At 39.0% G+C, this 144,179-nt stretch overlaps 1 protein-coding gene, 1 long non-coding RNA gene and 1 other non-coding gene across 6 annotated transcripts in view; 1 reads left to right on the top strand and 2 right to left on the bottom strand.

Annotated features, from left to right (window-relative positions):
* The window catches only part of Wls (Wnt ligand secretion mediator), a 115,339-nt gene extending 103,285 nt beyond the window's left edge, over positions 1–12,054 (bottom strand). Inside the window, exons 1-2 of one of the 4 annotated variants that reach the window (XM_039102736.2) lie at positions 11,762–11,939; positions 9,225–9,346 (exon numbers count right to left, since the gene is read on the bottom strand). In XM_039102736.2, coding sequence (XP_038958664.1) covers positions 9,225–9,273 — 49 coding nt within the window. In that variant the 5' untranslated portion in view covers positions 9,274–9,346; positions 11,762–11,939. 4 annotated transcript variants of the gene reach the window in all.
* Positions 12,055–21,617: 9,563 nt separating this feature from the next.
* Positions 21,618–21,691, bottom strand: Trnai-aau1 (transfer RNA isoleucine (anticodon AAU) 1). The gene has a single exon. It is a non-coding gene; the product is annotated as a tRNA-Ile (tRNA).
* Positions 21,692–51,353: 29,662 nt separating this feature from the next.
* LOC102556878 (uncharacterized) lies at positions 51,354–122,204 on the top strand. The gene is made up of 3 exons (XR_591425.4): positions 51,354–51,568; positions 117,425–117,507; positions 121,399–122,204. It is a non-coding gene; the product is annotated as an uncharacterized LOC102556878 (long non-coding RNA).
* The last annotated feature ends 21,975 nt before the right edge of the window (positions 122,205–144,179 follow it).

The raw sequence follows: 144,179 nt of genomic DNA, 5'->3' as shown, positions 1-144,179 counted from the left end.
AGCAGAAGAGGAATAAACAAGCTAATTTATCATGAGGCCAGAGCAAGTGTTCACCAGTCTAGCCATGGAAAAGTTGAGTGGTTAACAGGCATCTCTGCAGTCTGAGAAGATGTTTATGATCTTACAGATTATAGAACAGCTGCAACAGAACCTCAATGATTAAAGAATTTTTCGAATTAGCAGATGTGGTACAAGCACACAAGAAACCCTACCTTAGAAACTCTTAAGTTCCTATATAAAAATCTACTTGATAGTTATTAGAAAACATAGCCTACTATTTCAGATAATGGGGACTGACATCCTGATAATTTGCCCCAAGTGCTCAACCTGACTGTGGGGCTTCTGTTATTCATCATGAAGGAGGTGGCCAGGAGGGACCCAAGCTCTTTGTGAGGAGGATCTGGTGCCCCCTTCATTAGGCAAGGGCACAGCGGTTGATTAAATTAACAACTTCGGAGGGCTTCAGTCCCAGTTCCCAGACATTAGCACCATCATCCAGAACAAATTAAAGTCTCACAGCAATTAAGCTGATTTTGAAAATGAATTTCCCATGGTTCAATGGCTCAATAGCAATCTTGAGTTAAGTAGTAGAACAGAGCTTGAAGGAAAGAGGAGGAATTGCTAAATTTCTAAAGTAAATGTGCAGCTGGCAGAAAGAAAACAGAAAGCCTCTGTTAAGTGTCTCTACTTAGACTGAATTTTAGACAACAGAGGTGAAAAAGTTTAAACAAAACTGTTGCATTAAAATGATGAGTTTCAGATTTATTTTTCTATTTTTATTACTTTTAATTTCTTTAATGTTATTATATTCTTAATAAAAAAATTAAATAGGAGACAGAAAATTTATTTCTTTTCACCAGTTACAACACTATAGGACCATCCAAATCTCAGAGATATTTACAGCAGCTTCCCCAGGAAACTGGGTGGGAAGGATTGACTATCAATAACATAGTCATTATTTAATTTTAAGGATTTACTACTCGATCGACCCTATACTGAAGTCTTTTTAATCTTTCAGCAATCTCATAAAAATAAGCCTGCTTAGTCCTGCTTTTCCCTCTTCAAAAAATACTTTCAACCTCTGACTAAGTAGTTATTCAAGGTTGCATAGCCAGCACATAGTGGAACAAGGACTTGAACCCACGCTTTCTGGATTATAGCTCACCAGTAGAGTGCTTGCTTGGCATACCCAGAGATTCTGTTCAATTCCCAGAACTACAAATAAATAAGTTTAAAATTTAAATTCTGTTTTAAATCTTATCTGTCAGTCTAACAGAACAACCATATGTCTGCAAAAGTCTTAGAAAAGTAGAAAAACAAATTCCCACTTTTAAGAGTTTGTAGTCAAACCATGGGGCTTCTAAAATAAGTCCCTTCAGAACAGCCCTGCTGAAGCAGAAGAAATCTATTTATGTTGTTCCACTATCATTCAGCATCTCTGATTAGTCAAACTTTGGAAATATATTCACCAGAGCATATCCCTTTTATACTTAATTGTTAAGCAGGGATAAGCAACCTCATTCATTATTTGTGTTTATGACCAATGAAAGATAAAAACACATAAACAACAGGGGATGATTACAAACAGTGACCAAAAAGCTTGGTTCAACCCATGTTGAAGAGAAGGTCCCTTTTCAACTCCTAAAATAGTACAAATTTATACATGCACAAGAATACATACCATGAAGATATGCATGAACTTTTGTTAACATGCTCAAGAGAAAAATAATGGCCTTATCTTTGTCTAAACAATGAAAGTGTAGCCTGGAATACAATACTAGAAAGTAAAGGGAAGACCTTGAAGATGTGCATTTTTGGTATTTTTGCAATAAGTCCAAAGAGCAAGGCATTATCTATGCATTTCTTCAACCATATTCCTAGTACTCATATTGTACTTGTCTGTGGTGACAACTACACATCAAGATAGAGCTTAAAGTTTTATATGGTTTATTTTATATATTTTCTTATAATTTATATTATTCTTATTTTAAAATTCATTTGCTGCTAGAGATGTACACTGGTAGAGTACTCACCTAGCATACACATGCCTCTAGTTCCACCACGAACAAAATCTGGTAATACAGCTATACAGTTCTAATTAATACTCCAATAGCTGATGTTACGTTCATAAAAGATCATCTTTTCCTCTCAAATTCGATGTTCAAAAGTCTCTATCACATATTGTGACTTTAGAAGAGGAAAAATGCCATAATGGATGATGACTTCAGTTTTATACTATAAAACAGAAGAGCAGCTAAGACTTGTGTTGTTAACAAACACATATGGAACATGCAAATAAAATTTCATTAAAAGTTTTGTTACCTAGGCTTTCTTAGGCTACGAACAGCCATGTATACTGGCCCAGGATTTTAGATTTTGAGGGCAGTGCTGGTAATTTAACTCATGGACTTGTCTGAACTATATATATCCTCAACCCAAAGCCAGAATATTAAAAAGAAAAAATTAGGAGTAAAAAAAGTAACAGCCTGTGAAAGCTATTAAAATCTAAACCAAAAGATAAATGAACTACTGTGAGTACCAAATATGTGAACGCCATACTTCTTGAACTATTAGTGAGCAGGGCCTATGCCAGTAGGAAGATCATAAATCAGTATGGCTAGGTTTCTAGTAATACATAACCAACTGAGAAGCAAAAAGCAAAAAAATAATGAAACACAGGATGAATACAAATGTATACATGTGTGTGCACTAAGCAGTTACTTAGTGGTAACTTCTAATCCAGAAAAATGGCTCTCATAAAGTAATCAATGACTATTAGCAGTCACACTTCAAACAAATGCACGTTATATTATCACTTAAATTCCTATAAATTCTTTAGGGGTAAGAAAACTGAGACTTTACAATACATTAAAGTTTTGTCTAGGCTTCAAAGGAAGTCTGATAACAAATTGATATATTAAATCACTACTATTTGTTGATAGAATGAAATTTCTACAACTAGAAAAAGTTTGAACAGAAAGATTAGTGCATTTTCTTTTATTTTCTCATACATATTAGGCAAGTGTTCTATTATAATTGAGCTCTAATTCCAGTCTTCTTTTTACTTACTTGAGACAGGGTCCCACTAAGTTGCTGAAGCTGGCCTTGAAGTCACTCCCCAAGTTACAGTGATCCTTCTGCTTTAGCCTCCTGAGTGTTGAGATAAAGGCCTTTATAACCCGGGTTTTTAGTAAATAAAAAGCCATCATACAAGAAACCTTTTGCTACCGTTCTGTTGTTTTATGAGTAATTATTTCTCAAGAATCCTGAAATACACTCAAGTAATCAGCAAGTACCTTTCAAAATTTTTAACAGCTCAATTAGTGTGGTGAGTTAATGATTTTCTAGACAAAGCTGGGATAAGTCCTTCTTTATAAATTACTGTCTCATAGATATGCTAACCCTGGTTTTAATAAAAATTTCAGTCATACTCATCCTTCTCCTAAAATACATTATTTGAATGAGTGAAATAAACAAAGAAAGCAATGGAGAAATTTTTTGTTATCTGCAAAAAGAAGGGAAAGAAGAAAGGGAAACGAATGCTGATTAAAAGATAACACTGCTCCTTCAGCTTAAAAAAATCAACAAATTATCTTTTTTTCTTTCTTTTCATTGGTTATTACATAGAAAGATTGTGTTCTCTTAGAGCGAAAATCTGTTCTCCTGAGCATGTATTAAAGGCTGGTGAGCTATATGAAGCCAGAATTTAAAACAAACACAAAGATATCTCAGGTCTCACAGTTTTCTGTTGCAGCTATTCCTGACCTCCAACAACATGAAGAATCTGATCATTTGCAAGTAGAGACTTGTTCTGTAAATGATAGCTTGTTCATAGCCTTCTCAAGAATTTTATCTGTAACTGCTTAGCTTAGGAATGCAAAGCTAAAGCGGGATTCTGGTTCGCACAGGACAGAACCAGACAGAGCAAAGAAAGGAATGTGGGTGTGTCTTTCTCCTTAGGGGCATTCTACTCAGGGCAAGTTACAGCCTAATGGACAATGTAAAATGTGTTGAGAAGCAGATTAAAAAGAAACTAGACCTCAAGAATGCATCCGTGCCTTCAGTGAAGTCTGGGTTTAACAAAGTTAGAACCCACCTTTTTGGTTGTGATAGCCTGAAGGCACACATGCTAAGTAGGAAGAGACTGAAAATGTATATCATGTCAACTAAATTATATGTTGCTTCATGGCTGTTTGGTTCAAGAAAAAGAAAGACAAAGGAGAAAGAATTTACAGTACAATCCATGAGATTAGCTTTATTAGTCTAGAGCCTGAAAACCACTGTGTCAACCATTTTCAGAACAATTATTTATTTTCTAAAGAAAATTTTGAATGTCTTCCAAAACTAATATAGAAGGCTTGATCTTTTCTTTTAATTCCCTCTGCTCTCTTAGACATATGCATCATGGATCAAGCCTCTGAGCTATGCAAGGGAATTAACCAGAAGTTTAAGAAAGCCCTGTAATTTGCATCAGCTATTTTTTTTTTTTAGTAGAAAAAGAACACTCCTTTGTCTGAGAATATTAATAACATACAGTGGAAGGAAAAAAGGCAACAGAAAATTGCAGTTGAAAGTACAGGATTTAAATGGGCACAGAGATGGAAATGCTAGATTATTGTAGGGCAATGGGTGGCAAGAAAAAAGTAGGTATGAGAAATCCAGACTAGCTATATCCTGAAGGGATGAAGGGATGTTTGCTCAGGCCTTAACTTTCCTTTCTCTGGGCCATATCCCATTATTATTTCCTTGAATATCCACACTGCCCTCTTTCCTTTACCAGTTACATTCAGTACCTGTTGTTTAGACTGAAGCCAAGTCACTCTTTGGCACTAACTAAGTTTTCTGTGTTGTTCATCCTCCCTTTGCTGCGTGAGGCTGACACCAATGTGTTATGTGAGTTTTTCAGGCTTAGCCTTCTCCAGGATGGGTTATAAGCATAGTCATAATCACAGTGGCTGGTATGAGAGCTGTTGTGTGTCAAGAATTGGAATGGTTTGTTTAGGAAGTAGCTAAGTCATTTTGGTACCCGGGCAGCAATGGAAATGCTTACTTAGCTTGAGGAAGGGACATAGACAAAGACAAAAAAAAAAAAAAAAAAAAAAAGGATTGAACTTTCATGTCATATTTCAAAAAAGTTCCTTAAATGGATCTGAGATTCAACTGAGAATTGGAGAAAGTAACAGTAATTTAATTGTGAATTATAAGAAGCATTAAATGAATCAATACCTCTGAAATATTTTCTGTGGTTACCCAAAAGTCAACAGCCACAGTAAAACAAACACCTGCTACTGGTCAGGCATCAGCTTGATTCTTGCTTTTAATTCTCTATAAAACTTGTTAGGGAGAGAATGTAAAGCTTGGATACAGAAGCTGAGGAGCTGAAGAATAAAACAAGAGTCTCAGTATTTTTCTTTTAAATTCTAAAATATGAGGCTTCTTTTTCATAATTTAATAATCTTCAATTTGTTTCTTTATGCATAGAGAAAATCACAAAACATTTCTTGATCTTCAAGTCCTGTCCCCTGCTGCCATCAGACTCTCAGGAGCAGCCTGTATCTGGTCTCCTTGTCCCATTAGGCAGGATCACCAAATTTCAGAAGAAAGATCTACTCAAGTGAAACTAATGTGATTGTGCAAATCTGTTAAATCTGTTTCTATCAAAATCAAGACCTTTAATTTTTTTCCATGTTTAAAAAAAAATCTATTAGCATTTTCCCAAAGAATGGTGTCAGCGTGCCTACTTCTGAGAGTTGCTGGTCTTGTATGCTGACATAAAATCTGTCGTTTTAGAAAGAATTTGTTTTGTTCTGGATTCTTTGTTGTTGGTGGTTTGGGCTTTCTGTTTGATTGGGGTTTTCGCTTTGGGGGCTTGGGTTTGTTGTTGTGTTGTTGTTGTTGTTGTTGTTTGGTTGGTTTTTCAGGACAGGGTTTCTCTGTATAGCCCTGGGTGTCCTGGAACTAATTTTGTAGACCAGGCTGCCCTGGTATTTAGAGATTCACCTGCCTCTGCCTCCCACGTGCTGGGATAAAGGCTGTGCCACCCCTGCCTGGCTGTTTTTCTTTTGTTTTGTTTTTTTAAGTTTCAACTGCTACCATTACTGCCATCCATACCTTCCAAACCCCTCTCTAATCTCCAGTGATTCTATCTCTTGTCTCCCTTTGAAGACTTCTTATATAACTATATAAATATGTCAAACTACCAGCTGGGGAATATAAAATCAAGCAATCTTTCTTTCTGGTTAATGAACCAGGCTGCTCAGACAATTAGATGATTCATACAGTTATGGGGGTTGAATAGAATTTGTAAGAAAGGAGTAAGAATGGTGTTTAAATTTCTCCAAAAGATACCTTCCACAGGCCTTGCTAAGATACTGGCTTGGCACTAAAGTTAGACTTTCTTTATCATCATATAGATTATTTTTCATTTCCATGTTATCCAAAAAATTAAGAATGAGAAATCAGTTATAATTTCCTGTTCCTCATTATACCTCTTTGTACTAAAATAATTTTTTATTTAGACCCAAAAGTCATGATTGAGGCAGGATGGTTTAACTCTGGTTCGTGACAGCAGACTGACTGAAGTCTATTTTCACACTTAACTGAGACAGTTAATATCTTGAGAAAATTTAATAGAACTGCCTGTATGTACATAATAAAATGAGTACAAAAATACTAGCAATGGCCCAGTGAAAAGGTTCAGCAGGTTATGGTCTAAAGAGAGTTCAATCCCTGGGCTTACATGGTGGAAGAATAGAATCAACTTCCACAAGTTGTCCTTTGATATCCACACACTGGATATAATTTATTTAGGCTTTATATTCCCTCATAGCACTGTCCTGCGCATACCATGGGCCTCAATAAGTACTTTGGACATTAGGCCAGCGGTTTACCAAAATCTGAACTAAAGACATCCTATAAAACTACTTATGAGGGGTTTAGCTATGAATCTTTTCTCAGTCAGAACATATTTAACAATGAGGGTTGCCAGGAGGGGTAGCACAAGCCCTTAGTTCTAGCACTGGGGAGCAAGAGGCAGGCATGACCTACATAGGGAGCTCCATGTCAGTCAGGTGTACATAGCAAGACATTGTCTCAAAAACAAATGAAAATAACAAATGGTAAGTAAATAAATAAAATTTAAAATATAAAGGTAAAAGCCAAATTATTATAAAATGTCATCTAGATAAGGCAGAGTTTATAGGCAAAGGATTTGTAAGCCTCACAAAACTATGCATAATTTTGTGAAGGAATTATTTCTCACTTTTTTACTAGAGAAAGAAAATTTGCACTAGAAGGCTAGACAGGAAGTAATAAGAAAATCAGATGAGAGAACAATTAGAGACCATTAATATGAGCATTGTCTCATTGTAATAATCAAGGTTTAGCTTTCTAAAAGTTAAATAATGTTATTTTAGTAATGAAAAAACTGAATAAATAAATTTATGAGATTACACAGGATTTATATAAATTACAGTCGTATGATTCCTCTAGGAGTTAATAAAGAAAAAGTATAGTTTGATCAGGTGTGTAATTTTATAAAATAAAAACATAATTAAATACAGGAAAAATATGATCAGTATCAGCCAAGAAACAATCAGTACTTTTCAAGATTCTCATAAGATATATCCTGGTGTAGTGAACTATACCTATAATCCCAGATTTTGGGATACAGAGGAAAGATCAGGAGTTGGAGATCACCCTGAGCCAGTGAGAAATCAGCCTGGAACACAAGACCATATGCAATATATTTGATTTTTTAAAATATTTGAAAGATGTAATTACATCTGTAAAATATATAATATATATAAATGTAATATTACAGAAAAATTAAAGTCTAATGTACTGACAACTGTGCACCCTGTTTAACCACGACTTCATTCAACTTTTCAAATTTCTGCAACTGTTAAATGAATAACTTCCACAGAAAAATGCTCATATGAATGGGTAACAATCAAGACCATCAATCGTTCCCACTTAAAAACAGCAAAATGGAGAGTTCTGCATCTTAGACCGGCCTATTTGAGAAAACGTGATAACTGCATATGTACATACATATGTCTTAAACACATTATTATGTCCTCAGTATTTAAAAAGGAAGCAACTCATGTGACTTTTAACAAAACCATGTTCCTTATCAAAGAAATTATAACTGGTGATTTGTTTGCTTTTACTTGCAATTTAAATTTGAAATATTCTTATCTGTAAACTTGCTTAAAATAATTTAACCGTAACCTATTCTGTCCAGTTGTGATCTCTGCTCTATTCATCATTTTAGAATTAGGTGAACAGCAACATGATTCTTCAAACATCATAGCACCAGAAATGATTACTCTGAGCTAAACACCTGCATGATAAGCCAGGCAGCCGAGGTCATGGTTGTTAGTGGACTGTGCTCTTGTTTCACCACAGTGTCCCCTTCTACTATCCCAACAGCGGTTTTCCCATGAAAATAAAGAAAAATTATTTTAGTATTTTTCAGGCTTGGTTTTCAGGAAAATAAAATTAAGCTTCTATACCTTTCAAAACATTTTATTTTCCCTTTCGGAGTTTTTAAATATTAAATACATTTAAAAAGCTAATCACTTACTAAGGTTTTCTGAATACATAAAAAATGCTTAATTTATAGTGTCTCAAAAGTTTAACGAGACCATAAATGAATAAATTTATAAGTCTACCAAGTTCTACTAAGTATGATCTTCCTTACCAAGCCTGTTTGTAAAATTTCATCAAAACTTTAACAATATATAAACCTTGGTACAAGAAAAACACAAAGCCAGCCAGAAAACAAATAAACAAGTTAGGTAAGAAGGCCTTGAGGATACATGGGATTTGAAATAAACCAAACAAAATCCCTTGTATTTGCTTTTATGGCTTCTTTTAAAAGTTTCCCCTTGATTTTATAACATTAATCCAAATGTCATATAAAATTCTGAATACTAAAAGAGTTACACAATCAGAGGTGAAAAGGCTCTTAAACTCATTTATCTACCAAGTAAGGAGAAAAGCCTCTTGGTTAAGTGACTTTCCTGGTCACACTGAGGTGCATGATTTACTATGGCTGTTTAGGCGATGAGTACTTTTGTCTTGTGTATGTCATGAGGAGCTTTTTTATAACATTTTTCTCCCCTGGGTTTCTCTAGGTGGATGGAGTGGGGTAGGAGGACAAGGATCCAAAAGTATCTGAGTGGCTACAGTTCAGAAGGAACAGAAAAAGACTACTTTACCATCAGCATTCCTGACCCCATGAGTAGCAGTGGGGTTGAGTTCTGCCATAGCTCCTGTTCTTTCAAGTGCTGCTTCCACTAGTCCACTCTGAGCAGTTTCATTTATTTTCAATTTAGAGAAGCTGAGTGGAAAACATGGCATGTACCTTTTGTTAATGTCCATTTCCTGTATTTAGGTCATATAAGAGAGCCTAGGTTATCTAAATTTATTTAAGAGCAAAAAATAGTACTCTCCAAGTGGAAGAAGTAAAAACTAAAACACTATTTAGTGTGGGCCTATATATTACATATTCAGTCTCGGGACCAGAACTGAGGACAATTACTGCAGCTGGGAGAGAAAGAAAGTAAAACAGTGACACAAAGTAAAGTTATGCAAAAACTTCTTCCATGAAATTTTATAGATTTGTTTCTTTTCTAAGAAAAGTTAGAACTAAAGTAGTTTGTTAACTTAGGAAAATCTATTTAGGCAGGGCCTGCAGCTTCACTAACCAAGCTCTACGGATGATGGGGAGGGGTGGGAACAACCTTAACATTACTTACTTCCTACTTCAGACAAAAACAATTTGAACAAACAACTGCTCTAACTGGTAATTCTAATGTTGGGATCTCCTCGGCAATGGTGAGGTTCCAGAAAACGTGTTAGTCCCTGAAGTGCTATAGGAAACCGACTACAGGAACCAAGAGGTCTTTGGGCCCACATCAGCTTCGCGGGGTTGGGGGCGGGGGTGGGGGTGCAGCTACAGGAAACTGTAATGGTTTACTGTGTGCAAAAACCTCAAAGGAGAAGGTCAGGCAAGGATAATAGGCCAATTTAATTCTGAAAGCACAAGGTGCAAGAATTTTTATGATGGTCTGCCGCTGAAATCACACAAGATCCAATAGCATCCTACTGCAACTGCTCATCAAGGGAAACAAGAGGTGTAATTGTAACCGCGGTGTAATCACCGAGACTGCTGCTGCTTCCAGCTCCCAGCAGAGAAGTATTAAGAGCCTGGAAAATCCAATACAGAGAAAAAGAGATTGTACATGGCGTAGGGAAACAAAAGCTGTGTGTGTGTGTGTGTGTGTGTGTGTGTGTGTGTGTGTGTGCCGCCCATACGGAGGACAGAGGCTTAGAAAACTCTGGTTTTATAGAAATGTGTACTCGACCTCCTAAGAACTCCCTTCCTGAAGCTTCTCCTTCTCCTTTGTTTAAAACACTTAGCCTGGTGTTTCGAAGATTGGCAGAACTAGACTCTGGAATGCGAACCCAACACACCCTGGTCTAGAGGAAAAACACTGCGCCCATTACTCCCAAGGGAGCTCCTGCGCTGCCCAGGGACTCCCGCAGGAAGCACAGACCCCCGCCTGAGCTCTTCCCCCAGCCAAGAGCAACAGCCAGCCCCAAGGAAGCCAAGCTGCCCAGCAGCGCCCGCTCCGAAGTTGGCACTGAAGTTTGTCCAAGGTTGCCTGGAGCCTTGAGGAGAAAGGGACATGAGGTGGAAAAGACAGTAGGAGAAAGTTGAGTTTTCCGAGTGGATCCTAAAGCAGAAGGTCGGCTACGTCGGAAGCCCTTTCTTTCTTTCTTTCTTTCTTTCTTTCTTTCTTTCTTTCTTTCTTTCTTTCTTTCTTTCTTTCTTTCTTTCTTCCTTTTCTTCCTTTTCTTTTTCTTTCTTTCTTTCTTTTTTTTTTTTTTTTTTTGGTTGGTGCGCACTGACAAAGTCTCCCTGGCGCCTGGGAGCTGTCACCTGAGGGCAGCCCAGGAGGGAGCAGGAAACGTCCTCCTGGCGCCAGGGAGGACCTCAGGCTTGGGACTCACTGGATCTTGGGGCTCAAAGCAGAGGGGGAGGAGAGATGGCAGAGGGGACAAGAGGCAAAAGCAACAACACCTTTCCGACCATCTTTCTCCTACGCCCTCTCCAAGTTCGTGCTGAGAGGGCCAGGACTCCCAAGCCACGCCACTCCATCCGACTTCGAGTCCTCAGTTTGAACTAGTCCCCGCCAGAAGTGGGTGGGGTGGCGGCAGGGAAGCCAAGGGCTTAAAGGTTGAGACCCTAAAACCAGCCCCAGTCCCTCGCCGAGACAACCTAATGCATTTACACAAGCCACAGCCAGTAACAGCTCGCGGCTGGCACTGGGCTTAGCTCCCGAGTCTCCTGTTATTCCTAATAAAGTCGATTACGTTGCCCTCCCGGAGCTGATTGGAAGGGAACCGAGAGGGAAAGGGGGGCGAGCGAGGGAAAGCAGGGGGAGCAATCAACTTTGCGACCCAGCACTTCCTCGCGATCCGTCGCCATGCTTAAGATCCACCCCCACCCCCTCCTGCCTTTCAAGTGGATACTGAAACTAGGCCAAAACTTTTCCCCTCCTTTTCTCTTTGCCACTAGACTGGATTGTGCCCCATGGAGCCCCATGGAGCTCTGCTTTCTTAAGCACAATAGCCGGACTAATTAGATCATAGAGGCAAGGCAGCGATACTGTAACAAGTAGCCCAAGAGGCAAAAGAGGGAAGGGCCGAAGAAAGGGAAAGGGGGAAAGTTTGCAGCTCTCACACTTACCGATCAAGCCTCCCACCAGAAAGGCAACGATTTGGAAAACCAGAAGAATCCCTCCAACAATGCAGAGCTTCTTGGTGCTCATGTTTTCTATAATTGCCCCAGCCATTTCTGCGACCCCTTTTCTTTCCTCCTTTAAGTAAATGTTTTAGGATATGCTTTCGCTTCCCCTCTCCTTCCTTGCCCTCTTTTCCTGGTGCTCCAAAACTTCAAGGGTGCGAAAGCAGAGGAGGTGGGACCCAGACCGCGGGCGCCCGCGCGAATGCCTGGGCGAAGCCGCTTGGGTTCCCCAGATGCCCAGAGCTGAGACTGCGGCCGCCCGGCAGCCAGTGGACGCTTAAAGAAGCAGGGAAGCGGATCACATGACACGCCTCCCTCTCTTTCTTCCTCCCTCCCTCTCGCGCTTCCTCCCTCCCTCCCTCCCTCCCTCTCTTCCTCAACCCTGGCCCGCCAGTTCAGGGATCTCAGCTCCCGCCGGCTCTGGCTACCCGCCCTCAGGTCTGGCCTGCAGCTTGGCCCCGGCAACAGCTGGTATCTTGAGGGGGGTGGAGGGGTGGCTGGTGTTGTTAAATGGGCTTGGCATACGCAGCCTCTACCATGTTTCCTTTTCTGGATCCCAAAGTATGGAATTTAAGTTACTCTTGGGCCGCTTTGCAAACCCTTAACTTACACGTTGAACCCACCCCATCACCAACCATTTGAACGCTAGGAAAAGAGGTGAATTTTATAAAGGATTCTATTGAAGTTTAAGTCAAAGTATAAAGAAAAGAAATAAGGTCTCTGTTCAGGTTCCTTCTGCCTTGCCCTAATTCCCCACTACACGGCCCTTCAAGAGCTTTGTTATTCAGCCAAATCAAACCTCTCTTCCTTACTCTGGACTTCCAGTCTTGGTGTTGACTGTTACCTAAACGCTTTAGAGTTCATTCAAAACCTAATTTGTTTTAAAGTTGTTTTGTTCTTGACACCACCTTTATGTTCCAAGGGTTGATCCCCTCCAATCCCGCTCTTACATTTTCACCTTCTATTATAAGGTATTATAGGTGCACATTTGTTTCCATTACTAAACTGTAAGATTCTGAGAGATTGGAGCCAGGTTCAATTCTCTTTGAATTCGCCCCCACTCCCACCCCCCAGTGCCTAACAAAATTCTCACACTAGGAGACCCTGCATGAACTTTTGTGGAATGAATTAAAGAGTGAATGTTTAAGCAAGCCCACAGTTTGCATTTCAAAAGCCTAAAGGACTTTAGTTGGGTAGGTAGTATACATGCTAAGTAGTACCATTCGGAGTTTCAGGTGGGTGGTCACAGCCACAAGGAGGCTGAGTCAGGAGGATTAGGAATTTAAGACCAACCTGGAAAACTTTCCAGACCCTGTCTCAAAATAAAAACTAAAAGGTGATCTGGGGATGTTGCTCTGTGGGAGGTCTCTTGTTTAACTTGTTGGTTTGAGGTCCTAGACCGACCCCATGGGAGGCAGAGAAGGCAGAAAGAGAATGTTAACTCTTTGAGAGATTTATTTATGTTGATACCCGATGTCCAAGGAAAAGTGGTGATCTTAAGAGCTTTCTTGCTAAGTCCCAAACTCCAGTGTCTGGTTTTTCCATGTTTCAAATACTGCCTATTTAGCCAAGGCAGCTCCTATCACACCTTAGCTTTATTCAGGCACCTGGACTTTCCAGTATTGGTTTCCAAAGCCATCAGCATACTTGATTCCTTGCTTCTAGCCATCTTCCTGTGGAGGAACTACTTATTGTCCTCTTCTGCTCTATTCCCGCCCCTGCATTGCCTTATAGATGACACCAGGTAAGAAAAACTACAAAAAACAGGGCCATTCTTAGTCCCCTAGAACTAATACTCAGTACTACAGGTACCAGGTTGCATCTATATAAAACTTTATTTCATCTTCTTGCTCTCCAGCAGACCTTAACAGTTACAGCGCTGTAGCTGAGTTTTAAATATTGTTTTTTTCATTCAGCTATTTGCCCAACATTTACTTACTACCTTAATGTGTTTTTTTTTTTCCTTGCTGAGCACTAAAGAGGGTACCAAAACTTCAAGAGTATTTTGAAGGAACTACAGGGTACGTGTGATTCACTGTATAATGATTTTTCAAATTGTAGTTGACATGCACATGCGTGTGTGTGTGTGGAGGGGGAGGAAGGGACGGAGGGAGAAAAAGGAAGAAAAAGGAAAAAGGAGAGAAGGGAGGAAGAAATCGATATCTTTATTCCATAGGGGTCCTGATGGATACTGGATACTGGATACTGGGGTTGCTAAAATTGAAGTGTTTGTTCATTTCTATTGGCTCATGGTCCTTTAAAAATCATCTTTCCACAGTGTTGTCTCTGCTTCATCAAGCCTAAGCATAAAAACAGATGGACTCTTAGTTACTTTTCTATTTCCATGATAACCAAGGCAATTTCTAGAATAAAGTGTTTATATGGATTTACAGTGACAGGGAGTTAGAGTTCATGATTTTAAAGTAAAGATATGGCAAAGGAACAGTTGATTCCCAAGGAGGAGGGAGAGGGAAAGCTAACAGGGAATCCTGGAGCCTTTTGATTTGTTGGGTTATTTTGTTTGTTTGTTTGTTTGTTTTTTTCAGAGCTGGGGACCGAACCCAGGGTCTTGTCCTTGCTAGGCAAGCGCTCTACCACTGAGCTAAATCCCCAACCCCTCCTGGAGCCTTTTGAAACCTCAAATCCTACCCCTAGTAAAAACTCTTGTCTGATAAGACCACATTTCTTCCTCCTTCCAAAAACAAAACAACACAACACAACACAACACAAAACAAAACAAAACAAAACAAAAGGTTCTACAAATTGGAAACCAAGTATTTAGACACATAAGCCTATGGGGCATTCTCATTCAAACCATTGCAGTTACCTTTCCTGAGTCACTGGTCTTGAACAGGAAGGCTCTTTTGTATATGTAATGGAAAACTTTGAGTAAACTTGTTATTCTTTTCTCATAAAGTGGGTTTGTGATAGGAGTCTCTTCATGAGATGTTTTTAAATTTCAATTTCTGTTGTCTTTGTAAATATTGATAGTGGCTATCAAACCTTCATTTCCCAATGTAATAACATGAATATGTAGAAAAAAATAGCTTAAATGTTTTTCCTGATAGGTCTGGACTGGAGTCTAGATCCCTGCCCTGTTGTGTGAAACTATAGTACATTATAGTCATTAGTCAGTTCCAAGGCTCAATGTTCTCACCTATAAAAGGAAAATGATAGTAATACCAACCTTATGGTATATTTTTTACAAGGTATAAATACTCATTAGTATAAGAACACAATAATTGAATCAATAATCTTAATCAGAAAAAGAAAACTAAGTATAGCTCAGTTGATAAAGTGCTTGCTGAGCAGGCACAAAACCCTGGTTTTAATCCCAGCACTGGGTATGGTGGCACACATCTGTAATCCCAGCACTCGAAAAGATCAGAAGTCTAAGGTCATCCTTCATATATGGAATTTGAGGCCAGCCTAAGACATATGAGTTCTTTTCTTAAAAAAGAAACTAGTATGGCTAATCACAGATTGGTTGTTTCTCAGATGTAACATTTGATCACGTTATGAATACTTTTTAATGAATCATTATCTCGCTATTTATTAAAGCTTGCTGTATACTGATGGGCTTCTTGTTTTGGACTTCTAGATGATGATATTACAAGTGTACGTCACCACAACCAGTTTACAAACACACTTTTTGAAGCACACTTTTGAAGATGACTAGAGGATTATTTCCATTTGACAACAGTACTAGTTAAAAAAATCAATGTTTAATACAAAACTATGAACACTACTTAGTGAATGCTAACATAAAAGTGTTCTATTCTAAAAAATTGTTCCCTTGAGATAGAGAGATGGCCCAGTGTGTAAAAGAAAGTATGAATGACCTGAGTTTGAATCCCTAGTATCCAGATTAAAAACAAAACAAAACAAAAACCAAAAAAACAGGTATGGACGTACATGCCTGTAACTCTTGCACTGTAGAAGGCAGAGACAAGAGAATTCTTGGGGTTTGCTAGCTACTAGCCTAGCTTTACGTACAGTGGGAGACCTTTCTCAAGGGAATGAGGTGAAGAGTGATAGAGCAAGACATGTATGTTCTCCGCTGGCCTCCGTACATATGTGTGTGGGTATGTATCCCACACACAGATACACACACACACACAGTTGCCTCCGACCATCAAGGAAATGTTTCTTTTGAGTAATCAGAGAGATGACTCCAGAAGTCAGCATAGGGTCTGGAGAGGTAGTTAAATAGTGAGAAGCACTTGCCACTTTTTCAGAGAAACAGAGTTTGGTTTCTCACTGCTGCTTCTAATTCTAGTGTCAGGGAATCCAATGCCCTCTTTTAGCTTCCATGGGCACCTGTACCCTTTGCCCCATGCCACACATGCACACACAGTCATATAAACAAACAACCAAGCAAACAACAAGCAGAGGGGCTGAGAGGCTGCTCAATAATTAATTAAGAGTCCTGGCTACTCTTCTAGAGAACTCCAGTTCAGTTCCCAACATCTACATGATGCCTGACAACTGCCTAAAAATCCAGTTCCAGGGGATCTATGGGTACTGAATATATAAGGTATATAGTAACACATGCAAAATAAATTAAATAAAAATACTTTTGAAAAAGAATAATTAAAGTTCAAAATTCAACTCTAATAGTCTTGTTATTTATTATTTTATTTGAAGTTTTTGGCATATGGAAAGTCAAAGAATGTGAAATACATGTTTGGTGATGAATGGATGTTTAACTGAGGATAGATAAAATCTTCTCACTTCAGTTCCCACACGGAGTTTATTAGATAACTTCTTATGTGGTCCCTTTGTACTAGGGTATATTTTGCACATACAGCTAAATTTGCGGTTTATTGTGACCATAGCTATCTTGAAAGTTCCTTAAACAGAAGATAATGACTGACTGTAGCATACCTCCTGGGCCAGAGGAAGATTCAGGTCCTTCTTTCAAGAGCCAAGAGCATTTTATTTGCAGAAGATGATCTGTGGAGATCTAAAATAATTAAATACACCTCTTTAAAAACCTAGCTGACTTCCCAGAAGAACTAAACAAGAACAGTAACCCACTCTGAAGCATCTGTTCTTGTTGTGGTAGCTTTTATCCAAAAAAAAAAAAAAAGAACAAAACACCCCATAGCCCCCAGTTGGTGATATTTTCTATTTGTGTGTGTGAATGAGCCTCACTATGAGTTCACACTTTGTTATTCAGTGTCACCCCCTACCCAATTGTTTTATTTTATATGTAAATAAAGGATTTTTTTACTAGTGCATCCTTTCACACATTAACCTTAGAAAAGAACTCTTGAAATCAAAATAGCTCATCCTGATCTTGATATGAAATTGCTTAGTATTCACCCAGCCTCTCCCCCCTTAGACCTCACTCCCATCATAAAATTTCCATTTTGGCTTTCCATTCACATTCCAGATTTATTCCAGACATTAGCCTTATTTAGTCATAGCCTTCCTTATGTCTCACTGGTTATATAAAAGGTAGGAGATGACCTACCTTTTAAGTCTTTTCTTAATTTCTCTTTTCTCAACTATTTAAAAATATCAATAATACCAAACATAAGTAATGATGAACATTATAGAAAATAATGCGATTGTGCCAAACACGGAGTAGGCTTTCAACAAATGTTGCAATTATAAGGGAGGTAGTTTCTGTTCCCAGAGAGCAGAACAAAACAAAACAAACCATAAATCACCTAATTATAGTCTCTCTTATTAAATTACCTCTTTGAACCCAGGCAACCTAGAAGGGCAGGTAAAAAAAAAAACTTTATAGGTTTCCAGAAGCCTCTTAGTGTAATGCAGCCAGAAGCTTGAAGTAGCCAGCCTTTTGTTGTTCCCAGGCTTGAAAGAGGCTGCAGTAGAGAGCTCCAGTGCCTCCAAAGTTTCTGATTGTCTGTGTTGGGTTGCTAGAGTAGAAGTAGAACAAGGGCCTTACTCATTCTTACATGTAAGGATCCAAATCGCTCCCTAACATCCTTATGGTTTTTTTGGCCTCCCCAGAACCTCTGTACTATTCCAGCTCACAGATCCTCTCTCTGTTTCTCCCTATGCATGACAGCAATACCCAGGGACATGCACCATGGCACAGAGTTACTGTATAGATTTTGTGAATGTGTGAATAAATGGACAAGGTTTGGTCCTTAGTTGCTCAGAAACTCAGAAAACCCCATCCCTGACACACAGATGGTTAAAGACAGGAAGTATACCTTAGACAGCCACAATTCATGCCCCAGCAAAGGAAAACTAGCTTAGGCACAGTCCAGAACTCCACTGTTACCACCACCACCCCCAAAGTCATTGCTGAGTAGCTCAGTATTACTGTATAGCACTTCAAAGACAATGTTTCATAAGTACAAGTTGGAGTATATGGTGAAACGCAGGGCAGAAATACAAGAATTATATGAGAGTAGAATACATAAAGTACTCTCCTATTTCTACTATGCATTGACTACAAGAACCTTGGAGAGCTGAGAATAGGGGGGCAGGTAATTCCTAAAGACCCTACATAGTGGAAACTAACAGTTTGTACTGGTGATGCCAGTAACAACTAAAGCAGCAAGGAGACGCTGTGATTATTGTTCTTATTTATACCAGCAAATCTGATAAATGCATAAATAGTGCCATCAATTCATGCAACTATTCCATCCTAAGAAATAGGTTCTTTTATCAGGATTTTTAAAAGGACAATTGGTCTGGATACTTCTAGTAAAATTAGGGACCTGAAATTCTCAAGTAAATACAACATTCATCTTGTCACCAAATGTATAATTTGAAAGCATTTGAAAGAATTCGACAGAAGGTCCTAGGTAGCTCATGTTAAGATCCTGTGACCTATTCTCAGCTCTTCTGTACGTTAGCTATGGCTTGGACTTACAAAAAGAGACAACTTAAAATACCATGCAAGGCAATGAAAGTAAACAAAACTCAAGTCCTACCATCCCTGGATATTCATCCTTGCTCTCTCTGAGTTCCAGGAAAACCTTTCCAGCTGTTTCTAAGATAATCATTTCGGAGTTTGTAGGCCTCTCCTCTGCTTGTACGTCTTACTCTTGTCTCTTGTGATTTGACTCTCATTCAGAGTAAATTTCCTCCAATAAAAACTGGAGCATTGACATTTCTTCTTTGTTGGTAGAATTTTCTGCTAAGGATCTTTCCAAGGAGATTAAGTTTTCAAGTTAAATGACTCATACAAGCACAGTCCCAGTGTGTTAGATATACCCTTGAGAAATATACATTAGCAGGAGTTTTGTAGCATAAAATTAATTTTGACTTAGGTAATTTATAAATTGATTCCTAATTTTTTAAATTTTTTGGTCATGGTTGAATTCTTTGCTTAAGAGTTCTAGGTACTTTAAGAATATTTAGTTTATTTATTTATTGTTTATGTGCCTTGTGAATATTTATATGTGGGTTCATGCCACAGCATGTGTGTAGAGAACAGAGGACAATATATGGAAATCAGTTCTGTTTTTCTACCTGTTGGTTTTAGGATCAAAGTGAGTCCATTGGCTTTAACAGTAAGTGCCTTTTTTTTGTTAAGCTATTTCTATAGATGCTATAAATATCCATCTTAAGTAACAATTTCTGAGGAAAAGAATCACCATTTCTGATATATAACATACTTCTCAATTATATATAATTGAAACCCAAATCTTTAATGATACTTTTCATTTTGCTCATATATGTTATATGTCACTTGTTTGGCATAAAAAAGAGATTTGCTATCACGAATACTACCTTCCATCTTCTTCTAGAATTTTCTTTTTCAATGATTCTCTTTCATACCTTTCCTTGGTCTTTTAAGTTTTCCCACAGTAAAAGTGCTTTTCCCCTCATACCCTGCATTTTCCTATCCTTTGCCTTCACTGGCCTCCTTCCCTTAGAATCCAACTTCTGGGACATTTCCTTTCCAGGCTCTGGAACTTCACTTCTGCTGTCATCCCCAGCTGTTTGCACAATGTAGATTCCAGATTTAGTGTTCAACTGACTGTCTTGCAGATACAACCAGTAACTCTCTGATAATGCGCCTACTTGATTTCTTGTAACATTTGTCCCTTCCCCAGTATCAGCAACTTTGCTCTCTCTTACTTTCTCTAAGTGATCTAGTATCTATTTTCTTAAACTGGCGTCAGTTCCTTTACTCACTAGTATTTCTGAGCAGTTTCTCATTGTGAGCAATGAATATTTTTGAGCTTGACCTCTTACCTAAACTTTAAATGTATACAGACAAATGTTTCTTTGATTTTTCTGCCTAGATAAACCACATGTGCCACTAAATCAATTCTTTCCAGTAATCCAATGACTCAGGCTACATAACTCAAAATCACCCTTTATCTATGACCGTATCAGTTATCTCAATCAGATTCTACTATCTTCATGGGAAGTTAGCCTTGCTTCTCTGCAAGGCTGACCCTCATCTCCTCTCTAACTTAGACTGTACAAGACCTTCTCTCTCAGGTCTTCAGTCTCTGGTTTCCTAAAAAAGAGAGTTCAGTGTATAGTGTATACATTATTATAAAACACTTTCTTACTTTATGAACATAACCTGGCAATGTCTTCCTATCACTTATAAATAAAGCCTGACTTACAAAGGCCACATCACCAAAATCTCATTGAGTGATGATATCTGATATCTAATGATATTTGTACCCAGATTCTTCGAGGTATTTCTTTTTTTTTTTTTTTATTAACTTGAGTATTTCTTATATACATTTTGAGTGTTATTCCCTTTCCCGGTTTCCGGGCAAACATCCCCCTCCCCCCTCCCCTTCCTTATGGGTGTTCCCCTCCCCATCCTCCCCCCATTGCCTCCCTCCCCCCAACAATCTAGTTTACTGGGGGTTCAGTCTTAGCAGGACCCAGGGCTTCCCCTTCCACTGGTGATCTTACTAGGATATTCACTGCTACCTATGAGGTTGGAGCCCAGGGTCAGTCCATGTATAGTCTTTGGATAGTGGCTTAGTCCCTGGAAGCTCTGGTTGCTTGGCATTGTTGTACATTTGGGGTCTCAAGCCCCTTCAAGCTCTTTCAGTTCTTTCTCTGATTCCTTCAACGGGGGTCCTATTCTCAGTTCAGTGGTTTGCTGCTGGCATTCGCCTCTGTGTTTGCTGTATTCTGGCTGTGTCTCTCAGGAGCGATCTACATCCGGTTCGAGGTATTTCTTTTTTTTTTTTTTTTCTTTTTTATTAACTTGAGTATTTCTTATATACATTTCGAGTGTTATTCCCTTTCCCGGTTTCCGGGCAAACATCCCCCTCCCCCCTCCCCTTCCTTATGGGTGTTCCCCTCCCAAACCTCCCCCCATTGCCGCCCTCCCCCCATAGACTAGTTCACTGGGGGTTCAGTCTTAGCAGGACCCAGGGCTTCCCCTTCCACTGGTGCTCTTACTAGGATATTCATTGCTACCTATGGGGTCAGAGTCCAGGGTCAGTCCGTGTATAGTCTTTAGGTAGTGGCTTAGTCCCTGGAAGCTCTGGTTGCTTGGCATTGTTGTACTTTTGGGGTCTCGAGCCCCTTCAAGCTCTTCCAGTTCTTTCTCTGATTCCTTCAACGGGGGACCTATTCTCAGTTCAGTGGTTTGCTGCTGGCATTCGCCTCTGTATTTGCTGTATTCTGGCTGTGTCTCTCAGGAGCGATCTACATCCGGCTCCTGTCGGTCTGCACTTGTTTGCTTCATCCATCTTGTCTAATTGGGTGGCTGTATATGTATGGGCCACATGTGGGGCAGGCTCTGAATGGGTGTTCCTTCAGTCTCTGTTTTAATCTTTGCCTCTCCCTTCCCTGCCAAGGGTATTCTTTTTAAAACTTGCGCTTCTGGCCCGTACGGGGATCGAACCCGCGACCTTGGCGTTATTAGCACCACGCTCTAACCAACTGAGCTAACCGGCCAGATTCGAGGTATTTCTTAAATACTCATTATGTATATGTAAACATTTGACCTCAAGCCTTCCCTCTTATAACTTAGCTATTGTAACAAAGCTGTTAATCCTATGAAGGCACCACCAAGCCACCATCTTGCAATGCTCTGCCTGTGACATTACTTAACCCAAAGACTGGTTGTCTAGAAATCCAATATGAAAACCCCAAAATATCTAGATATCTTATTAATGTCATAAACTAATATTGAGCATGTCAGAAATAATAAATAAGTATAATAATAACAACAAACACTTCTACATACTACATTGACTTTTTAAACTCTATTTTATTGGATTCTTATATCTATCACCATTCCAACCCTTATTCTACCTTTAACCCTTCCAACACCACTATACTAGGTAGGAGAAAAAAAGATTAGAGAGACAAGGAGGCATAGACCTCTTTGGACTACTAATCCTGCAGATTGGGGTATCAGATCTCTAGGTGCAAGTCCTATATTTGTCATCAGAATATTCAATAATTCAGAGATAGCAAACCAGCAATTCAGCAAATTCAACAGCAGCAACCAGAAGGAACCACTACCACCACCACCACTGGCAGCAGCAGCAGCAACAACAGCAAGGACCACCGGCAGCAGGGGGAGCAGGAGTTGCCACAGGCCCTCTCATGGCTCTCACATTTATTCCCTCTCCAGAGACCCCAGAATTAAACTATCTGCAGCTGGCAAAAATCATACCCCTGCTAGTGCAGGAGACAAATCCCTCTTATCCCACACCTAGGATTAAAACAAAAACATATTCACATAACATAACTGGGTTTCTAAAGAAACCAAAATTCTCACTGCAATACTTTGTGACAGCCCTTGTATGAAGTGGGGTACAATGTCCAAATATACAACCCTTAGAACTAAAGTAGCATGATACTGTGAGTCTCAGGTAGTTGTGGTGAGGGTTAAATGCTTCAAGTGTAACTGTAATCATTCATATATAAATATATATATATACACACATATAATTTTTATTCTATTTCTATTTGCATTGTTCTGTTTTTTAACTACAGGAAAAGCTTTGGCTGAGGAATTTCAACAATTTAAGCTGAATTTTTAACTCAATCAGTGAAATGATAAACTCTAAGTACTTAACAGTCTCTTCTGATTTTTACTCTAATAGCAGCAAAGTAACAGCCCTTAAGTTCTTCTGTGTTTCAAGCATTGCTAGATTAAATATGCATATATACTTTATATATATGTATATGTCTATGAAGTACTTATTTGATTTTTGCAGCATCTTCTACGAGACAAACAAGGTCTTTATTTTTATTACTTTCTTATTTATTATCTTTAAATGTTGTTATTATGTTATCACATACAGCTATACTAGCATTTCAAAACAGGAAAAGGGAGAAATTCATTTATTTTGTATTAGAGGTGAAGAAAATTCTACTGTCTTCAGAGAAAAAAATAATTCTATTTGTTACAAAATGTGAGTAATTAATAGATAAAACTATATAGGTGGATAAGGTTAAGATAAGAGAATAGTAACAATTACAAATTATGGTCTGACTGAAGAGTTGGTACATATGTAATCCTGGCAGATTGAGCTGAAGTCCTATAACCATGTGAGACAAGAACACAAGGGTGGAGAAAAAAAATTTTCTCATTAAGATTATACATCTCTGGAAGCTATCATTTTTTTATGATGTTTATAACTGGACAGGTGATAATAACACCTTCTCTTTATTTGTATAGAAAGATTTTCTATATAATTTTAAGATGCTATCTCAGTAATATTCACAACCTTGGAGGTCTTTCCAATTATAATTACCACTATTGTCCAAAAGCAGTCACACAAGGAAGGCAGTACAAACATCAGAGTTGCTCAAAGGTTGCTGGTTAATCCAGAAGTGATAATCAGGTTTGCAGCTTACTTTAGTGTTGAAAATAACAAAAATCACACTATTTTTAACAACCCTCAGCACTCCATTCTTCTGCTTTTCTTTCTGAACGTGGGGCAGAATGCTATAGTTGAAGAGGCTGGTGTAGACAAAAGACAATCAGAAATGGTGCTGAGCCTACAGAAAACTGTGAGTGGAGTGATTGTGGTAGCAAGAAGTTAGGCTGTTTGCCAAGATGAAACAAAAGTTTGTGATAATTTGAAAGGTACTGTCTAGTCACAGTTAATAAATTAATGTTTTTTGCATATTAATATTGTATTAATTTGTGAGGACTGTCACAACAATACCAACAGAAATTTTACTTTCTTTCAGTTCTGAGGCTGAAAGTCCAAGATCAAAGTCTAGTAATGTTGGCACCTTGGGCTCCTCTCAGGCCAGGTTGCACCTGTTGTGTGATATTCTCCTGTTGGATAAGCCCCTTGTACAAAAGGCCTTTGTTAAACTAATCATACCTTTAACCACCTTATGGTCAAGCGGACTCACAGTCTGAGGTACTAAGGGTTGATAATTTTATATATGAAAGCAGACTCATAACTCAGCTATTAACAAAGACAGAGATGAAATGTTGACATTTCTCAAGGCTCTTTGCTACATCTGTACTCTTAATCTGTTATATATATATGTATATATGTGCGTGTGTGTATGTGTGCACGCGTGCATGAGCACATGTGTGTATACATATATTCACTTTTTCACACTTATCACCATAATACATTTTTTATTTTATTTGTTTATTATGTTTTTATTCTGTGTGTGTGCTTGTTCATGTGTGGTTTTGCATTCACCTGCCATAATACATATGTGTATGACAAAGGACAGCCTTCAGGAATGAATTCTCTCCATCTTCCTTGAGACAAGACAGGATTGCTTCATCACAATTTAATCTAGGCTGGGTGGTCTTCAAGCTACTCCTACCCATCTTTCTGTAGGCATGATGCATTACTGTGTGTATCTGAGTTTTATGTGAATTCTGGACATCCAAATGCAGGTTAGGTGCATTTGATATTACCATACATTGCACAAACACTCACATGAGCAATGTGAACTCCAGTTGTTTTCCATATTCACCATCATTAAGCACTGTTAGCCTCAAATTTGAGCCATTCTCACAGGGGCAGAGTAGCACATCCTTAGGGCTTTTGATTTATTTAACTTTGATGACTTTTGATCATTTAGGTATGATTTTAAAATATTAAATTAATTTTTAAATATTAAACTGGTTGCCTTTCTTATGTACTTGTAGGAGTTGTTTATATACTCTGAATGCAGACCTATTTCAGGATTATAGCTTATTTTTAAACGTGTGTGTGTGTGTGTGTGTGTGTGTGTGTTACTAAGAATTGAACCTTGTGTTTTGTGTTATCACTGATCTGCATCCTTAGTATTATTTGTTTTTATTTTGAGGCACAGTCTTGCTAAAGGCCCAAAGTGTTCTTGAATTTACTATGTTATCCAGATTTTGTTATATGCCCATATAATGTTATATGCAATAGCATGGTACATTATATGATAGTACATTGGAATACTAGTTAAAGGATACAAATATGTTATAAAACTGAAGTAAGAATAGACCTCAAGCTTTTAACATCCTTGCAACAACCTCACAAGCACTTGAAATTTTAGGCCTGTGCCATCATATCCATTAAACTTGGTTATCAGTCTTCTTATTCTTTTTTTTTTTTTTCAGAGCTGGGGACCGAACCCACAGCCTTGCGCTTGCTAGGCAAGTGCTCTACCACTGAGCTAAATCCCCAATCCCATCAGTCTTCTTTATATTGCTTTATGTGGTTATTTCATTAAAATTTTCTATGCTAGTTTCATGAAAATATTCTCCTATCCTTTTAATCTGTTTGATAGTTATGCATTCACACAAAAAGGCATATGATTCATCTTAAGTGAAAATTTCAAAGTCTGCCCTTATGGATAGGATTTTGCTTCAGATTGAATTGAATCTTCAGATCAGTTTATTAAGAATTGACATTTTGACATGTTGACATAATTAATTATTTTATTTCTACCACTGATATATGTCTTTTAGAAAACTGTTGGTATGTGTCTGTGGGGAGAGTGCATGTGCTTATGTGGGGCACAGGGATCAGAGGAGGGCATCCAGTGACTTCCTACTCCACTCTCTAACTTATTCCTTTGAGGAGAATCAACCTGAACTGGATAATATGCACTCAGAAAGGTTCTAATGTATAGAATAACTGGAGCACGAGGTGAAAACTTCTGATTTCTACAAGAAGCACAGTCACAATGACATTAATTATGAATTTCCAGAGTTTCAGTTGCAAGCTGAAAAATATCATTCATAGGGAGCTGAAGGAAATTGGCCCAGAATATTAAGAGAATTTGAGGCTCTTTCAGAGATACAAGTTTAGAGGCCAGCAAGTACATCCAGCAACTCACACTGTCTGTACCTTCAGCTCCAGGACATCTGATGTCCCCTTCTGGCCTCCATGGGCACTGCACACATGTATACAAACCCATACTCAGCTGCACACGTATATGCATAATTCAAAATATTTGTAAATAAAAATTTTCTTTTTAAAAGAGTTGCATTCACAATTTCAAAGAGAAGTGATTAAATTGAATAAGTTTGGGTAAATCCTAATCCAATCCAACTAGAATCTTTGGAAGTCAAGAACCTACCATATCAAATTGGGCTAACCACAGGAAAGTTCAGAACAACACATGGGAAGAAGGCAGACACAATTCAGCAAAAGATGGCCCTAAAGCAGTGGTTCCCCACCTGTGGGTTGCAACCTCTATAGGGGTTACATATCAGATATCCTGCATATTGTATATTTACAGTATACTTTGTAACAGTAACAAAATTACAGTTATGAAGTATCAATGAAATAATTTTATGGTTGAAGGTCACCACAATATGAGGAGCTATATTAAAGGGTCACAGCATTAGGAAGGTTAAGAACCACTGGCATTAGAAGACACTAGAACTAGTGATACCTTGATCTTGTGCTTCAGACTCCCAAGAATGTAAAGAAGGAAATTGCTGATGTTCCAGACATTTAGATTTTATTTTGTTATGGTTATATTAGCAGATTAATATAAATAGTAAAAGTGAAACTCTACCTATAGCTTCCTTTAGGGAGGGTAGATAATGGGTATATTTATAATTTACATCCCAGTTACATAGTTTGTTTACTTAGAAACAACATTAGCTTATTATTTTTGTTTTGTTTGTTTGTTTTGTTTTGTTTTAAATAGGATTTCGCTGTGTAACAGCCCTGGCTGTCCTGTAACTTGCACTGTAGACCAGGTGGGCCTTGAACTCACAGAGATCTGTAAATTAGCCAAGGGCCTGGAGGCAAAGCTTAGTTTGTAAAACTCTCACCTAGTTTACACGAAGCCCTGGGTTCCATCCCAAGCACCACATAAAACAGGTTCTATGATGCTGTTGTGTGACAAAACTTTTCCTGGGATGACATATACAGATAACACACGTCTACTCATTCCAAATAGGGAATCGATGACAGGCTAAAGTACAGAGTACAGAGTCCACCAAAGTCTAACTTGGCGAACAAAGGTTTACTTACAGAAATGTGGATAAGGGATTACTTACAGGAGTATAAATGATCCAAAGGTAGCTGCAATACCAAAACCCACCCCATCATGAGTGACAGCTCAAAAATTGGGAATCTGGAGTCCAGGCTGTAGGCAGCTTCTCTCATTCCTCCCAGGGGGACTCCAGCCTTTATTACCTACTCTAGCAGGGAGGGGCGTAGAGAATCTGGTCAGGTTCAGAGACTTCCTAAACCTATTTTGAGTTGTTTACCTCCCAGTTTAAAGACCTTCCCTGCAGGATGGAACGTTTTAATCTTCGAGGAAACCAACACGCAGCACAGAACAGACTCATCCCTATAATCCTAGTACTTGAGAGGTTAGGGCAGGGGACTTAGAAGCTTAGGTCATCCTAGGCTACCTACCGCATTTGAGGACAACCGAGGGGCACACGTAAATCTGTTTCTAAAACAATGATAAAGTGTACAACTAATTAAAGAAGTGGTTAAACGTATGTCTTCATTGTTAAAGTTCCAGGTATTTTTTTTTAAGACCACAGATATTTCCTATTGTTTTATTGATCTTTGGCTTTGGCCCCTCTTTTGATAATCTAGCTTTAAAATAAATGCAATCCTCTCCAGCTCTGAAAAAAAGAACCAAAAAAAATGCAATCCATTTGCTTAATTCAATAACAGATAGTTCATGAGTGTTTTCTACTATTTTTCTACCATAGAGGAATATTTAGGTTTATTTTCTGTTTCTATTTTATACACTCAAGAATTACATTGGTCAGACATCCTGGCACAATCCTGAAATCCCAATGCTCACAAGGCTATAAAACAGGAGGATTGTGAACTCAAGACTCACCCAGGAGGTGTAGTAACTGTCTATCAAAAAGAGAGAGAAAAAAAACAAAAAAGGTATTGAAGTAGTTTTTAAAAATCCCTTAAAGTTGAATTTATTTTTTAAGAAGACATCTGTTAATCTTCTGTAAAACAGGACAAGTAATAACCCATGTGGTTTAAATAACCCTGCCTTTTAATTATACGCTAAGCCTGGAGGGCTAGGGATAAGTATATATTAAATAGTAGTGTTATGGGCCAATGTTTCCCTTCAAACACTGAGCTACAGTCCTCCCTCGAATATTAGAGACACGATTCTCAGTTGAGGGAACAGAAAAAGGGTAGAGTTGCTAACTACAGGAGCCTTAAAAACTTACACAACTTTAATGCTAAACCTTACTTTCCTTTAATTTAATTGACATCAAAGTATCTCATTACAGTTAAAGATGGTTATCAGCTATTTAATAAGGAATGTAATTTGATTGGCACACCTGCGAACTACTAAGAAGTTATTTAAGCAGAAAGATGATCAGAGTAAGAGAGAATGAGATACAAAATAAGTGGGGTTTAATGGGTTTGTGAATAAGCCAAAATATGATTGCATGTATGTAACATTACATTTTTTATTTCTTTATTTATTTTATTTATTTTGTCTGAATTATGCATTAAACCTAGATCATTGTACATGCCAAATACATGCCCTATCACTGAGATATACACTGGACTCCAAATCAAGTTGGATATTATTTTGTTTTGAACCTCAGGCTGAGGGACTGAGCGGCATATTTTACATATCAAAGCAGACCTAGCCTCCGGGTTCTCCCAGCATTCCTCAGTCCTTACCTGGCATACCCTCCTGAATTTTCCAGGCCAGGAGCTGGGCTGCCCTTACTCAGAGGCTCCTCCCTATACATTTGTCTCTCTTCTTCTCTTCTTTCTCTGTGCTCATGTCTTTTCTCTTTTTCTCATCCCCCTTCTGCCCCCTCTCTCCCCTTGGCCGCTTCCCAGGCCTCCTTCTTGGGGCCAGGGAACTCAGGGTTAGCAGCTTCCCAATAGACCTGCCTTTAATATATTCTGATCTGGCTTGAATTGGCTCATTTCACCAGTGGAAAAATAACCCAGCAGATATGATTTGTTATAAGAAATGATTGAAACAAGATAGCTAGCTTTGAAATTCTACCCATACTCCACTGAGGTCATTATGTATGTATGAACATTATTATTATGAACATTAATATTATTACATACATTATGTATGTATGAGGTCAGTACTATATGAACATTATATTTATTTTGCAAACACAAATGTTTCAAACTTGGCATGTTGGTTCATACCTATAATCTTAACATTCTAGAGCTCATAAGTTCTAAAACAGCCTGAATCACAAAGCAAGGAATTATTTCAGTAAAGAAGGACAAGAAAGACTGAGACACATTTGGACCGTTATAAGAAACTAGGCTTTTATATATCATACACCCCTATAACACTCCCACATAGCAGTCCCTTCTGACAATGAGAAAATTTATATTTATAAACACATCAGCATGTTTCTTAGTGTCTCTTTTATTTGCAGAGAGAAAGGGGGAGAGGGAGAGGGAGGGAGGGAGGGAGGGGAGAGAGAATATAACTTGAAAGTAGCTGAGGAATGACTGAGAAGGGAAAGTGGGAAATGATGGTAGGTAAGTAAAGGGGAAGATTGTTGGTTTTAGTTGTCAACTTGACGTAATCTAGAATTACCTGGGAAGAGTGTCTTTATAGTATGTTATTTAGACCCGGTTGGCCTGCAGGCTTTAATACATTAATCAAGGTAGGAAGACCCAATCGCTGTAAGCAGCACCATTTCCTGGGCTTGGGGTTTGACTACTTCAGGCTCCTGCCACTTTTGCTTCTGTGCTATGATGGACTGAATCTGGAATTGTGAGCTAAAATAATCCCTTTCTCCCTGAGCTGGTTTGTGTGTGCTTGGCCCAGGGAGTGGCACTATTAGAAGGTGTAGCTTTGTTGGAGAGGTGTGTCACTGTGGGTGTGGGCTTTGATATCCTCATCCTGGCTGCCTGGAAGTCAGTCTTCTGCTTCCTCATGTTAGCTGCCTTTGGAACAAGAGGTTGAACTCTCAGCTCCTCCAGCCCCACATCTGCCTGAACGCTGCCATGCTCCTGCCTGGATGATAATGGACTAAACCTTTGACCTGTAAGTCAGTCCTAATTAAATGTTGTCCTTATAAGAGTTGCCTTGGTCATGGTGTTTGTTCACAGCAGTAAACCCTAACTAAGACAGTCCCCTATTTGCTTTTGTCAGGGTATTTTATCACAGTAACTGAAATGGAAACCAGGGCATACATTACCAATGTGTGATATCTACATTCGTAGAAGCATCACAGTGAATCTAATGCATTAGTACAAGTAGTATGTATTAACACTTATGATAACAAATTTGAAATCTTAATTCTTTAGAACATAATATACTTATGTTTTATTTCACTGCCAAGTTAGAATTTGATATCCTAGCTTTCTTTAGATGGAACTAAAATTCATAAAATGAGTATAAAACAAAAATTGAACAAATTTCAGCTTCCATTAGAAGTGATTAAAACTCTTTGCAGATTTAACATTCTAACAAAATTACTGTATCAGAGAAATAGCTTTAATTTAACTCAATAGAGTATGCTTCATAAAAAAAAATTATAGGTCTGGAGAGATGGCTCAGAGGTTAAGAGCACTGACTGTTCTTCCAGGGGTTCTGAGTTCAATTCCCAGCAACCACATGGTGGCTCACAACCATCTTAATAGGATCCAATGCCCTCTTCTGGTGTGTCTGAAGACAGCAACAGTGTACTCATACATAAAAATAAATAAATAAATCTTTATTTAAAAAAATTATAAGATTAGGAGTTACAGAGATGGTTCAGTGGTTATGAGCACTTGTTATTTTATAGATTTTTGATTCAGTTACTAGCACGTTCATGAGAGCTCACTAGTTCCAGTTCCAGGGGATCCGATGCCCTCTTCAGGTCTCCTTGAACACCAGGAACACATGTTATACATATCACATGTAGGCAAAACACACACTCTCTCTCTCTCTCTCTCTCTATATATATATATATATATATATATATATATATACATACATACATACATACATAATTGAACAAAGGAAGACTACAGCAGAGTTAACAACTATTATTCTCATAATTTTTATTTTCTGGAAACTTTGCAAAATTGTAAGACCAATATTTTAACATGTATACATACATTGGAATTGTAAAAATGATTCAATAGTATTTAATTCATTTTCTTATGAATACATTAATATCAGCTTTAGTACTAAATGTGTAGGAATAAAAAAAAATTCTTGAGACCAGGCATTGTGGCACAACCTTGTTAGTTCAGTATTTGAAACTGAAAGCAGGAGAGTCATGGATTTGAGACCAGCCTAGTGCCTTCATCCACCCCACCCTTACCTGCTTTTAAAACAAAACAAAACTTTGTAGTAAAAAGAAAGAAATCAATCACTTAGAGTTTCACATGTATGACATAATAACTGAATAGTTAGTGTATTATAGAAAAAGAGTAACTGCAGAGAACGAATAGGTTAAAGTAATTTTAAAATTTTGTTCTTTGCACATGAAACTCAAGAAGGATGCTTCACTCCTTCTTTAAAAGGGGAACAAGAATACCCTTAGGAGGGGATAGGGAGGCAAATTTTAGAATAGAGGCTGAAGGAACGCCCATTCGGAGCCTGCCCCACATGTGGTCCATACATATACATCCACCAAACTAGATAAGATGGATGAAGCAAAGAAGTGCAGGCTGACAGGAACTGGATGTAGATCTCTCCTGAGAGACACAGACAGAATACAGCAAATACATAGGCGAATGCCAGCAGCAAACCACTGTACTGAGAACGGGACCCCCTGTTGAAGGAATCAGAGAAAGAACTGGAAGAGCTTGAAGGGGCTTGAGACCCCATATGAACAACAATGCCAAGCAACCAGAGCTTCCAGGGACTAAGCCACTACCTAAAGACTAAACATGGACTGACCCTGGGCTCCAACCTCATAGGTAGCAATGAATATCCTAGTAAGAGCACCAGTGGAAGGGGAAGCCCTTGGTCCTGCCAAGGCTGAATCCCCAGTGAAGATGATTGTTGGGGGAAGGGTGATAATGGGGGGAGGATGGGGAGGGGAACACCCATAGAGAAGAGGAGGGGGAGGGGTTAGGGGGATGTTGGCCCGGAAAACCGGGAAAGGGACTAACATTTGAAATTTAAATAAGAAATACTCAAGTTAATAAAGATGGAAAAAAAAGATAGAAACAAATTTTGTTTTTTGTTCCTTGAAAACTTCATTATTTCAGTTGGGTGGTGGTATAAGCACACGTCTTTAATTTCAGAACCCGGACATTTGGGAGGCAGAGGCAAATGGATAACTAAGTTCAAGGCCTGGTCTACAGAGAGAGAGATTCAGGATAGCCAGGCCTACATAGAGAAACCCTGTCTTGAAATAACAAAACAAAACAAACAAAAGGTTCATTATTTCATTTTGTTTCTGTCATAATAGAAATTGCTAAGATCACTAGGTTTTCTTTGTACAAATGATAAAGAAATATCTGGATTCACTAGTTTACGGTGTCTTTTCTTCATACGAGAGTCTAGGAAGTGTCTGGCTAAAAATGCTAGGGAATCTTAAAGTTTTTATAACAACTATTTTAAGGTATTTAAAGCATCAAAAGAAAATAAATACACTACTTTGCAAATTGTGGATTTTTTTCTCAACACTCTGTAATCAATTGTCTATCCAAGAGTATCTTTTGTTGTTGTTGTTTTGTTTTTTTCCCCACAACTCCAAACAGCATGTGACATGTAGGAATACTGTAGAAGGGGTGAATGGAAAGGGATAGCGTATGCCTTAGTCTGTCTTAAAAATGGGTTTCTGAACAGGGATGCTGGTGTCTGTATCTATGTAACAGACATAGAGTCAGCTCAGAAAGATTCTCATTGTAGAAAAGGAGAGGAAGCTGTTGATGAAATGCTTTGTTCATTTTAAAAGTTATTTGAAGATAGAAAACGCATATTCACAACAGTGCCAATACCACATAACTGCAAGCTCGTAAACCTGTAAATATCATTTATTGAAGAGTTGGGGGTGCTAGAACTGCCTTTAATTTAAAACTATCAAAGCACAGTTAAAATATTTGGAATTAATTCTATTCTCATCAAGAACACGTTTGTGTTAACACAGATTTTTAAAAAGGCTGGAGAGAGTGTCTGGTAGTTAAAAACATTTTTTGCTCTTGCAGGAGACCCAGGTTCAGTTTGTAGCACCTACGTGATGGCTTACAATTATCTACAACTCCACTTTCATGGAATTCAATGTCTTCTGATCTCAATGGGCACCAGGCTTGAAAGTGATGCACATACATACATGCAGTGAAAACATGTACACATAGAATAAATACATCTAAAATAAAATAAAAACTAGATAGATAAGTAAACAGTAGATAGTGCTGACACAGAAATCCATACATGGGGAGAGGGAGGCTGAGTTAGTGATATCCACTACCTATAAACACTGTCTGTCATACTTTCTGAATTTTTTTCTTGTTCTTGTCAAGGCATGAATAGCCCAGAGAATTTTCATAAATAGTTCCAAATTAAAAATAGAAATAAAAACAAGTAATAACGAAACAGAAAATAAAAGGACTACCATTTTTGAACTAAATTTTATAATCAGGAATAGTGTTATAAAATGTGTACATGCTTATTGTGAAGAAATCTATCACTAATGCAAAAACTGTAGCATCTGGAGATTTTCACATCTCTAAAGAATGACAATTATTTGGTTTTCATCAAATATTTTTGGTCGTCTTGTCCCCATTTATTAATTTGAATTGTGTGTGTTTTTTTAAAAAAGATTTATTTATTTATTTATTTATTTATTTATTTATTTATTTATTTATATATGAGAGTCCACTGTCAATGTCTTCAGACACACCAGAAGAGGGCATCAGATCCCATTACAGATGGTTGTGAGCCACCATGTGGTTGCTGGGAATTGAACTCAGGGCCTCTAGAAGAGCAGTCGTGCTCTTAACCACTGAGCCATCTCTCCAGCCCTTGAATTGTGTTTTAGTTATGCCCTTATCAACAGTTTTGAGTTTGCCTATTCCATTTGAACTAATGGAAAAATAAAATAAAGAATGTGGTCTATTCTCAGCAGGGCTTTAAATGTTCCTCCTTTTAAAGGTTTATTACAATGATAGTGTTCATATATATTATCACACTGATTTTTCAACTACATGAGTATAACTTTCTCCAATCACATTAAAGGTATTTAGGCTAGAAAGACTAAGTGACTTGTTATATCCTAATGTTCAGGAAGCTGTACAGCAGAGTCTTAAAAGAACTTGTTCTAGTTTCATTTCTGTTGCTGTAATAAAATGCCCCATTAGAAAGCAGCACAGGGGAAGAAAAGTTTCTTTGGTTTACAACTCTATGTTATGGTGTATCACAGAGAAAAGGAAAAAGGCAGGAGCTTGGGACAATTGGTCACATCACATACACAGTCAGGGTCTGAAAGAAACAAATTCATCCATGCTGCCTGCTTGTTTGCATGTAGCTTTCTTCTGTCCTGTACAGCTCAGGATCCCTTGCTTAGGAGATGGTGCTCCTCAAAATGCTTCGAGTCTTCCTATGTCAATTAGCAATCACGATAATGGCCCACAGGCTCACTTTCTGGGTAATCTTTGATTGTGCTAAGTCAGCATTTAAAACTAACCACCGTAGCGCCATTCTGCCTTTTAGTATATCCTGACATTTGGGGGAAAGTATCCTGGTTCTCCGTAACAAGAAAATCATACAGCAGACTCATTTTCCTCTCTCCCAAATACCTTTAAAATCTTTAGCTAGTCAACTTGATTGGGAAAGCTGGTATTTTTTAGTCCCTAAGGATGTTATCAACTTGGGTGTAAGGGTTTGCTGTGGTAGAGAAAGGAAAAAATGCCAAGTATTCAAAGTAGGCAGGCCCAGTTGTCTAGATTCTAAGCACAAACACGTTCATCTCCACTCTAAAACTTATACCCCTGTGTGCCAAAGCATTCTTACTAGAGAATCGCACCGATTTACAGTGACTAAGAGAGGTTCTGTTGATTGTGCCCTCTTTTTTTTTCCTTAGTCCTACTGGGGAAAGACCATAAATAGAATTGTTACTTTGGGAATAGTCCAAAGAATTATAAAAATTATTAACTGCACAAGAACTCTACATAGTGATAACTCTTAAGGAGAGTAAAATTTTCACTATGCCTTGTCTGGTCTGGAGTTTGCTATGTAGATGAAGCTGGCCTCAAACTTGTTCTGCCTGAGTGCTGGAATTAAAGGTGAATTGCAGCACACTTGGCTTTAATCAAATTCCTTTTTTGTTTGAAATGAAGTTTATTTTGGGGCATGAGAAGGAGGGTTGAGAAGGGAGTAAAGGCAGAGTAAGAGAGGGGACAGAGAGAGAGGAGAAAGAGAGAAAGGGAAAAGACTGGTGGAACATGTGGAGAGGAGGGGGAGAACAGAGAAGAAGGAAGGGAGAGGGAGGGAGGGAGAGAGGGAGAGGGAGGGAGGGAGGGAGAGAGAGAGAGAGAGAGAGAGAGAGAGATTCCTTTTTAAAAAAAATGCTCTCCTAGAGAAAGAGATAAAAAGAATATTATTTCCCTTGTGACTATTGTAAGGTACTCTTCCTCCACCCTTTTATAAAACTGTCTAATTTAACTAATCTGGCTTAACTGGGGCTGGGAGAGTGGAGGTGCTCTTTCCCCTAACTCTATCCTTTTGTGTATCATACTGCATATTCCAATGATGAGTTGGCTTTCTGGAGGAGGCTGAGTTTAAAAAGCTAGATATAAATATTAAATGAACTGAATAAGCAGTGTCTCTAGAGATGGTTTCATCATTTTTATTATAAGAGACTCAAATTCTAACTAACAGCAATAATCAAATAGACTACATTTATTATACAGGACATTACAGCATACTTGCTTTCCTGTTAATATGTAGAGCCTCACCCATGGTTAAATTTAGAAACAATTTTCTTCTCACTTTCCATCTATAGTTTGGAATGTGTCCTCTAAACCGGAAGTTGTTCTACTTCAATCTAACAAATATTTTTGTCTAATGTTCCCCAAGGCATTATGTGCTAGCCATTATTCTAGATGATAGGAAAACTGTAGTGAGTAAGGAAAGGCAGATCTGGCTTTATATGTTTGTTATAGTCTGATTGGGCAGAAAAATCAATGAAAGTAATCACATCTCTGAAGAATGTTAAATGGAATATACATAAATATTTGTAATAATGCTTATCAACTGAAAAAATAACTACCATCCTTTGAGTGCCTTTAGGGATTAACCTAACTAGGGCGATGGAGAAGTGAAGCCAGCACAGACGCATGTATAGAAAAGATGGGATGGGGTGGTTGTGTTTGCTCTGATGGAGGGCACCAACTGCACAATCCAGAAACAAGCAAGTTTAGTTTATACATCTGCACCGAGGACGAGGACGCAGATGTATGCAGCTGAACAAAGGGATAGGTTTGGCTAATCACAGTAGGAGGTCTCTGTAGGGGCTAATTGCCAGGTTGTAGTACTTGAGAAGAGAGCTGTGCTAGTTTTTACACATAATAGTCAGTAGCTAAACACTGCTGCTGGGAACAGACGAAGGCTTTAACATTTCACTGGTCTGAGGTACTGGGCTCATTGCTGTGCTATGTCAAAGAACATACATCAACTTGGAACTTCATCTATTCTCCACATGCAGCCTTCCCTACAAGTTTCCAGGGAGAGAAGGATCACTTTCTTTTTTCCACTTTCCTGCTTTCCTGTTATATCTAGTTGGTTTCTGTTTGTCATGATATAGGGATTTAATCCAAGGCTTCGTGTAGGTACTCTTCGTGTAGGTACTGAGTTATAGCCTCAAGCCTTCAGAGTTTTAAGTGTGTGTGTGTATGTGTGTGTGTGCGCGCGCACGCGTGCACGTGTGTAGTAGTCACACCTGGCAATTTCTTTTGAAGACAATGTATAAAGGCCAAATTCTTTTTTTTACAATACCCTTGACCTTTCCTGAAAATTTAAGAATGGAGAGAACGGTAGAATGATGGTTGGTGAAGACAAATAAAGAGGACTGTTACTCAAGAGAGAAGACAAAAGGCACCAACTTGGAAAAAGTGATATTGACGCTGAGGCTCCTCCAGGGAAATCATACTATTTCTGTTACCTGTCGCTTCATGAGAAACTGACCCAAACTTTCATGGTTTAAAGAAACACCAGCTGTGCTAACTGGAGGTCTCTGGGAAAGGGATCCAAGGTAGCTTCACCTACTGGGTTGGCACTCCCATCAGGCTAGCAAAGGGGTTGGGAGTAAGAATAAAACATATCTTCAAGAAACTTACTTTCTGTTGTAAGGTATGGTGATACAATCCTAGAATCCCAGCACTTGGGAGGCTGAGGCAAAAAAGGTTACAGTAAATTCAACACCAGTCAGGTCTGCACTGAGAGATCCAATCTTAAAACAAAATAATTTTTGATTTTTTGAAAATTATGTCTTTAGTCAAAATGAAAGACATTCTTGGCATTCTTTTCTTGAGGGAAGAGTCTGTGTAAGCTTCACCTCTGAAACTCCCTTTAGTTCCTGAACCCTGAGTCTCAGCAATAATTTTTTTTATGAAGAGTAGAAATCTTCTGAGAATTCTTTATGTCTTTCATGCCCCACATCTTATTATTCTTGTTTAGGGCAGAGTCTGAGAAGATGGACTTCCAGTGTTCCTTGTATGGCCTTTTATTTCATGCTTTTTCTCATCTCATAGACATATTAGACTCTGATATTAGAGGCTTAAGTCTAGCAAGCATTTGAGGACAGTAACCTGTCACTGGAAGATATTCTCTAACATGTTACTATTGTGCTTACCTATTTTTGTTATTTTTTTCCAAGTCATAAAATGAGAGAGGCAAATTCAGTTACCTTTTCAAACTAATAGAAAACAAAATTATTACTAACAGATGATGGCATCCACCTAGCAGAGCCTTCCATGGTGAGAGATAACAGTACTGAACATTCAAATCCTTGATCTTTAGGTAATGCATGAAAGTCTGAAATGAATTGGGTTCCTAGCTCTGTATTACAGTGCAAACTATATAGCCTCACACACTAAAAAGATACAGCTGTGGGAACTGAAAAATCACTTGTTATGGTCAAGTTTTTGTCAAAACAACATATAGAGTCATCTGGGAAGAAGGAACTTTAATTGAAGGATTGCCTATATCAGATTACCTGTAGCCATTTCTGCGGACGATTTTCTTAGTTAATGGGAAAGACCAGCCCATTGTGGGTTGTGCAACCCCTAGGCAGGTGGTCCTGAGTTATTTTAAAAGGTAAGTTGCATGAGCTATAAAAAACAAGCCAGTAAACAACATGCCCTCTACGGTCTCTGTTTTAGAAACTGCTCTGATTTCCATTCAGGATAAACTGTAAGCTATAAAATAAAATAAATCTTTTCAAGTTGCTTTTGATCATGGTATTTACCACAATTATAGAAAACAAACTAGAGCACTACTTTTTTAAGATTAGCTCTTTAGGTAAAGTATGTGTGTTTGTGTGTGTGTGTGTGTGTGTGTGTGTGTGTGTGTGTGTACTCACATGTGTATACACGTAGTACTTATGATCGAATCAGGGCCCTGTTCATGCAAGGCAAGTGCTCTGCCAGTAAGCTACATTCCCAGTACCATATCTATTTATCTCTCTATATCTATCTATCTATCTATCTATCTATCTATCTATCTATCTATCTATCTATCTATCTATCTTTATATCTTATATATTATATATACACATATATTGTTATATTGTTATATATGTATTATATATTGTGTATGTTATACATTATATCATATGTATTAAATTTTGTTTTAATTCAGCTACGATGACTGAGAAAGTGTCTTAAAATGTAGTTAGCAGAGCAAGATGATATAGGACAAAAGTGGAATGAATGTTGCACAAGGATCAAACTGACAGCTGGGTCTGAAACAAGGTATACAGATGGCCCTCAATTTGTGATAGCTTGAATTACTACTACATGGTACTAACATAATGTGCATTCAGTAGAAACCATGTCTTGATTTTGACCTTTTTCTTTTTCTTTTTTTTATTGGATATTTTTTATTTACATTTCAAATGTTATTCCCTTTCCCGTTTCCTGTCTATAAGCCCCCATCCCATCCCCCTCCCACTTTTTCTATAAGGGTGTTTCCCTTCCCCAACAAGCCTTCCTTCCCTTGACCTTTTTCCATTGATTTGATTTCTCTTGGAAGGCTGGGTGGTGGCAGAGCAGAACAGAACCACTTCTATTCTAGTCAGCTCAGACTGAGCTCATGAAGATAACACCAACCCTCCCCTCCATAGCACCACATGCTCCTACAAAGGCAGGTTTATTACGTGCAAAATTTCAACTTACAATGTGTTTATGAGATAGAACCATAACAAAAATTGAAACTCTGCGTCAGGAACTTCTACCTTACATAGTTAACACAAAAGCACAGTTCTGTCACCAGTCGTTGTGGAACAAAGGTGTACTCTAAGCACTCTGGAGGCTGCCCAGGTCCAGTCTGGACTGCATAGTGAGGTTCTAACAAAATTCAAGGACAGACATGGAAGGAGGTGGGGGAAGGAATGTAGGAAGGAAAGAAAAGGAAGAAGGAAGGAGGCAATTGTTAGGAAGAAACAAAACAAGTTTATCTAACCTAGAATAATAATTATAAATATTTGATTAGCAAACTAGGCTAATTGACATTTTTAAATTTTCCCAATTTAAAAAATGAATTATTTGTGTGCGTGTGTGTGTGTGTGTTGCTCACATGTATGTCTCTGTACAGTGCTTAAAGAGGTCAGGAGTAGGCAACTGAAGTTGTAGTTACGGATGGTCGTTACTAGCTATGTATGTACTGGGAACTGAACCCAGATACTCTGCCAGAGCACCAAGTTCTCTTAACCTGCAGAACCACCTCTCTAGTCCCTTTCCCCAACTTTTTCATAAGACTTTGAAAAGTGCATAAGTGATTATACTTGGAATTAGAAATAACTGATTCAAACAACAGGTTCAAAGCTTGACTGCAATTTCCTGGTCATAAATTTTAGCAGCTTCAAAGTGGTTCTGCCATACATGAATCCAGGCACCAACTGGATAACTCTGGGAAGGGATCTCAGGAGTGTCTGACCCAGAGAACAAATGAAGTAAATATACCAACTGGGCAGGGTAATGGTTCATCCCTCTCTTGCCAAGACTGGAAACAATAGAAGGTGAGCAATTATTTAGGTCTGTTTCTTTCATGTTCACAAGCTCAAGAAGCTTGAAATATTTTTATAAATGAGTCTTGGGAATTCTTTGTAGATTTCAATAACCCATCTTGTTCCTGAACCTCATTAGCACACATAATTGAAAACTGACTTTCCTTAATAAGTGCAACAGTAATCGCCAGCTGAGGGCAGTCAGTTTGGTATTACTCAATTTCCATTTTGCACAAACATCCCTACAGCCACTGCTTTAATACATAACCTCAGAAGCTGGGGGGAATAATTGAAATTCTTTCTTTACCATATTGCCTGTGCAGCAATGTGGGAAAGCCTGTCTCATACGACATTTTGTAATATCAACATAAAAGGTCTCATAGAAATATTTGACAGTGCCTTCCTATTGATGGGGAATTGTCTTGCTGCCAAAGAGGTGAAATTTGGTTCTTAGGGTAAGGGAGAATTGAAATATGTCTTAGATTATCCAGTAGCATGTGGTCCTTTGCAGTACATAAACTGTTTTGTAGAATGTGAGTATTTTTAGAATATCCTAGAAAGACAGTCAAAAGGGAAAAAATATACAGCTAGGAATGATTTTACAAATCATTCCAGCAGCTTGTATATCTGAGGCGGGAGGATCACAAGTTCAAGTTCTTTGCTGGGTGTACATAGGAAATTATGACAAGCTAGGCAAAATAAATCTAAGGCTAACAGCCTGATTTTGGTGGGAGAGAGCCAAAGACAGAACTGGCAAATCTTAGAGATCCATTATCCAAAATTTGGATGGTTCCGGTTCATTGTGATAGTGGTAATTTCAGTGTATACTGGACAGACTACTTGGTTTGACACATAGTTCAGTTATTAGAGTATATGATCTTGAAGTAGTGTATGACCCTCATTCCTCAGGTTTTTTTCCATATGTAACATGAGTACTATAATACCTAGCACTTAGAACTGTGGTGAGGGACATAGGACCTGATTCATAAGTTTCAAAAACAGTAGAGGCTATGCTGTCTTTGTGAACAGGCCCTAGTACCATTAATCTACATGTTTAAGGCCACAAAGTTATATCACATCCTTCAAGAGACAATAAGAAAGAGAACAAATAGAATATAAAAGTGTGGCCAGATAGCTCAACATGTGAAAGTACTTGCTTGCTGTACATGTCTAATGACCCGAGTTCAATTCCTAACTTCTGTAGTGGAAGGAGAGGATTGACTACTGAAAGGAGTCTCCTGTCTTCTACACTTGTTCAGTGGCATGTAGGGCAGCATGTACACAACACACACACACACACACACACACACACACACACACAGTGTAGTAAATAATTAGTTAAAAATAAACTATAGGAGAGACACGACATTACCATAACATGAGCTCATTATGTTAGTATTATTCACTTATATATTTTTATGGTTAAAAATGTTTAATTACACACACACACACACACACACACACACACACACCATTTGTCCTCCCTGTACATAAAAGCTGCTTTTATGAAGCTGGTGAGGGAGTCTACATCCAGAGGCATCTGGCGAGGTCGCTGGGGCCCTGGTGGAAGGGACCCTCCCTGGGGCTGTTAACTGTTTTGCAGCCCTGGTGCATACATCCCATGTGAAACCTGCAGAAGTCACTCCCCAGAGACTCCTGCTGCCCCCATGTGCAGGTCTGCCAAACCTGGACGGTGGTTTCTACTGGAATTGGAGATGAGGTTGCCTCTCTGACTGCCTTCATACACCTCAACACCCGGTGATCTGACCTCACTCTTGACCTGTGTCAGCTGGCAGCAGGACTTGACTCACAGGACATCCCCACCCATGGTGGGAGTGCTGGTGGAAGCAAACTGCCCATAGAGGACAAGAAGACCCTGGGCTGGGAGGGGGAGGCGATAAGATGTGCATTCTCTGCACAGAGGTGTCACTTTCGGGAGACCTCTCCTCCTCTTGGGACTTGATTACAGTAAAAAGTTTACACTACTGAGGGGCCCTACCAGGGGAACCGAGGGTATTGAGATATTTTCTGTGCAAATGCTACCTGCAATCCAATAATCAGATTCACTCAGAAAGGCAAAGGACCAATGAGATGACAAAAAAGAAAAGTTGGGAACTTGTGTTGTACAAATTATGATATGATGGCCAAGATGACAGAAGGGCTAGCAAAATTGGAGAGAACAGTCATGGCTGGTTCGAAGCTTGGTTTAACTCTTCTCCTTGGCTCACCACCTTGATTTCTGCCATTATGGGGTCATTGGTGACTTTATTACTTTTGCTAAAATTACTTGCATTTTAAATCGCTTGCTTGCTTTTATTAGAGAACGTGTTAGTACAGTGCAGATTATGATGTTGAGACAGCAATATCTAGAGTTAAATCAAGATGAGGTATAGCAGAATAAAGAATGATCTCAGGATTGAGATATTCCCAAGGATAAGGGGGAAATGTGGAATGTGGGAACCAACCAGACGGAACTATCTCAGAAAATATCACGTGACTGGGACTTCTTGATAAGCTTGAGGCCAGGGAGTGTCATAAGAATTTGCTGAGTAAACACCCTGTACCAGAGATGTCTCTCCACCAAGGGCCTCCAATGAATTCAAAGGATAAGAGGCGGCCACCAATGAATTCAAAAGGTAATAAGCCCAGCCAATGAGAAATAACCAATTCATGCTGTAACCTAAAGCCTGTACCCTGAAAAGTATAAAGAGTGCACTCTTCGGGGTCACCTCTGCCCGGATTACAGGGCCACCCCAGTGCACTGGATCATTAAACCTCTTGCTTATGCATCAATCTCTGTCTCTGTGTCTCTGTGAGTGGGACATCCCAAACGTAGGGTTTGGAGGACTTTTCTTGAGTCTTACAAAGCAAGCTTTTATAATGCTCTTAAAACTTCCTAGGCCTATTGGGGCACAAAGATATGGCTCAAGAGACTGGGGTGTTAAGTGACAGACTCCCCTGGCCTCAGATAGGTCTGGCTATCTGCTATCCAGTGTAATCAAGAAATGCTTTATACAGATAACAAGATTTGCTAGATAATAGTCTTGCTGGAAACGGCATGTTCACTTCTAAAGGTCAGCCTTAGGTTTGAAGGATGTAGCAGGTAGAATTATTTGCTGTTTTTACAAAGGCCTAAAGGATCTCTCCCTCCCTCCCTCCCTCCCTCCCTCCCTCCCTCCCTCCCTCCCTCCCTTCTTCCCTCCCTCCCTCCCTCCCCCTCTTAACCTCTCAGTTTCTCTTTCTATACCTATCTCTATCTTTGTTTCATTCTTCTTTAAAAAGCAAAAAGAAGCATTTTAAATGTTTAAGTATTATTTATTTATTATTAAGTAGTTCTTGTTGACATTAATGCTGTATTAGAACAGTCATAATCACTCCACTCCTAAAATGTGGATGAGGAACAGTGTCACCATATAACAGGTGATACATTGACAGGTGAAGGGCCTCCTTCTCTCAATCACTCACCATTCAGAAAACATTTATGTATGATCTAGTCACTCTGGTGGGACATCGGTTTATAAATTCCATCATTACCAAGAGGAAACTCTGCAGCTAGAAACAAATATATACCATCTCAAAATGAAGATAATAGCATATATAGGAAAACTAATTACTTTTAAGAAAGCTAAATGAGCCTTTAAAAGATCATGGCACACCAGTGATACACCACAGCTTCCATGATGAGATATTTTCTATGCTTTGTTTTGTTTAGTTTATTTTTTTATTTTTGGTTTTTACTTTCTTTTGGTGGGAGGATTGAAAACAAAGAGGGCAGATATGAAGGGACAGAGATGAATGGACTGGGGACTGGAGTGCATGGTATGAAACTCATAAAGAATCCAAAAAAGGTTTTTTGGTATTGCTGTTTTAGTTTTCTAAAGTGTGTAGGGTTTCAGAAAATAATTCTGGAAGTATATGGGGCAGCTTGTCATGCTAGAAGTTCTTTCAACTAAAGGATTATAAAGGTTTCTGAAATATCTCTGACCTTTCTTTACTAACTTCCAATCCTTGAATTCAGTTATAGAAATAAATTCCTTTCTCACAGCAAATCATAAAACTTAGAATTATTCTTTCAAAAGTAAACCATAAAACCTAGAAAGAGTTTTCTCTCCTATCTGCCTTGAAGATTCATTCCAGAGGTCCCTTCCCTGAACCAGGAATGAATGAATGTTGCTCAGAGGTTAAAGAAGCACATTTGTACGTAGGTCAGACTGGATGTCTCACCTCTGCCATCATGGCTAGATCTGACCTTGTTCCAATCACATTTCTTTATACTTGTTTATTCTCTCTCAAAACTAAGTATGTGGGCTGGAGAAATGGCTCAGCGGTTAAGAGTTCCGACTGCTCTTCCAGAGGTCCTGAGTTCAATTCCCAGCAACCACATGGTGGCTCACAACCATCTGTAATGAGGTCTGGTGTGTCTGAAGACAGCTACAGTGTACTCGTATACATTAAATAAATAAATAAATAAATAAATAAATAAATAAATAAATAAATAAAACTAAGTATGAAAATAGATAGCTTCACCTGGGTCCTTATTTCTGTTTTGTTTTTTATCTTTTGGGTCTCATGCAACCCAGGCTGACCTTAAACTTGCTCCCAAGCTGAGGGAAACCTTGAATTCCTGATTCCCCTGGCCTTTAAATCCCTAGTGCTGGAATTACAGGCTTACGTTATTGTTCCGTGCTGGAATTACAGGCTTATGTTATTGCTCTGTGTTCCTGAGTCTTTATTTTCAAAGCCACGCTGACTATGTTAAATGTGATTAAAGGAGACTGGAATACTTTTCTCCGGTTAGCTTTGGTCTGTACATGTTGTTGGCCTTGACCCTTCAAACGAATGAGAAGGAAGGGACCAGTGAGGTTTGCTTGGGTGTGAAGCTGTCTTCTTTCTGTCATCAAGTCAAGCTTCCTAGAACAATTCAATTTGGTTTGACATTGTTTTGCTGCAAATAAGGAAGTTCAAATGCAGGAATGGTGGCTCATACTGGTTATCCTAGTATTCAAAGATGCCTTACACAGAAGATCGCTGGGATTATGAATTCAGGCCTTCATCTCAACAACAATAAAAAAATCAAAAAAGAAGATTTGAGGTGGGAGACATCTATTTTTCTCAATTGCCTATAACACAGAAAGTATGCTACAGTGTAGTATTCTAGATTACTTTAATGCAATAGAAATTTGTAAAAACTAGCATATTGCTCCTTCTCCTGACCACTACTACCACCTTGCCTGTTCTTCCCTGAGCCTCAGGCCTAAGTAAACTTAGGTGATAATCAGTATAAAAGTATAAATAATGATCGGCATATTACTTTTGTTTTAAAAATCTAAAAGTTTAATTATTTTCTAAGGCCATTAATATAGGATTAAGTATTAAATATCCCTGACATTGCAAATATTCATGCATCTGTTTTACAGGCATGGAAAATGCTTTTGTGTCTTCCTGACAACCTGACCTTATTGCCTCATTTCCTGTTGAATGGCAGTGCCATTTGAAATAAAAGTCTTAGAGAATGAAGCTATAATATGGATCACTTCAAATGCATGCAGGTGTTTAGATTTTAGAATAAATCTCTGGGATCTCATGATAGGAAATGTGGCCTTGGCCTGAAACATTTTAGTCTTCAAACTGAAATGACATATTTTCTGAGAAGAAACAGGTTGAGACTTCTTGGGAAATTGGGCCAGAAACATATCAAAGGGACCTCTGGAGTGCAAGGCAGTAAAGAAGAGTTCTCTGTGGAACTGTAAGAGGCTGGGATTTTCACATGTTTTACCCAGTGAGTCCTAAACGTATGAAAACAGCAACTTTTACTTTTTTTGTTCAGTATCTTAAATTAATTTGGAAAAAAGATATAATTATTGCAACATGACATTCATTTTAGATTTAGTAAACTGCAAACATCCCAGTATAGCAAATGTTGAAAAAAACTTTGCTTCAAAAATAATTATGATTATTGATTGTATTTTCATGACTTATAGAAAATCTTTTTACATCTTTTTATTTCAAAATTATAGCATCATTTATTATATTCACCGATAACTTGCAAATTTTCACATGTAGAAAAATGGGCTGGTTTTACATGTTTTACGTATCTTTTAACTAGAGACATAGAGTTGTAATTAAATCCTTTATTATAAAGTGGTAAGTGAAAGTTATAATTTACAATAGAATGGAGTTTGAAAATTACATTTATTTATTTGCTGATTTGTATGTGTATGTGTATGTGTGTGTGTGTGCACACATCTTGAGTATGTCAGAGTATGCTAGAAGACAACTCACAGAAGTCAATTCTTTCCTACCATTTGAGATGCAGGGTTCAAACTTTGGTTTGTCTACCTGTGCCTTTATCAGCAGAGCCATCTCTTTATCCTTAAAAACTTTTAAGTGAGATGAAAACACACAGTAAAATCTAAAACCAGGTGTGGTGGCATATGCTTTTAATCCCAGCACTCTGGAGGCAGAAGCAGGAGGAGCTCTGTGATTTCAAAGTAGCCTGATATACATAGTGAGTTCCAAGACAGGCAGGACTACATGGAGAGACGCTGTGTCAAAACAACAGAGCAAAACAAAACAGGAGGAGGAGGGGGAGGAGGAGGAGGAGGAGGAGGAGGAGGAAAGGAAGGAAGGAAGAAAAAAGAAAAAGGAAGAAAGAAAAGAGAGAAAGAAAGAAAGAAAGAAAGAAAAAAAGAAAGAAAGAAAGGAAAAGAAAACATACAGTAGAATCTGCAACAGTGACTTTTCTCTAGGTTACATTTGTGGCAATTTGAGGAAAATCTTGTTGGATGTACCCAATAGTAGCTCCTGGGAAGGTTATGTAAAACATAGCTCCTTGACAGCTGAGAAAGGTCTTGCTCCTTCACATTCTCTTTCCAGGCGCATGCCATAAATACTAGCTAGGTGGGTTACCTAACCTCCTTCTCTTTTTCCAGGAGGCTAGACTCTGTCTGGCCTTACATTCAGGGGACAAAATGCCCCAGGGCTGCCAGCCCAGTTTACTAAGCTCTTCCAGTTTATTCCGTTAAAGAATATTCACTAATCTCCAGTCATAGGTCTATGCAATGGCCTACAAAAATAGTTTCCCCCTCTTCTTTGAGTTTCTGTTGTTGAAATGTACAGTTCTCTTATTCATTTGTTTTGCCACAAGGGCATCAGTTCAGCTCCCATAGAGACCCTTTCTAACAACAACCCAGGTAAAGCGTGGCCTTTCCAATGTTACCCATACGAATACAGGATAGCATCAAACACACTGCCTCTTGGGTTTATGCCTCTTAAATGCACATAGGAAACAGGATGTCTCTGGAGACAACTTGAAGAGAAAGGAAGAACCCTTTTCTTGTAAATCCCTTGTTTGGTATTATCTGTGCACATTACTTATTAGAAACAAAATGAAATAAACAATATAAAGAACTTTTCATTTGGAAATAGAGGGTAAAGAAAACACACACCAAAATTTTCAAGTGTGTTGTAAAGAATCACAGGATTGATTTGTCTGTTCAGGTCACAGTAACCCCTGCTCGATGATGAAGGAAGGATTTCTAAGGGAGTAGCATTGTGAACAGCATTGAATAGGATTGATTCAGTGAATAGAAATCAGGGCCCAAAGGAGGCATTTCCAGGAGAGAGGGAATGTTGAGTGCAAAGGTCAGAGGTCATCAAGAGAAACTTCTGAGAACTCAGTAGGCCTATTTTCCTGTACAGTGGGTTTGCATATAGAAGTGAGGGTAAAGACAGCAGGAGTCTGAGGGCTTCTGTTTTTGATAGAAAATATACTAAAAATTTATAGTTGGAGATGCATATTTCTTTTATACATAATAGATGGGAGAAGAAAGTATACTTAAAAAATAAAAGTTCTTATTATATTAGAAAACCTTGGCAGCATTATATCCATTACATGAGACTATGTTCTTTAAAACGTTTGCTCTTTCATTTTTTTCATTAAGTAAAAACCTAGGAGTTAATATAATTCTTATTATTAGCTTTTACATTATTATTATTTTTTGGTGGTACTGACAATCCAACCTAAGCTTCTTATGCACTCAGGTTAGGATTCTACCACTGTGCTATATTCCTAGCCCTACTATTGACTTTTAAATACAATAGGAACCAAAATATTTTAATTTATACTCTGCTAAGCAAGAAAACCCTCATGTATCAAACAAATAAATAAATGAAACAAAATAATAAAAAATGTAAAAAACAAACAAAAAGACAAAATATCGAAACAGAAAATATGATGCTTAGGCTTAAAATTGAGGATTTAGATGATAATAGTTATACAAAGAGGCTTTTAATTTAGAGATTATAAATTTTTGCACTGCAGGAGTTTTTCTCTCATTGTAAACTTTAACCACATGAATCTAGAATTTTGTGTGTAGACATGTTTTTCACTGCTTGTTATTAGAAGATGAGCTCTGGTGTGTGAATGTAAGTATGAATGCACATGTATGCATGGGTGTGTTGTATATACACAGATTTGAGAGGAATTGAAATGTATTTAAATTAAAATGAGAAACCTAAATTAGATAGAATGAATGAAATTCTTGATAGGAGGTATCCATAGAAACCACTTAAAATAAAGAAATGTTAATTCTCTTTGTCAAATTGAGCTCTCAGAATCAAAATGAGCTTGGGACACTCTGTAAATAGGAACACTCGTTGGCTTTATCTACACGAAACATGTTAATTTACAGTTATAATGTTGTGGTCATGGTTTCGGCTGGTATTTGCAACCAGTTTATGACTATATAGTTATAGGCTTTAGCTGGTAAATTGCCAAAATACATTGCTAAATTTGTTGACTTAACTACGTATATGATTAAAAATCATAGCTGTGATGCCTCAAAGATTTTATCAGTTTCTTGACAGCCAAAAATTAATTTTTAAGACACAGGGCATTTGTAGATATAAAACAAAGCAATCTATTAAAAATTTAAATTTAAATTAATTTAAAATAATTTCTAGTGCAATCTCCCAGTGAAATAAAAATTTCCAAGCTCTTTTCCAGGCAAGGGGAAGGCAAGCATGTGTTACAATGTTGGAGGCTCAGCTGCTGAAATTCGGTTCCTCCTGCTTATACACCAAGGTAAACTCTTTGTTATTACATTTCCCTTTATTTTCTCAATCCTTTTATAATAATCCTAGGTGTTCAGAAAAAGCCAACTGTTCATCGTGACATTGTTATGGCTGAGTTGCTTTCTACTCCTCATGTTCTAGGAAGTTCTTTTGACTTCATCCAATTTATATTTCAGCTGGTATATTATAGACCCGATGTTTTTAATGGCCTCTTACATGGTCATATATTTTGGCATTAAAAGTAAACATTTATGATCTTATTAAGAATTACTTGGAGGGATCGGCGAGTAAGCGCAGTGATAGAGAACTTGCCCAGATAATGCATGGCCCTAGGTTCTGTCCTCAGCAGCTGGAAAAAGGGTTCTGGAGATCTTTTGTTATGGAAATTAGATCTCCCAACATTATCTATATTTGAAATTAAGCCAAGATAGCTGAGATTTTAACTGTAATTACTTTTAAAATAATATACCCATTCTATGTTAATGCAAATAAATTAAGCTTTTGGAAAATAGTATTGTCCCAAATTAAAAAAAAAAATGGTTTAAAAAAAGGAATTGTTCAATGTTTTACTAGTATCTTTAATATGTAGCTCAGTGGAAGATAGACATATTTTTATATATACTTCATTTCATCTGTTTTTAGGCTCTCACTGTAGCTTCTGGAGTACTGAGAATGAAAAGGGCAGGATTCCAGTCTTGTTAAAATGGTTTAAACTTGAGAGGGAGCAGGGCTAACTAGAGCCCTCAGCTACAGTTTTGAAACCCCACTGCCATGTACCACGGTGAAAGTTACCACCTGGCTAAAAAATGTATTGTGCAGTCCTGGAAGACAGCATCCTAGGAGTGTGTGTGTGTGTGTGTGTGTGTGTGTGTGTGTGTGTGTGTGTGTGTGTGTGTATGTTATTTGTTTGTGGGTGATAGGGTTTTTATTTTGTTTGTTTGTTTTCTGAAACAAGGTCTCACTCATTAGGTGGCCCTGGCTTGCCTAGAACTTGATATGTAGACCAAGCTAACCAGAACTCACAGAAATTTGTCTGGCTCTGTATACCTATTACCAGGATTAAAGACAGGATGCACATAGTCCAATTAATTTTTATCTTTTTAGTTTCAAAAAGTTTAAGACATTTTCTTAATGAAAAAGTCACTATGATATAAATTGTGTAAGAGCAAAGTAATAATAAATGAATGAAGATTAGGAGATATCTGACTTAATTCTACCTCAAATCAAGGAAATCAAGGTATAGCTAATCAGAGACTCAAACTTCTTTATTCTTAACCCTGAGCTTTTTCTATGATGGACAGCAGCACTGATTATTTTCATATTAGGATTTGTCTCTGGAGGCAGAAAGCTTAAGCCCCAGCACCATTCTAAGCCGATTGTATAAGCTTTATATATATCACCCTCAATTTCTTCATTTGTAAAGTTGGCACGATACCTGTTTCATCAGCTTCACATTTTGTTACATTAAATGAGGTATTTTCACTGGCTTAAACCTGCTCAGAGCCTTCAGAGTGGGCAGAGCTATTTTTACAACTGGAGTTACTCTGATTGAACTGCAGAGCGTTTGGAGCAAAGAATCTTTCGAAGAAGGCGTGTGTGTGTGTGTGTGTGTGTGTGTGTGTGTGTGTGTGTACATGCTCACTGCAACTGCCACTTGGATTTTTTCCTTAATGAAAGTTTGGAAGCCACTGCATTTCTGGTTGCAAGGAAAGGAGGCAAAGTGATAAATGAGAAACTTGCTGCCAATGATTAAAATAGCTGAAGAATTCTGTCCTTTGGTGTCTGATGCAAAGCCAAGAAAAAGCCAAGTTGAGAGTCCGGGAGCACTTATGGTGATCCTTGTTTGTTGTGGAAACTGGCTGGATCCAAGTGGGGAGAATTAAATCCTTACAAGCAAATATATTGGCAAGGCTATATATAAACTCTCCCCAGCTTTAATCCTGAGATTCCCGCTGAGGACACATGAGTCAGCTGACAGTAGCTGGGAAGAGAAGAAATTAAAAAACAAAGAAAGAAAGAAAACATTTCTCAGAGGCAGGTGAACAAGTTCAGTTAGGAGATAAGGGCCCTGGAGAGAGACTCATCAGGGTTTGATTTAGCCAGATGCAAAGGTGACAGGAACGTTGACCTTCTGTTCTTTAGAATTCTTGTAGCAGTATTAAGAGCAACGAAACAAAGTAAGTACATTAATAGGTGCTTAAGTACTGTAAGAAATGATGCTTTGTTTCTTTAAATTTCCAAGTGTTGAAAATTTCTACTTATGATTGGGTGGCATGCAAGGTTCCTTAGTGGGAGGGATAATTTTGAATGGTTTTCTTAGCTCTTTTTCCTAAGATTTAGGATTGATTATACTTTGATATTTTAGTCAGTGTGGAATGACCTTTAAGTCCTAGCTGCTACTGAGTCAGGATGCCTAAGGAAACACGCAAGGAGCCATTAAAACCCAACAGTGAGTTCATACGTTGTAAAGATGGGGAAACTGGGGCCCACAGAGAAAGGAAGCAATTTCCTGCATATTTTGGTGCCAAATTGTTTTCAATGCTTACCTGCTGCCATGCCAAAACAGATAAACAAACAACAGAAGGAATCCCGGAAAACAGACTTGTGTCTAAAAATACTGTTCACATGACAGTGTCAACTCCTGGTTGTCTGTAGTTTGAAATGTTGCAGAGACAATGCTGCATTTTTGAAAACAATGATCTCACTTTTGGGTATTTTGTGGAGGGTGACTGTCTAGGACAGGCTGATGCAAAGGAAGACTTCTAGGTTCACTAACTTACCCCATGCTACTTGCAGTGAAAGGAATTAACCACCATACCAGCTTACTCTGAATGCCTTACTGATCACAGGCTTTATTCATCTATTTTCCACTAACCCTGAACAGACTTTGGATCAGGTAGAATAGTTGTCATTATCATTGCTTTTAGACTGAGGGTCTCAGAGCAGTGGAGCAGAGCTCCAAGTTGCTGTGGGACTAGGTATATCTTCTCCCACTGAAGTCAGACAAGGCTGTCCATTAGGGGTGTGGAAACCACAGGCAGGCAGGCAGCAGATTCAGAAACAACCCCTGCTCCAGGTGTTGGGGAACACACATGAAAACCAAGATGCTCATCTACTTCATATGTGGAATGGATCTAGGTCCAGTCTGTGCTCACTGTTTGGTTGGTGAACCCGCAAGGGTCCAGATTAGTTGACTTTATTGGTCTCTCTGTAGAATCTCTGTCATCTTCAGTCCCTCAATCTTCCTGCAACTCTTCTGTAAGACTCTTGGGCTTCACCTAATGTTTGGGTGTGAGTCTCTGCATCTCTTTCCAATGGCTGTTGGGTGGAGCCTCTCAGAAAACAGTTATGAAAGGTTCCTGTCTGCAAACATAACAGAGTATCATTAATAGTGTTAGGGTTTGGTTCTTGTCCATCGACTAGGTTTCAATTTGGTGCGGTCATTGGTTGGCCATTCTCTAAGTCTCTGCTCTATCTCTGTTCCTGAAAGACACATTTTGGGTTGAAGGGTTTGTGTGGGGCTTGCTGTCCTTATCTTTATAGTGGGAACTTACCTGACTACGGAAAGCGGCCACTTCAGGATACATATCCCTCATTGCTAGGAATCTCAGCTAGAGTCGCCCCATACGCCCTCTGGGACCTCTCCCCATTACGGGTCTATGGCATGTCCTACAGATTGCCCCCACCCCAACTGCTATTTTCCCTTCACTCTCCCTACATATGATCTCCCCTCCCCATCTTCTCTTCTACCAATTCCCTCCCATAACTATTTTGTTTCTCCTTATGAGAAAGATTCAACCATCCTCCCTTGGGCCCTCCTTGTTATTTGGCTCCTTTGGGTCTGTGGATTATAGCTGGTTATCCTATACTTTACGGCTAGTATCCACTTACAAGTGAGTCCATACTGTGTCCTTTTAGGTCTGGGTTACCTCACTCAGGTTGATAAATTCCATCCATTTGCCTGTGAAATTCATGATGTTCCTGTTTTAATGACTGAGTAGTATTCCACTGTGTAGATATACCACATTTTTTGTATCCACTCCTCAGTTGCGTTTTCACTAAAATCTGGGACAAGACAAGGCTGTCCACTTTCCCCATATGTCTTCAATATAGTACTTGAAGTTGTAGCTAAAGCAATGAGATAACTAAAGGAGATCAAGAAGATACAAATTGTAAAGAAGTCAAAGTATCACTATTTGAATGATATGATAGTATACATAAGTGATCCCAAAACTTTTACTAGAGAACTTCTATAGCTGATAAACACCCACAGCAAAAGTGCCTGGATACAAAATTAACACAAACGATCAGTAGCCCTACTCTACACAAGTGATAAACAGGCTGAGAAAGAAGTTAGGGAAATAGTACTCTTCACAATAGCCACAAATAACATAAAATACCTTGGTGTAACTCTAATCAAGCAAGTGAAAGACCGTATGAGAATAAACTTCAAGTCTTTGAAGAAAGAAATTCAGAAACATATCAGAAAAAGGAAGTCTTGCCTTTTAAAATGAGTGAAATGAAAGATCTACAGAGGGTGTCTCCAGACCAGAGAGAGGAGATCTAAGGAAGGGTCCCTCCTCTTCCTTCCCTAATGTCAGATGCAACTGCTTCCTCCAGGAAAGTGTCCACATAGCTCTCATTAACAAAGGTATCTGATTTTTGCATTTCTTAAAAGCAAGCAAGCAAGCAAGCAAGCAAGCAAGCAAGCAAGCAAGCAAGCAAGCAAGCAAGCAAGCAAGCAAGCAAACAAACAAAAACTTTAAGCGTTTCTGCTCTAAGATGGTGTAAAATTTGTGCTTGCTTTGCGGGGAGGTCCTCTGGTTCTCACTCTGGCAGGCGAAGTGAAAGAGACACCAGAGGTCAGCTTCTAATCAGAGCTGAGAGAAAGCTTTGGGCTTTTTGTCTACTTCCATCCTCCTAGATCTGGCCAGGCTCCACTTGTCCTCCAGGTCTGTTGTTTCTCACCCATCCTCGGAATGAGGAATGCGGAGAAAGAAGCTGCGCTGGGTTTTTATGGAGTCAGAATTTGGCCTTATCAGCGCGAGCTCTTCAGAAGTGCCCACCCCCCTCTGGTGGTGTCATCAAATGAGGCCAATTCAGTCCATGGAATGTGACAGACCGAGCAATGATGATTGATACTGACAGCGAAGCTTTCATGTAGCAATATCCCGGGCCACCGACTGTGCGGCAAAGAGAAAGAACTCTCTGGAATTCACAACATTCCCCCTCCAATTAATCCCCAGCCTCCCCGCTGCGTGTGAATGGGCAGTGCTGGGGATTGGTGGCTGTGATGCTGAGGATTTGCAGATTCTTTTGAGCACCCCCGAGGAGAGGTGATATGGAGAGCCGTAATCAGCTTGCCTGGCTGAGGGGTGGGATGAATTGCCTCGCAGAGCCTGGCTTTACTATTTGTACACTTTTAGGCACCTCAGAAATGCGGTTTGCAGACAAAAATCTGTGGCTAAGAGCCCTCTACTCCGGAGCTATTAAGGGCCAGGACTGTCTTTTCCATTAGTTTAGGATTGTGCCTTGTCTTAAAAAGGAGCTTCCAGATCCAGAAAGGACCGGAGCCCCGATTGTCCCCGAGTCAAGTAGGCTCTTGCCTGGCTTTTCTGGCTACCAACTCTCCTCAGTCATACCCTCATCCCAAAAGAGTTGGTAGTGAGAAAATTTTGCCTTGGGATGACTGAGATGCCTGTCTAAGCTCACTGTTTCCCCAAATGCTATTTTCTCTCTCACAGCTCCAACTTCTTCCCTGTGCACCTTCCCCACTGGCAACAATCGTGAACTTTGTTGTGGATCACAGTGGGCTTCCTCCTGTGTTGCTTGATTAGGGTTCTTTTGCTGTTCAATGGCCAACAGAGAACTCAAACAAAAATTAATATTTGTTGACCGAGTCTTATATGCCAGGTACTAAGAGCTTCTCTGCGTTGCCACTTTCTGCTTATAGTGAACTTCTAGTGCCACACAGGCTGACTCCTCCATTCTGCTGCTAGAGAGACTAAAAAAGAGGGCGGGGTCACTTTCCTCCTTAAAACCTTCCCATGTTTCCACAGAACCTAAGAGAAAATTAAAGGCCTTCAGCTCACCACACAAGCTTTTTGATAACTGGACTATGGGAGAGAACTGAAGATGAAGACGGTAATCCTAAAGACGTTTTAGAAGGATTTGCTGAGTTTTCCAGAACAAAGTCCTCCCATCTCTCTTGATCTCTGAGTCTGCTCTAAACCTGGATCCCTGCTTAGTTTCTCTCACATGGAAGTTGCCAGGGCCTACATATCTTCTTGGGTTTAGAATTATGTTTAGAATGAAAGGCACAGGGTGAAGGTTTTATTTCTGACTCTACTACATCAAGTGGGAATTCAAGATAAACACTTATTTTATAGTTTCGTTGCTCGGTGTCAGAAATTAACGGGTGTTGTGCGAAAACTAATGCCCCTAACCGTTCAGTGTAAAGGTAACCAACTTGTATATTCACGTAGTTGACCAAGTAACTTCCGTAAACTAAAGCTGGGCTTTCACAGATCAGGATTTCCCACGGGACACTGCCTCTTAGCCATCATCCAGGAACATCTTTGTTTTCATAATAAAGTTTACATAATCATCCAAGAACTCCATTATAAGAAATAAGAGTAGATCTCAGAGGTTCACTTGCTTACATGAAGCACACACCCATGCAAATAGAAAGAGATTATTTCACCAAGTGAAAGGAGTTGAGGTGGGAAGAAGGGTAGACATTTGGCTTGTTGGGACTCAGTTGGAACTAGGACTGAAGCATTTGAGAGAGTGTGGATAGAACGGGAATTAGTAAGGAGACAAAAGAAAAAAAAATTGGGCTTTGCAGGACATTACTTTCAAACTCTTTTTATTATATATAAGTACACTGTAGCTGTCTTCAGACATACCAGAAGAGGGCATCAGATCTCATTACAGATGGTTGTGAGCCACCGTGTGGGTGCTGGGATTTGAACTCAGGACCTTGGGAAGAGTAGTTGGTGCTCTTAACCACTGAGCCATCTCTCTAGCCCTTTCAAATTCTTTTGATATGAGAAATGCAAACCAGATAGTGTGGCAGCTGTTTGTGGATTTGAGTTCTAGGATAGCCAGGGCTACACAGAAAGACCCTGTCTCAAAAATCCTCTTTCAAAATGAATTTCTATTTTGATTTAGCACACATATATGTGCACATGCCTGAACACAACAGGAAGAAGTTTTATGAAATAGTACTTATTCTTACTATATATAATACTCTTTGATATTTCTTTTTCTGTGTTCTACTTTATTTTAAGTTAATCCTTACTCAGTATATAAGTTGGTTTCATAATCTAGTAAATGGTTAGGTTTGGAAAACTCTGTCATAGGTCATGACAAAGGAATTTGAATTTCATCCTTGATATAATTGGCAACCTTCAGAAAGTTATGAGCGGAGGAGTGATGGGATCCGATACCTGGAGAGAATACTATATGTGAAGAAGCAACTGGGCACCAGCAAAGTGACCAGCTCAGAACTTGCCTTATTTCACATGGAAATATGGTGATGTCTTTGAATAGAGTAGTAGCTGAACAAAGCCTGAAAAGTAGATGGGTGATATAGTTTTTGAAGTAAAGCCATACTGGGTAAATGGTTATGGCAGAGACAAAACAAGAAGTTTTTGTTGATTTTAGTAATGTGTGATATAATCCTTAGCTTAGATGCAAAATCAAAGATAATCACATTTGGAAAAAGGGAATATTGTTTTGGATATTTAAAATTTGGAACACTTGAACCTACTAGACAAGTAGATAGACATAAGGACATGCCAACAAAGGGATGTTGAAAAACGTTCAGGGTTGTCGATGGAGTTATGAAAGGCAGAGTAGTGGGCTTAGGACCACTTTCTGGACCATCCTAACACTGATGGGAAGAGGAAGAGTCCTTCCATTCTGAAAGGATCATTTCTATAAGACGGACATAAAATCATTAGATATAATCATGGTCTCAGGTACTTTAGACTTAATGTCAATACATCTGTGTTGTTATAGAAAGACAAATTTAAGTGCATAAGTAAGGGAAAATGGGATGGTTCAACAGGTAACGGTGTTTGCTGCCAAGGCTGATGATAGGACCCACTTAATGAGAGTAGAGAACTGACTACCTCAGACTATTTTGATTTCTATGTACACAGTAGCTATAACATGTGCACTCACTCACTTGTATGTGCACACACACGCACATACACTAATAATATTTTTATTTTATTATTTTTATGAGTGTATTGCATGTATGTATGTATGTATGTATGTATGTATGTGTACCATGTTTGTGCCTGGTACCTGTAGAGGTCAGAGGAAGGCATTAGACCCCCTGAGAATCAGAGTTATCCTGGAGATACAAACGGTTGTGAGCCATCATACAGGTGTTGGGAACAGAAGCTGGGTCTTTTGCAAGACAAAGTGTTCTTAACCACTGAACCATACCTCTAGTTCCCTAAAATATTTTTAAAAATTTAAAACATAAAGTATTATGTAGATTGTTCTTCCCCCAGTCCCAGAAATATGACTTAATTCAAAATATATTTACAAATACCTTGGATAAATATCCAGGTTCTTCTCTGACTAGATCTAACTTAAAATAACCCATTTATTCTAATCTATATTCTGCTACTTGGCTGGTTACCTGTGCTCAGGTACCGTGCATCTGTCTCATCACATCTTCCCTGGCAAATCTCCTTCACCTGGCACTGCCCCAGAATCTTTTCTCCCCAAATCTTTTCCTCCCAAATCTTCCACTTCGTATTTCTTACCTAAGCTGTGGGCCAAAGATTTACTATTGACAGGTGCCACATTCATACAGATACAAGATATTTTCTTTACAACATTATACACACACACACACACACACACACACACACATGTATGTGTGTTCATGCCTAGTGCTCAAGGAGGGTATCAGATCCTCTAGCTAGAAATATAGAGGATTGTGAGCTGCCATATAGGTTCTAAGATTTCAACCTGCATCCTCTAGAAGAGTGGCCACTTGTCTTAACTACCAAGATATCTCTCTAACTTCCTAAACTTTTTGAAAAATAAGTAAAAATATTGGTGATAAATCACTCTAAAATATGTTTAAAATTTTTAGTTTTTAGCTTATTTTAGCTTTTTGGAGCACTAACACAATGTGTGTGTGTGTGTGTGTGTGTGTGTGTGTGTGTGTGTGTGTGTGTGTGCGTGTGTAAACTCTTGTTGACCTTTAATCAACATTTAATCAACATTAGTGTCTTTCTGTTTTTAATGGCCTGAGGATAAAACCTAGGGTCTTGAACTTGCTAGGCAAATGCTCTACTACTGGATTATAGTCACATTACTAAAAACATTTTCAAATGTGGAAAGGTATCTGTTTAATAATTTATTTATACTTAAAGCATTTTCCCCTAGATTTATTGCTTTTATTTTGTGTTTTGTCTGCATGTATGTATGCACATCACATGTGTGCCAGGTGTCTGCAGAGGTTGGGAGAGGGCATCAGATCCCCTGCATCTAGAACTAGGGATGATTGTACGCCACCATGTAGATGCTGGGAACTGAACCCAAATTCTCTGCAAGAGCAACAAAAACTACACTTAACAGCTGAGTAGTCTTTCTAGCTCCTAAAACAATGTTCTTTTTTTAAAGTTTATTTATTTATTATGTACACATCATACAGCTTTCTGCCTGCATGTTATGCAGAAGAGGGCACCAGACCTGATTATAGATGGTTGTGAGCCACCATGTGGTTGCTGAGAATTGAACTCAGGACCTCTGGAAGAGCAGACAGTGCTCTTAACCTCTGAGCCCTCTCTCCAGCCCTAAAACAATGTTCTTATTCTCTCATACCTATACCAGTCTTCTCGGTGCTGGATCTACAATCTCATTCAGTCCAGGAGTTCTTCCTACAGCTCGGATATATTTCTCTAATTCCCTTTCCTTGGCAAAGGGCTTCCATTACTTTTCTCCTAGTTAAGTAGAATGTTAGGATCCATACTTATATAAACCATCTTAAAAAACAGAAAACATTTCACTTTGTCCCTCTCTCATTTTGTAGTTAGAAGTTTAACCTCAGCTTTTTCTCTTACTATATATTGGCCTTGCCTAAGAGTGATTAACATAATTTCCCTAAGCCTTAGATTATTCATCTATAGCTGGGCTAAATTCTTTCATTTAAGTTTGTTGTGAATATTATGTGATTATAACTTGCAGAATACAGGGTGCCTTAAAATGTTTATCATACAGTAGGAATACAACATGACGCAACTAATTACTAGTACTACACATTTATCTATTCTTGATGACAAAGATGAGGCTTGGATCACTGATGGCTTCTAGACCTGAAAACTGCTGTTGAGAATTATGGCTTATACTGAAATGGAGCATGATAAATGTCAAAATCCTTAGTAGACTGAAGGTGGAGGCAGTGGTACAGCCCTGAGATAGCATCTATAAAAATAGACTGTGGCATAGAACAGAAAGGATGAGAGACTGAGCATTTATTTTAAAGGAAGAGCCAACACAACTTGCTAACAAACTATGAGGACTCAGAGAAAAAAATTTTGATTTTGGTCTTAGAAACTGAATTTATGATTCCATTTTCAAACAAAGAGGAGACTGCAGTATAATCTATGAAAAGTGTGATACTGGATAATCATATGTTTTACTTTCAAATGTTTAAGTTGGAGATGTCCCTAAAATATAGCATATAGGATAAGCAGACAGATGGATTGAAAGATAGAAGTTTTAAGGTTTCCCCCCTAGACAAAAGTTTAGAGCAGAAGAATTACACCAGCCAGTTCAGCAACTCTCTCAGGAACTAGCTGACCATAAAGTTAGATTAAAATCTCAAAGAACAATCTTGAGAAACAGGAAGCTTCTCCCAGGAACTGGCAGACCATAAAGTTAAACAATCTTGAGAAACAGGGAGTTTCTCCTTGTGATTTTTCACTGGTATTCTCTTTTTTTTTTTTTTTTTTTTTTGGTTCTTTTTTTTTTTTTTTTTTTTTTTCGGAGCTGGGGACCGAACCCAGGGCCTTGCGCTTCCTAGGCAAGCGCTCTACCACTGAGCTAAATCCCCAACCATGGTATTCTCGACATTTTCCAATGGTACCATCCCTGCCCCCTTGGGTTGTGGCTTCTTCCTTTAAATATTTCTTCTTTCAGCTACTCGTGGTTGAACTCCTCTGCCCCTGCATGGGATACGAGTCTTGAGACCCCAGTGCACTGGTTCTTATCAATAAACCTCGTATTTTTACAGCAAGGATGGTCTCTCGTGAGTTCTTGGGTGGTTGTGTCATCCCGAGACTTGAGTGAGGGTCTTCCTGCTCCAGGGCTCTTTCAGGATAAAGAGGAAAATTTAGAACTCAGTGAGGGCTAAGTCAGTGATAGAAATTTAAGTTTTCAGAAAGTAGTTTGTGTTTTTGTTATCCACATAACTATAGAAAAATAATCGTATAAGTCGTATGAAAACAGAATAAACCACAGATAACCAAAGTAATCCTAAATGAAAAGAATGCTGCTGGAGGTATCAAAACTCAAACTTTACTAAAGAGCCATCATGACACAATGTCATGACTCTGGCTCAGAATCAAAATGGAGATCATTGGACCAAAACACAGAACCCAGAAATAAACCCACACCATTGTTATCATCTAATGTTTGACAAATGTGTTGTGGTATTTGGTTATAATTGTCAATCTAGAATCACTCAGAAAGAGAGTCAAGAGGATGAATTGTCTACATTAGGTTAGTCTGCAGTTATGTTTGTAGAGTATTATCTTGGTTCTTTAATGGAAGTAGGAAGACCTGCCCATGGTAGGTGGCACTATTTCCAAGGAAGGGGATTTCTGGACTGTGTAAGAGTAGTTAACAATGAGGACTTTGCTGATCTCAACTATGGACACAATGCAGTCAGTTCTTTCAAGCTCCTGCCACTGTGAGTTCTTACGATAATGAACCTGGGATTGTGAATCAAATAAGCCCATTCTCTCCTAAGATGGATTTTGCCAGGGTATTTTACTGAAGCAACTGAAAATGAAACTAAGTCAGGTGTCAAAAAATTCCTGAATAAAAAACATCCAAGTCAACAGCTGGTGCTGGTAAAACCGAATACCTATGTGCAAGAAGAATAAAATTAGTTCCATATTCTCACTCTGCTCAAAAATCAGTTCAAAATGGATCAATAGCCTTAATTTAAATCCGAAATGCTGAAACTGCTAGGGGAAAATACTTTAAGTATATGTAAACACTTTCTGTAATCAAACATTCTACCAGTAGGACTTTAATAGTATAGTAAATTGCTCTTCCTACCAACCCAGCAATTGGGATTATGTGAATTTAAGGATCAATATAAGCAAAAGAAGCTATCAGCAGAGAAAACAGACATCCTACACAATGGAAAAAACATGTTTGCCAACTATAATTCAGACACAGTAGTTTGAATATGAATGGCTCTGATAGATTGATATGTTTAAATACTTTGGTGGAACTATTTTCAAAGGGAAGGTGTGACCTTGTTGAAAGAGATGTGTCACTGAAGGCAGGCTTGGAGGTTTAAAAAGACTCAGCATTTCCAGTGACTTCTGCTTGTGGACAAGATGTGACTGCTCAGCTGCTGCTCTAGTCACCTTTTGCCATGCCCTTACTCTACCATTATAGATTCTAATCCTCTGCAACCATAAGCCCAATTAAATGATTTCTGTTTTAAGTGGTCTTAGTCATGGCGTCTTATCACAACAATAGAAAGAAAACAAATATAGATGGTTTAATAGCTAGAATATATTATAAAAACATTCTATTAATAAACAAGCTAATGAACCGAATAGTTGATTGTTAAAAGAAGAAAAATAATACCCAAAACAATGTTCAACTGTGGTAGGGCATTTTCCCTTTCTGCCACCAGCCTCGGAAAAGGCAGGACAGAGTTTGGAATGGAGAGTCCACAGCCCATGTTTCCTTTTAGGGCATCAGATGTTGCTATCCACTACCAGACCATAAGGGGAAAGTGGAGTCTGGGATGATGTGGTTCCCTGTCTCCTCTCTGAGTACCCTGGCACTGCATGTACTTCCTGGAGAGGAAGCCAGGAATGAGTCTGAGGTTACCCTCAGGGCATCTGAATGCCAGGCGGGTAGAGGAAAGCCAAGTCCAAGACAAACATGATCCAGTCTAATTGGGAGTAAATGCTCAGTACTAGAGGGGTGGGAGAAGAGAAAAGTCTTGCTTGGGAATCTAAGGCAAAGCTCTTTTAGGCAAAGACCTTTCCTGTGGTGATCTTTAATGAAGCAGCTCTCTGAGACTATACTTGCTTGTTCGTATTGCTTTATTGGGGGTAGATGTGGGCACATTCACTTTATTGGGGGTGAACCAGGGATTATATACCTCTTGGGGGAAGGACATATGAATATCCTGGAAGGTCACTGGCTGAAGGCTAATGCTATCTAGATACTTCGTTAGCATGTAGAAGAACTCCAGGTGCTATGCTATGTGACTGAATGCTCATGGTCCTCTCTGTTGGTTATTGTGTTCCAGATGTGTTCTGGTTATGTTCCAGAACAGATACAGAGACAGGTGAGCGCACTCAATTTTACCAGTTCTTTTGCCTGTCTGTAGCATAGCCTACTTGCCCTGCATTCAACATCTTTAGCCAGCAGAGAAATGCAAATTAAGGTTATTGTAGATTCCTTAAAGATGAAGTTATTGTTATTGGGCTACAAGATGGTGTAGTCATAGAAATTAGTAAAGACATTTTTCATGGGGAGGGGAACAACCTTATAAAAGAAGGGGAGGGAGAGGGGATAGGGGGCTTATGGAGAGGAAATCAGGTGTAGAGGGCCGCAATAACATTCACCACCACTAGATGGCACTGGCTTCCACTGCGCCCCACGTGGAAGGCCAGGATAGCCTCCGCCATTACACGATTGGCGCCAGCCTTCGCCGCGCCAGCTGGTTCCCTTTCAGGAAGTTAACTGTGCACATGTGCAAGAGTGCCTTCGTGCCAGGTCTTTGCCCACTCCGGGGCGTGCCTTATGAGATCATGGGTAAACAACCAATCAGGTGTGGATGCGCCGCACTAGGGTGTTTATAAGCGCGCCATGTTGGCGCGGCGGACCCTTCCTCTTCTAAGATTAATAAAGTTGGTCACAGTAAGGATTTCTATGTATCCGCGTGTTTCCTTCCGGCGGGAAGTCGTGCGCGGGACAATCAGGAAAGGGAATGACATTTGAAATGTAAATAAAGAAATATCCAATAAAAAATGAAAAAAAATCTGCTCAGAGACTGTATTATGCAACTTGTCCTTACCCAAGAGCTCATAGAAAATGAGTAAAAAACAAAAACAAAAAACAAAAACCAATCAGAGAAAGAACTGGAAGAGCTTGAAGGGGCTCGAGACCCCAAAAGTACAACAATGCCAAGCAACCAGAGCTTCCAGGGACTAAGCCACTACCTAAAGACTATACATGGACTGACCCTGGACTCTGACCCCATAGGTAGCAATGAATATCCTAGTAAGAGCACCAGTGGAAGGGGAAGCCCTGGGTCCTGCTAAGACTGAACCCCCAGTGAACTAGTCTATGGGGGGAGGGTGGCAATGGGGGGAGGGTTGGGAGGGGAACACCCATAAGGAAGGGGAGGGGGGAGGGGGATGTTTGCCCGGAAACCGGGAAAGGGAATAACACTCGAAATGTATATAAGAAATACTCAAGTTAATAAAAAAAAAAAAAAAAAAAAACCAAACAAATAAACAAAAGAACTACTGGGAATACACAGAGAATTCTATAGCCTGTCACCTTAAGTGAAGTACAACTTAGGAAGATTGGATGTTCTAAATTATGTATGAATCTTAGCTCTTAAATTTTAAATGTATATTTATGTGAGAGTGACTATGGGCATAGATTGTGGAACTTGAAAGGGGTTTGTGAGATGAAAAAAATGGTCAGAGGAAAAGGGATAAGGCACAAGGACACACACACACACACATACACACACACACACACACCTATTCATCTTCATCTCGAAAAAGGAACCCACAACATTTCAATGAGATTTTAGGGTTACTAAACAGGAATATGATGAAGGTTTACCTATAGGAGCAAGAATGACTCAAAAACAGCTGCATCATCAAAAAACTCACTCACACGAGTGACTACTCACAAAATTTGCAATCCTGAAGGTCTTTTTACCGCTTGCAGCCAGCTGGAGAATCTGAGAATCTTTCCTCTCTACAACTTGACTGGTCAGTCTCTTCCCAGAACAATTGTACTGCTTTCCATGGAGAATCCTCCAATTTTATTTTTTTCCCAAATTTTGACCTTTTGTTTACCTCTGTAGTCTCATAAGCCTCTCTCTCTTGGAAGGAATGTTTCCATCTGGAAGAAGCTACTGTACTGCACATAAGGATTTATTTGTACACATTGGATAAGATATTTTTCCACCAAAAACAAAAGGAAACGTGTGTATTTATTCAGGGTTGATGAAGAAAAGACATATAGAGAGCTATGAGGAGAGGAGCAAATGGGATCATAATCCCATGGTAATAAACTGAGTAGCACTGAAAAGTATTTGTTCATTTTCATTCTTCTGTGACAAGAGTTAAGGTATTACTTTCCTCCAGAAATAGAATACCTTTGACATGAAGATTTCTACATCCAGCAAAGGCCAGCAGAATAGTATGTCCTGTGGCAGGAAGGAAGAAAGAGGGAAAGGCTGGTGAGCATCTCACTTCTGCTGTTTTCTCAAGTGTCTAATATCACATTTGGGGATAGCGTATCTTGAATTTCATAATCAAAATTTGATAAAAAGAACATATTTGAAGCAGGTTTTAGTGGGTGGAACCCATTTTTTCTAGCTGCAGTTAAATCTTGCAAGGGGACCCATATCTAGTTCTTCTGGGAGAAAAGCAGCCAACCTTTAAGGTGAGCAGTAGCAGCCTTGGCTTGTCTAGGACCCATAACTTTTCTCAGATTATTTTAGAATTCAGTGTCTGCTTTCTAAACCCTTCAACAGATGTGGTCCTTCCATTTGATGCTTTACAGGTTGTCCCTGTGGCAAAATGGGGGAGAGGCATCAAGTGCCAGAAAAATCCTGGCTTTCTACTTCAGAGCCTTCTCCAATCCTTTCTAGTACATGCTGTGATGGTCATGGAGGCTCAGGGAATTTCATTTTTAGGTTTGCTCTGTCCCAAATAGATTCTCTGTAGTGATTCTTCCTTCCCTTCCAGGTTTCTAGGACAGTTGAACCTAGATTATTGAAGGAATGATGCTGGTTCTAGTAGCCTAAGTAACGTGGATCTTCATCTGCTAAATTTTACTTTCAGTTTTTGGCTTTCCTGGTAAGAAAAGTGCTGTTTTAATTTTATCAGTCCCTAAACAAGAAGGGGTTTCCATTTGCTTCTCACCTTAGGCTAAAGGACAAGACTGTCAAGAAATTTGTTTTATTAGACCACAAGGCTTCTATTTCTTAATGCTCATGGTATTTTTAGTGTTGTAATTTGATAGGATATAGCTGTCTCTGATTAGTTTGAAATATGTAGATAATGCTCTTTGTTTTCAAGTTTTTCGGTGTCCCCTTGGTTGCTCAGCAACATGTTTTGCTTTTTGGTACAAATATTAAGAGTATACAATGACTCTTAGTTGTAGGAAAGACTGCAAACAATGTTCTCAAGTTTTCCAGTTAGCCACCTGCTCATTTGTGATGCAGCCCTTTCCCATTCTTGGAGGGTTTACTCTGCCCTGCAGAAGAATCCTGTGATCACACAGAGACACTGGAACTTTCTCAAGCATCAAATAGGGATCTTATTCCAAAGTAGTGGTGCATAGACTACACCATTGATATATCAGATGATGAACTGGTGGACAGGGTTGCTGAGAGACACATAAAGAAGGAAACTAATGCAAATCTTGTGAGATCTCACAGTGGAAGTAATTGTAACTGACCTCTTACTGAACAGGCTACCTTAAGGGATGGTGCTATACTGATGACTCAAAATCAGCTTTTTCAGATGAGAAAATAGTCTCTCATAGAAGTTCATGTCTTGATGAGAGGAAGCCTGCATTGCTAAGTCATCCAACATCTTTATTCCTGATAATTCATTCATGACTATTGTATTACTGAATTATTTTATTTGTCATGGATAAGAAAAGAAACAACTGAAATCCACAGTCATTACATCCTCTTAATTACTCAGTACTGTTTCTGCAAGGTATGCTCCAGTGAGAATAAACCAGAGACACAAAAACCTTCTCACTTTGCACCCAATCCTGCATAGAATAATTTACATACTTCTGCAAAACAATTCTTGTCTTTGAGTTTCTAGTGGTGTTGCTTCCAGGATCCCAAGCTCTCAGCAAATCACTCTCTAACTTACATGAGCCAGTAGAGATTTGTATCTCAAGCCACAACTTATTTTACTCAAATTGAATGACTAGCAGTCTTTCCATTGGCAGAATTTCTTATCATCACTGTCATTTAGACATACCCTTAAGTGAGCTTTTAATGATAATTATCCATGTATTTTTTTCAGCCTGTCCCAGCATACTTTTGGAAATGCTGAAGCAACTTCAACTTCTTTCTTTTTCTTATAGCTGATTATCAGAAATTCCCCTATAAACTTAAGCTTGAGGTTGACATTTGGCATTACCATGATTAGTGTGGTGTGACTGGTAACTTTGGAATCTGAGCTGTTTGAGGATTTTTTTTTCAGTGCTGAACATTGAATATAAGGCCTCATGCATGCCTGGACAATTCTCTATCACTGGACATTTTGTCAAGGTAGACAAGATAAGCCTCAAATTTGCGATCCTACTGTCTTAGTCCCTAAGTGCTAAGACTATAGGCATGTTCTACCATATCCAGTTTTAGACTTTTTCCTACTTCTACAGATTATAGAAAAATTAGGTTTAAGCAGATGAATTCTTGCTGTTGTGTTCAAGGGCAACACACAGTTTTTATTCATAATTTCTAATTATGATTTGGTTTATTCAGGATAACAACAATTCTCTTTGCATTTTAACTAGTAAAACTAGGAGTTACAATGACTCTCCAGACTGACTTCTCTTTTAGTTTCAGTGGATTAAGAAAGCACACTTAATTAGCGTGATGGTTTGTATATGCTCGGCCCAGGGAGTGACACTATTAGAAGGTATGGCCTTGTTAGAGTAGGTGTGTCACTGTGGGTATGGAATTTAAGATCCTTCAGTTGAAGAAGTAGAACTCTCAGCTCCTCCTGCACCATGCCTGTCTGGGTGCTGCCATGCTCCTTCGATGATAATGGACTAAACCTCAGAACCTGTAAGCCAGCCCCAATTAAATGTTGTCCTTATAAGAGTTGCCTTGGTCACGGTGTCTGTTCACGGTCCATCCTAACTGTCCGACCTTTCTTTCTTTCTTTCTTTCTTTCTTTCTTTCTTTCTTTCTTTCTTTCTTTCTTTCTTTCTTTCTTCTCCTCTCCTCTCCTCTCCTCTCCTCCCCTCCCCTCCCCTTCCTTTCCCTTCCCTCCCCTCCCCTCTCTTCTCTTCATTTTTTGTTTCAGGCTGACTTCAAAGTCTCTGTGTAGCCATGAATGACTTTGAGCTTCTTTTTGTTTACTTATTTGTTTGGGGAGCAAAGTTTCTTAAAGCTTAGACTGACCTTGAACTTCTGATCTTCTTTTCCCGAGTGCTGGGATTACAGGCCTGTAACACCATGCTTGGCTCATTAGGTGTTGGGACTCAAACTCAAGGCTTCTTGCATGCTAGACCATTTAGCCACATATAGAGTCCTCATTTTCTTTTAAAAGAATTGTTTAATGGTGCTCAGAAACATGACATATATCCAGAGAAAGAATGCTGACTTGAGTTTTGTGGCAATAGCAGAATGTCTCTGAATATAGCATCTTATTATGCAAGAGTCAAGGACCTTTGTACGAACAGAATTCAGCTAATAGTTGAAACATGAATGGACAGGAAAACACTCTTGTCCTTGATAATACTACTAGCAGACAGGCAAGGTTTTCTGCCTGTGGGAATGAGATGCTCTTAAGATAAGAGTGATTATTATATATTAATAAACATTTACTTATGTAGCTAATGTTATATAGCTGTTGTTTTTAAAGGGGCATTTTCAATGAAAAATTTCCAAGATAAAGGCAAATTAAATCTGATAGATACCCAGCCTTGCATGGAAGTGTGTCAGTTGCTTTTCCTTTGTGAAACAGCAAGTGTTTGGTTTGATCCATTCTGACTAGAAAGAATGGAAGGAGGCTCTAGTGTGTCTGATGTTCCAGACAAGATAACAGATGCTTTAAAAGAAAGAGAAATCTTTGAAGTAGGAATTTCATTGTTCCTACTCAGTCTACTGAAGAACTTTTGCTAAACTGAGACATGTGTACCCTAGTACTTCTTTTGTGACTCCTCCCAATCACTGCAGGTTATTTACTTCCTTTTCACTCAAAAAAAAAAAAAGAAAAAAGAACAGGAGGTTAGAAACACACACACACACACACACACACACACACACACACACACACACACACCACCACCACCACCACATCCAGGTTTGTTTCTTTTAAGCTTATTTGCTTCAGAATTGCTGTATTAAAGGACAATTTTTAAAAGTGCCAGAGGTGCAGTGAAGTCCCTATCTAAACTTTTATTGATTTTTATCCTTTCTGTCAGTCTGATTGTTTGCAATATCTCTTCATTCTTCTCACCAAATACTTGAATGTGTAGGCCAGATTTTCTGAGACTGACCTCATTTCATGTATTGCAACTGTTGCCAGTTTAGATAAATGATTACATATGAATTTAATGCATTTTGATCTTTTTATCCTGTGATACTTATTATGTAAATAAATTCACAAACCACAGAAAAATTATGCTATGCATCCAATTTTACCTTCAAGAAATGTGAAGCTCTCACTCAAATCTTTACTCTTTCATTTATTTCAAGTGATTTTGTTGGCAAGACAATCTAACACTAATTATTTAAACCACCCAAGACTCTGGGATGTTTTATTTAGAAGAAAATAATGAAAACCATTTTGTGGGATTCCAATGAGAATCAAATGTGACACTGTATAAAAGCACTTAGAGCTTTGAGCTCATAATGGTATAACAAGAGCCAGATTTACTATAATATCTGAAAAACAAGCAACTGGCCAAATGAAGTAAGTATTCTAAGACACTAGGCAACAGGTAGGAAATGACAGTAATTACTCATAGTTTTTCTTTCTTATTTTCATTTTTGAGGCGAGATATTGTCTGGTAGTACAGGGAAGCATCAAAATCAAGTTCTTGGTGTTGGAGAGGTGGCTCAGAAATTAAGAGCACCTGCTTCTCTTGCAGAGGACCCAGGCTCAGCTTCCAGCATCTATATAGTGGCTCACGAATATCTATAACTCCATATCTAAGGGGTCCAATGCCCTCTTCTGGACTCCGTGGGCAACCGACATGTACATGATACAGCTACATTCATGTAGGCAAAAGACTCATAAACGTAATAAATACATTAAAAATATATTAAATTCCTCTTGCTTTCATCTCCTAAGTACTAGGATTAAAGATCTACAGTACATACCTTCACTGAAACATGGGAAACAAGTCAGGTAAGTCTTGCAGTTACTTCTACTTATTGTCCTTAGGAGCTCTAAGAAATGCCAAAATACAGTAGTAAGGAGAGCCCAGGAAAAGTTAACTTCAGAGCAGGGAACTACCAGAAATAGTGAACGCCACATCATAAAAGGATTATTCTTTCAAGTAACATAAAAATGTCAAACACATACGTACCTGTAACTTCAGGCTTTCCCACCCTGCATACGTTCCCTGAAATAATGACTCTGAGGCTTCTTATATGTTAATAAATGCCTAGGCCAATAACTTTGACTATTTTTACACTAGCTCATAACTCAGTTATCCCATTTAAAGTAGTTTAAATCATGCCATGTGACTGATTACCTAGTTCTCAGTTTTATGTGACTGTCTTCCTCTGTGTCCAGGTGAACCTCTCCACCTGACTCAATCCCAGAATTCTCCTCTCTCTCTCCCAGATGTCTCACCTTCTAAACTTGCATCAGCTCATTGGCCAATTTTTTTTATTGATAGGTGTATGCTTTTACACAATGCACAAGAGATTATCTCTACATGTACCTAATAACAGAACTCAAAAATTAATGAGGAAAAGATTGAACTGCAGTACAGATAGCTTCACAAACATGTTTCTCATGCATCTAATAGGGCTATTTTTTGTTTTTCATTTTTGAGACTGGATCTCCCTTTGTAGTCCTGGCTGCCCTAGAACTTCCTATGTAGAACAGAGTTGACTCCAACTCATAGAGATTCACTTGCCTCTGCTTCCGGAGTGCTGGAGTCAAAGGACTATATCACCATGCCTGGCTTCATTTATAAGTTTTAACTGAATGGGAAATTAGTCAAGAATGTGAAAGATTTGAAAACTCAAGATTTTGAAGTTATGCTATAAATGATAACAAACAAACAAACAGAATGGCAAAGTCATAAGCTATTTGCTAAATAGGAGATTTGAGGATGGAAATATGGCTCAGCAGTTCTCTTATCTGCCAGAAGACTTGACTTTGGTTCCCAGCATCCATATCTAGGACCTCACAACTGCCTGTCCTTCAGTTCTAGAGGATCCAATGACTTCTGGCTTTCACACAAATATAAATAATTAAAATTAAGTTAAAGGAAAAAACAAGGAAGAGCAGATTTGAATAATGAAGCTATTATGGAAATTATGAAGAACCTGGATAGTTGAGTAAAAAGCTAAGTGCTGTAGAGAGGTACTAGAAGTCAGCTAATGCTCTGGGAAAACTAGGGTAACCTGTTTGTGATTAGAGAAAATAGAGTACTGAGGATGAACCTTGTAGAAGCATTCTTGCTCACTATGCAAAACCCTGAGTTTGATTTCTAGCAATGAAGAAGAAACTTAAGGATTCTTTGTAAACTTGGTTGGATAGTGTTTTGCTGGGGCAAAAATATGAAGGAATGTTTCATTACAGTGGACAGAGGTGTGAAAGGCTAAGGCCAATTTGTGAAGAAATGTTTCACTGAAGCAGACACAGGAGAGAGGATGTTCTACTAAAGCAAGCATTTGAAAGGTCACTTGATGGATTCTTTGCTAATGACATGCATGTATTGGTCTGCCTTACATTGCATTTGTCCAGACTCCTTGGACTTGGGCTAATTGGATGCACATGCTGAGGCAAGGCAAGTGAAGGACACGTGATGATTGGAGGTCGTAAATAGGACTCAGTGAGTGACGAGGACAGAGCTTGGGTTGCTGGTACAGCTAGCTGTGCAATGCTTGTGGGTCTCCTGTCTTTGCTGATTTTTGCTTCCCTGAGAAAGACCACTGAGTTCTCCTGATGTTCCTCCTGGTCCCTCCTGCTGACTCAAGCCTAGGCTGAGGCTTGGCTGTCTCTGCTAGTTCCTGTTACTGCTCTTGTTAACCTGACTCTACTGAACTGAACTGCTGGTGTGTCTGGGAAGTGTTGATGGTGTGTTTGATGACTGAGCTGCCATGGCCTACTAACCTGTGAACTGAACTGCTGATTTCCAGATAATACAGAGGAGAGTTGCTCCAAATAACCTTTCTAAATAGGTCTACTTTCCCTGTATCCTTTCTTTTTCACTACCTGTGGTGGGTGCTGGGCTATAAGGAAAGTTAAAGATTTTAAGAACCATCATTAAAAGTAAGGTTTGAAAAATTAAAGGGGTGTGTGTGTGTGTGTGTGTGTGTGTGTGTGTGTGTGTGTGTGTGATGATACTGTAAACTTGTAATCCCAGCACTTGGATTACAAGTGGATGGAGAAGAATCAGTTTAGGACTGTCTTGGATACATGGTGACAAGCAAGTTTGAGATACACAGAACTATATCTTAAAAAAGAAAAGGAGAAATATTTTATTAGACACTGGTATCACATTATGTATAAGGTGAGAATTGTAAGTGCCCACCACAAGTACTTTCTTTGTTATAAGCACTTCTGAGAAATTTTGTGATATTGTCTTTCTTCAAGTGCTCAGAACAAACCAGTTTTACCTGAATAAAAATATAAAAGATCAGGATAAGTTGCTGCTTCATATTCTGTCCTTCAACATGGAATAGGAAAGAAAAATCCAAAAATGCATTAAAGAAGTTCTTAACATTTCAATCCTGGATGTAGTAAATGCCATGTAGGCTCATATTTCATTTGCTGAAATCCATACACATGATTTCAATTAATTGCAGGATGTGGTCTAGCCATGGTCCTAGAAGAAAATCAGAAAACTGGTATTTCGTAAACACCAGCAAGCTCTACAAAAGATGTCCTCCTCCTGTCCATTTATTGAAGCTTTGGAAACTGCATTTTTTGTTAAACACTAAATCTAATCTATAGTTTATTTTATAAATGAATGATATAGTTTTTATTATAGTAAATGCTATTGGACAAAATTTGAACTATAATGAAACGTTAAGGTTGTTCCATAATGTCATTGAATGGAAAGAAAGCATTGCCTGGAGATACAAAAAGGTAATCCAGACCTGAGATTTGGCTCAGTGGTAGACTGTGCACTTAGCATGTGTGGAGACTAAGTGGTGGGCACTTAGACTGTGTCTAATCTGAGCATTAAAAGGAAAAATAAAAGAATTGATGCAATCTCAAATTGGAGAAAATTAGAGGAGAGCAAAGGAACCCTTAAATATTTTGCAATTAATTAAACTGAGACCAAGAGAAACCAATGTTTCCAAGTCTGTGTAAATAATTAGTTGAAAATTTTGTGACCTCATGCTTTAAATACCAACAAAAATTTAACCCATCAATAAAATTGTTCTACACTTTGCTTTCAAAAGGTATGAATAATGAAACAGTTTACAAATTTTGTAAGATTATATAGTCATAGAAAAAGATTACTTTTTAATTTTAAAAAATTAACAATTTTGTGTGTGTGTGTGTGTGTGTGTGTGTATTATGTGCTTGTGTACCACAGTGTGCATATGGAGGTTAGAAGACAACTGTAAAGATTGGTTCTCTCCTTCCATCATGCTATGTCGATTCCAGAATCAAATTCTGAGGTATGTGACTACCTGCTGAGCCATTTCACTGGGTTATTTTTAATTATAATAGACTTTAGTTGAGGATATGGTAACAAGAACTTTTCAGGGTTCTACTGCCCATAGGCTAATAAATTGAACTGTTGCAGTGGTAGTGGGGTGCCTTTTTGGAAATGGCTGGTTGATTTTTTTTTATACTTTTCTAACAACAAACATCAAGTTAGAAATGACTCCCCCCCCCCCCTCCACAGTGTTTGGGATGGGAACTTTTTCCAATGGTGTTTTGCAGTAAATACTCTTTTAATGTCACCGTTTCCCTTCTGTCATTTTCATGAGCTGCATTCAATGTATCATTTACCTGGAATTGACACTGAACATGAGGGAATTTTATAAAAATAAAAATTATCATTATTTTTAAAAAATATTGAGAAGAAAATTTTACTAGACTGCATTTGTTTAAAAGCTTAGAAACTATTGATATGTAAACCCACAGATAAATGTACCTCCAACCTCAGCAAGGAAGCTTCTCTTTGCAACACATGGAGACCATTACACAAAACCAAAACTGGTCAAATTGCAGAGAACAACTAATTATGGGGTGCCTGGTCACAATGTATACATCTACAATACAATTCCTGCCAGAGAACCAGGAAATCTGCAGTGAAATTATGACTTCTAGAAATAATAGGGAAGCTTCATCCATTTTACCTCTAGAATACAGCTAAACAAGACCTAAACAAGTCCAACACCAACAGACATGCTGATGTGGAAGAGGACAGTCTCATGGGGATTCCCCCCTTAGACAAAAGCTAAAGGCAATTAAGGGGAGCTGGGAGCAAAAGTCTTCTCCCAGGTAGGGGCAGCCCCCTAGTCATCCAATACCAAGTGGTAAGTCCTACAATCTTGTAATTTTGAGTAATACTGAATGAATTCAGCAGTGCGTGTGTGTGTGTGTGTGTGTGTGTGTGTGTGTGTGTGTGTGTACCCCAGATCATTCACCTGGTATGAGGAAGGAGGAAAATGATGTAATTATATTTTAATTAGAATGTATGATGTGCATATATTCAGGTACCTCTCTTTCAAAAAATTAACAACTATAAGTCATCGCAGTTGACATTTTTAAAAAAGAGGTTGGTATCTTCCCTTTTAAGTAGAGCTGAAAAATTGAGAGCAGAGATTTGTAGTCAAGCTGCTGAGGTTTATTATATCTTGGCTATGCCTTACCAGCTGTATGATCTGACACACATAAATTCTTCATGTCTCAGTTTCCTTGTTTGTAGAATGAGAACAATATTAGAGTTGACCTAAAATAGTTGTGAAGATTAAAATCAATATAGGGAAGACACTAAAAAAATGTTTTTTGTGTGTTAATCACTAAGTATAAATTAGTGCAAAGATTTATACTTTACACTGTGAATTGGGGGTGCATATATTAATTAATGAAATATATGAGCACATCTATCAACAAGTAATGTGAGAGAAAGAAAGTACCAAGTGCTATTAGAGTATTAATAGGGCATCAAATTTAGCCTGGCATTATGTTACAGAATTCTTTACATTTTAGCTTCTCCTACTGATGTGTGAATTTTCTGAAAGCAAGAATGGTGTCTTAATCTTCCTATCTAACTGTCAGTAAGCACAGAATCTGGTGCATAGCAGGGGCTCCAGACTGCTTTGGAGAGAAAGATTAAAGGAAAGAAAGAAAAAAATTCTACAGGTATCACCATGAGAGTATAAAGATGTTGGAGGCAAGTGCTCTGCGGGGGGCGGAGAATTACGATACCTCATCCTGGCCGCCTGCAGAGGCACTGTACCTCTAGCTTAGGAGCCAGCCTCCCAGTGACCTGCATCTGCAGCTTAATGAGGATATATCTATTAATTCACTGAAGTTCCTTCAATCTGTTCAAAGCCAACCCTCAGGTCTTCCTGGAGGACTGGTTGCTTATTTTATACCTTTTTTTTTTAAGAATACCGCTGACACATTTGATAATCAAACAGTCTGGTGAAGGGGGCTGCTTATCTCAGAGAAAGGCAGAGAGAAAGGAACATCTGAAGGCTGGTTTTTCTCCTCTACTGAGAGCTGAGCTGCTGAAAAGAGGCTGCTTTAGGCCTTGCCTAGAATCCAGGTTGAAGGAGAGATGTGGATTCAATATTGAAAGTGTACTGATTTTTTTTTCTTGGAGCAGGATGAATTGATTGCCCATGTATTCTGGGATGAGCTTTCCACTGTAGGCAGAAGAGCAGATGGCAAGTGCCTCAGGTTGCTGTGTAGCAGGGCTTAAAGATGTCAGGGATTTATGTTTCTAGTTTGCCACCAAACATCATGATGTGGATTGAGAGAGTAGTAATGAAGCGTTTAAATGTTTGAATAATATAAGAAAGAAAAGGATGGTGCTAAATTGTTTAAACCTATATTTTAAATTATTTTAAAGTACATGAATGAACATTAAAATGAAATTAATACATTTAATCAATAAGCCATGTGTGATGGTACACAGTTTAAGTACATCTTGTTAGAGAAGCTGAGTCATTCAGAGCACAAATTCAAGGCAAGCCTTGGCTATGTCATAAGCTATAGGCCAGCCTAAAGTAGATAGTAAGACTCTGTCTCAAAAACTATATATAAAATATGATTATAATGATAATAAAAGTAATATCAGAAAACACATATAATTGTCATTTTTATTTTCTAGATAATATTCTAACAATTCAGTATATATAGATTGAGTTAACTTTTGTAGAAATTCTGTGGTCTAGGTCCTATTTTATACTTGAGGAAACTGAGAGCTTAAGCAACTTGCTCAAGGTCATACAATTAAAAGATCAATGAACTACGACAAGGAAAACAGGATAAATCTTTACATTGCAGTTGTAAAATTTGAGTAGAAGTACAGGACTTTGAGTGGCAGTCTGTCATGTAACACTAATTCCACCAAACCTTGTCTTATGTGAAAATATAAATGTAATTATTTTCTGCATTTTGACACTAGTATAAGAGATACAAATGGGTTAGAACTTGTAGAGTACTTATAACATCTGGCTCAAAATAAGTCCTTATAAACATGGGTCTTATTTTTATGGTAATGTTTTTATTTCTGTGGATTTTATTTTGGTGAAAGTAATGATGGCCCAGAGATAAGATCTATGAATTTTTGATTAAAGGTCATGTTAACACTTTGATGACTTTACACTTACTGGTATTTGATTAATAGCCTACATAGATATGGAGCCCTCTTTCTAAACATGCACAGTTAGAGAAGATAAAGACACAGCCTTGGCCCCAAATACTGACTGATATTTTTTTCCCCTAAGACTTCAGAACTCTGACCTGAAAGAGGAAAGTGATCTTCACATACTTCAGAATTTTTCTGTTTTTCTCTCCTGGAATAATGTGACATTAACAGACAGACCTCTGGAGAATAGGAAATGGCTGTCCCTCTTCTCTATGAGCTAGGAATACATCATCAGAGGAAGAGAAACACAGAAAGAGCCCTGAAGGACTTTTCTTATTCCCAGACCTTCTGTTGTCACAAAAGCAGTATCCTTGGCATCAAGACTTCTTACTGCAGATCCATTAGTGTGAGAAGAAATGAGAGTGTGGTTTCTCTTACCTCCTGCCTGTAAACCACAACAATACCTCTCTCCTGGCCTTTTCCTCCAGTTGACATTGTTTAACACACCCAAGGACACAAGTGTGGTTTTTTCCTTCATAGAAAAGAAAATATGATGATGCTTCTCAGGCAGCCATCTTAGTGTTAATGCAAAGTCATATTTTGCAAAGTAATATTTTGCAACCTGGGCATTTTATAATTTTTGGGCATTTGATAGAATAAAAGGGCCTATGGGACCCCTTGATTCTCTTGTGCTCCTCCATAACTCAAACTGGTTGACCATTCACTTCCTTTCCTTGGGGGTAGCATTAGAACTCTAAGCCACAAAAAGGAGCAGAAAGAAAAAAAAGGTCATACTACAGCACTTTTTATCACTGCAACAAAATATCTGAGGTTATTTAAGAAAGGAAAGATGTGTTCAGTTCACAGTGTCAGAGATTTTAGATCCCACTGTCTTAGGCTTATGGCAAAGCAAACATTATGCCTAGTAACACATGAAGTAAAGCTGCCTTCTTCATGATGGCCAGGAAACAATAAGAGAGGAGGAATGAGGGACCCAATTCAAGGGAGCATCCTTACTGACCTTATTGTTTTGGCCTAGGTCCCACTTCCTAATCTTTCAACAACTATGTGCTGAGTTTATCTACTGTATTTGGTTTCCTCTGTTTCTCTCCTTTTCTCCTATATTTGTTCTCATTTCTTTATCCATTATTTATGCAACGAAGAGTCCCCCCTGTCTGGGAGAACAGTTCTTTCTCTTTTTGACTAAAACCTAAATCTCTCCCACAAAGCCAGAATACCCTCATTCTTAGAACAACAGTAACAATGAGTACTTGGAGCTTGGCGGTGTTTTACAACCTACCTTCTGCCCAACACACTGTTTCCACCTGTTTTTTATGTTGAAATAATGAGAGGCCACAACACTATAGTAACCAAGTTGGTTTACTTCAGGATACAGTCTATGTTATATAGGACTAGAGAGAAGCAGATATACAGAGAAAGTGCTAATAGGATTGCCTGCTATTCAGAGGGCCCTCAGATCCTGATGGCTTCTGGTACAATGTAATTCTAAAAATTCAATCTGTTAGCCCTTAAAGTAATTCATCTAAAAAGGAAACAAAAATAAAATCCTGATTCATCTCTCTCCATTATTTCTTGAACAATCTGTTGAAGCTTAAAGACTTTTAAAAAGATATTCCACAGCTGTTAAATCATGGAGCTAAAACTGGAAACTGTTTTCTTATAGAATATGCCCAGAAGCTGAGCTCCAGGATGCTATCACTATGGCTGGAGATCTTTGGGATGTTAAGCATAGCAAGTGACACAGAATTTTTGAATTTTTTTCTATTTGGAACTTCATTGTTAAATTAATTTGTTTTTATATCCTGACCAAGGTTTCCCTGCCCTCCTCTCCTCCCAGTCCTTTCTCCCAATTTCTCCTTTTAAAACCTTCAATTTAATTGATCTTTAAGCAAACCTATAAGTAGAAATATAGAGGTGTCTTCCTTTCTTTCTTCCTTTATGCCTTCCTTCCTTCCTTTCTTCCCTCCTTTCTTCTTCTGTGTTCTGAACTGAGTCTAGGGCATAATGCACAGTAGGCAAGCACTCCACCCCTGAGCTATATTTTAAGTCTTATTTTTAGTTTTAAATGTAGAAAATGAGTTTTAGAGGGTTGATTGGCTTGGCCAAGGTCACAGAATCAGGGTTGCCTCGTGGTGATTAGATTGTGTCTTTTAAAATAGCCAATGAGTAGAACATCTCTGATTATCAGTAAATATTTTTTCAAAGGAAGAAAAAAAGAAGAAATACAACATGAAAGGGATGAAGGAAGAGAAAGGAAGAGGATATGTTTCTTTTTATGACTCAAGCCAGAGTTAACTCTCAATGAGTAATTGTTAAGGGTTGGTCACATCCTTGTCTCTTGGTCTCCACTGTCTATGCCCAGCAGTTCTCTAGCTATTTTCTTAGAAGTTTCATGTTGAGAATACCTCAGGCCTCCATAACCCTTGCATTCATGAGTCATCCTCTACGTCATCTGTTTATATAATAAGTCTAACCACAACTATCATTGTGATTACATGCTGAAATGACCTAATGGTATGTTATTTAATGAACTCCAATCATTTCCATCTGGTCTGTGGGTGGGATGTACAGTCATTATTCATCAATAGAATCTTGCAAACAAAAACACATATGTATTTATATTAAAACCTCAATAATTTGCACTAATTGAAGAGAAGCCCTTTCTGAATTAACAAAATATTTATTTTATTACTTTCAAGTCCATGATGTAATCAACCACCTAATGATCATGTTGTCAGCAAAAAAGGGCACTGGACTGAGAGTCTTGTTAGCTAGATTTTGTTTCAAAGAAAGAAACAATGAACAGAGGGAACTTTGCAAATTGGTTTCATAACATGCAACCTCAAAGGATGGTGGGCACATATAGGGTTCTCCTTTCCAAAGACTATAACTCTGAACATATGACATTATTGGCATTATTATGGTAGGTTAAGAAATATTTATGTGATCTGCTTTCCTGGAGGCCATGCTAGCACCAGAGGCCCCAGATAAGAACCTGCTCTATGCTCTTTGCCCATCAACTCCCTGTAAAGCACATCCATCGGCCATAAACTTCACCTTATCTCCTGTGCTCCATTTTCCAGCCCACAACTGTGCTTGCTTTCCTGGAGGCTACACTGGCACTGGGCTTGCTAAGTAAGATGCTGTCCTATGCCCTATGTCTGCAACTCCCCTAAAAACACACCCACACAAACTTCACCCAATCCCCTGAGCTCATATTCTGGCCCATAACTTTGGTAGAAGGTCTCTGATTCCCTGGAGACCATTCAGGTTCTAGGTTCTCCAGAGGCAATGTTGGTGCCTAAAACTCTGGAGGTTACACAGACAACAGAAACCCTGGTGGACCTGAAGATTTGCTGGTCACCAGAACTCGAGGCTGCTCAGTCCAGAAAAGCAGAGAGAAAAGAGAAATCAAGGGAAAAAAAAATCTAAAAACCAAACCAAACCAAAACAACAACAATGACAAAAAACCCCCAACACCCATCTAACAAAAATATACTCAGATATCAGCACCTAAACCTATAATAACCTCCAAATCTAGCCAGCATAAGAGCACAATTAACAATAGTCAAGGTTATATGGCACCTCTAGAGCCCAACTATTCTACTACAGTAAGCCCTGGTTATTCCAACACAGCTGAAGTACAAGAAAATGACCTTAAATGTAGTCTTATGAAGATGACAGAGACTATTAAAGAGGAAGTGAATGTATCCCTTAAAAAATATAGGAAAGTATAATCAATCTGGTGAAGGAAATGAACAAAAATGTTCAAGACCTTAAAATAGAAATAGAAGCAATAAAAAACACACAAACTGAGAAAATCCTGGAGATGAAAAACCTATTTGGGCAAGCAGATCCTACGAATGCAAGCATCACCAACAGGGTATTAGAGATGTAAGAGAGAATCTCAGGTGCAGAAGATACAATAGAAGAAATTGATATATTAGTCAAAGAAAATGTTAAATCTAAAAAGTCCCTGACACAAAACATCCAGAAAATTTAGAACACAATGAGAAGACCTCAAAGGCTCATAAAAATTTTCATCAAAATGATAGAAGAAAATTGCCTTAACTTAAACAAAGAGATGCCTATAAACCTGCAAGAAGCTTACAGAACACCAAATTTATTGGACTGGGGAAGAAAATTCCCTTTCAATATACTAATCAATAAGTTAAATGTATAGAACAACAACAATAAAAATATTAAAAGCTGCAAGAGAAAAAGGCCAAGTGACATATAAAGGCAGACCATTTAGAATTACCCCAACTTCTCAACAGAGACTAAAAAAGTCAGAAAGGCCTGGGCAGAAGATATCTTGAAGAGTTAAGAGATCACAAATGTCAGCCCAGACTACTATACTTACCCAAACTTTCAATCAGCATAGATGGGGAAAACAAGATATTCCATGATAAAACCAAATTTAACCAATATCTAACCATAAATCCAGCCCTGCAGAAGATACTAGAAGGAAAACTCTAACCTAAGGATATAACAATAACCAAGAAAACAGAAAATAAATAATTTTATACCAGCAAAACCAAAAGAAGGGAAACATACACACAGACACACACACTCAAAGTATCACCACTAACATAAAAATAACAAGAACTAACAATCATTAGTCATTAATATCTCTCAACATTAGTGGACTTAATTCCCCAATAAAAAGGCACAGACGAATAGAATGTATGTGAAAATAAGACTCATCATTCTGGTCCACACAAGAAACACATCTCAACATCAAAAATGACCCCTCAGAGTAAGGGTTGAAAAAAGATTTTTCCGAGCAAATGGACCCAAGAAGCAAGCTGTTATGGCCATTCTAATATATAACAAAACAGACTTCTAACCAAAATTAATCAAAAGGGATAGGGAAGATACTTCATACTCATAGAAAGAAAAGTCCATCAAGATGACATCTCAATTCTGAATATCAATACCTCAAATGCAAGGGTAACCACATTTATAAAAGGAACATTACCAATGCTTAAATCGCACATTGATCCCCAAACATTAATAGTGGGAGACTTTCAGTACTCTACCTTCACCAATGGTCAGGTCATCCAGACAAAAACTAAATGGGGAAATATGGAACTAACAGATGTTATAACTCAGATAGACTGAATAGATATCTATAGAACATCACATACACAACACACACACACACACACACACACACACACACACACACACACAAATCTTCTTAAAATCTCATGGAACCTTCTCCAAAATTGACCATATACTTGATCAAAAAGAAAGTCTCAACACATACAAAAAATTCAAATAATTCACTGTATCTATCAGATCACCATGAATTAAAGCTAGACTTGAGTATCAACAAAAACAACAGAAAGTCTACAAACTCATGGAAACCAAACAACTCTCTACTTAATGACCACTGGGTAAAGGGTAAAGAAAGAACTTAAAAACTTTCTAGAATTTAATGGAAATGAATGTACAGCATATCCAAACTTATGGGGCACAATAAAAGTAGCGCTATTAGAAAAGTTAGTTGCACTAAATGACTTCATAAATTAATGAGATTTCATACTAATGACTCAACAGCACACCCTAAAGTTCAAGAACAGAAAGAAACAAACATATCCAAGAGGAGGAGATGGCAGAAAATAAACTCAGAGATGAAATCAATAAAATAGAAACAAAGAAACCAATACAATCAACAAAACAAAAACAAACAAAAAACAAAACAAAACAAAGAGTAGGGTCTTTGAGAAAATCAACAAGATAGACAAACCCTTAGTTAAACTAATTGAAAGGCAGAGAGAGCATGTTAGCAATCTTTCTAGGCTCTGCCCCACAGTTACTTGGCAGCAGCCAGGCAATGTCTGGCTTACTATAAAAGGGGCTGTTTGACCCTTTCTTGATCTCTTATTCTCTTCCTCTCTGCCCCTTCTCCCTCTCTCCTCATCCCCCTCCCTGCTCTCCATGTGTTCTGAGCTGGACTCTTCTCCTTCTCCTCCTTTTTCTCCCCTCTCCAACCCCATTCTCTGTCTCTATTCCTAGTCAACTCCCATTCCCATGCCCTAAATAAACTCTATTCCATACTATATTATGGAATATACTATACTCTATTCCATACTATGGCTGGGACCTCAAGGGAATAGATGCCTCAGCAAGGGTTCACAGAGGAAAATCTTTCCACTTCACTATACTGTCTACCTTGACTCTTTTTCTTTTCTTTTCTTTTTTTTACAAAACACAACAGCATATCAAAAGTAACACTATCAGAAATGAAAGGACCATTATGTCTTACTTCAAAAACCTGTATTTCACAAAATTGGAAAATTTAAAAGAAATGGACAATTTTTTGATAGATTGTACTTACCCAAATTAAATCAAGATCAAATAAACAATCTAAATGGACCTAGAATCCTTAAAGAAATAGAAGCAGTCATAAAATCTCACAACTAACCAATTAAACAACCAAACCAAAACACAGCAACAACAAAAACTTCAGTGCCAGATGACTTTAGTTCATAATTTTATCAGACTTTCAAAGAAGAACTAACACTAATATTCCTTATTTCACAAAACAAAAACAGAAGGAGCACTGCCAAATTCATTTTGAGGCCAGAGCCACCCTGATACTCAAACCGCTCAAAGACTCAGCAAAGAAAAAGAATTTCAGACTAATTTTGCTCATAAACATTGATGCAAAAATACTCAAGAAAGGGGTTGGAGAGATGGCTCAGTAAAGAGAAGTGGCTACTCTTCCAAAGGTCCTGAGTTCAATTCCTAGCAACTACATGGTGGCTTATAACCATCTGTAATGGGATCTGATGCTGTCTTCTGCTATGTCTGAAGACAGCTATTGTACTCATAAACATAAAATTAAGAAATACATCTTTTAAAAAACATTCAAGAAAATATTTGCAGACTGAATCCAAGAGCACATCAAAAAGGTCATCTATTAACCCAGCTATAGCACTCCTGGGCATATACCCAAATGATGCTCCAACATATAATAAGGACACATGCTCTACTATGTTCGCATAGCCTTATTTATAATAGCCAGAAACTAGAAAGAATTAAGATGTCCTTCAACAGAGGAATGAATACAGAAAATGTTGTACATCTACACAATGGAGTACTACTCACCTATTAAAAACAATGACTTCATGAAATTCATAGGCAAATGGATGGAACTTGAAAATATCATCCTGAATGAGGTAACCCAATCCCCCCCCATAAAAAAGAAAAGACAACCCACACATGGTATACATTTACTGATAAGTGGATATTAGCCTGAAAGCTTGCATTACCCAAGATAAAATCCACAGACCACATGAAGCTCAAGAAGAAGGACAACCAAAGTGCGGATGCTTCAGTCCTTCTTAGAAGAGGGAACAAAAATATTCATAGGAGGAAATATGGAGACAAAGTTTGGAGCAGAGACTGAAGGAATGGCCATTCAGAGCCTGCCCCACCTCCAGATCCAGCCCATATTCATACAGCCACCAAACCTAGAAAATATTGCTGATGCCAAGAAGTACATGCTGACAGGTGCCTGATATAGCTGTCTCCTGAAAGGCTCTGCCAGAGGATGACAAATACCGAGGCGAAAGATGGCAGCCAGCCATTGTACTAAGAACAGGGTCCCGTTTGGAGGAGTAAGAGAAAGAATTGAAGGAGCTGAAGGGATTTGCAACCCCATAAGAACAACAATACCAACCAATCAGAGTTTCCAGGAACTAAACCACCATCCAAAGAGTACACATGGACATACCCATGGCTCCAGCTGTATATGTAGCAGAGGATGAACTTGTTTGACACCAATGGGAGGAGAAGCCCTTTGTCTTGCCAAGGTTGGACCCCGCCCCCAGTGCAGGGGAAGGTCAGGGCGGGGAGGCAGGAAGGACTGGGTGGTTGGGGAGGGGGAGAACCCTCATAGAAGAAAGGGGAGGAGGGATGGGATAAGGGGTTTTTGGATGGGAAACCAGGAAAGGTGATAACACTTGAAATGTAAATAAATAATTATCCAATTAAAAAAAAGATCATCTATCATGTTCAAGTAGGCTTCATCCCTAAGATGTTGGGATGGTTCAACATACAAAAATTTATCAGTGTAATCCACTGTATAAACAAACTGAAAGAAAAAAGTCACTTCATTAGATGTTGAAAAAGTCTTTGACAAAAGCCAACACCCCTTCATGATAAATAGTCTTGGAGAGATCAGTGATACAAGGCACATTCCTAAACACAATAAAGGTAATATACAGCAAGTTTATAGCCAACATCAAATTAAATGAAGAGAAACAAAGCAATTCTAGTAAAATCAGAAATAGGGCAAGGCTGTCCACTCTTTAACTGTTCAATATAGTGTAGTGAGCCGTATTGGATTTGGGCCTAGCCGCTTTGTGACTGCATAGCTCAAGGTGGCTACTTGACTCTGGGCTGCATGGCCACAGAGGTTTAACCTTGAAATGACTGCCATACGGACATGAGATTGTTGAACTAAAGCCTCTCCCAGGAAGACCCTGGGAGCAATGACAGGATGTTTTAGCCTGAGCAAAACACTGGATGTCCCTGAGCAGATTCCTGAGAAGGGTTCAAATTTTCAAAGAACATGTCCCAGGAAGACTGTTGCCTCTTTGTTATAGGAGGATATCTTGCATTGTAGTGATTCACCTTATATCCTTGGGCATTTTCCCAAACTCCTCCACCCTAAGCTTCAGTTCCTGCTTCTATTCCTGCCTCAGAGCTTTATATGCTGTACATTTCTCTCAATAAACGAGACCTTGACAACAGAACTTTTGCTTGGTCTCCTTCTTCTCTTCACCCCCATTTTGGCCCACAGGTAGAAAGCCTCTTCGGGACCCTGAATAACTGGGTCCCCGCTGGCAGGGACAATATAGTAGTTGAAGTTTTAGTTAGAGCAATAAAACAACTGAAGGAGACCAAGAGGATAAAAACCAGGAAGGAAGAAGTAAAAGTGTAATTGTAGATACTACGCATTCTATGTAAGTGACCCCCAAATTTTTATTAGAGAACTCCTAAGTGGCAGAACCTTTCCCTAATGAATAGACTTCAGGGGACCAATCACTGGGCGAGGAGTAGGAGGGACTTCTGAGTTGGAGAGAGGAAGAGGGGAAGTGTTGAGGTAAATATTAAAAATAGGTAACCTTTTAGCCTCGTGCAAGTGCCGGCACCCATAGGGCCACATGGCACTGCAGGGTATCTTTATCTCAGAGGCTCCTTGCTGCCCCCAAGTACTCTCAGACGCAGGCAGTCTGTGCACCATTACAGTGTGGCACCTGGTCCCTAGAATTAGTTCCAGCACTAACTAATTTATCTCTGGTTAGTATCTCCTCTGGCAGCTCTACTAGCTGTGAACTCTCTGGTTCCAGCTACGTGGTAAAATCAGGGCTCTAGAAGTTCAGCTTGGGGCTGGCCTTTCTCCGCTTCCTGTCACGGACCCTGCCCATACTCCCCACAACCACCCCCTAGTAGTTAAGGTATAAACTCCCAACTACCCGGTGAAATCATGACTCAATAAGTTGAAATTTATTAATCAGATTTATATGTTAAATTCTCAATCCACAATACATCCACACAATAAACTCACAACCAATTGATAAGGATATAAACTTCCCACCTAGATAAGCTAAATTTATCTATAGAAATCCATTCCTTAAATACACATAACTACTTAGGGTCATTCAAGACTACCTGGATCTGGGTCATCCTTCTCCATCTCCATCTTGATTCTCTTCCTTTCCCCTTCTCTCCCTTCTTACAAAAACTTGTCCTTGTGTTACTTTTTACTATCCAATCATGGGCCTTGACCTAACCTGTGCCCTCACCTGCATATGGACATCAACCTACACTGAGGCAAGAGAAAAATATTTCCTTTTGGATGGGAGAGTTGATGGAGGACATCTACGTAGGTAGAGAGGGCCCGGGTTTAGTTGGTGGATCTGCCAGGTTCTACTACCGGAGGATTGATAATTTAGAAGAGCTTACAAATTAGGACGCTAGTTGCTGCACCCAGCGATTGTGCTACCTGTCGAGTCTAAACTAAGTTTGTGTGGTGTTTTCCTTTGCGTGGTGACTCAACTGGGTTCCAGAGAGAAAGGTATGGCGGCAAAGTGTGGGTTTGCAAGAAGTGCACCCCAACTAGTCGTGGGAATTTGGAATCATTGGGCTAGCGTGGCAGGGACCTGTCATGGGAATTTAGCAAGCCAGGTGGAGAGATTTCAGAGCTCCTGGTCAGAGAGTCTGCCAAGATGAGAATAGGTCAGCCTGTCTGCTGGGCTGAGAACAGACTTGTCAGTTTGCTGGTACCCTGCTGGTGGTAGCATAGAATTCATATTTAATACTTCCTGCTACACTCCCACAGCTGATAAACACCTTCGACAAAGTGTCAGAATATAAAGTTAACTCAAAAATTAAAAATCAGCCCTTCCATATATAAACAATAATGAGGCCGAGAAAAAAGTTTAGGGAAACAACACCATTCGCAATAGCCACAAATAATATAATATAAAATATCTTGGTATAACTCTGACTAAGCAAGTGAAAGATCTGTAGAAAAAGAATGTGAAGTCTTTGAAGAAAAAAAACTAAAGAAGATATCTGAGGGTGGGAAGGTAAGATTAACATAGTAAAAATGGCCATCTTACCAAAAGTAATTTACAGGTTCAATGCAATTCCCATAAAAATTCCCACACAATTTTGTACAGATCTTGAAAGAACAATGCTCAAATTCATAAGGAAAAACAAACAAACAAAAAACCAAACAACAACAACAACAACAACAACAACAACAACAACAACAACAAAACCCAAGGAACAAAAACCCAGGATAGCTAAAACAACCCTGTACAATGGAAGAACTTCTGAAGGTATCACCAACTCTGACTTCAAGCTGCATTGCAGAGCAATAGTAATAAAAAACAGCATAGCATTGGCATTAAAACAAACAGGTTGATTAATGGCATCAAACTAAAGACCCGGAAGTAAATACAAATACCAATGAATACAAAGAAGCCAAAATTAGACAAAAAGAAAGTATCTTCAACAAATGATGCTAGTCTAACTGGATGTTTGCATGTACAAGAATGTAAATAGGTCTATATCTAACACCATGTACAAAACTGTAGTCCAAATAGATCAAAGACCTCAACATAAAGCCAGATACACTAAACTTGATAGATGAGAAAGTAGTGAATAGCCTTGGACACGTCAACACAGGAGAAAATGTCCTGGACAGAACAGAATAATCACACAGGCACTAAGACCAACAGTTAATAAATGGGACCTGATGAAACTGAATGGCTTCTGTAAGGCAAAGGAAACCATCAAAAGAACAAAATGGCAGCCTACAGAATGGAAAAAGATCTTCACCCACCCCACATATGAAAGAGGGTTCATAAAAACCCTCTTTATATATCAAAAATATATAAAGAACCCAAGAAACTAGACATCAACAAACCAAATAACCCAACTAAAATCTGGGAACAGATTTAAACAGAGAATTCATGACAGAGGCCCATTGCAAATATGTAACAGGTATGAAGCTTGGTCTTTATGTTGGACCCCTAGTAGAAGGAGTAGGGGCTATCCCTGACTCTGTTGCTTGCCTTTGGATGCTTTCCTCCTACTTGGCTGCCTTGTCTGGCTTCAATAGGAGAAGATACACCTAGTACTACTGCACAAGTTCAATGCAAGTCTGTGCTACATAGTGAGTTATAGGCCAACCTGGGATACAGAATGAACTCCTGTTTAAGAAACAATAAACAAAACAAATAAGAAGATGTTCTTCCACTCACCAGATATATGGCTTTATAGTAGGGGTGAAAAAACTCTTCAGGGTCATGAATCTATTTTTCAGGTTGGGGAATCTATAGCAAAAGGCATGTGAATAAGACAAAAATATTCTAATTTATTTTATGTAATTTGTATGACCTGGGGGCCTTCTGAGATGAAGACTCATGTAATAGGGAAGCTATTAAGTATTCATGCTACTTAGTAGAGAAGAAAAAATTATCAGGGACAGATTAGAGGAACTTGATGACACTTGTTTGTTCAGGTTGTGTCCATGTTTTTTGAGTATCCTCTGGTTGTACGTAGAAAGGGATTTCTGGAGGCTTTTCTGACCTGCTTCAGAGGAAAAGAGTTAAGAGAAAAGGAGAGATCTTCTTGCTTCTGAAATCTTTTCAAAATCCAAGGTGCAATATCAGTGGGCATTTTGTCTTGAATCCAACTGATATCAAAGAAATAGACAATCCTGTATGTTCATAAAGCCTCCCTCTGCCTCCCCACCTCCCAATTCTGTACTATTGCATTAGGAGATTGACTAAAGAGTTTAGGGACTTAATTTGTACTCATTTTACAAGACAGAAAATCAAAGATTAGAGATAGAGTGATTTGTCTATGTATTTAAGCTCCAATTCTAAATTTTCACAAATGTCTTAGGAAGCCTGTTTCTCAGAAGGACACACCAGCTATACCCCGGGGTACCGTGGTGCCCAGGTGTTCTGGTAACCTAGAGCATTTTACTGAAACATGTGGTAGGAATTGTCTCCTGTAAATCCAGACTGTCTTCTGGGCTTGAGAGAAAGCAGTGCACTTCCTTTAAACAGAAAGTAGTTACTTTGTTTTAGTCCAAGGTAGCTCCTAGAACTGACTAGAAGATGGGAATAGCCAACACACCATGTAGTAATCCTGCCAGCTAGTGGCCAAAAGAGGTATGGATAACCTACCCAAGGCAGGCTTCTGTTCTACTTCATTTTAAGAAGTTGGCTGGGTTGGAGAAAAGTGGTGGAAAAACAAGTCAATAAAGGCATTCTTTTCCCCCCATCTTTATTAAATTGGGTATTTCTTATTTACATTTCAAATGTTATTCCCTTTCCCGGTTTCCAGGCCAACATTCCCCTAACCCCACCACCTCCCCTTCTATATGGGTGTTCCCCTCCCCAACCTCCCCCCCCCCGTTACCACCCACTCCTCAACAATCACGTTCACTGGGGGTTCAGTCTTGGCAGGACCAAGGGCTTCCCCTTCCACTGGTGCTCTTACTAGGATATTCATTGCTACCTATGAGGTTGGAGCCCAGGGTCAGTCCATGTATAGTCTTTGGGTAGTGGCTTAGTCCCTGGAGGCTCTGGTTGGTTGGCATTGTTTTTCATATGGGGTCTTGAGCCCCTTCAGCTCTTTCAGTCCTTTCTCTGATTCCTTCATCAGGGGTCCTATTCTCAGTTCAGTGGTTTGCTGCTGGCATTTGCCTATGTATTTGTCATATTCTGGCTGTGTCTCTCAGGAGCGATCTACATCCGGTTCCTGTCAGCCTGCTCTTCTTTGCTTCATCCATTTTATTTAATTTGGTGGCTGTATATGTATGGGCCACATTTGGGAAGGCTCTGAATGGGGCGTTCTATCAGCCTCTGTACTAAAGTTTGCCTCGCTATCCCCTCCAAAGGGTGTTCTTGTTCCCCTTCTAAAGAAGGAGTGAAGCATTCACATTTTGGTCATCCTTCTTGAGTTTCATGTGTTCTGTGCATTTAGGGTAATTCAAGCATTTGGGCTAATAGCCACTTATCAGTGAGTGCATACCATGGGTGTTTTTCTGTGATTGGATTACCTCACTCAGGATGATATTTTCTAGTTCCATCAATTTGCCCATGAATTTCATAAAGTCATTGTTTTTGATAGCTGAGTAGTATTCCATTGTGTAGATGTACCACATTTTCTGTATCCATTCCTCTGTTGAAGGGCATCTGGGTCCTTTCCAGCTTCCGGCTATTATAAATAAGGCTTCTATGAACATAGTGGAGCATGTGTCTTTGTAATATGTTGGAGCATCTTATGGATATATGCCCAAGAGAGATATAGCTGGGTCCTCAGGTAGTTCAATGTCCAATTTTCTGAGGAACCTCCAGACTGATTTCCAGAATGGTTGTACCAGTCTGCAATCCCACCAACAATGGAAGAGTGTTCCTCTTTCTCCACATCCTCGCCAGCATCTCCTGTAAACTGAGTTTTTGATATTAGCTATTCTGACTGGTGTGAGGTGGAATCTCAGGGTTGTTTTGACTTGCATTTCTCTTATGACTAAAGATGTTGAACATTTCTTTAGGTGTTTCTCAGCCATTCGACATTCCTCAGCTGTGAATTCTTTGTTTAGTTCTGAACACCATTTTATAATAGGGTTATTTGTCTCCCTGCAGTCTAATTTCATGAGTTCTTTGTATATTTTGGATATAAGCCCTCTATTAGTTGTAGGATTGGTAAAGATCTTTTCCCAACCTGTTGGTTGCCGTTTTGTCCTAACAACAGTGTCCTTTGCCTTACAGAAGCTTTGCAGTTTTATGAGGTCCCATTTGTCGATTCTTGATCTTAGAGCATGAGCCATTGGTGTTTTGTTCAGGAAATTTTCTCCAATGCCCATGTGTTCGAGATTCTTCCTCAATTTTTCTTCTATTAGTTTGAGTGTATCTGGTTTTATGTGGAGGTTCTTGATCCACTTGGACTTAAGCTTTGTACAGAACAATAAGAATGGATTGATTTGCATTCTTCTACATGCTGACTTCTAGTTGAACCAGCACCACTTGTTGAAAATGTTGTCTTTTTTCCATTGGATGGTTTTAGTTCATTTGTTGAAGATCAAGCAACCATAGGTGTGTGGGTTCATTTCTGGGTCTTCTATTCCACTGATCTACCTGCCTGACTCTGTACCAATACCATACAGTTTTTATCACTATTGCTCTGTAATGCTGCTTGAGGTCATGGATGGTGATTCCCCCAGAAGTTCTTTTATTATTGAGTATAGTTTTCACTATCCTGGGTTTTTTGTTATTCCAAATGAATTTACAGATTGCTTTTTCTAACTCTATGAAGAATTGAGTTGGAATTTTGGTGGGAATTGCATTGAATCTGTAGATTGCTTTTGGCAAAATGACTATTTTTCCTATATTAATCCTGCCAATCCATGGGCATGGGAGATCTTTCCATCTTTTGAGGTCTTCTTCAATTTCTTTCTTCAGAGACTTGAAGTTCTTGTTATATAGATCTTTCACTTGCTTGGTTAGAGTCACGCTGAGGTGTAGTGAGCCATATTGGATTTGGGCTTGGCCGCTTTGTGACTGCATAGCTCAAGGTGGCTACTTGACTCTGGGCTGCATGGTCACAGAGGTTCAACCTTGAAATGACTTCCATACAGACAGACATGAGATTGTTGAACTAAAGCCTCTCACAGGAAGACCCTGGGAGCAATGACAGGATGTTTTAGCCTGAGCAAAACACCGGATGTCCCTGAGCAGATTCCTGAGAAGGGTTCGACCTTTTCAAAGAACATGTCCCCGGAAGACTGTTGCCTCTTTGTTATAGGAGGATATCTTGCAGTGTAGTGATTCACCTTATATCCTTGGGCACTTCCCAAACTCCCCCACCCTAAGCTTCAGTTCCCACTTCTATTCCTGCCTCAGAGCTTTAAATGCTGTACATTTCTCTCAATAAATGAGACCTTGACAACAGAACTTTGCTTGGTCTCCTTCTTCTCTCGCCCCCCATTTAGGCCTAAGGGTAGCGCCCCTTCGGGACCCTGAATAACTGGGTCCCCACTGGCCGGGACACTGAGGTATTTTATATGGGTTGGGACTATTGTGAAGGGTATCAGTATAAAATTACAATTCTGTGATTATGTTCTAGTTTTCTTCTAGTGAATGACTATCAAGAAAAATGGTATGTTCTTCAATTCCTTTATAACAAATAATACTATGTTGTACAACCTGTGTATGTTTATAATTAAACAACTTGATATAGATTAACAAAGTGTAAGCAAGCATGGTAGTTTTCTCAGCTATTTTCTCTTTCTGAGGCAGCAATTTGCAGTTGCAAAGAAAGGATTAATTATTTTTATTTATTCTTGAAATCTTAAAAAAATCTTAAAAGAATTATAAAACTAAACTTTTATTTAAAAATCAGTCTTATCTGTTTTAAAATCATCAGAATGCACATCTATTCATTAGAAGTTCTTATTAAATCATATCTGGAAGCTGAGAGCAAAATGGGAGTAAGAAATCAATCATCACCAGTAAAGCTTCAGTGAGAATCATACTGCCATTGTTCTTGTTCCCTGACCATAAAGGGTCCCTAGCTTAACTAATAACGTGTGCCTTTCTGAACTTCAAATTATTCTCTGATGTTCTACATCAGAGCCAGTAGGAAAAACATCTTAACCTAGCTTCATTAATAATTTTATTTTTCTGAATGTTTTCTAAGGGTGGTGGTCATTGCTGACAATCCACATCTCTTAAGTTCTTTCCTAGAGTGGTGATTGAATAATTAATCTGCTTTAGCAGCAATGCTTGAAAGAGACCAAGCACCATTGTGAGTGCTAGAGATACTACTCAAAGTGAGGCTGGAAGCCCATTAGAGTTTTCCCTCAATTCTTAGAATAAGAGGGGTGTGAAGGCAGCAAGCAGAGCAGAACTCAATGACAGCATGAAGTACTCATGATATGTAGTCCTCAGGGTCATGCCTCAACAGAGATACATCCACCATGGCTGTGCTAATTGATGAGCTGCACTTCATGAGTTCTAAAGCTGTTTGTCATTATTCCTGCATGGCCCTTAGTACTCCTGGGCTACTTAAGAATTTGTCTTAAGGTTTTGTGGGTGTGTTGGTGTCCCTATTCCTCCATTGGAAGTCTTGCATGATTACAAGAGGGGGTCATTTCAGGTTCATATCCTCTATTGCTAGGAATCTTAGGTAAGGTCACCATCATATGTCCCTGGGTGCTTCTCTTGCCCTAGGTTTCTGGTTCCCCCTCCTCCCTGCCCATCCCAATTCTCTCTCCGTCCATCCTTCCCACACTTGGTCCTTTCTGTTCTCCTCCCTAATCCCTCTCCCAGTTCCTTCCTACCATCCACCCTAGTCTCTATTTTATTTCTCTTTCTCAGTGAGATTCAAGCATCCTCCCTTAGGTCCTCCTTGTTACTTAGCTACTTAAGATCTGAGGATTGTTGCATGCTTTTCCTGTACTTTATAGCTGACATCCACTTTTAAATGAGTGCATACTATTTTTGGGTCTGTGTTACCTCACTCAGGATAGAATTTTCTAGTTCTACCCATTTGTCTGAAAATTTCACGATATCCTTGTTTTCAATAACCACATAATACTCCATTGTGTAAATGTACTACATTTTTGTTATGCATTCTTAAGTTGAGGGACATCTGGGTTGTTTCCAGTTACTGGCTATTATGAATAAAGCTGCTATGAACATAGTTGAGCAAGTGTCCTTGTGGTATGGTGGAGCATCTTTTGGGTATATGCCCAGGAGTGGTATAACTGGGTCTTGAGATAGAACTATTCTCAATTTCCCACAATTTGTCCTGCCTACAATATGTGCAAAGTTAAAGATGGAGCAGAAATTGAGGGAATGGCCAACCAATGACTGGTCCAACTTGAGACCCATGGCCTGAGACAGAGCCCACCCTGGACACTATTAATAATATTCTCCTATACTTGCAGACAGAAACCTAGAATAACTGTTCTCTGAGAGACTTCACCTATCATCTGATGAAAACAGATGCAGAGACCAACAGCCAAATATTAGGCAGAGCTTTGGCAATCTTATGGAAGAGTGAGGAAGAATGATTGGAGAAGCCAGAGGGATCAAGGAAACCACAAGAAAAACTACAGAATCAACTAGCCTGGGTCCATAGAGGCTGACAGAGACTGAACTATCAACCATGCATCTTCTGGACCTAGGTACCTATGTATATGTAACACATGTCAAGCTTGTTCTTTATAAGGGACTAGTAACAACTGGAGCAGGGACTGTCTCTGACTCTGTTGCCTGCCTTTGGATCCTTTCCCCCTAACTGGGCTGCCTTGTCTAGGCTCAACAGAAGAGTATGTACCTAATCCTACTGTTACTTGATATGCCAAGGTGGGTTGATATCCTTGGAAGGCCTCCCTTTTCTCAGGAGAAAGGGAGAGGGTGATAAGGGGAGGTGAGGTGACAGGGAGGGACTGAGAGGAGAGAACAAAGGGGAAGCTGCCATTGGAATGTAAAGTAAGTAAGTAAGTAAATAAATAATAAAAAAGAAGTTATCTCAAGCAACAGAATAGGTGAGGGGATTACAAGAGAGAATGTTTGTTTTTAGTTGTCACTAGTTTAGGCCTAGGCAAATAAAAGGTGTATACTTGTGTTTGTATTTTCTCTTGTGGGACTTGGTGCCCCCAGTGGAGCCTCACATTTAGTCATATTGATGATGTCCTCAATTTTGGTTTGTTTTGTTCTTCCTATTTTTCTTTTATTGAAATAGATTTTTCCCATATAATGTAATCTGATTATGGATTCCCTTCTAACTCTTCCAAAATCCTTTCCATCTACTCTCCCATCCAAATCACCTAATTTTCTTTCTCTCCTTAGCAAACAAACAAACATCTAAATAATAAAATCAAATAAAACAATAACAAACTGGAATAGGACAAAACAAACAGAAAAAAAGAGGCAAAGAAAAACACAAGAAACACATGCAGATGCATACACACACACACATATACCAGGGTTTTATGTGTTCCATAATGATTTTTCAAGAACAGAAGTTCTGGCTGATAGGCATAGTTTTTGTTATGTCTCCCCATAGTGTGATCAAAATACCAGACAGAAACAACTTAACAGAAAGTTTTGACACTACCATTCCACCATGGCAAAGAAAACAGAGTAGTTTACATTGTGGATGCAAGAGAACAGACAAGACAGAGCCCAAGAACATTTGCCCAGTAAGCTAATTTCTCTAACTTGGCCCCACTTTCTACTTTTCACCATCTTTTCAACATGCCATTATCATATTATGAATTCATCAAAGCATTAATTTGTCGACCAAGTCACAGCCTTTAGAAGCCAAGCTTCCCATAGGCCCAATAGCTAATAATCAAAAGCTCACGGTGTGTGTGTGTGTGTGTGTGTGTGTGTGTGTGTGTGTTTTACTTTAAACACAAGTCACAACAAGGAAATAACAAGTGGTTTTTTCCACTGTATGAGATAGTTCTTCTAAATTCCTAATACCCAGAGGAATCTTTCTCAAAAGGGAATAGCTGAGATTAATTCAACCCATAGCATGAAATGTAGACACAAAGACAAAAATCTGACTGCTGTATCAACCAAACCCAAAGTATATCACATAGACTTTCTAGATAATTCTCAAAAAGTGAACAAAACTGATTATGTACATTTCTTACACTTCTTTTGTCCTATCAGTACATGAGTGTATAATCACTTCATTTGATTACCACCCACAATATAGAACTTTGTCAGTGGCCAAAGCAAGAAACCTACCTCACCACAAAGCTTTACTTTTATTAAATATATACCATATCTAGTCCATTATAACTAAAATTTATTTTATCTCTATTTCTAATCTAATTTAGAAATCTAATATATTTCTAAAAATATGTCACATTTACCCATAAAAGATGGTTATATTTTGTTTTTGTTATCCAATATACACTATCCTTTTGGTGGGAGTAGTACCTGCCCTAGGGGAATACATAACCTCCTCATACTCAACATTGAACTTGCTCTGGATAGAACTCTGCCATTAGAGTCCAGTTTATTCATTAATTACATATTGTGAGTATTCACCAGAGAAGACTTCTCAAATTTTAAACCAATAGAAAGTCTTTATTAGAGACTTTCCTCTTCTATTGTATTAGGCGCTATGATGTTAGTCTGAAGTTGCTGGGAAGTACCATGTAAAACCTGGTAATCTAATGTACATTGTTGGCATTTAGTCTAGGCGCTGCCCCACAGGTACCTGGCAACAGCCAGGTGTGTCTGACTCACTATAAAAAGGGCTGCTTGGCCCCTCCTCGCTTTCTTGCTCTCTTGCTCTTGCTCTGTCCTCTTGCTCCTGCTTCCTCTCTCCATTCCCCTCCAAACTCTCTCTTCACATGCTTATGGCCGGCCTCTACTTCTCTGCTCTCTCTTTCTGCTTTTCTGTCTCTACTCCCCCAACTCTCCTCCCCATGCCCTGACTAAACTCTATTCTATACTATAGACTATAGTGAGGTTGATCCCTCAGCAGGAAGGGATGCCTCAGCATGGGCCTGCAGAGGCACCCCCTCCCCCCACATCTTACTGCACCTCCATCAAGCATATCTGTTTTCTCTTTATTTTATAAAATCCAACATAGATGAAGTAGAGTTGTGCAGTGGATCCTGGACAGCACATCTCACATCTGAAGGAGGACACTGACAGGTTTTATAGCTACATTAGCCAGTAACTTACTTTTTGTTTTAAGTTAAATTGAGTGGGGATTTTCAACCACTTTCAACTAAAAAAGAGACAAATGCGACTTTATTTCTGAACTTGGTTTTATTCTGAAAGTCTTAATTTGACTCACCATTGGCATTATTGTGGTAAATGATACCATTGTGCAGCAGCTTAATGTCAACAAAAGCTCCAGGAGTTAATTCTATAGCTTAATTTTCCACAGTCCTTGTTTATAATCTAATATTGTATTTCAATGTTTTTCTTCAAGACAGAGTCTCAGCATGCAGCACACCCAGGAGTGGCCTGAGTTCATGATTCTTTTGTCTCAGTTTCCTAAGTGCTGGAATTAAAGACCTGTGTTACCACACTGGCTCAAAATATTTATGATTTCATTCTGATGCAAAGTCTGAAATCTATGACAACATTCAAAGACTGGATAGATTTAGGTATTTTTTAATTTAGAATTTTTATACAATATATCTTGATCACATTCTCCACCCAATATTTCCAGATCCCTCCCCTCCTCTCTACCTACTCAGTTTCACATGTTTCACTCTGTCTGTCTGTCTATCTATCTATCTATCTATCTATCTATCTATCTATCTATCTATCTATCTCTATCATCTATTTATTTATTTAAAAATAATAATAAAAGTAAAACAAAGCAAAGGTTAAAACAATTAAAACAAAATAAAAACTAAAGTAAAAAAATACCAAACCCAAACAAAAAAAATGCTCAAAAATGATCAAAACAAAACATGGAATCTATTTTTATGTTGGCCAACTATTCCAAAAAACATTTTGCTATACCAATAGATCAGAACATTACTCAAGTCTTATTAGAAGTAGATGGTAATTAACAACAACAACAACAACAACAACAACAACCCACACACAATTGGACAATGTGCAGAAAGTGAGAAACTTTGATACATTCTGCTCTAAAATGGAATGTCTTTATCAAACTCTTTGCCTCAGAGTTTAGGGATATATGTGGTAGAGGAGATAGAAGGACTGTTAAGAGTCATATGTAGTAAATGACTCTAATAAAATCTTGTTTTCTAGACATAGCAAGACTGATACACATAAGAACTCTGTGAAACACACACACACACACACACACACACACACACACACACACACACACACACAAAAGACCTTTTCAAGTTCAAACTAGACAAAATCCCAGTACTGAGAAGGGAAAGTAGACACAAAGTCTCACCCTAAACCAAGAAGCTATTTGCAATTGATATCTGCTGGCAAAGAGAATATCAGTTTTCTCCAGGGCAATGTCACTGAACAGTTTTTTTAGTTCACCTTCCTGTCTACTGTAAAGAATACACTGTAAAGAGAATAATTAGCTGACAGCCATGATACTGCTTGTTGCCCATGGTAACTGATCATACTGTAGCTATTGCAGCTACATCTCTTCTACTCCTCCCTTCTTCCTTCTCTCTTCTCTCCTTTCTCTTTCTTTCTCTTCTCCCCTCTCCCTCTGTTCCTATGTGTCCCTGGCCAGCCTCTTTCTTTTTCATTCTGTCCTTCTCTGCCTCCACCCCCAACTTCTCTGCCTCAGACCCCTTTTTCAGGTCTCTGATCCATTCCCCTAAAATAAATTTTCTTTTTTTTAAAATTGAGTATCTTATTTATTTACATTTCAAATGTTATCCCCTTTCCTGGTTTCCCCTCTGGAAAACCCTATCCCATCTCTCTTTCCCCTGCTTTTATGAGGGTGCTCCCCCACCCACTCATTCCTTCCTCACCCCTTGGTATCCCCCTGCACTGGGGAAAAGAGCCTTCAACAGGACCAAGGGACTCTCCTTCCATTGATGCCAGGTTAGACCATTCTCTCCATTCTACATATGCAGCTGGAGCCATGGGTTCCTCCATGTGTACTCTTTGGTTGGTGATTTAGTCTCTGGGAGCTCTGGGGGTCTGGTTGGTTGATATTGTTGTCCTTTCTATTGGGTTGCAAACCCCTTTAGCTCCTTCAGTCCATTCCCTAACTCCTCCATTGGAATCCCCACGGTCAGTCCAATGGCTGGCTGTGAGCATCCGCCTCAGTATTTGTCAGACTCTGGTAGAGCCTCTCTGGAGACAACTGTATCAGGCTCTTGTCAGCAAGCACTTCTTAGCATCCAAAATAGTGTTTAGGTTTGGTGTCTGTATATGGGAGGAAACCCTGTATGGGGCAGTCTCTGGATGGCAGTCTCTGATCCATGCTATTTCCTTTAGACTGGAGTCATTCTGGGTTAGAAATTTGGAGATGAGTGAGTGACCCCATCCCCTAACTGGGGGCCTTGCCTAACCTCTGGATATGGTCTCTACAGGACGTCTCTCCCCTTTGTTGGGCATTTCAGCTAATGTTATCCCCATTAAGTCCCGGGAGCCTCTTGCTTTCTTGGCATCTGGGACTTTGTGGTGGTTACTCTCAGTTCCCCATCCCCCATTGCTACATACCTCTGTTCAATTTTCCTACCCTCTATATAAAACAAACTTTGTTATACAGGCCTGCCACACGAAATGTTTTCCCAGGGGGACACCTTGACACAGGCCCTCCAGGTACTCCCTTACTCCTGATGCTGTGGTATTTATATTTCATAGCACCTATTTCTGTGAGTAAAATTTTAATGGAACATAATCAGGTGTATTTGTTTTGTGTTGTCAGTGGCTGTTGTATGCTACTGTAGTGGTTTCAGAGCTGTGTATATGGCTCACTGCTAGAGTATTAGCCTAGCATTACCACTATCTTCAAAATGAATTTAGTAAAAGAAAAGAAAAGGAAAAGAAAGGAAGAAATAAGAAAGGCATAGACTGCAAACCTCTGCTATGAGAAAAATCTGAAATAGAGGTTAAAATACATGGAGAAAGTCTAATATTTTAGTTGTCTAAGGGGAAAAAGAACCTGACTCAATCCCCAGGACCAGAAAAAACAAAACAAATCCCAGGGTCCATTAGTCTAAAATATTTACTTTTATTCTTTTATAGGAAAGGCCTCTTCACTTATACAGTGAAATTATGTCTGCAGAATAATATTTGCAACCAGATTACACAGGGTCAGCTTTGCAGACGTACCTCAGGGACAGATCTTTGGCTACATCTGAGGAAAAGGACAAGTGTAAGAATTTTCTAGTCTCAACTAGGACAAGCAGGCAGAATAAATGATGTTGTCAACAGGCGTGGCCATTGCCTTTAGGACCCAGCTTTCTCTTCTTTGGAGATGATGCCAATTTGAATGAGATAGAGAAGAAGATGATCACATTTTCCCTTTCATCTCTGTTTTGCCTCAAGTCCTGAAGTCAGCAGCTTTTCCTCTCAACTTCCAGACTTAGCAATTATTCCTCTCTTTAATATTAATATTATGCACAGCAGGGGGAGCTTTTGAAGTCACCTGAGCTTTGACAGATGTGAATTCTACTTCTGTCATCCCCACCCCATCCCAGCCAGCTGAGACTAGCAGACTGTCATTTGTTTATCCTCTGTTTCATATTTTCTTTTTAGGCAGGATTTTGGTAATTCACTGTATTTTTACTTCTTTTAGCTTTGAGACAAGACTTTGCTGTACAGAACAGGATGGCCTCAGACCCATGGTGATTCTTCTGCTTCAGCCTCTAGAGAGCTGGGATTACAAACAAGCATCACTACTGCTGTTTATATATTTTTTAAATTTCTATATTCCAGTTCACTAAATATCTCTGCTGCTAAGTCTAATTTGTTGTTTAATTTTTTCCCTAGTTTTAGAATCTCTGGTTTGATTTTATGTGTGGCCAATTATTTTTTGTAGTATTAGAGATTAAACCTTAGGTCTGGCAGTTCTAATAATTTCCAGTGCCCTTGTCTTATTTTTGACACCTAGTTATCTACTACTTTGGAATTGATATTCCAGCACTTAGTTCCTTTGACTACTGTACTGTACACTTTATCTGACACCTTTCTTGTTGTGGTTTCTTTCCTTCTAGTTGATTTGAACTTACACTGTTTTTGAAGTTTCAAATTTCTCTAGAACATATATGACTTCTTTTCTAAGTTTATTGGAACATTCCCAGAGTTCACTCAAATTAACTTTGGCTTGATTTAAAAAGATTGATTTAAAAAAGTCGCACTCAGGCAGATTATGTCTTTGGATAATCTGGATTTTGGCTCTCAAACCATGTATGTCTGTATCAAATAATTTTATGGAGACATAAGTTTTCATTTTTATTTATATTTTGTTTAATGTAGACAGAAAAAGTCAAGAGCAGCAAGATATTCCACGAATCTTTTCATAGCAGAGATTTTTCTAGATCAGCTACTGAAGGTAATGACCTGTGGTAGTTCTAACCTTATACAGAACAGAGTTCTCTAAGGGAACTGTGTCAATAGAATGTGTGTATATTGGAAAGGAGGAGTTGCTGAAATGACTTATATAAAAGGAGCTGTATAGTCCAACAATGAGCAGAGTTCTCTAAGGGTACTGGAGTCAATAGAATGGCTTATACAACAGGAGCTGGATAGTCCACTAATGGCTGTCTACACACTTGAGAGGCTGAAACTCTACTAGCTGCTTAGTCGGTGAAGCTGGATGCCTCAATAGACTCAGTTTGGAACTGGAGGACTGTAAGATTCCTAGAAATCTGCTGATCATTAGTCCATACTGGAAGGCCAAAGAAATTGGAATCTGATGGTGTAAACAGTAGTAGGAACTGTAGACAGGCAGGTGAGCCCTGGGGTACCTGTCAGAAGGTATCACCTATTGTTAGGGGAGGGTCTTTCCTTAGAAATAGCCCCTTAGACCCACTCAGAATTGTGTTTCTTAGTTGATTTCAGCTCTTATACAGTTAACAATCGAGATGAACCATTTTAAACCTCCCATTCTGGCTTGACTTTTGGTTTGTCTGCTGTTCACAGTTAACAACCCATAAATCCTGGAATTTAGGCCAGGAGGAATCAGCAGTAAGTACTTTGAAGAAAAATAAAAAACAAAACAAACAAACAAAGAGATTTTGCCTGTAACCTTTCTCTGTACTGTGGTCCTCTAAATAAGTAGGTTCATTTCCTTTAGTTTAGTTACACATTAACACTTTTGATAAAGATTTATTTATCTTTAATCTACCTGAATGAATGTTTTACTGGTATGTGTTTACATGTACTACATGTGTGCATTGCTCACAGAGCTCAGAAAATGGCATTGAATCCCTTGGAGCTAGAATTACAAACAGTTGTGAGATGCCATGTTAGTGTTGGGAACAGAGTCCAAGTCTTTTGGAAGAGCAGCCATTGCTATTAGCAGTTGCAACATCTCTCCAGATTTAGAATTTTGATGTGGGTCTCAGGATGTTGTTTAGGGGTAGAGCTCTTGTTTGCAGACTTTAAAAAAAAATATGCTACCTTGTGCCTGGAGAGATAGCTCAGCAGTTAAGAGCACTGTCTGCTCTTCTAGGGGTCCTGAGTTCAATTCCCAACAACCATTTGGTATCTCACAACCATCTGTAATGGGATCAGATGTCCCTTTCTGGTGTGTTTGAAGACAGCTATAGTGTACTCATTAAAAAAATGATGCCTTGAAGTTTTTGTTTGTTTGTTTTTTTCTTTTTTCTTTTTTTTTTGGAGCTGGGCCCGAACCCAGGGCCTTGCACTTGCTAGGCAAGTGCTCTACCACTGAGCTAAATCCCCAACCCGTGTTTGCTTGTTTTTTATTTGCCATGTTATGACTTGATGTTTACATAACTTTATTAGCGAAAATATACATTCTTCTAAAAATACTTTTGCCTTTGCTCAGATTCCCTTAGCCTTTCCCTTTTATATAACTTCCTTCATTTTTCCTATTCTTAGTATAATCCAGCTCTGCATCTTTCGCTTGGACTATTAAAAGGATTTCCCAGGTAAAAACTCTCCCAAGCCTGTAACTCACCATGTACATTATAGCCAGAGTTGGCTTCCTGAAAATTGATTTCAGTAAAAGAAGTACACTTTGCAACTGCATATTTTTATAAGCATGAAAGGGACCTCAGAGAAAAGCATCATCAGGAATATAAGGAAAAGAAATTATTTCTTTCTCTCTCTCTCTCTCTCTCTCTCTCTCTCTCTCTCTCTCTCTCTCTCTCTCTCTCCCCCTCCAGGTAAGGACTGTCCCAAAGTTAGTCTATGGGTCTAACTTAGATATCAGGGAGAGAGAGGGAGTGGGGGACAGATAAGAGCTAACTAGGTAAAAATGGCTTTACTGGCAAGATGGCCTATCAGTTAAGATATAAAGTAGCAGTTATTGGTGTGAAGGCACATCAAGTGAAGCAGTCTGGTTGCAGAAATAGCGTGTACAAAAACTTTATGTTTGTAGCTTATTTGGAGAAAAGTATTTGAGTAAGGTTATAGTACATGGCACAGGACACCCTCAATAAAATATTTTGTTGTACTTTAACTTTTGTTCTAAAGAAATATATACAAACATTTCTACAGCTTTTTTCTCCGTAATCCGCCTTTGTTGAGGCAGACAATATGATGTCCAGAATATCACAGTTGCTTTATTAATCACCCAGATCAAGTCAAGATCTTTTGACATTTTTAAAAATAATTTTTGCCACCTTTTGAGTATCTTTTTTGGATAGAGAACATGGTACAGTTTTTAAGATTAGGCTCTCTTTTCTGCTTATTATGGTAGATAATGGACAGAAATGCTACACTGAAGCTTAAACAGGCAGCACTTTTGCTAAACAAGAACCAATTCAATTAAGAAACATTAAGAATATTCTATTAAGAAGCATTAGTCCAATCAGAAATTATGTACATGGAATGCTGATATTGGAGTTTAATTATATGTTGTCCCCTTCCACCTAAAAAAAAGAAAAGAAAAGAAAAGCTATAAAGTTAAGCATCTCATAGGAGCTGCTGAAACTAGTTCATGTGAAAGATTCTTCTCTGTATGCATAAATTTTTTGCAGCCTACTTTTTTTTTATTATTAACTTGAGTGTTTCTTATTTACATTTCGAGTGTTATTCCCTTTCCCAGTTTCCGGGCAAACATCCCCCTAGTCCCTCCCCCTCCCCTTCTTCATGGGTGTTCCCCTCCCCATCCTCCCCCCATTGCCGCCCTCCCCCCAACAAGAACATTCACTGGAGGTTCAGTCTTAGCAGGACCAAGGGCTTCCCCTTCCATTGGTGATCTTACTAGGCTATTCATTGCTACCTATGAGGTCAGAGTCCAGGGTCAGTCCATGTATAGTCCTTAGGTAGTGGCTTAGTCCCTGGAAGCTCTGGTTGGTTGGAATTGTTGTACATATGGGGTCTCGAGCTCCTTCAAGCTCTTCCAGTTCTTTCTCTGATTCCTTCAACGGGGGTCCCGTTCTCAGTTCAGTGGTTTGCTGCTGGCATTCGCCTCTGTATTTGCTGTATTCTTGCAGCCTACTTTTAATAAGGGTTTAACCTCTCCTCTAGCCCACCACCCAGCAGGGGTAGTGGAAGAGAAAGTTATTAGGATATGAAGGAAGCAGACTTGTTCAGTTCTCTGGGGGTGAGCTCTATCTTCTTTCTCAACAGTTCATTTTGATAGCAAAAATCAAATACGACTCAGCAATTACAGATCAATCCTCTAGGCAGGCAGATATCACACAAACCAGTAGCTACAATCCAGTACTTTTGGTAGGCAGACACCAGGCATGAACCAGCAGCTATAGTTCAATCCTGAAGAAACTGAAAAGCTCCCCAAACAGTCTGAGTGAGGCGATGGAGCAGCAAGCTACCACAGGAAACTTAGGAGCAGTTCTTTAAGCTCAACAATGCTGTTCAAGGCAGACTCATTCTTGTGTGTTGTTAGTGAAGAATACTGAGGAGGAAGAGGAGGAGGAAGAGGAGGAGGAGGAGGAGGAGGAGGAGGAGGAGGAGGAGGAGGAGGAGGAGGAAACCAAACCAGTCAAGGAGAAAATAAAGAAATTTAAGACTTCTTAGAATTTAGTGAAAATGAAGGCACAACATACCCAAACTTATGGGACACAATGAAAGCAGTGCTAAGATGAAAACTCATATCTCCGAGTGCCTTCAAAAAGAAACTGGAGAGAGCACACATTAGCAACTTGACAGCATACCTAAAAGCTCTAGAACAAAAAGAAGCAAATACATCTAAGAGGAGTAGACAGCAGGAAATAATCAAACTCAGGGCTGAAATCAACCAAGTAGAGACAAAAAGAACTATATGAAGAATCAACAAAACCAGGAGCTTGTTCTTTGAGAAAATCAACAAGATAGATAAACCCTTAGCCAGAGTAACCAGAGGGCACAGAGAGTGTATCCAAATTAACAAAATCAGAAATGAAAAGGGAGACGTAACAACAGAATCTGAGGAAATTAAAAAAATCATATTCAACAAAATTAGAAAATCTGGATGGAATGGATAATTTTCTAGACAGATACCAGGTACCAAAGTTAAATCAGGATCAGTTCAAAACAGTCCCATAAATCCTAAAGAAATAGAAGCAGCTATTAAAAGTCCCTTAACTAAGAAAAGCCCAAGATCAGGTGGGTTTTGTCTAGAATTCTATCAAACCTTCATAGAAGACTTAATACCAATACTTTCCAAACTATTTCACAGAAGTAGAAACAGAAGGAACACTACTCGATTCTTTCTATGGAGCCACAATTATGCTTATACCTAAATCACACAAAGACCCATCAAAGAAAGAGAACTTCAGACCAATTTTCCTTATAAATATTGATGCAAAAATACTCAATAAAATTCTTGCAAACCAAATCCAAGAACACATCAAAACGATCATCCATGATCAAGTAGGCTTCATTCCAGGGATGCAGGAATGCTTCAATATATGGAAATCCATCAATGTAATCCATTATGTAAACAAACTTAAAAAAGTAAAACCAAACCAAACTAAAACAAAAAAAACCTCACACGATCATCTCATTAGATGCTGAGAAAGCATTTGACAAAATTCAACACCCCTTCATGTTAAAAGTCTTGGAAAGATCAAGAATTCAAGGCCCTTACCTAGATATAGTAAAAGCAATATATAGCAAACAAATAGCCAACATCAAACTAAATGGAGAGAAACTTGAAGCAACCCCACTAAAATCAGAGACTAGACAAGGCTGCCCACTCTCTTTACATACTCAATATCGTACTTGGAGTCCTAGCCAGAGCAATCAGACAACAAAAGGAGGTCAAAGGGATACAAATTGGAAGGGAAGAAGTCAAAATATCACTATTTGCAGATGATATGCTAGTATACTTCAGTGACCCCAAAAGTTCCACCAGAGAACTCTTACAGCTGATAAACAACTTCAGCAAAGTGACTGGATATAAAATTAACTCAAACAAATCAGTAGCCTTCCTCTACTCAAAGGATAAACAGACTGAGAAAGAAATTAGGGAAGTGACACACTTCACAATGGTCGCAAATAATATAAAATATCTCAGTGTGACCAATTAAGCACATGAAAGATGTGTATGACAAGAACTTCAAGTCTGAAGAAAGAAATTGAGGAAGATCTCAGAAGATGGAAAGATCTCCCGTGGTCATGGATTGGCAAGATTAATACAGTAAAAATAGCCATTTTGCCAAAGGCATTCTACAGATTCAATGCAATCCCCATCAAAATTCAAAATAATTATTCATAGATTTAGAAAGAACAATTTTCAAATTCATCTGGAATACCAAAAAACCCAGCGAAATTATCCTCAACAATAAAAGGACTTCTGGGGGAATCACCATCCCAGACCTCAAGCAGTGTTAAAAAGCAATAGTGATAAAAACTGTATGGTATTGGTACAGAGACAGGGTACAGAGACAGACAGGTAGATCAATGGAATAGAATTGAAGACCCAGAAATGAACCCACACACCTATGGTCACTTGATCTTTGACAAAAATGCTAAAATCATCCAGTGGAAAAAAAGCATTTCGACAAATGGTGCTGGTTCAACTGGAGGTCAACATGTAGAGGAATGCAGATCAAACCATTCTTATCACCCTGTACAAAGTTTAAGTCCAAGTGGATATAGGACCTCCACATCAAACCAAATACTCTCAAAATAATAGAAGAAAATATGGGGAAGAGTCTCGAATACATGGGCACTGGGCTTAGGCTCTAAGATCAAGAATTGACAAATGGGACCTCATAAAATTGCGAAGCTTCTGTAAGGCAAAGGACACTGTCATTAGGACAAAATGGCAACCAACTGATTGGGAAAAGATCTTTACGAATCCTACATCTGACAGAAGGCTAATATCTAATATATACAAAGAAGTTAGACTCCACAGAGTCAAATAACCCTATTAATATGGGGTACAGAGCTAAACAAAGAATTCTCAGCTGAGGAATATCAAATGGCCGAAAAGCACCTAAAGAAATGTTCAACAACCTTAGTCATCAGGGAAACACAAGTCAAAACAACCCTCAGATTCCACCTCACACCAGTGAGAATGGCTAAGATCAAAAACTCTGATGACAGCAGATGCTGGTGAGGATGTGGAGAAAGAGGAACATTCCTCTATTGTTGGTGGGATTGCAAGCTGGTACAACCACTCTGGAAATCAGTCTGGAGGTTCCTCAGAAAATTGGATATTGCACTACCTGAGGACCCAGCTATACCACTCCTGGGTATATACACAAATGATGCTCCAACATATAATAAAGACACCTGCTTCACTATGTTCGTAGCAGTCTGATTTATAATAGCCAGAAGCTGGAAAGAACCCAGATGCCCTTCAACAGAGGAATGGATACAGAAAAATGTGGTACATCTACACATGGAATATTACTCAGCTATCAAAAACAATGACTTCATGAAATTCATAGGCAAATGGATGGAACTAGAAAATGTCATCCTGAGTGAGCTAACCCGATCACAAATAAACACACATTGTATGCCCTCACTGTTAAGTGGATATTAGGCCAAAAGCTCGAATTACCCAAGATACAATCCACAGACCACATGAAGCTCAACAAGAAGGACGACTAAAGTGTCAATGCTTCAGTCCTTCTTAAAAGGGGGAATAAAAATATTCATAGGAGGGGATATGGAGACAAAGTATGGAGCAGAGACTGAAGGAACAGCCATTCAGAGTCAGTCCTATGTGGGGATCCAGTCCATACATATATATTTGTGTGTGTGTATACAGACACACACACACACACACACACACACACACACACACACACACACACACACACACAGCCACCAAACCTAGACGATATTGATGAAGTCAAGAAGTGCATACTGACAGGAGTCTGATATAGCTGGCTCCTGAGAGGCTCAACCAGAGCATGACAAATACAGAAGCAAATGCTAGCAGCAAACCATTGAACTGAGAATGTGGTCCCCATTGGAGGAGTTAGAGAAAGGGTTGAAGGAGATGAAGGGGCTTGCCACTCCATAAGAACAACAATACCAACCAACCAGAGCTCCCAGGGAGTAAACCACTACTCAAAGATTACACATGGACTCATGACTCCAGCTGCATATGCAGCAGAGAATGGCCTGGTTGGGTGGAGCAGCCCTTGGTCCTGCTAATGCTGGACCTCCCAGTGTAGGGGAATGTCAAGGCAGGAAGGGGGGGTCAATTGGGATGGGGAACATCTTTATAGAATAAGGGGCGGGGGGATGGGATAGGGGGGCTTATCGATTGGAAACCAGGAAAGGGAATAACATTTGAAATATAAAGAAAAAACCAATTAAAAAATAAATATCTACTTTTGAAGTATCTTAAAAAACAAAACAAAACAAAAAGAGGCTATTGGTGAAGCCTAGTTGCACTGGAAAACCCCAGAGTATTGGAAATGCCAGTACTGTGGAATGATCATCAAGAACAACAGCGGCAATGGAGTGGATAAAAAAATGTGTAAACTATTTTTTCCTTCTCTTTGGGAAGAATGCTGATGTATTCGCTATTGTCCCCATTGGAGAATATATAATTCAAACCATATTCCTAGATTGTTTTTGAAAAGCATAGCACAGGAAAGGAACATCACCGTTACAGGAACAGAACTCTTATATTATTGACAAGAATCACAAAGAGTCTTAATTGACTTATCAAGATTGAATGACTGCTTGGAAAAATTAAAAAAAAAGTTGAGATAATCTTATTTATTTTTAAGTTTAAGTTAAACTTAACTTTATTTTTATGTTTACGTGCTGCGTTTGCATGTACACCTACATGGCAGAAGATCCCTTTACAGATTCCTTTATAGATGGTTGTGATCCACCATGTGGTTGCTGGGAATTGAATTCAGGATCTCTGGAAGAACAGCTTAACCACTGAATCATCTTACCACCCCAGGATAGTGTTATTTTTATAATGGCGTTTAACTGCCCTCTCCTGAGTCTGGTATCTGTACTGTGGGATAAATTTCTGATCTTAAATGTATATTTTACCCATATGCAAATGCCGTCCCTTGTGTTTGGCTTTCCTGTAACAATTTATATTCTTGGTGGTCTTAACTAATGATTATTGCAAACACATTACATTTATATTTGATTAACATATCAGTTATTATTTCTACTTATAATGTTAAATACCTAGCATCTATTTACGCTATTTATCTCAAACCTGTTCCTTTGTAAGATGGGCAAACTCAGCTTGGTTGATGATGCAAACTTGTAGGTCTGTCACTAAGATGTTGGGGCAAAAAGACTGCAAGTTGGTGAGACTTTATGGATGTAGCTCATATCATTGCTAAATGCTGTATCCATGAAGTCTCACCAACTTGCTTGCCTAAACATGAGCTGAGTTCCAACAATAGGCATGCCAAAGTGGATGGGGAAAGATCATAAGACCTAAGCCCTTCACAAAGAACTAATGCTATAGTGCTGAGAATGAATGTCTTCTCCAAGAAGAACATCAGTTGGTAATCCAATACTAATTGATTAGCCCTGAAACATACATTCATTTGTGTGTGTATGTGAATAACATTATTCAGACTGAGCAGGTTATATTTAGAGTATGTATGTATGTATATCTATCTATATCTATCTATCTACATCTGTATCTATATATCTTTTAAATATATTTATTTACATTCTAAATATAGCATGTTATAACAATTAGTGAAGAAAGAGGCCAGGAATTTGAAAGAGAGCAAGTAGGAGTATATAGGACATGGAGGAATGAAAGAGAAGGTAGAAATAATATAATTACATTACAATCTTAAAAATAAAAGAAAATTTGAATCAAGAAAATTTGAGGTTATTCTATGCTCAAGCCCCAATCTCAAAAAACAAACCAACTTCCAAGAAGTGGAGGTGCATACCTTTAATCAAACTTGAGAGGCTGTGATACCTATGTTTAGTTGTCAACTTGTCTACATCTGAAATTAACTAAAATCTCCAAATGCAAAAGCACAACTTCGGAGAATTTTGCTGAATTTGAAGTGGAAAGATGCACTTATAATCTGAATTTTTGAGGTTAGAAGACAGACTTTTAATTTGGAACTTCTGAGATATGAATAAAAATTTTAATCTAGGTTATACCTTCTACTAGAGGTGAGGCCTCTAAGGGCATGGAAGAGGGAAGCTTTTGCTTTTAGTCTGTTTGCTTTGGCCTCACTAACAAGTCCATTCCTGCACTAGCATTAGAGTGTGCTTCTTTGAGATTCTGTATATATTAAAGATAAACATTGTGAACTGAGGAAGTATGGGATCCTTGGCCCTTCATAAGCAACTATTGTTGGATTAACTGGGCCATACCATATAAGTCATCTGTATATATACATGCACACACACACATACACACACACACATATATATATATGGTTTATTACAATATATGTTAATATATACAATATATTCAATATGCATAAATGATATAGTATATATGCTAATGTATACTATATAGTATAGTTATGTTAGTAATATATATGGTAATATATATACTTATATATAAAACTCATTCTCTCTCTCTCTCACACACACACACACACACACACACACACACACACACACACACATTTGTTCTATACATTCTTTTACTCTAGAGACCTGTAATAAACCCAGAGGCAGAGGCAAGCAAGAGGATGATCTCTGAGTTTGAGGCCAACCTGGTCTACAGATCAAATTTTAGGACAACCAGGGCTACACAGAGAAACTCTGTCTTGAAAATTCAAGCAACCAAGCAAGCAATAAAGCGAGCAAACAAACAAACAATGATTGAATGCAAGACATAAAAGCTAAAACAAAAGAAGAAGAGCTAAGAAAATACAAAGGTTTTTGTTTAAAGCCACATGTTTGGTAAATAGCAGCTAAGAACTGTTTCAGTGTCCTTTCAAGTATTACACAATTTTAAAATACTGTCTCTAATGCTATATTCATTATATTACTCATAGCTGTAAAAGACACTGGACAAGAACAATATAAGTGAGTAAGGGTTTATTTTGGCTTGCAGTTCCAGGTGATTTAGTTATCTAGACGTGGTCACAGGAGCTTGAGGGAGCTGATCACATCGCATCCACATTCAGGAAACAGAAGCTGAATGCTGGTGCTCAGCTTTCCCCCGCCTCTTCTAATAAGTTCACTACGTAGCCTACAGGACGGTGAAAATCACATTCAGGGTAGGTCTTCCTATCCCAGTTAACCCAATCTAGAAGCTCTCTCAAAGATATGCTTAGAAGTTTGTTTCCTATGTTATTTTAGATTCTGTCAAGATGACAATATGAACTATCACAAATAGTGTTTTGCAAGATCCCAGTAAACACACTTATTAATGTTTTATATGCTATCTTGTCCTTCCTACATAGTAAATCTTTCTTTAGACCAGAGGCTCTGAACTGGGGCAATTTTGCCTCTGAGATCACTAGTCAGTGTTTGGAAACATTTTTGATTTTCTGGAAGGAAAGTGCTACTGGCATCTAATGGTAGAGGCCAGAGGAATTGCTAAGAAGCTCATAGTGCACAGAACAAAGCTGTTCAAATGTGCTGACGTTGAACAATCATGATTTAGACTAGAGCCTATTGATTTATAAGAAGTTAAGAGAATATCTAGAAGTATACCAACTTGCTTTTTACCAAGTTGGTATTTTTCTTTTCTTTTAAGTAAAATAGAGAAACACTTTGATGCTGCAAAACCAGATACACAAATTTTGCTTTTTTTAGTATCTGGGGTTCTTATTTGTACTGAGAGGTAATAGCCAAGTTAAAATCACACTCTTCAGGTAGGATAAAGAAAATTCTACTCATTATATATTCATGTTTATCATGGCATTCTTTACTTAAGAGATTTTGTTTGGATCGTTAACTAAAACAACGAATTTCCCTGAAACAACACTGATTAAATCTCAAAATCAAGACATCATAGAAAGTAGTCCTTGATGTTCTTTCAAATATGAGCAGCTGAAAAGTCAGTTTCAACATGGCAAATAGAGAATGGCACATTTTACTAAGAAGCCAGAGTAGTTATCTTCACTAAGTATTTTCCTCCAAAAAAGGGGTGGAGGGTGGAAGAAGGAGAAAACAAAAAGCCATATCCAAAGAAACCAACAGGTTAGGTCATTAACTTTGTCAGTGACCTCGTTTACATGGCATGTACTTCACCTTCCTTAGGGAAGCATTAGAAACACAGAGCCTCACTGTTAACATAGATAAAATTGACCTCTGTGTCTTAGTTGATGCTTAACTTGGTACCTGTGCAACTTTGCTGTTTAACTCCCCTGTATCCCATGTATATGCTATGTTCATGGTTACAGATTTAGAGAGGTTTTTTTTTTTCAGAATTATATTCGTGCAGTGTAAAAGTTGTTTTTCACGGTTTGACTCATTTTCTTCCTTCCTTGCCTGGATAGTTGCTTAATGTTACAAGGGTTTCCTAACCTGAAACTGCTACCTCCAATAACCAAGTAAGACTTCCAATGGAGGATGGGGACACTAAGTCAGACATAAAACTGTTCATCTGAAATTTCTTCGGCCTACAAGATGTGCAGGGATGAAGATGAAGCAGAAATTGAGGGAATGAACAGCCAATGACTGATCCAACTTGAGACCCATGGCATGAGAGAGCCTGCCCCAACATTCATTATTAATGATATTCTTCTGAACTTGCAGACAGAAAGCTAGCATAATTGTCCTCTAAGAGGCTTCACCCAGCAGCTGATGGAAACAGATGTAGAAACCCACAGATAAACATTAGGTGAAACTTGGGTAACCTTGTGGAAGAGGGGGAGGAAGGATTGGAAAAGTCAGAGGGATCAAGGATACCACAAGAAAACCTACAGAATTAACTAACCTGGGCCTATAGGGGTTGACAGAGAGTAAACCACCAAACAGAGAGTATGCATGGGTCAGACGTAGGCTCTTAAACATATGTAACAAATGTGCAGTCTGGTCTTCATACATGACTGCTAACAACTAGAGCAGAGATTGTCTCTGACCTTGTTGCCTGCCTTTACCCTGTCTGAGCTTCCTTTTCTAGATGCAATAGAAGAATATGCACTTAGTTCTATTGCAACTTGATATGCCAAAGTAGGTTAATATCAATGAGAGGCCTCCCCTTCTCTGAGGAGAAAGGGATGGGGGATAGTAGAGAGGGACTAGTAGGAGAGGATTGAGGGGAATCTGTGATTGTAATGTAAAGTAAATAAATTAATTTTTAAAAAGCCCAACAACTAGGTTTCCTAATGTGCTGGCTAGTTTTAAGTCAATTTGGCACAAGATAGAGTTATTTTGAAAGAGGAAATCACAGTTGAGAAAAATACACTTATCAGATTGTCATGTGGGCAAGACTGTGGTGCATTTTTTAAACTATTGATTAATGTGGGTGGGTCCCAATCATTATGGTGGTCCTAGGGTGTATAAGAAACCAGGCAGAGCAAGTCATGGGGAGAAAGCCACCAGAGAGGTTTTTACAGAGTGACTTTTACTTTAGTTTCTGTCTCCAGGTTCATATCTTGATTTCCCTGGGTGATGTTTTCTTTCCAAGTTGCTTTTGGTCAAATGTATTAAAATTACAAAAATGTAAAACCAAACTAAGACATTTAGTCTGGCTTCTCCTCACTTTGCTCTCTGCTTTGTTAACCTTTTCTAATGTGGAAACTTGAGTACTACTCGACCTATTTGAGTTATGGCTCCTAATTCTCCTGTGTCCAAGTCCTCACAAACATTGCTTCATCAACTGACATTTGCTCTTCCCTAAAAATTCAGTTGAGATGCTAGCCATATTAAATAAAAAGCCATACATTTTAAAATCTGTATCATATTATTTACCTTAATATATTGTTTAAACAAAACTACCCTTTTTGAATAGTCATAGCATACATGTAAAATGATTTAGAATAGAACATTGGAACACTGCCATTTCTGTCAGCTGTGCCTCTTAAGCCAGTTTCATTAGGCCTGATAACTTTACCACAGAGTGATGGGGGAAACTTTACCACTCTAAAACTCTTAAAATATTAATATTTATGGTCTTGGATTTTTTTTAATTACTCTGAAGGAACCATGGAAAGGAAGACATGTAGACTTCTCTGATGTATATTTACTGGTAAGTGCACCATTGTGGTCCAGTTCCTCAGGAGCCCTGCATTCAGGGAAGTTCTGAGTTTCACTGTCACTTCTCTACTTGGCAAACAGAGGAAACTGAGGTCTTGTTATATCTCTGCTCAATAAAAGCCCCCAGCTAGGTCCAAACAAGTTCCCGGGTTGTATGTCATTCTACTGCTGTCTTCTCTCTCAGCTTCTTGTTCAGGCTCCTCTCTACTACCCTGTCCAGGCCATGTTTGTGTTTCTTTGCTCTGTAGTAAGTAACCACTCTGTCAGCTTTTGTTCTTTTACTTTTTCCATGACTTTACTGCTGAAAATTGAAGCAGCAGCTTGCTAATACTGTCAAGGAAGGGTTTGGGACTGGGAGGTAAAAGTCAAATAAAAGCCCTGGTCTTCAACTGGGATCAAACAAATTGTATATATTATAAATTCATGTTTGAATCCCAGCCTTTTGTTTTATTATCTTGTACACAAACAGAATATGATCACGTTTGACCAAAGAGCTCAGCGCCATCATGATTACATTTTTAAAATTTTGTATGATAGAGGCAAAATTTCTCTCTTTAATTAAGATTTCAGTTACATAGAGAAGCTCAGAGCCTTGGTAGCCTACCTCTGTAATTATCCAAATAGAGCAACAGGAAATTTCCAGGCAGGTATGGTTGTGATTTGCCTATCAATACCACTCAAGATAACCCATCTAATAGATCTATAAACCTCTTACTACTCAACACAGTTAGAATGTCTCAGTGTAAAACTGCCTCCTTTAAAATGAGGTGAATTTGATGATTAAAAGTATTATCAAACCATAACACGATGTGGGTCTGCATTTTGCCTCTTCTTTGGGGTGTGTGAACACTGCTCAGGCAGATGGGGGGTGGGGTGGTGGCAAAACACAGACTAAGATGGGGGCCCCAGCCCAGGTGAAAAAAAACAATGCAGCCTGGGATTGAAGCTGGATTCCCAAACTCCCGGGCATCTAGAAGCTGCTGGGAACTGTGAGGAGTCTGAATGGAGGGCTCCTGTTGGTGACAAGCTGGGGCAGGGGAAGCTGGAACCCAGCTTAACTCAGAGCACCATGAGGCCTTTTCTGGGAGACTTAGGCAGCAACTCTCTGTATGGCAAAAGCTTCACCCCAGGGTGGTTCTTAATGAGAGAGACAGTCCTTGTCCAAACTGTTTATTGGTAGTGGCAAACAAATGCATACAACTTATTCAAGATGGACCAGTTAAATACCTTTTGCAGGAAGAAATGTCTGAGGAAGGAAGCTTATTGGCTAAACCCTCCACCAGCCCTTCTGGATACCTCATTAGCATGTGCTTTGTGCTATGTGACTCATTGATGCTGGGAGTAGATCAGGAGGTCCAGAGTAGATGAAACACCTATTATCCTCAGATATGAGAATTTCCGGGGTTTCTGAATGCACTCAACTTTGATTTTTGGTCTGGTGACACGGTTCCACTTGCCCTACACCACAACAAGGGACCAGGGTGTGTGATAAGTTGAGTCTGCTTGTTCTGTTTTGACTATGAAATTCCATGGACTTAAATATTCCATTTGCAGTTAACAGCTTTTAAAATTACAGTAAACACATCTCACACTATCCTTTCCCCCATTCCCTACCACACAGTATTTTTTAGCATTAACTGGCTGTGCTTTAATACTAATAGAAATAGTAGCACAGTGCTGGTAGTTACCACTGTGGATTGCACAATACATGTCAGGCTTCCTCTGACTGAACATGCAGTCACTCAATTATTAATACTGGAAAAAAGAAAGGTTTTGGACTTCTGACTTTCCTTTGGATTTGGGAATAAGTGCATGTACATAGTACCCTGTGAATGCAAAATTCATTCATATATACAAGCTGAGGATAATTTTATAGAAGAGTTTAAAATAATTTTGTGCATGAAATGAAGTTTCATGGTGTAGGATTTCTACTTGTGGCATCATGCTCAAAAAGTTACAGATTTTGGAGCATTTCAAGTTTCAGAATTTTAGATTGAATATGTTATACCTGTTTGTTGCAATCCATTTCACCGAGTAGGAAACTGAGGCTCAGTACAATGACACTGACACCCAGAATACAGCAGCGTAGCAGAGTCATACTTTAAATGCCACCTTCCTTTCTCCAAATCCTCTGCTCCATGCATTAATATCCAACACAGAGATGACTACCTCACCTTGGCTCAGTCTAGGTCCTGCTCATTTTTTTCACTAAAGGAGCTTTAATTGCAGTGAACTGGGGTGAGTGGAACATAAAGTAGAGTATGGTGAATGTCTGAAACATACAGTAGAACAAAACATGTTTCTACCATCATGAAGACTGTTGAGCAGGATAAACAGAAAACGGTATTATACAGTGTTAAGAAGGTGTTTTCACAGAAGAGGGCTTCAAAATCCTCTTAAGTGAATATACAAAGGCAATGCAGCAGGGTAAGTAGTCCTTTGGGTTGCATATTCTGTTAGGAAATGGCATGTGTGAAAACATGGACGACTGTGAACTTACTATGTTGGTCAGACTAGAGAAGGAAACCAAGCAAGGCCCATCAGAGGAAGCTGGAGAGACAGTTTCCTACTGGATTCTGAGCAGCTGTTTGAATCATGGTGAATGGCTTATAATGTATAATGAGTGGGAGGAGAAACAGCTACTGAATTGTTAGAGAAATGGCATAGTCAGAAAAGCTTTAAGGGGTGTTCTTACATTTGACAGTAGTGATAAAAGATAGCAAAATAGAGTAGAACACTTGAATATGAAAATGGGAGATTATAGGCAGGGCTCCAGAGAGCTGTAAGGAAGGCTGCTGGTAAGGAAAGTGAAAAAAAGAAGTAAGAGGTTCACAAAACTAAAGCAGATTCTTTTGTTTGATCCTCTGACATTCACCTTAATTCCTGTGGCATGTTCTATAAGGGGGTGGGGCGGGGGGTGGGGAGACAAGGCCAAGATATGGAATGAATCACAAACAATCATTTCTGAGAAAGAATTGTCTGAAGTATCTCAGTGAGATAAAAAATGAATTGAGAATTTTAGCTTTTCCTTTCAGTTTAGTCTATGTTCCTCTTTTCTCTAATCTTTTATTTTTCTTCTATCTTCTTTTTATTTTTCTTTGCTTCCAGGATTTAGCAAGCCATAAACCAGGGTGAAGATCTCAGGAAGGGAGAGCTAAACATCGAGTAGTGGAGGAAGTTACACTTAGAAGGTAAGCCTTTAGAAAAGAACTGCCTGACACATTCCATGCAGGGGAGGGGTAGATTCAGAGAAGCTCAGCTTGATTCCTGGAATATTTCTTCAAAGTCTAGGAACTATTTTAGGATAGAGAGCACAGAAAAACAAAACAATGCAAAAATCAACTTTTTACCTCCTTTCTGCTCACTTAAATATAGAATGATTCATAAGATTTCGTGTATGTGTGTGTATCCCTACACATAGAACACAGAACACGAATCTATGAATCTGAACAGCTGGATAACTTCTGAATTAACTTAATTTGGAGACTATTTATCTGACAGGAGCATCAGGTCCCCAAAGTAGAAAGGTTAGTTTTACAAACCTGCCCCCACTTTAGACCTCTGTTCCAGGGATGGGCTAAGGAATAGATTGGCTATAAATTGGATGTTCCTAACATGCCCATAATTGAGTTTTCTTAGCTAGAGCTGGTCAATGATCTCAAGGAAACACCACTTACATTTTACCCATATTTTACAGATGGGACAGTTAGTGGGATAAAGGTTCGATGGAAACCTGAGCTTCTGTCAGAACTGGGAGGAGCCACTTGCCTACATTGTGCATGTTGGGAGGAGCTACTTGCTCACTATGAGCATTCATTTCTGCTTACTTGCCTGGAGACTCTCCTAAACTCAGTTCTCCCCAGTTTGTGGGGGTGATTGATAGGCATGATTGATGAAAGCATGGGACATTGATTCACTTCCTCAGGAGGTGGACATTTGACTGTGATCTCAACCCTCTAAGCACACAGTTGTCTGCCCTGGAAATTAACCCCCATCCCTTGATTCTCTTGTGACTTCCCAAAATTCATCTTATTAACATAAACTGAGGTGTGATTTGAAAGGGATTGTTATAAACAACAAAATGGCTGTCTTTTTCTTCATTGCTCTGGAGCTGTTGTGGAGCTATTTGGGAAACTAAGGACAAAGAGCCACATAAAAAGTGACAAGGAAATAAGACTTGTGCACCAGATTTTGGGAAAATACAAATATATTTATACAAATATAATATATACTATAATGTCTAAAATAGCATCTACTTGATTCCTATGATATGTGACTATTAGTTTGAAGCCAGGCATGTTTAAATTGCTCTAATGCTAATGGAATTTTGTGTATAACAGCTCAAAGAAGATTCTCAAATTATGCAATCCCTATTACTAAGAGTGGCCTTCTGAGCAAAACAAGACAACAATAACAACAAAATGGCATAAAAGTTCACATCCACTTTCCATTATAAATTACCATTTTCTTAAAAATGGTGTTGATAACAGGCAATTATAATTTAAGTAGTGAATCTTCAAATAATGGTAGTTACTGCCAATTATTTTTAGAATAATATAAAATCTCTGGGTTCATAGTAACACTTTTTCCCTATTCAGGAGCCACCATGCTTGGAAATGTGTTATTCATGATTTAATTATTCTATAGATGCTTCATTCATATGCATGCAATATATCTGGCAGCATTGCATTTTAATGAAGATGCTGAGCGGCATGAGGCTGTAATTTCTATCACAGAAACCTGTCAAGACTGAACAATAAGAGCTTCTGAAAAGGACTAGGATACAGCCTAGTCAGAAAGAAAATTAAAAACCCATTTGAATGTTTTAATTATAATCATTAGAGAGATTTTTGAAAGCCTTTAGTGCATCTACAGAGCCCACAGTTTAGGAACTGCCTTTCTGCTGGAGAAAAATGATTCTGAGGAAAGGGGCTATTGTCAAGATTATGTGGGGTGAGGAGCCCTCTGGGAGCAGATCAGGCTTTCTTTTTTTGAAGGAGTTCTGAGGCTGAAATTACCAATTGTATTAATCTTGGAACAGATATGTATATATGAGGTTTAGAATTTTAGCATAGGGCTGCCATTCTTGATCTGACAGAAAGTTCAACTTGACTAGATCCAATTTTCTATTTTCTTTTCTTAATTGCAGGAATTACCATAATTTTATTATGGAATCTTGCTTGCCTTGTCAGGAAAACAGAAATATCAGAAAATTAACAAAATTGTCAAGAGCACAAGAAATTAGACAAATAGACTGCTTAGTGGACCAAGATCTCTTGTCATGTTCAAGTGTTTAGGAAAAATAATGCTGCTGTAGTTAGAAATCAGCAGACTTGGAGGTACTGGCAGACACTTCCCTTTCTAACAGTAAGCTTTGCATCCACCTTCTATATCTCTGGTAACACACTAAATTTGAAAGTGAAAAACAGTGACAGGTAAAGGTGGCTGAATTGTCACAATTATTTTTTAAAATTTAAAATATCATATAAAAGCATAGTGCAGATTAGAAAAGAGGGAGCAAGGTAGAAGTAGAGGGTTTTGTTGAAGCCTTTTACCAGGAAAGACTACTTCCTGGTAAAGCATGCCCATTTTAACCAACCCATCAGGCAAAATATTTCCACTAGTAAAATGGTGACTTCCTCAGTAACTTTTTGCATTGCTTTGAAGAGACACTGTGATCAAGGCAACTCACAAAAGAAAACATTTGAGGATTTGCTTATAGTTAGTCCATTTCATCACAGCAGAAAGTAGGGTGTCAGGCAAGCATGACCTGGAATGGTATCCAAGAGCTTACATCGGATCCACAAGCAGGAGGTAGAGAGAGAAGAGAGACAGAGGGTAGTGTTGGGGACCGGGACTGGACTGCCGGACTAGGCACTCTTCCCTGAGCAGATTCCTGAGAAAGGCTTGACCTTTTCAAAGAAAGAACAAGTCCCTGGAAGACTGTTCCCTCTTTGTCTAAGGAGGATATCTTGCAGTTTAATGATTCACCTTATGTCCTTGGGCACTTCCCAGTACTCCCCGCGCCCCCCCCCCCCAAGCTTAAATTCCTGCTTCAGAGCTTTAAATGCTGTACATTCCTCTCAATAAATAGACCTTGAGAAGGACACAGCTTTGTCTCTTTCTCGCCCGTTCTCCCGCAGGAATGGGTCCCCCTCGACCCCCACAAATAACTGGGTCCCCACTGGCAGGGGCAAGTGGTGCCCACTTGGCCCAGGGCACCTTCTCTATGCCCCTTAAACTTGTCCAAAAAGCACATGAGTTACAGCACCTTAATGCACAAACCCTTATGATTAAATATAAGATCACTGGTGAACAGGCTCGCCATAGTCCGTAATTGCAAAGGCTGCATGACCCTACTGCCTGACCCCCACTTAGGGGTCAACCCCCGTGGGCTGGTTCCTGGAGAGCTCTGGCAAATGGATGTCACCCATCTTCCCTCCTTTGGTAAATTAAAATATATTCATGTCACTATTGATACCCTTAGCAGCTTTATCTATGCATCCCTGCAGACAGGGGAGGCCACCAAACATGTTATAAGTCATTTTCTGGCTTGCCTCACAGTTTTACCTCAACCTAATATTGTTAAAACAGATAATGGACCTAGATATAGTAGCTCTAATTTTAAAGACTTTTGTTCTCAACTCGGAATTAAACATGTCTCGGGCAATCCTTATAATCCTCAGGGACAGGGTATAGTTGAAAGAGCTCACCAAACCCTTAAAAATATGATCCATAAATTACAGTCAAATGGGGGAATATTATTCCCCCTCCCTGGTAATCACAAAAATTTATAAATCATGCACTCTTTGTCCTTAGCTACATGGACAAGGATGGAAAAACTTCAGCAGACCGCCTGTGGCACCCCCATAATTCTTATCATTATGCACCAGTCCTATGGAAGGACCCATTAACATCCCAATGATATGGCCCTGATCCGGTCCTCATTTGGGGACATGGATCAGCCTGCATTTATGATTCAAAGACTGGGGGCGCCCGTTGGCTACCCGAGCGCCTTGTTAAGGCCTTTAACCCACCCAGGGGACAACCCTGAGGGAAAGTCTAACTATGCTTAATTACAGATCATGCTGACCATGTTCCCCTTCATCTGCATCCCTGGAAGCATCATCACATCTGCCCTTGCTACATCGCCTCACCAGATCTTCAACTATACCTGGGTGATTCTTAATGGCACCGGAGATGTGGTGTCTGACAACTCCACCACCGCTGCACGAATTCCCTGCCCCATTCTTGAGTTCCTGCAGTTCTGGGAAAGAGGTACCTCCACTCGTACAAAGAGAGAACCCATCACTGCCGGGACTCTTGCAATACTCCTAGGCCTGTCAGCTGTGGGGACAGGAACTGGGGTTGCCTCCCTGATCACCTCCCAACAGAGTTATCATCAGCTCAGTGCCGCCATAGACAGGGACATCAGTGAGCTTCAACAAGGAATAACCTATCTTAAAGATTCAGTCGCTTCCTTGGCTGAGGTTGTTCTACAAAATAGAAGGGGATTAGATCTTCTCTTTCTCCAACAGGGAGGGCTCTGTGCGGCCCTCAAGGAGGAGTGTTGCTTTTATGCTGATAAGACAGGATTAGTAGAAAACAGCCCACAAAAAGTTAGAGAAAGTCTACAAAAGAGACAAAGAGAAAGAGAAAAGAGTGAAGTCTGGTATAAAAATTGGTTTTCTGGGGGGCTGGAGAGATGGCTCAGTGGTTAAAAGCACTGTCTGCTCTTCCAGAGGTCCTGAGTTCAATTCCCAGCAACCACATGGTGGCTCACAACCATCTGTAATGAGATCTGATGCCCTCTTCTGGTGTGTCTGAAGACAGTGACAGTGTACTCACATACATACAGTAAATAAATAAAATCTTTAAAAAAAAAAAATTGGTTTTCTGCCTCTCCCCTGCTCACCACTCTTCTACCCAGTATCCTGGGTCCCTTTATAGGACTCCTGCTACTTGTTTCCTTTGGTACATGGGTGCTTAGAAAGTTAACTGATTTTATCAAGGCCCAGGTGGATTCGGCTACCAAGCAGGTCTCAGTCCATTACCACTGCCTCCATTGTGAGGAGGCTGAGACCCCTTGGGTCGCCCGTGGCTGGCCTCAACTTCTCTACCCTAAATACAGCCTATAACTCAGGTTGGAAAATCAGTCGCTGGTGGAAGCGTCAGTGACGGGAATATTATGGTGCCACATACCAGGTGCACACCTCACCTCTGTGAAGTAACCCTACGACGGGATTAGCACGGGTCCATGATCTGGGTTGCCCACTCTCACAAAACACACACGTATAGCCCAGAATGGTGTGTTAAAGCGGAAGATTGTTCCTAGCCATTGGGGTGCAGTCCTAACCACAAGAGTGGCTCGCCATAGCCGAGCTGGGCACTCTGTGAAGGCATGTCTGATCTATCTCAGACCACTACTTCCACCCTGGTGGAAATCATGAAACCTAAGTGAGAGTGCCAGACGTGGGGGCAACCTGTCTAGCCTAAGACATGGGGCTTCACCGACCAGGTGCTGGTTGTGAATGCACACCATATAGACAGACCTTCCTGCCACTGATAGTTAAGGAAAGGTGGAGATGTTGGGGACCGGGACTGGACTGCCGGACTAGGCACCCTGCCCTGAGCAGATTCCTGAGAAGGACTTGACCTTTTCAAAGAAAGAACATGTCCCTGGAAGACTGTTGCCTCTTTGTCTAAGGAGTTTAATGATTCACATTATGTCCTTGGGCACTTCCTAGTACTCCCCATGCCCTAAGCTTAAATTCCTGCTTCAGAGCTTTAAATGCTGTACATTCCTCTCAATAAACAGACCTTGACAAGGACACTGCTTGGTCTCGCTCCTCTTTCTCGCCCGTTCTCCTAAAGGTATGGGTCCCCCTCGACCCCCACAAATAACTGGGTCCCTGCTGGTGGGAGCAGGGTAGGGCTGGGAGAATAGGCTTTTGGAGTCTCAAAACCCATCCCCTGTGATATAATTCCTCCAAACAAGGCCATACCTTCTAAACATCCCCAATAGTCCAACAACTTCAAACCAGACATTCAAATACATGAGCTTATGGGGACCATCATCATTCAAATTATTACAGTGACCCCACTTACTGATTGTATTTAAAGGTTGCTTTCCAGAAAGAATTCTGTACTGGGTATGTAGCCAGGGGTGCCATGGGTTTGGGGAGAGGATGGAACTTATTACTAATATTGAACTAAACAGATAGAAGGCCAAACTGCCTTCTAAATATTTATATTTACATCCTTAGACTAGAGCTACCATCTGGCTTGGCCAGATAATTTTCTAGCAGTGGATAATAGTTAATTCAGAGACTCTTTTTTTAAAAATTATTCTTCTCTCATAACTGTTCAAAATACTGAGAATAAATGACCACTGAGCGCTCAACTCTAAAAGGGACATCTATCTCACCTCCTGCAAAACACAGGGAAAATGGACAGAAAAACAGACAGAAATATTCTAAGAGTGGAGGATGAGGAAGAGTCCTTCGAAACCCTGTCTTCTGGATCTGATAAGCCTGAGGCAATCATCACATATAATGTAACCTGTATACCTAGGGCTGATGTACCATTCTAGAAGAGGGGGCAGAAAGAGTTTAAGGGTTAGAGAACCAAGATGTCTGCTTTAAGATAATGTCTTTTATGTATAATAGGAAAGCACCCATGAAATCTCAACAATGTGATCACTTTAACAACATGTGAATAATGGCAACGCTAGTTGATATGTCAAAGTGGATAGGGAAAATTTCACAGGGTCCCCTCCTAGATAAAGTACTACAGAAAATTAATGGTTGCTGGGAAGTGGAGATCCAATTTTCTTCAAGGATGAGCCTCATGATAAATCTAGTCCCAAGTGGTCAGCTTTAAAAACAGCAACATCAGGATATATATTCAATAATAAGAAAGTCATGCATTTGAGAGGGACTAGAGAGGGCATGGGAGGAGTTGGAGGGGAAGTAGGAGGGTTAGAAATGGTGTGCACACATCAAAACAATCATCCACCATGATCAAGTAGGCTTCATCCCAGGCATGCAGGGATGGTTTAATATACGGAAAACCATCAACGTGATCCATTATATAAACAAACTGAAAGAACAGAACCACATGATCATTTCATTAGATGCTGAGAAAGCATTTGACAAAATTCAACACCCCTTCATGATAAAAGTCCTGGAAAGAATAGGAATTCAAGGCCCATACCTAAACATAGTAAAAGCCATATACAGCAAACCAGTTGCTAACATTAAACTAAATGGAGAGAAACTTGAAGCAATCCCACTAAAATCAGGGACTAGACAAGGCTGCCCACTCTCTCCCTACTTATTCAATATAGTTCTTGAAGTTCTAGCCAGAGCAATCAGACAACAAAAGGAGATCAAAGGGATACAGATCGGAAAAGAAGAGGTCAAAATATCACTATTTGCAGATGATATGATAGTATATTTAAGTGATCCCAAAAGTTCCACCAGAGAACTACTAAAGCTGATAAACAACTTCAGCAAAGTGGCTGGGTATAAAATTAACTCAAATAAATCAGTTGCCTTCCTCTATACAAAAGAGAAACAAGCCGAGAAAGAAATTAGGGAAACGACACCCTTCATAATAGACCCAAATAATATAAAGTACCTCGGTGTGACTTTAACCAAGCAAGTAAAAGATCTGTACAATAAGAACTTCAAGTCACTGAAGAAAGAAATTGAAGAAGACCTCAGAAGATGGAAAGATCTCCCATGCTCATGGATTGGCAGGATTAATATAGTAAAAATGGCCATTTTACCAAAAGCAATCTACAGATTCAATGCAATCCCCATCAAAATACCAATCCAATTCTTCAAAGAGTTAGACAGAACAATTTGCAAATTCATCTGGAATAACAAAAAACCCAGGATAGCTAAAGCTATCCTCAACAATAAAAGGACTTCAGGGGGAATCACTATCCCTGAACTCAAGCAGTATTACAGAGCAATAGTGATAAAAACTGCATGGTATTGGTACAGAGACAGACAGATAGACCAATGGAATAGAATTGAAGACCCAGAAATGAACCCACACACCTATGGTCACTTGATTTTTGACAAAGGAGCCAAAACCATCCAATGGAAAAAAGATAGCATTTTCAGCAAATGGTGCTGGTTCAACTGGAGGGCAACATGTAGAAGAATGCAGATCGATCCATGCTTATCACCCTGTACAAAGCTTAAGTCGAAGTGGATCAAGGACCTCCACATCAAACCAGACACACTCAAACTAATAGAAGAAAAACTAGGGAAGCATCTGGAACACATGGGCACTGGAAAAAATTTCCTGAACAAAACACCAATGGCTTATGCTCTAAGATCAAGAATTGACAAATGGGATCTCATAAAACTGCAAAGCTTCTGTAAGGCAAAGGACACTGTGGTTAGGACAAAACGGCAACCAACAGATTGGGAAAAGATCTTTACCAACCCTACAACAGATAGAGGCCTTATATCCAAAATATACAAAGAACTCAAGAAGTTAGACCGCAGGGAAACAAATAACCCTATTAAAAAATGGGGTTCAGAGCTAAACAAAGAATTCACAGCTGAGGAATGCCGAATGGCTGAGAAACACCTAAAGAAATGTTCAACATCTTTAGTCATAAGGGAAATGCAAATCAAAACAACCCTGAGATTTCACCTCACACCAGTGCGATTGGCTAAGATCAAAAACTCAGGTGACAGCAGATGCTGGCGAGGTTGTGGAGAAAGAGGAACACTCCTCCATTGTTGGTGGGATTGCAGACTGGTAAAACCATTCTGGAAATCAGTCTGGAGGTTCCTCAGAAAATTGGACATTGAACTGCCTGAGGATCCAGCTATACCTCTCTTGGGCATATACCCAAAAGATGCCTCAACATATAAAAGAGACACGTGCTCCACTATGTTCATCGCAGCCTTATTTATAATAGCCAGAAAATGGAAAGAACCCAGATGCCCTTCAACAGAGGAATGGATACAGAAAATGTGGTACATCTACACAATGGAATACTACTCAGCTATCAAAAACAACGAGTTTATGAAATTCGTAGGCAAATGGTTGGAACTGGAAAATATCATCCTGAGTGAACTAACCCAATCACAGAAAGACATACATGGTATGCACTCATTGATAAGTGGCTATTAGCCCAAATGCTTGAATTACCCTAGATCCCTTGAACAAACGAAACTCAAGACGGATGATCAAAATGTGAATGCTTCACTCCTTCTTTAAATGAGGAAAAAGAATACCCTTGGCAGGGAAGGGAGAGGCAAAGATTAAAACAGAGACTGAAGGAACACCCATTCAGAGCCTGTCCCACATTTGGCCCATACATATACAGCCACCCAATTGGACTAGATGGATGAAGCAAAGAAGTGCAGACCGACAGGAGCCGGATGTAGATCGCTCCTGAGAGACACAGCCAGAATACAGCAAATACAGAGGCGAATGCCAGCAGCAAACCACTGAACCGAGAATAGGTCCCCTATTGAAGGAATCAGAGAAAGAACTGGAAGAGCTTAAAGGGGCTCGAGACCCCAAAAGTACAACAATGCCAAGCAACCAGAGCTTCCAGGGACTAAGCCACTACCTAAAGACTATACATGGACTGACCCTGGACTCTGACCCCATAGGTAGCAATGAATATCCTAGTAAGAGCACCAGTGGAAGGGGAAGCCCTGGGTCCTGCTAAGACTGAACCCCCAGTGAACTAGTCTATGGGGGGAGGGCGGCAATGGTGGGAGGGTTGGGAGGGGAACACCCATAAGGAAGGGGAGGGGGGAGGGGGATGTTTGCCCGGAAACCGGGAAAGGGAATAACACTCGAAATGTATATAAGAAATACTCAAGTTAATAAAAAAAAAAAAAAAAAAAAAAAACAAAAAAAAAAAAAAAAAAGAAATGGTGTGCATACAGCAAAAGTGTAAGAAATACACACACACACACACACACACACACACACACACACACACATATCAAAACAAAGTGATTCATTGAAGGCATTTCTGGAATTGGCCTGACCCTAGGGACTCATTAAAAGCCCAAAGGCATAAAAAAGTGCAAATTTGAAAACTTTCCTTAAAAAATGTTTGTTTTCATTACATTTTTTGTTCATTTTGTGTGTATGTGGCCATAAGTGCCTGCTTTTGGAGTTATAAAAGATTTTGTTCTCTCTTTTTATCTCATTGGACTCAGGATTGAACTGAGATCATCATGCTTAGCAGAAAGCACCTTTACCTGCTAAACCGTTTCACATTCCCTGAAAGACTTTCCTTTGAGAAGAGGGCATCTTGCTTACACATGGCCTTTACCATATTTCAATTTAATATTTCAGAATTGGAATGGCTTCAAATAATGACAGAAGGGACGCATGTGAAAAATGTACATAGCATATGTGAGATGAAGGTCATTGGTACAATGAACTCCAAATGAGGTGTAGCTAGAGATTGGGTTGTTCATCCCTGGCAGTGGGCATCTTCCTGGATGATAGCACCGTTAAAGGAGATAATTTCAAGTGGGAACATCTCAGTTACAAGTAGAAAATACTCAAGCCTTTGTTAGAAGGTTTTCCAATATGCAGATCCTGTGTCACTAGATCCTGTGGCTTCAGCAGATGGCCTAGAGTTTCCTCTCACCTCTAACTGTAGAAAGTGGCTTTTTATTCATGGAAATAGGAGGTGGCTGTCAGGGGATACATGTGCCATGTTGTCCCCATTCCTACAGACCAGACAAGCCTCCCTGGTTTCAGAGAAAAGAACCTGTAGGAGCTATAAAATAGCTTAGTAAAACTAAGCATCCCAAAATCTGTTCTCATTTCTAATTTAGAATGCACAGACTTGTGTGGTGACTCATACCTTTGAAAAGCTCAGATTAAATAGGGGTGATCTCAACAGTGATTCACTGATGGAATCTGGAAAATGAGTCATCTCACTTATGGGCTTGTCCTTGGGAGTCACCAGGCTTAGAGGTCTTTAATACTATCTAAAGAGATTGCTGCTCTCAAGGAAAGAATGAGCCCTCCTGTGGTAGCATTTTGGTAACTACACATAGTCGTTCAAAACATTTTTTTTTTTTAAAAAACAGCATCATTTTGTTTAATTCCTTTTATACTCATCTATAGTTTGAAAAATGCTTCTGTGTTGTGGTGCCTCTTGTTAATAAATTATGGAAAGAATGATGTATTTAGCACCAAAGTAGATATGCATTCAGTGAACAACAAATATGATTCCCTATTCTGTAATCTCTGGAACTATTTTATTTTTTCTCCCCAGAATCTGTTAGTAAGAACTAACAATTCCTTCGAAAATTAGATGGTTTTGAACTAACTTTATATAGAATTTAGAGAAAATAATTAAAAGTAAAGAGGGTTTATAATATAAAAGATCCCCAGATATCAATAATTAGTGTATCCCAGTAACAGTTCTATGTGGAAGTAAGATATATACCTATCCCCAAAAATGGTTGTGGTGATTCACCTGTGCAATTCAGCGTGCAGATAGAGGTGTAAGGATTTTAACTTTGAGGCTAATGGGGACTGCATAGCAAGTCAAAGCCAACCCTAGTACATAGTGAATACCCTGTTTCAGAACCAAACCGAACCAAACCAAACCAAACCAAACCAAACCAAATCAAACCAAAACCATGCAAAACCCTAAGGGATGGGTTGATAAGATGATTCAGTCAGTAAAGGCAATTGATGCTAAACCTGATGACTTGAATTTGATCTCTGAAACCTGCATGATTATTCCTAGATGTTTGACTTTCACACATGCCCTGTGGTATGCATCTGTATCCTTACTCACATATATAATAAATGTGAAAAGAAGGAAAGAAGGAAAAAAGGCTTAAGATATATCTCAGTGACAGAATGCTAACCTAGCTTACACTAAGCTCCAAGTTTGAGCACTAGCACTGAAAAACAACAAAACAAAACAAAAACAAAACCGAAAACAGTGCCCTAAAGATATATCTAAAAAAAGACTACGCCATTTGTCCAAATAAGTGTTTATTTTTGTACACAGCATTCTTGTGATGGTTAATCTTCATAGTCAACTGCCTATGTTTAAGATCACTTAGGAAATGCACCTCTGAAGAGAACTGTGAAGAAATGTTCAGAGACTGAAGAAGAAAGAACACTTTGAGTGTGGGCAGCATCATTCTATATATTGAAGTCCCTGAGTGAATAAAAAAGGCAAAGGCAAGCAGAGCAACAGCATTTCATCTATCTCTGCCTCTAGGTTGAGTGCACAGGGTGACAAACAGGCTCGCACACTAACCACATGTTCCTCACCATGACGGATTCTATTTTCTCAAGCCATGAGCCAAAATAAACTCCCTTTTAAGTGGCTTTTGTCAGGTATTCTGTTGAAGCAATGAGAAAAGTAACTATTAGAAGTCCTCTGAGTTTTGCTAGTAACTTTGGTACTCACAATAGCAGTCTATATAAATGTTCATTTCCAGTAAATCTGATATGTTTGTAACCTCATTCTCAGCTTTTAGGGTTTATAGCCAATATTTGTTTTTCCAGAAACTTGTATAAACATCTATCTATTAATATTTTATCTTTATAACTTAGGTGGTCAGTACTTACTTGTTATCATTATTTCTATTTTTCTGCAAAGGGAAACCAAAACTTAGAAATGTTAACTAAATTATGAAATTCACCCAATTTAAAAAACAACCCAACATTGAAACTCACTTTCCTATCACTCATCATGGACCTTTGTGTTTTTCTTATCCATTTTAAGCACCCTGACTCTGGGTGTCATGTTTAGTTATTCAGTTTTTTTCTTATGGTAGACCCTGCTCACAGCTGACAGCATGTTTCAAACTATCAGATAAGCTTACTGTCTGCTTCAATCCCTCCAATATCAATATTGCTTAGAATAAAGTCCAAACCCCTGTTATGTTTCTGCTTATTCAATGATCTCATTTTTACTATTTCTCATCTGCCCACCATATTTCAATGCCATTGTTCTTCTTCCTCTCCCTGGGACTCAGCAACTACTCCATACCTCCCAGCCAGACTCCCCCAGAACTCCCAGGAACTAAACTACCAACCAAAGAATACATATGGAGGCTTCACTTGCATATGTAGCAGAGGATGGCCTTATTTGGCATCAAAGGGAAGGGAGGCATTTGGTTCTGTGAAGGCTTGATGTCCCAATGTAGGGGAATGCCAGAGCAGTGAAGTGGGAATGGGTGGGTAGGTGGGAGAGCACCCTCATGAAGCAGGGGAGGGGGATGAGATAGGGGATTTCCAGAGGGGAAACCAAGAAGGGAGATAACATTTGAAATGTAAATAAACAAAATAGCCAATAAAAAAACTAAAAACTGGTTCAAATTCCTGACTCAAAAGAAATGCCTAGTGCCTTCTGGGCCTGCTGAGCACAGGGACCTAGGAGCAGTAGGGGCAGGGCCCTTCCGGTTGCTGCCCTCATGGAGAGCTGAAAGCCAGCCCTGAGGAGCAACTTCAGGCCAGAGACCAGAGGTAAGACCAACTTTTCTGCTTCAAGTGACCTGCCTGGTAGACTCAGGACACACAAAGGCAGAATTCCTCTGGGACCGGGCACTTCCAGTTTCTAGCTGGCGCCAGAACCTTGCTGGTCCCTGACCACAACTCCCTGCTCCCAAACTCCGTGGAAGAGAGAGAGCCGATCACCCAGAAGTTCGGGAAATCCTGAGACTGCAGGGCAGGAGAGACTGCCACTTCTGCCCACCTTTGCCCACATCCCTGGCCAAAGATGAAACTGCATGGTGCCTCTGGACACAGGAATACAGGAGCAGCCAAGCTTCAGGAGCCCTGTAGCCCATCCTGACTGTGCCTAGATCTGAACTGAACCCGTCAAACAGCTTACTGCACTCAAATCCCATGGGGGCTGGGGGTGAGTGGGAGAGCTAGACCTTCAGAGGGGCAGACACTCCTGGTAAACCAGAGACTATTCTCTGCCCACATAAAACACCTTATGCCATCTGTGCCCCCTAGGGACCTAGGAGAAGTAGGGGCAGGACCCTTCTGGTTCCTGCCCACAGGAAGAGCTAAAAGCCAGCGGACAGGAACGACTAGACACCTGAGAGCAGAACACTCTGTTTCCATAACTGGCTGAAAGAAAACAGGGAAATAGGTTTACAGCACTTCTGACACACAGGCCTACAGAATGGTCAAGCCACTGTCAGAAACAGCAAGACAAGCTAACAGCAGAGACAACCTGATTGCGAGAGGCAAGCACAGGAACCCAAGAACCAGAAACCAAGACTACTTGGCACCATCAGAGCCCACTTCTCCCACCAAAGCAAAGGGTGGATATCCAAACACACCAGAAAAGCAAGATCTAGATTTAAAATCACATTTTATCATGATGATGCAGGACTTTAAGAAGGTCATAAATAGCTCCCTTAAGGAAATACAGGACAGCACAAGTAAACAACTAGAAGCCCTTAAAGAGGAAACACAAAAATCCCTTAAAGAACTACTGGAAAAAACAACAAACAGGAGAAGGAAATGAACAAAACCATCCAGGAGTTAAAAATGGAAATAGAAACAATAAAGAAAGCACAAAGGGAGACAACCCTGAATATAGAAAACCAAAGGAAGAGACAAGGAGTCATAGACACAAGCATCACCAATAGAATACAAGAGATGGAAGAGAGAATCTCAGGAGTAGAAGATACCATAGAAAACATCAACACAACTGTCAAAGATAATGTAAAGCACAAAAATCTCCTAGCCCAAAACATACAGGAAATCCAGGACACAATGAGAAGATCAAACCTAAGGATAATAGGTATAGAAGAAAGTGAAGATTCCCAACTTAAAGGGCCAGTAAATACCTTCAGCAAAATCATAGAAGAAAACTTCACTAACCTAAAGAAAGAGATGCCCATAAACATACAAGAAACCTATAGAACTCCAAATAGATTGGACCACAAGAGATATTCCTCCTGTCACATAGTAGTTAAAACACCAAATACACAAAACAAAGAAAGAATATTAAAAGTAATAAGGGAAAAAGGTCAAGTAACATATAAAGGCAGACCTATAAGAATTTTACCAGACTTCTCACCAGAGACTTTGAAATCCAGAAGATCCTGGACAGATGTCATACAGACCCTAAGAGAACACAAATGCCAGCCCAAGTTTATGTATCCAGCAAAACTTTCGATTAGCATAGATGGAGAAACCAAGCTATTTTATGAGAAAACCAAATTTACACAATATCTTTCTACAAATCCAGCCCTACAAAGGAAAATAGATGGAAAACTCCAACACAAGGAGAGAAACTATACCATACAGAAAGCAAGAATATAATTTCCTTGCAATGAAACCAAAAGAGACAAACATAATTTCACCTCTAACAATGAAAATAACAGGAAGCGATGATCACTATTCCTTAGTATCTCTCAACATCAACGAACTCAATTACCCAATAAAAGACATAGACTAACAGAATAGATACATAAAAAGGACCCAGAACTTTGCTGCATGCAGGAAACACCCCTTGGAGACAAAGACAGACACTACCTCAGAGTAAATGACTGAAAAACAACTTTCCAAGCAAATGGCCTGAAGAAATGAACAGGAGTTGCCTTTCTAATATCAAATAAAATTGACTTTCAACCAAAAGTCATTAAAAAAGATGAGGAAGGACACTTCATAGTCATCAAGGAAAAATCCACCAAGATTAACTCTCAATCCTAAATATCTATGCTCCAAATGCAAGGGTACCTACATTCATATAAGAAACCTTACTAAAGCTCAAAGCACACATTGCACTTCACACAATAATAGTAGGAGATTTCAACACCCCACTCTCATCAATGGACAGATTATGTAAACAGAAATTAAACAGAGATTGAGAGAAAGTAACAGAAGTTATGAACCAAATGGATTTAACAGATATTTATAGAACATTCCATCTTAAAACAAAAGAATATACCTTTTTCTCAGCACCTCATGGAACCTTCTCCAAAATTGACCATATAATCAGTCACAAAACAGGCCCCAACAAACACAGGAAGATAATCCCATGCATCCTATCAGATCACCACATACTAAGACTGGTCTTCAATAACAACAATAATGACAGAAAGCCCACATATGCTTGGAAGTTGAACAATGCTCTACTCAATGACAACTTGGTCAAGGAAGAAATAAAGAAAGAAATTAAAGACTTCTTAGAATTTAATGAAAATGAAGATACAATATAACCAAACTTATGGGACACAATGAAAGCTGTGCTAAGAGGAAAACTCATAGCTCCGAGTACCTGCAAAAAGAAACAGGAGAGAGCATATGTCAGCAGCTTGATAGCACACCTAAAAGCTCTAGAACAAAAAGAAATAAATAAACCCAAGAGGAGCAGAAGGCAGGAAATAATCAAACTCAGAGCTGAAATCAACCAAGTAGAAACAAAAAGGAGTATACAAAGAATCAACAACACCAGGAGCTGGTTCTTTGAGAAAATCAACAAGATAGATAAACCCTTAGCCAGACAAACCAGAGGACACAGAGAGTGTATCCAAATTAACAAAATCAGAAATGAAAAGGGAGACCTAACAAGAGAATTTGTAGAAATTAAAAAAATCATAAGATCCTATTACAAAAGCCTATATTCAACAAAACTGGAAAACCTGGAGGAAATGGACAATTTTCTAGACAGATATCAGGTACCAAAGTTAAATCAGGAATAAATAAACCATCTTAACAAACCCATAACTCCTAAAGAAGTAGAAGCAGTTATTAAAAATCTCCCAACCAAAGCCCTTGGTCCTGACAAAACTGAACACCCAGTGAATATGATTGTTGGGGGGAGGTGGTAATGGGGGGAAGATGGGGAGGGGAACATACATGTAGAAGGGGAGTGGGAGGGGTTAGGGGGATGCTGGCCTGGAAACCGGGAAAGGGAATAACAATCGAAATGTAAATAAGAAATATCCAAGTTAATAAAGATGGAAAAAAAAGTCTCCCAACCAAAAAGATCCCAGGTCCAGATGGGTTCAGTGCAGAATTCTATCAGACCTTCATAGAATACCTCATACCTACCCTGGCAAACTATTACACAAAATAGAAACAGATGAAGCACTACCAAATTCCTTCTATGAAGCCACAATTACTCTTATACTGAAACCATACAAAGACCGAACAAAGAAAGAGAACTTCTGATCAATTTTCCTTATGAATACTGACACAAAAAATACTCAATAAAATTCTTGCAAACCGAATCAAAGAAGACATCAAAACGATCATCTATCATGATCAACTAGGCTTCATTCCAGGGATACAGGGATGGTTTAATATACGAAAATCCATCGATGTAATCCACTATATAAACAAACTCGAAGATAAGAACCACATGGTCATTTCATTAGATGCTGAGAAAGCATTTGACAAAATTCAACACCCCTTCATGATAAAAGTCCTGGAAAGAACAGGAATTCAAGGCCCATATCTAAACATAGTAAAAGCCATATACAGCATACCAGTAGCTAACATCAAACTAAATGGAAAGAAACTTGAAGCAATCCCACTAAAAGCAGGGACTAGACAAGGCTGCCCACTCTCTCCCTACTTATTCAATATAGTTCTCGAAGTCCTAGCCAGAGCAATCAGACAACAAAAGGAGATCAAAGGGATAAATATTGGAAGGGAAGAAATCAAAATATCACTATTTGCAGACGATATGATAGTGTACATAAGTGACCACAAAAGTTCCACCAGAGAAATACTTATCCTGATAAACAACTTCAACAAAGTGTTGGGGTATAAAATTAAGTCAAACAAATCAGTAGCCTTCCTCTACTCAAAGGATAAATAGGCTGAGAAAGAAATTAAGGAAATGACACCCTTCACAATAGTACCAAATAATATAAAATATCTTGGTATGACTTTAATAAAGTGAGTGAAAGATTTGTATGACAAGAATTTCAAGTCTCTGAAGAAAGAAATTGAGGAAGATCTCAGAAGATGGAAAGATCTTACATGCTCATGGATTGGCAGGATTAATATAGTAAAGATGGCCATTTTGCCAAAAGCAATCTACAGATTCAATGCAATCCCTATCAAAATTCCTACCAAATTCTTTATAGAGATAGAAAGAGTAATTTGCAAATTCATTTCAAATAACGAAAAACCCGGGATAGCGAAAACTATACTCAATAATAAAAGAACTTCTGGGGGAAATCACCATCCCTGACTTCAAGCAGTATTACAGAGCAATAGTGATAAAAACTGCATGGTATTGTTACAGAGACAGGCAGATAGATCAGTGGAATAGAATTAAAGACCCAGAAATGAACCCACACATCTATGGTCACTTAATCTTTGACAAAGGAGCTAAAATCATCCAATGGAAGAAAGATAGCATTTCCACAAATGGTGCTGATTCAACTTGAGGTCAGCATGTAGAAGAATGCAAATCGATCCATGCTTATCACCCTGTACAAAGCTTAAGTCCAAGTGGATCAAGGACCTCCACATCAAACCAGATACACTCAAACTAATAGAAGAAAAACTACGGAAGCATCTGGAACACATGGGCACTGGAAAAAATTTCCTGAACAAAACACCATCTTATGCTCTAAGATCAAGAATCGACAAATGGGATCTCAGAAAACTGCAAAGCTTCTGTAAGGCAAAGGACACTGTGGTTAGGACAAAACGGCAACCAACAGATTGGGAAAAGATCTTTACCAATCCTACAACAGATAGAGGCCTTATATCCAAAATATACAAAGAACTCAAGAAGTTAGACCGCAGGGAGACAAATAACCTTATTAAAAATTGGGTTCAGAACTAAACAAAGAATTCATAGCTGAGGAATGCTGAATGGCTGAGAAACACCTAAAGAAATGTTCAACATCTTTAGTCATAAGGGAAATGCAAATCAAAACAACCCTGAGATTTCACCTCACACCAGTGAGAATGGCTAAGATCAAAAACTCAGGTGACAGCAGATGCTGGCGAGGATGCGGAGAAAGAGGAACACTCCTCCGTTGTTGGTGGGATTGCAGACTGGTACAACCATTCTGGAAATCAGTCTGGAGGTTCCTCAGAAAATTGGACATTGAACTGCCTGAGGATCCAGCTATACCTCTCTTGGGTATATACCCAAAAGATGTCCCAACATATAAAAAAGACATGTGCTCCACTATGTTCATAGCAGCCTTATTTATAATAGCCAGAAGCTGGAATGAACCCAGATGGCCTTCAACAGAGCGGAATGGATACAGAAAATGTGGTACATCTACACAATGGAATATTACTCAGCTATCAAAAATAATGACTTTATGAAATTCATAGGCAAATGGATGGATCTGGAAAATATCATCCTGAGTGAGGTAACCCAATCACAGAAGAACACACATGGTATGCACTCATTGATAAGTGGCTATTAGCCCAAATGCTTGAATTACCCTAGATGCACGGAACACATGAAACTCAAGACGAATGATCAAAATGTGAATGCTTCACTCCTTTTTTTTTTAAATTTTTTTTTCAGAGCTGGGGACCGAACCCAGGGCCTTGTGCTTGCTAGGCAAGCGCTCTACCACTGAGCTAAATCCCCAACCCCTCTTCACTCCTTCTTTAAAAGGGGAACAAGAATACCCTTGGCAGGGAAGAGAGAGGCAAAGATTAAAACAGACACAGAAGGAACACCCATTCAGAGCCTGCCCCACATGTGGCCCATACATATACAGCCACCCAATTAGACAAGATGGATGAAGCAAAGAAGTGCAGGCCGACAGGAGCCGGATGTAGATCTCTCCTGAGAGACACAGCCAGAATACAGCAAATACAGAGGCGAATGCCAGCAGCAAACCACTGAACTGAGAACGGGACTCCAGTTGAAGGAATCAGAGAAAGAACTGGAAGAGCTTGAAGGGGCTCGAGACCCCATATGAACAACAATGCCAAGCAACCAGAGCTTCCAGGGACTAAGCCACTACCTAAAGACTATACATGGACTGACCCTGGACTCTGACCTCATAGGTAGCAATGAATAGCCTAGTAAGATCACCAATGGAAGGGGAAGCCCTGGGTCCTGCTAAGACTGAACCCCCAGTGAACGTGATTGTTGAGGGGAGGGCGGCAATGGGGGGAGGACGGGGAGGGGAACACCCATAAAGAAGGGGAGGGGCAGGGGGAGGGGTTAGGGGGATGTTGGCCCAGAAACCCGGAAAGGGAATAACACTCGAAATGTAAATAAGAAATACTTAAGTTAATAAAAAAAAGTAATAAAAAAAAAGAAAAAGAAGACATTACAACACTGTAAAAAAAAAGTATTTACTCACATTAAAGCAAACAAAATCCTTTGAAGACCACATAGTGATAGTGAATCAAAGAACACTCAATATAATTTCTGTCTTACTCTGGTGGCTGTTCGAAATGAATTGATAAATTACTATTTTAAATATCTTTATAACAGTTTACTCAGTGTCTGTAGTACAAAAGAAGTAATTAAAAGCAAGTGAAAAAGATGATGATAGATTTGGGACAGTAACACAGAATTGAAGCAGGGATAAGTTTAATTATAACAGAAAAAATAAATTTATTATTCAAATACCCGGGGTCGTGGTGATATCAATATTCATAGCTCATGGGAACTGGCACTATTAGGAGGTATAGCCTTACTGGAATAGGTCTGGCCTTGTTGGAGAGAATATATCACTGTGGTCTCCTAGTGGTCAATCTCTGTCTTGGCTGCCTGTAGAAGACAGTCTCCTCTTAACTGCCTTTGGATCAAGATATAGAACTGAGTTCCTCCTCCAGCACCATGTCTGTCTGCATGCTGCCATGCTTCCTGCCATGATGATAATGGACTGAACCTCTGAAACTGTAAATCAGCCTCAAGAAATGTTTGCCTTTATAAAGGTTGTTTTAGTTAAAGTCTCTTCACAGCTATGAAACCCTAATTAAGACAGTGGCAAAAGTAAAAGTCAGATCCGAAAAGGAATTTTTGACTTCCTAATCATATGTGCCTATAGAATGAAAGAAATAATTAATGGCTCGAAGAGTATTTTATAAGTTGTAATTTCACTGTTGAAACAATATTCTTTTATTTTAATTGGTTATTTTATTTATTTACATTTCCCACTTCCGGGTTTCCCCTCTGCAATCCTCCATCCCATCCCCCCCTCCTCCTGCCTCTATGATGGTGCTTTGCTCCCCAACCCTCTCCCACCTTTCTGCCCTAACATCCCCCTACACTGGGGCATCAAGCCTCTAGAGGACCAAGGGACTCTCTTCCCACTGGTGCTAGATAAGCCCATCCTCTGCTACATATGCAGCTGGAGCCATAGGTCCCTCCATGTGTATTCATAGGTTGGTTGTTTAGTCCCTGCTAGCTTTGCAGGATACGGTTAATTGATATTGTTGTTCTTCCTATGAGGTTGCAATCCCTTTCAGCTCCTTTCGTCCTTCCTCTAACTCTTTCATTGGGGTCTCAGTGCTCAGTTCAGTGGTTGTTCCTGTCTAAAGGAAATGGCAGGAACAAAGAGTGGAGCAGAGACTGAAGGAAAAGTCAGCCAGAGACCACCCCACCTAGGGATCCACCCCATTTGCAGACACCAAATCCAGACAGTATTCCTGATGCCAAGAAGCACTTGCTAACAGGAGCCTAGTATAGCTGTCCCCTGAGAGGCTCTGCCAGTGCCTGATCAATAGAGATATAGATGCTTGCAGCCAACCATTGGAACAATATTCTTTTTTTTCATCTTTATTAACTTGGATATTTCTTATTTACATTTTGATTGTTATTCCCTTTCCCTGTTTCCGGGCCAACATCCCCCTAACCCCTCCCCCTCCCCTTCTCTATGGGTGTTCCCCTCCCCATCCTCCCCCCATTACGGCCCTCCCCCCAACAATCCGGTCCACTGGGAGTTTAGTCTTGGCAGGACCAAGTGCTTCCCCATCCACTGGTGCTCTTACTGGAACAATATTCTTTACCAGCATGATGCACTCCCCAGTTAGTAGTGGTTAGTAGAGGTAGCAATAAATGGGGTAGAGGAGAAGTAAAATATAAAAAAAGGGGGGAAAAATCAAGAGCTGAAGAGGGAGTGAGGGGTTAGGAGAACTGGAATGATACAATGATAGCAGATGATGCTCAGGAGCCCCAAACTGATGATAGCTGAAAGACAAAGACAGTCTTGTTCCACGATCTGATCAACAAGAGATTTTAGGTAAGTCACAGAAACCCTTTGAATCTTCAGCTTCCTCATCTTCATGACAAAGATTGCATCAAATGATATACTGTCTGTAATGTGATTAAAATATAGTCTGGGACATAGTAGCCCCAATGTATTGTGGCTATTAGCTTTTCTCTCTATCTGTTCCCTTAGAAAAATATTATCACATAAACAAGAAATTACTTTCTTTTTTCTTCACTAATCTGTGAAATCCCTACCATAGATTCCATTCTTTGTGAAGTAAACATCTTTTTCTCTGCATGCTTGAATTCATTTTTTCAGAAAAATATGATTTGATGGCCTATATATATCCATTATATATGATATATATCTATATCTATATATCTCAACCATGTGAGTATGTAAGTATGTAATAAACTTCTCTAGACAGTGTCAGTAACACATTAACAATCAAGCAGATTAAACCATGAAGACTGATGCATGCCTTCTGCAGAAGTGTCTAGGTCCTATTTAGGATTATGTAGATTTGAGCATGTTCAATCTTTTGACAGTATGAAATAACATTATTATCTACAAAGTTCAGGCTTAAGAATCACACATTCGTTTTAAACACACACACACACACACACACACACACACACACAGGCATAAAACATGGCAACATAATCTTATAGTGTTTTAAGTAAGCCTACAATTTTGTCTTGGACTTGAATTCATAGTTATACTGGGCTAAATGAAATCTGCATGCCACAAATTGAATATGTCTGATAAGGGCGTGTTCTTAGAAGACAGAATAGTTGGCTATTCACCTGGAAAGTTATGAAAGTTGGGAGAAGGGAGAAAAAGGATAGAAGTGAGAAGAGGCACTGGTGAGTACATTAATATTCTTGACAATAATAAAAAGATAAGTTTAGAGCACTTCTTTCTGTTTAGCTGTTTTCAGGGGTGGGTATTCAGTTGAACTAATGAAGTCTTCTAGAGTCTGTATTGGACAGCTGTCTACCAGAACTCTCTTCACTTTAGTGGATCTCCTTCTTGTGTTCTAGAGCTCTCCCCTGATCACTGATGAAGTACTTTTCTCTCTTCTCTTCTCTTCTCTTCTCTTCTCTTCTCTTCGCTTCTCTTCTCTTCTCTTCTCCTCTCCCCTCCCCTCCCCTCCTCTCCTCTCCCTTCCTCTCCTCCGTCCTCCCCTCCCCTCTGCCCCCCTTGTTCTTTTTGTGTGTTTATAATCTTGTTATCTCCTAAATTACTTCTTATTTAATTTTTGAGATTAGAATACAATTATATTATTTCTCCATTTCCCCTTTCACCCCAAACCCTCCCATATTACCATATTAAATATAAAAATATACTAAATCTTTTTCAAGTGTGACCTCTTTCATTTGATGTTACACACACACACACCACACACACACACACACACACACACACACACACACACACACACACACACATATTCCTTATTATAAACTTCAAACACTAAACTTTACGGTCTGTGGGATGTATAAGTTCTTTCACTCTGTTATCCCTGGAGAACTCACATATACTAGGTATGTGGAAAGCAACCACAGCACTGAGATCTATAAGAGCACAGTCCATTCATTTTTATATTTTCGAGATCTATTTCCTTATCAGTAGATGTGAAGAGAGTTGTTGGGTTAGTTGAGTACAATTAGTGCAGAGTGTGTAGAACAATTTCTGGTACTCTGAAGTCAGAAAGATTACTTTCACTTCAGACTGTCGTGTACTTCCTACAACCACCATCAGTAAGGCTGATGAAAGTTTCTGGGTCTCCCCCCACCAGCAGGGGTTCTCACCTCCATTAATGGGAAGCAGGTGTGAGAAAGTTAGCAGTGTTGGCTCTGGAAAGACACCCAGAGTATATAGTTAATTTTTCTTTGAAACACTAATAACTTAACTACCACTTCATCTTTTGTATGTACAAGAAATCCTGTCATAGTGCCCTTTATAGCTGCACATACTCCCTTAACTATCTTATTTGTTAGTCTCTAATTCTGCAAGTCTAGATGTTCTCTATTCACTCTTATTTTCCCCACTCGGCAATCATCAAGAAAAAAATTCCTTCTATTTTCAGTTTTTCTTCTCTTTAGCTCTGTCATGATAATACTGTATCTTTAAAGCCTTTTCAAATTAGTTTCTTTTCTGATCTTACATTATGGGCACTGGCCATTTTTCCTGCCATTCTTTTCTCCTCTGTAGAAACATTCAATTCTGATCTCAGTGTCTTCCTTTTATTTTATGTCTCTTTCACACATACACATACTCTCTATGTCTCTCTGTGTGTTTTTGTATGTGTGTGCATGTTTGTGTATCTCCAAGTCCATGTATATGAGTGACGAATTTTGGAGACTCAGCATTCATTTAGATAATTGCTTATGCTTCATTGTGATAACTTGACTTCGTCTTTTCTACACTCCTTGGCCATGCATTTCTGTGTTCTTGCCTTGATACTATCATTTTTTTTCTTACTAAAAACCCTACTTAATTTCAAATATTCTATCTTGAAACTACTATTTTTGTTTTCCCTTAATCCATAACAAATGTGACAAGACACAATCAACAATCCATCCTTGTGATCTTTGACTTTCCTATCTTCCTCTTCCTTAATTCCACAATTATTTATTCTAATATTATTATTTACCATTAGTATGTGAACCATCAACTTCCTGAACTTATCCAATGTGAAAGTGGTTAAGAAAGCACCCAGGTCTCATTCTCTTCTGTTCATTTGATATTGTCCTCCAAATCTTCTTTTTTCTTATTTTTCTTTGTCAATGGTATCATCCTTATTGTATAAATAAACGTAAGTTTTCAGTTAAAAACATTTTGGATTATATCTGCCTCAGTTACTATACTATTATCTTATTCCTAATCTGTCCTTTATAGAAAAGAATGTTTAAGGCTCTCATCCACCCCTTATTTTCCAGACCACCTCTAATTTTGTATATCACAGCTTTTGACATAGTTGAACACACTTTAAAAATGCATTGTCTTCATAACTCTTTGATTTTTTTCCTGCTTATAGTTCTGTCTTCTCTTCTTTGTGAGCTCCTTCATATTTTCCTGACATGCCCCAATACTGTGTTTACTCGTCTTACAGAGTTAAGGATGGGGCCAAGCTTGAACTCAGCCCTTGAACATTTCAGTCTATCTTTTTTTTTCTGTGTCTCATTTTGTTTCACAGGTTTAAATGTCATTTGTACAATGTGAAATGTAGAGAGAATCTTTATCTACTGTGTGGAAGCATGACCTGTCAGTAAAAAGCCTGCGTCCAATGAACTGAGGTAGGATCAGACGGTGGGACATCCAGCAGAAAGAGACAAGATTCTGGAAAAGAGTTAGGTGGGAGACAGACACTTGAACCCGGGGAAAGATAACTAACCATATAGCATGACATAGAGTAGTTTAAAGGGGGATAAATCGTATAATGAGCTAGCTGAAATGATCCAATGCTATTGGCCTAGGCATTTATTCATAATAAAAAGGAAGAGTCATTATTTTGGGGAACTTGTGCATGGGTGGAAAAGCCTACAGTTACATGGAAACTTAGTCAATTTGTCTAATTTTGCTGAACTTCAATTTTTATTGCAAAATAAGAGCACAGATTGTCTGGGCTTTGTAGAGTGCTTTGTAGAACCCCACCATGATAAAATACTTGGAGCAGGGAGGTATTTATTTATTTATTTATTTATTTATTTATTTATTTATTTATATTTGATGCAGTGTTTGTATTCTGGGCTATCCTGGAACTTGCTTTGTAGACCAGGCTGGCCTCAAACTCACATCCACTTGCCTCTGCCTCCCAAGTGCTAGGATTAAAGGGATATGCCACCGTCACCCACCAGGGAAGCTATTATTCAAGGATGGTTTACAAATCAACTGTAAGAGTTAGTGAGCAGTTAAAAATTTTATATGTACTCAGTCTTGGCAGCTAAGTAGTATGGTAGTGGTTTTATTTGAAATGAAAATTTAAATAAATTGGAATATTTTAGGTGTCATCAGAAGCCAAAGCTTCTAGGAGAAAATATTTTATTTCAATGTAGATTTTAGCCAATGCTTTATTATTCTTTAAGACAGTAACTAGGCATCACTGTCTCATATGTATACATAAGTATGGGAATGAAAGAGCTTAGTTCATAGTGGGTACCCTCAAGTGTTAATTTATTTGTGGCTGCTTTCAGAGATTATCCTCATTAAATTTTAATAAATTTGGTGTTCTACAGAAGATGTATCTAGATTCGTTCTAAGTCAACATTTTGTTACTGTGAGGAGACATCATGACCATGGCTGCTTTTATAAAGGAAAATATTTAATTGGGGCTGGTTTACAGTGTCAGAGGTTTAGCTCATTATTGTCATGATATGAAAATAGAAGTGGTGCTGGAGATGTAGTTAGCTGAATTCTACATCTAGGTCTACAGGCTGCAGGGGGGAGAGAGAGAGAGAGAGAGAGAGAGAGAGAGAGAGAGAGAGAGAGAGAGAGAGAGAGAGGAAGAAGGAGGAGAAGGAAGAGGAGGAGGAGAAGGAGGGGGAGGAGGAGGAGGAGGAGGAGGAGGAGGAGGAGGAGGAGGGAGGGATCCTATCTTGTGCTTCTAAAACCCCAAAGTCCACCCACAGTGACACACTTTTTCCAGCAAAGCCACACTTCCTTCAACAAGGCCATACCTACTCCATCAAATCCAT

Source organism: Rattus norvegicus, chromosome 2 (assembly GCF_036323735.1).
Source record: "Rattus norvegicus strain BN/NHsdMcwi chromosome 2, GRCr8, whole genome shotgun sequence".
Classification (NCBI taxonomy): domain Eukaryota; kingdom Metazoa; phylum Chordata; class Mammalia; order Rodentia; family Muridae; genus Rattus; species Rattus norvegicus.
This window is presented reverse-complemented; position numbering and strand designations above follow the sequence as displayed.